Source organism: Topomyia yanbarensis, chromosome 2, assembly GCF_030247195.1.
Source record: "Topomyia yanbarensis strain Yona2022 chromosome 2, ASM3024719v1, whole genome shotgun sequence".
NCBI lineage: Eukaryota > Metazoa > Arthropoda > Insecta > Diptera > Culicidae > Topomyia > Topomyia yanbarensis.
In genome coordinates, this window is record NC_080671.1 from 330,751,588 (window position 1) to 330,895,766 (window position 144,179).

The 144,179-nt window shown below is 39.8% G+C and overlaps 2 protein-coding genes and 1 long non-coding RNA gene across 8 annotated transcripts; 2 read left to right on the forward strand and 1 right to left on the reverse strand.

The window, feature by feature from the left end:
* Positions 1 to 1,477: 1,477 nt before the first annotated feature.
* Positions 1,478 to 64,500, forward strand: LOC131683907 (ubiquitin-conjugating enzyme E2 Q2). Of its 5 annotated transcripts, none has more exons than XM_058966310.1 (8): positions 1,478 to 1,574; positions 4,888 to 5,241; positions 39,588 to 39,704; positions 52,833 to 53,114; positions 54,188 to 54,262; positions 54,347 to 54,638; positions 54,695 to 54,843; positions 63,687 to 64,500. In XM_058966310.1, exons 2-8 carry the CDS (start codon positions 5,080 to 5,082, stop codon positions 63,795 to 63,797), a joined length of 1,188 nt encoding a protein of 395 aa, XP_058822293.1. In that variant the 5' UTR covers positions 1,478 to 1,574; positions 4,888 to 5,079; the 3' UTR covers positions 63,798 to 64,500. The 5 variants fall into 5 exon arrangements, with proteins under 5 accessions (XP_058822293.1, XP_058822291.1, XP_058822296.1 ...); XM_058966308.1 differs by having other exon boundaries at positions 1,518 to 1,574; positions 4,530 to 5,241; XM_058966313.1 differs by having other exon boundaries at positions 1,518 to 1,574; positions 4,530 to 5,241; positions 63,699 to 64,500.
* A 21,685-nt stretch (positions 64,501 to 86,185) lies between these two features.
* On the reverse strand, positions 86,186 to 88,968 carry LOC131683908 (uncharacterized). Of its 2 annotated transcripts, none has more exons than XM_058966314.1 (3): positions 88,947 to 88,968; positions 88,580 to 88,695; positions 86,186 to 88,525 (listed from the first exon to the last, which is right to left on the reverse strand). In XM_058966314.1, the coding sequence occupies exons 1-3, from the start codon at positions 88,951 to 88,953 to the stop codon at positions 86,279 to 86,281; spliced, it is 2,370 nt and encodes a 789-aa protein (XP_058822297.1). In that variant the 5' UTR covers positions 88,954 to 88,968; the 3' UTR covers positions 86,186 to 86,278. The 2 variants fall into 2 exon arrangements, with proteins under 2 accessions (XP_058822297.1, XP_058822298.1); XM_058966315.1 differs by lacking the exon at positions 88,947 to 88,968 and adding an exon at positions 88,788 to 88,866.
* Positions 88,969 to 92,707: 3,739 nt separating this feature from the next.
* On the forward strand, positions 92,708 to 93,481 carry LOC131683915 (uncharacterized). Its single transcript, XR_009304587.1, has 4 exons — positions 92,708 to 92,792; positions 92,857 to 92,954; positions 93,010 to 93,283; positions 93,340 to 93,481. It is a non-coding gene; the product is annotated as an uncharacterized LOC131683915 (long non-coding RNA).
* The last annotated feature ends 50,698 nt before the right edge of the window (positions 93,482 to 144,179 follow it).

Consider the following 144,179-nt stretch of genomic DNA (forward strand, 5'->3'; position numbering starts at 1 on the left):
TTAATTTGGAAAAATTGTGCCAGTTTTTCATATGTATTGGTAGCGGGTGTCCTTACGAGTACACTCATATCATTCTTAAACCTTAATTATTCTTTTATGATTTTTAAATTTAAAAAAACCAAGTTAAACTCAACCAGCAAACTGACAGTTGTCCTACTAAATGACGTATCTGCAAATATCTCGTTCGCCTCATTGTTAACCGGGACAGCACCCCACACAGCATGATCTGGTACTTTGTCAATCCGCTAGCAACCTGCCATCTCAAGTTTTATCTGCAAACTATGGTAGATCTGATAAGGCAATCTATAGGGTCGTGCAAGTCGCATGGGTTTGGATGTGTTATTGTCCTAAAAGGAAACAAACTAAAAAATGTTTTTTTTTTCAATAGTTTCGGGCCAAAAAATTGAAAAAGGACTGAGATATTAACTCACGGTACTAATCTGCATCAGAATATGCCTTAACCCGCACACCCCTAAAGATCCCTATTGTCACATCTTGTCTTAAGCGAACCCTACAAATATTATCAATAAATCAATTATTGATCAATATATTCATCGTGTAAAACCAATTTAAAAACATTAATCCTGTAGAATTCAAATGGGATTGACGTATTGATGCTGTATTGTCAATATTTTTATTGACAATATTCTGGCCTCGTGTACACTGAGAAACAAAAAATATGCATAGTATACTTTCTATTCCCGTCTCTTTTCTTCTGTTGTGATTTTTATGCATTTTCTTGCATGTATATCTACACGCAACCGTAAAATAAGCTACAGAATAAGTTCTTTTAACTTAAATTTAGGTACTTTCGAGCTGTGCATCACTTTCGCACTTATTAGTGTTGTCAAAAACAGAACGAGAGATTCGACTCAGTCGAGGTCTTCCGTGCAGTAAGGTACTTTTGAGTTGTTTGGGGTATACTCAAAATTAGGTAAATTCAACTTAAATTTAAGTAAATTAAACTCAAGGTTGAGTTATTATTTTTGCCGTAGTTAAATGGAAACTACCTTCAACACGGTTTACCTAATTTTACATTCCTGCACCATACCACGAGATTGAGTCAAAAGTACTGAATTTTAGGTAGTTTTTCGGTGGCGTGTAGTAAGCGTTCAATGAGTGGATAGACCGAAAATGTTCAATGCATAAAATTTACAGCAGAAGAAACGAGAGGCAGATAGAAAAGTATGCTATCGATGCATAAATAAAATTCTGCGCTTTAGTTCGAAACATAAAAAAAATTTCAGTGTATTGAACTGAAATAGTACCCCTCGTCGGAGAAAATTTTCTTTTGTGGAGGTAAAATTTAAATCGATGACCCCGCCACGCATGTGTCAACCAGCTGTCATCTCGATCATTCGCCACTCAATTTTTGCTGAACACAATTTTCGTTGAAAATCCCGTCCTGCTCACTCTGCCGCACAGCCACATATTCTGTTGGTGTTTTTTGCTGTTGGGTGTCGAGAGATCTTTCTGCTCTCGGCACAGTAACGGTGAGTTCGCTTTTCTCGTTTGGTCGCGGTGTCTGTCGGACGTGTTTGCTCGTACATTAGTGAGGATTTACTTTTTTGATGGTGATTATCGCGTCGTTATTTTATTCATTCCCTGCCTTATGAGACCTAAAAAGTGTGAAAAGTGGTGCAATCTTGTTTCGCAGCATATAATTACACGGTCGAGCTAAGAACAAGTACCGATAAATGTGACGAAAAGGGAAGAAAATTTTGTCCAAATGATCCCCTCCCCCCTGAGAAGAAAGATTTTTCCTTGTTGCATTTCGTCTTGCCCGAGTTGGATAAATAGCTGTGGTAGTGTGTTGGTGTGATTTTTGAGTTACAGCTACGACGGTTTTGCTTTCGTGAAGAAGAAATGGAAACGTTCTCATTTTGTGTTGCTGTTGTGTCGGACTACATTGTTGCCAATTGCTGGGAATCGATTGGTTCTTTGCTATAGCAAGTCTGCGATTCACTAGTTTGCCCGTTACCGATAGTGTTTATAATCAGTGTAAACAGTACTAAAAAGGGATTTGTTAAAAAATTTGTATTTTATAGCTTCATATTATCGTTATGTTTTTAATAATTGAAAAAAGAAAATTGAAACTATTAGGTCACATCTTGAGTACTTTTTTTCAAATAGATATTCAGCAATCGATCATTAAATAAAAAATACAATTAATTCGTCTGCTTCCTTTTTGGGTTAAAAAGTCTTTGGAAAAAATTCTAATCCTTTGTGCTGGGTTGGGAATTGATCCCAGGTGAGCTGCATACAAGGCAATCGATATACCAACTACGCTATGACCACCTTCTAAATATAATTAATATTTTATTAACCTTATCGATAAAACGAAACTTTCTAAATGCAACAATACATGTACCCTTAAAACTTCAGAGCGATCTTTAATTGATTTTCTACGAAAATGTAAACATGTAGGGTAGACGAGCCCTCATTTATCTCATTGGTCAGGATGTCACACTATTTCATTGATAACTCGGATGACTGTCACTGGATTGCGCTTAAATATGTTACAACTTCTTTGTTTTGTTCCTAAGACGTATTTCAATGGAAAATCTGGCCCGGAAAATGTAAAATACTCGTGCATGAGCGATGTGAAAAGCCGAGTACAACGCACCCTTATTCATCCTACCTTTTATGCTAATGCGCTGAGTAGAGATAGCGGACACTGCTCTAACTAATGTATTCAAATGGGTGGGATAAATAGAGGTATTAGCATGAGTTAGGGAGCAGTTACCCTATGCATTATCGGCTTCATTTGACAATGGTTTTAGCTACATGAGCTGGCATTTTTAGCAGTTACCCCAGCAACAGAATAAATGGTTGAATGGTTATTGTGTCTATCAACGGAATTTTTTAAAAAAATTTAACAGTTATCGATCGAAGAAGTTCTATGACTTGTCAGCTGCATTAGGAAACCCAAGGCCTGTTTTATCTGTGAATTTTAGGCTGACCAAATGGAGATATTGAAAAAATCGACATTTTTCCCTTTTTGATAAACCGAAGCTGTCAAAATATTCTTTATTCTCTAGATATAGTCTCATAACTCTTCTTGAATGGCATGAATTATTCTTAAGGAGGTCTTTCAGCGCAAAATAAAAAATATATTTATTTTCGCATCTTTTAGATGAGAAATTTATGCTCAAGAAACCTTTTACTCGAATGTAATGCCCGTCAAATGCCGACAAAATTGGGTCCAATAGCTGATAAAACGGGTCGTCGCTGTATTAACAAACCTTTTTCGAATGATTTTCGTTGTGATGTTTAAAGAGTGAATATGTGAGACGAAAGACAAAATTGTCAGAAAAGAGATTTTTATTTGACTACTTTCGACCGCATGGAGTAGTCCCTTCGATGGCAAACTCAGCAAAAGGTTAAAGGTCATAATGGGTAAATGGAAAGTGAGATCATGGCAAAAAAATTCATGAAATTTTTATTTATCGTTTTATGTACAAAAAAAGTTTGACCACGTTTTTTTACGTCTGCTGTTTTGGAAAGGACCAAAAACAACGAATGGATGATTTGATTATTGTTTAAGGACATCCTATTCAGTCATCAGTGTCATAAAATGGCAGCTACCGTTGCATTTGTACACCTTGTTCCAGGTTAAATGTGTGCCGTCGTGTCTTGCACTAGATAAACCTTCTAAATAAAACATTGCGTGTTCACACAAGATAAAATTACTTGTTGCTTTAAAATTTAATCTCATTGACTAGCAATTATATCGCGTTCTATCGAGCTTTGGAGACTTGTAACTTTAATTTTCATAACGAATATTGCAGCAAATCGATATTCGTCAAGAATAGTTCTTGTAGAATTTGGGATAATGGTGTAAAAGCCAACTGCCAAATTACCGCGAGGGTAAATAACGTATGAACCGTTCCTACACCGTTTTACCATAATTTTTGAAAACAACTGCAATTAAAACCCTCTCTTTCATAGGTATATTGTCAGCATGTAAAATGCGAGAAGGGCTCAAAACCCACAACTACGCGTAAAAGCCACTAAACCTGTAAATAAACTAGTTATATAATTTGCGTTTCCACTTCGTCTCATCGGATTCTGGAGCGGAAAACACTAGTTTTATAACTAATTCAGTACATATAGTAAGGCTGTGGTCAAAATACACAGGAAATTTTTTGTCGAACCATAGGCATAATTCAAGGAAACGGATTTTGTATCCCAAACACATTTAGAGAAACTTGGTTTGAACTGCTTTTGAATTCTAGCGATAAGTAAACAGTTTGCTGAACAGCTGTCTAATTTTCTTTGATGGCGTTATGAAAAATATCGTAGATTCAAATTTTGGCAGAAAATGTAGGCGCTATAGACCCAGTCAGAATGATTTGTCACACACGCAGCGACAGTTTAAATTTAAAAAGCTTGAAAGCTTTTGGGACAACTCCGCCTAGTTCACTATAGAATGTGATCCATTGTTAGATACGATTTTTAAATTATGCTTTGAATTTCCTTCGATGGAAGCTTTTTTCTTTCGTTTATTTTTTGCTCGGTGAGCATAGGTTCGTCCAACATCTTCCCCCAGATTCTTTTACTGTTGATTTTTCAACGTTTATACATTTGAGATACGGGCATTACTGAATTATCGGTTGTCGGATTAACAAAAGCTGATTTTTACGATACACTGGCAACACTAGCAAAAGTCAGACGGTGGTACTCTGCTGCTGACGGATCGCGAAAAACAGCAGTTTGGTGTAGTGCTGAAGAGGAAGTGAAGTGAACGCAGTTTCAGAAATCCTAGCGGAAATAAGTGCAGAAAAATATGATCCATTCCCCAGCAGAAACCACCTAAGATGGGACATTAATAAATGTGCCAGTGTCATTTGATGTGCCCCACTGAAAAATTCTCCCTAATCCCAGAAGAGCAATCTGTTCGAGTTGAAGGAAGATAAATTACGGTGAAAACAAAGAGAATTGAAAATACCAGGAAAGAGTGAATTACGTTCGACAACCGACGAAAAAAGTCGAGGATTTGCCAAAGTAGTGCTTTGTGGCACAGGAGTTCCTTGTGAAGATAAATGTGTTGAGTGAGGCAAAAACTGGTCATAGGAAATGGCGTGTTTGAACACACTGAAGCTGGAGATAAAAACGCTGGAGCAGATATTCACTAAGAACCACGAACGGTTCCAGATCCAAACCGCTTCGGTGGACGAGCTAAGCTGCCGTTTCATCGGCCGCAACGGAAAGCAGTACGACATCCATGCTAATATTACGGTGAGTGCGCTGAACCTTGGCTTCATTTTTTCTTTTTTTTCTGCCTGAACAGAAACATACATATACTTCGCTCGGTGCTCTTTTGGGTTGTCTGTCTCTTTCCCTGCCGTGCGGTTTGCGGTACCTGTTTTGCTTATTCATTCATTTATTAGATTTGCCTGATTGAGGCTGATCGCAAGGGTCCCTGTCTATGGTAGTCTTATATGAAATTGCGGTTTTTACTTGGGTGAAACTTAACATTCACCTAAGGAGCTCGACAATTTCTCTACCGATTTTGACTCAGATTTTTTTTTTGAACTTTATTCATATAATTTGAAATCTGATGAACGTTTTCGATAGCGTGAGTTCTTTGAGAGCCCCTCGTTGTTTACTTTACCTTCCACTAATAATAATAATATAATAGACAAAACAGTCGTCCTTTGATATAGGTCTGGGTCATTTGGCATAAGGTCATTAAGCATAACGGACATTTGGCATAATGGTTATTTGGCATAATTTTGAGAATTGATCACCCTTAAGGACATGCTGAATCATGTGAAGCGATGCCAAAATCACAACAAAGGTTCGGTTATGTTCACGGAAACGAAAAACTACCTAAAATTGAGTTCCTTTGACTCAATCTCGTGGTATCGTGGGGGAACTTAAAATTAGGTAAACCGTGTTGAAGGTAGTTTCCATTTAACCACGGCAAAAATTACAACTCATTGATAGGTTTTTTATACTCAAATTTAAGTTGAATTTATCTAATTTTGAGTATACCCCAAACAACTCAAAAGTACCTTCCTCCACGGAAGACCTCGACTGAGTCGAATCTCTCGTTTTGTTTTTGACAACACTAATAAGTGCGAAAGCGAGGAACAACTCAAAAGTAAGTTAAAAGAACTTATGCTGCAGGTTTTTTTATTTAACCGTGTTCGGGTTACGTTCAGCATCTGTCTGCGGCTAGAACGTACTATAGCGATAGGAGATGGCACGCACACAAGCCTATCGTTCAGCAATCAGCTGATTGATTTTTGTACCACGTGTTTTATTTGTTTTGAAAAATAAAAAGGTGCAAATTTTCCAAGCAAATCAAAACTTCGCGAAAAGAATCTATTCATCTGCATGTGCTAACATGTTTACATACAGTGATAAAATTTCTAAGCAATCTGAGGTACAACGTTTAAGTTACAAACGATTTTGTCTTGCGCGCCAATGCAACGTTTTAATTTTGACGATGAAATAAAAATAAGCAGAAACGACGGCAGCCATTTTAGCTGCCACCTTGTGACTCTATTCAGCATGTCCTTAAGGTCATTTGGCATAATATATTTTATCTCCAAGATAGTGGTCATTTGACAGGACTTCTAATTTAGCGAAAAGTGAGGATCATTTGGCATAAACAGACATTTAATATAACGGACGTTTGGCATAATGATGACAAGTGACACTGATGGCCAAAAACCGGAGAACGCGAATTCAGAGCAGTTAACCCAATGCGGCGTCACTGTTCTGATTACGCGTTGGTGTTATTGAGGTACCACTTCTACTACAGCGGTGGTGAATGAGCAGAATATGGTGTTGGTTTCATAGTGATCAGGAAGCGAGTTATTCGGTGGAATCTGATAAACGACCGAATCTGTGCTAAGAATTAAGGTCAAGCGTGGACGATGAGGAAGGCATATAGGAATACATTCGAAGTCTTCGAGCGTAAAGTGCTGTGGACAATACTCGGCGGGACTGGCGAAAATGGAGTGTGGCGCAGACGCATTAATCACGAGTTGTACCAAGTATATAAAACAGCGAATATTGTTAAACAGATAAAATCCGGCAGACTGCAATAAGCTGGTCCTGTGGTACGAATGTCGGTAGAAAGAATTACAAAAATAATTTTCAGAAGGGAGCCAGGAAGAGGACGCCGACTTCGTGGAAGGCCACGAACTCGGTGGCTGTACGTAGTGTAAGAGGACCTGAGATCCCTGAACGTACGGGGGAACTGAAAGGTCGCTACCCAAGACCGTCAAAAATGGAGCTCTACAATACACACGTGACGCCGTTCGCCAAAATTTATGGCGGTGCGGATAGTTTTTGATAATGGCGGGAAATAGAAACGACTTTTTGCTCAAACCTTGCCATGTTGGCTGTTGTATCTGCGTTTTTCAAAACGAAGCAAAGGACTGATGACGTAGAGGTATCATAAACTTCCAATATAACCCAGGGATTTTCGACCGGAAATTAATTATAGTCGAGTAAATTCATATGAATCTTTTTCTATATGGCGGAGTTGTCGTAAAGCGGAATATTTTCTGAAAATGGAGCTTAGACTAGCGGAAGTCTAGCCTTTCTTCAGTACTATCACCTGCGCAATGCAGTATTGATATCATTGAACACGTTAGGTCAAGCAGAAAGATTCGTTTTGTAGAGTAATCTAAAACACGTTGTTGAAAGTGACAGCGTAGGATTTTAGGTTCCTGTGTAGACGAGAAATGACAATATAGAAGTAAGGTTACATGGCCCATCACCGCGTACCCGTTCTAAGCTAATTGCAAAATGCAGGTCGCAATACGGAGAAGTAGCATCCGTTACACCTGATACTTGAAGATAATCTTTTGTCTTCTACTTGACTAAACAACTCAGAACTCACGGAATTAAAAAGACTACGCTATGCACACTTGAGACAACCTACGGCCCTGTTACGTTATCGCTATGAACCATATCAAACAATCGAACGAAGAAAAACGAAACGATGGATTTAAGCCTGCACGTTTCGTTTTGGCAGACTTCGTATCCGAGTCTTAGCAATAAACAGGACAATTCCATGACTAACGCAAGGATCCTACTGATTACTAAGAATCCTTCCTGGCTGAGACTCGAAAATACGACAGGTTGCTTATGAAACCAACGCCTTACCCTTTTAACTGGCAGAATAAGGTCATTAGTTAGAAGCCATGAGTATCGTTTGGTGAAGTTGTTCAAGATAGGGACTTCTGCTTATAGATTCAACCCTTTTTAGTCTTTCGTACAGCGATAAATAAAGTCGTTTACTAGGAACATTTGGGTTTGTTCTTAAAAGGAACTGCAGCCAATGGTGTACACTTTTCACTGATGGTGACTTCATCACATTTCATCACACATTTCCCCCTGCGGTATGCTGAGCGGCGAAACTGAGAAATTTTTATTGGGTCACTTGGGTGATCAGTTGTTTGGTCCGACTAACAATAGATACCTCGAATTCAAGGGGGAGTGGCATGCAATGGGAGGAACAAAAATTCTGTATTGTTCATACCCAAAATAATTAGAATCATTAGGCCTATTTGATTGTTGATCTGTGCACTGTGACTAACATAGCCTTTGGCAATGTATTGATGTCTATCAGCAGTTTGAACTACTGAGAGACACCAGTTAATCACGACCGTTCTGAGGGTGGGATTCAAAGGTTTTCACCCGTTAGAATCGGCAGGCGAATTCGTGTTTTAATGCCGGATGTTTTGGAAGTGCGGGTAGCGTCGGGATCTGATGTAATTTCGAATTGTTTTTCCGCTTTTCTGGAACTTGGAAGGCTTTTGCGTTTATGTTTGTTTATTACCTTCACAAACAGGCCCCTTGACCCCAATGGTGGTTGCTTAAACTATAATTAGTTTAAGTTTCAAAACAGCCAATATTTTCGTTTTTATCGAATTCTGCGTCCGGTTGAAGTCGAAAGGCCTTCACCACACTTCGCTGGAATCTGGTAACAGTGCTCTGGTAACCATAGTTGGTTCTCCTGAACGGAACTCGCAGAAGAGAGTTATTACGTAGAGCTCGAACGCAAGCTTGAAGATTCAGACGTCCGAGGATTGTAAGGCAATCCACTCTGGCGGAGAGTAAGTCCTAGACGAACAGGGCTCTAGAGCAGTTCCTCGGAATGCTGACTGTATCGAGATGTATTACCTGGCAACGGTTTTCATAGCTCGGCAGTTCGAATCTGTTTCGCTATGGGAGATGTCTAAGGGTGAAGCGTATGAACCGGCGTTGGACAGCCTCTATTCTGTCAATCCCGTTCTAGTAGTACGGATTCCAAACAGCAGAACAATATTCTAATGTTGAGCGGACTAACGCGCAAACAATCGAACGAAGAAAAACGAAACGATGGATTTAAGCCTGCACGTTTCGTTTTGGCAGACTTCGTATCCGAGTCTTAGCAATAAACAGGACAATTCCATGACTAACGCAAGGATCCTACTGATTACTAAGAATCCTTCCTGGCTGAGACTCGAAAATACGACAGGTTGCTTATGAAACCAACGCCTTACCCTTTTAACTGGCAGAATAAGGTCATTAGTTAGAAGCCATGAGTATCGTTTGGTGAAGTTGTTCAAGATAGGGACTTCTGCTTATAGATTCAACCCTTTTTAGTCTTTCGTACAGCGATAAATAAAGTCGTTTACTAGGAACATTTGGGTTTGTTCTTAAAAGGAACTGCAGCCAATGGTGTACACTTTTCACTGATGGTGACTTCATCACATTTCATCACACATTTCCCCCTGCGGTATGCTGAGCGGCGAAACTGAGAAATTTTTATTGGGTCACTTGGGTGATCAGTTGTTTGGTCCGACTAACAATAGATACCTCGAATTCAAGGGGGAGTGGCATGCAATGGGAGGAACAAAAATTCTGTATTGTTCATAGCCAAAATAATTAGAATCATTAGGCCTATTTGATTGTTGATCTGTGCACTGTGACTAACATAGCCTTTGGCAATGTATTGATGTCTATCAGCAGTTTGAACTACTGAGAGACACCAGTTAATCACGACCGTTCTGAGGGTGGGATTCAAAGATTTTCACCCGTTAGAATCGGCAGGCGAATTCGTGTTTTAATGCCGGATGTTTTGGAAGTGCGGGTAGCGTCGGGATCTGATGTAATTTCGAATTGTTTTTCCGCTTTTCTGGAACTTGGAAGGCTTTTGCGTTTATGTTTGTTTATTACCTTCACAAACAGGCCCCTTGACCCCAATGGTGGTTGCTTAAACTATAATTAGTTTAGGTTTCAAAACAGCCAATATTTTCGTTTTTATCGAATTCTGCGTCCGGTTGAAGTCGAAAGGCCTTCACCACACTTCGCTGGAATCTGGTAACAGTGCTCTGGTAACCATAGTTGGTTCTCCTGAACGGAACTCGCAGAAGAGAGTTATTACGTAGAGCTCGAACGCAAGCTTGAAGATTCAGACGTCCGAGGATTGTAAGGCAATCCACTCTGGCGGAGAGTAAGTCCTAGACGAACAGGGCTCTAGAGCAGTTCCTCGGAATGCTGACTGTATCGAGATGTATTACCTGGCAACGGTTTTCATAGCTCGGCAGTTCGAATCTGTTTCGCTATGGGAGATGTCTAAGGGTGAAGCGTATGAACCGGCGTTGGACAGCCTCTATTCTGTCAATCCCGTTCTAGTAGTACGGATTCCAAACAGCAGAACAATATTCTAATGTTGAGCGGACTAACGCGCAATAAAGCGATTTAAGACAGTATACGTACCAGAAGATTTTCGCTCTTCGGAAGATGAACCCAAGCTATCTTGATGCCTTATCTACGATGTATGAAGTATGTAGTTTGAACGTTAGTGCCGAATCCATAATGACTTCGAGATCTTTGATGTGAGAGTGTCTTGGAATGCTCGAGTCGAAGAAATGGTAGTTAAACTTAGTCGGATGGCGTTTCCGCGTGAACGTAACGATTGAGCATTTACTCGGGTTTAAAGCCATTCTGTTTAGATCGCACCACGTAGTAAAGCTCTCCAGTTCCCTCCGAAGAAGCTCGGCGTCGATTTTATCCCGTATTTGTCGAAAAACTTTCACGTCGTCGAAAGAAAGGCTGGATCCTTGTAATGTGGTATTAACGTCGTTAAAGTAGAGCACGAATATTACTGGACCGAGATGGCTTCGTTGCGGGATGCCGGATGTAGCGAAGAACGGTGCAGATAGACAGTCCTTAATGTTGATTTGGAGTTGCCTTCCATCGAGGTAGGAACAAAACCAGCGCAGAAGTTGTCCATGAATACCGAGTTTGTCTAGCCTCGCTAATGCGATATAATGGTTGATTTTGTCGAAGGTCTATGTGAACTAGAATCGAGGGAACGCAATCTTGCCCCGCGTAACTAGATGCTTTCAGTTTGGAATTTGCTACAAGAATGGCAGCATTATCGACACAAATTAGCTTAATAATTCGTCCTAAAGAAGTTGATCGGTACTAATTGGTGTGTGGGATGTGATTGGGAAAAATCGGAAAATTCCTAATAAAATTCATGAAAGTCTCAATTTGAAAATTTTTCATGTTTCATAGGCGACATTTTTTTAGTTATTGTTATTTTTTGAGATGACGCCGGATCTCGACGTTTTTGGAGTTTCTGGGTCCTGGTGAGACGATTTTCGAATGGCAGATTTTTTCGAGTAACAGCGAAATTCTCTAGAGAACTGCGTCGGGGGTTCATGTAGGACTTCTGCGATTTTGGATGGTTTCCGCCTTGGTAATTTTGTTGTTGGGCTTTGACCGCTTTGGTGCGCTCCTTGGTCATGCCGATTGAGCTGGCGGCTAACTATTTTGATGACGTTTCCTGTAGTACCTCATCCATACCACGATCCCACGCCGTGATCTCGTAAACTTAAAACGCCTCATACAATTAAATCTACGTGTTTAGCAATCATAAATTTGTAAACGCAAACATACAAGAGCCCGTTCTCACGAATTTATAATCCGCTCAAGCCGAAAAGCCCTGTCTCGTCCTAGTGCCCAGGTCCATGGTTTCATTTGGACGATTCTCAGAAAAAAGGGCCAACTCATACACTAGAAAAGTTTTAGGGCATCCTACTGGGAGACATTCAATAGCTCACGGGAATATGCAAAGAACTACACTGCCCTTGATCGCAAATCAGTTCCATAAAGATAGGAAATCCCATAGAAAGCGGGTCAAATATGCGATCATGGGCAGTAGACAGCTATACGAATGATATTATTAGCGCAAGGTTACACACTTGCTAGCACACGTGACGAGCAAACGTCACCTATTCAAATACATTAACATACAAATGCTTGTGGCCTTTGCGTTAACGCTAACCTGGGCATAACCGTGAATGTACAGTCGTGGGCGCATAAGTGATCAAAAATATACTTGCACCCAAACATAGAAAAAGTCACACCAATACTGCCAAGAAACTTCCACGCAACTTTCGAATCAAATGATAAAATTTACATTTTCACTTGTAATAATTGTTCTTCGACTGCTTAAAACGGTCATTACTGTGATCCCTCCAAATCAAAAGAACGTTTTTTTTGTGAAATAATATTATTCGCGTTAGTACGGCCGTTAAAAATGAAAATCAAATGATGTAACATTTACTAGTTATTCATCAAATTTGAAGTTCAAATGACTAAATAACTGGATTTCAGCAAAAATGATCTTAAAATTTTACTGCTATTATTGGTAATTTTGACGAATTGTTTCTATTTTTTACTGCGAAAAGTTCGATGATGGTATCGTTTTATTGTACCACCGATTATCATGTTCAATTCCCCAGTAATAGTAACACTAATTCACAATTGATCCAAGCGTGTGTGGCGCATTTGTCTCACGTTCTGCTCTTTAATGTCAAATGTATGATTTTACAGCCATTAGGTTTTGAACTTGAATTATTTTGGGGTAAATAAAAAACGGTATTGGTATATGATGAAATGGAAGATCGCACCCATTAATGCATGGCATATCTAGTTCAAACTTTTTTTTCCACTCACTGCACATTACTTGGTTTGGTGCGCTTCTACGCCGTGGAGCTTCTTTGCCGTGCGTATTGCCTACCGCTAAGTTGCTTACGTACCTACCATCGGCCATCATCATTACCCGTCCATCCGTCCGTCCTTGCGCGATTCAGACGATCGATTCAGATTCAATTTTCGAACCATTCCGGATGGAAAGGACAAAGATTGACTGACCCCCTCTCGTCAGCGTTTATCGAGTGTGTCTCACAGTTCTCATGTTGTGCCTTTTGCTGGAGCTGTACTGTGCGACCCATTGATTAACGTCTTCCTGCTGGGAACTTTTCCGCTTGAGAATCCTTATTCGACCACCAACCAGGCAAGGGATCAGCTAAAAATTTGAGCTACTCTGCTGAACAGGGGAATTGTTCAACCCACTGACGAACGAACGTTTGTCATTCCGTAAGTTAGAGAGTCAAAACAATGGGAAACTTTCTTTTTATGATGTCATAACATTTGCTTGCCCACAAGTGAGCAAAAAAAAACTGACGATTTTCACATGTACACAGATCAGAAAGGTCTGTTCTCTACCTACGTTTAAATCGACTACATTATATAGTAAAACACAGAGAGAAGTTTGCTCCGAGTGGGGTGTTTTTTTGTGAAGCCAACAGAATGATTTTTTCGTTGAATCCCGGAGAGCCCGTTCTTTTGAAGGGGTGACTGATTCATTTTTCGATGATTACCATCAAAGCGAGGGTGAAAAATGCTGTATCCCATATGATGCCTCCCAGTGAAAACCGAGCGGAGCATGCTTGATGACGTGACGGATTTTCCATCTATTTTCCCGTTCAGCCACCTACGCTTGTTCCCGGTGTGATGTTGTGTCACAGCGAGTATCACGATGCTCTCGGTGTGTTTGTGTTTTCGTTCTTTGGCACCGTAGGTATACACAGCCAGCCGATCAACACCAGGGTTACGTCTTTGTTTGATTTTGTGTTCATTTATCGTGGTTGTTGAAATGTCCTGCTTAAATGTTTAGACAGTTTTCCTGGAATTCATTCAATATCTATAGGGTATTGGGATTGTTTTCGTTTCGTTCGTTCGTTTCGTATTACACCATTTGAAACTGTTGGTCAGAACAGCGTCCTCCATCTTTGTTCAACGCATTGATTCAAATGTGATAATTGAAGCATTCGATTCGAATTTTCGTTACGCGTATTTAACCATTTTGGAATCATTTTTATTATTATTTCTTGAACACGAAGCAAATACATTGATACAGAGTTATACATATTTGATCGATTGAAGGCAACAAACTTATTGAAATAATGTGGTAGGGGAGCCCGAGGCTAGTTGACGGTTGGGGTAAGTTGACGGAGTCCTTTTTTAGTCGTTTCTATTAGTCATATGGCGCTGTTGTTTGTTGTGTACCTCAAGTAATGTGAATTACATTTTCCATTGTTGCATGACATATCGTGGCTCGACAGGAGCTGTGTCAGGATGAAAGTTCACCTCTCCTTGCTTTCTAATGACCCTCGTTGACAGGTTTGGACAGCTGGTACATCCACCTTCCTTTCTTCGTATTGTCCCATTCTTGCTGCCACTTCACCATCGAATCGATTCCCACCATCTTTTGACGTTTCTGGTGTTTCTCCGATTGTAGCACTAGATATCCTCCAACAGAGTGATGCAGATGGCGATCATCCCAATGGTAACGCGCACTACCTCCAACGACATTGTTCTGTACACGCTCACGACGTGACCGTCCTGGTCCGCTTTTTGCGGTTCCGCTTGGTTTTCAGTGCCGCACCCCATGCAGGAACTCCATATCGCAGCATCGATGACGAAATAGGGGAGACCGGGGCTAGTTGGCGGTGTTTTCAGTTTTCATTTTTTACTGCTTTGATTTTGGTAGATCTTGCAAAATAGAACACGTTTCATGAAATGGTAGACTGTTGGCAACATCTTTGAATTTTATTAAAAAAGTTTGATACGTTGTCTTCATTGCTAGAGACAAAAAAGTGACGCGGAAAAGCCGCCAACTTACCCCAGCCTCGGGGTAAGTTGGCGGTATGCATGGGGTAAGTTGGCGGACTGCCAGAAAATAAGCAATTCAATGGAAATACAATCACATTAGTGGTCCGTATGGAATGTGCCGATTGTCTTTTCAATAAAACTGTATAGTATTCGACATATTTCATTATATTTCAGTCTTAATACCCTGTCTTTTTGACTTCGACGCGTACTCCATATTCAAAAGCAAATTTTCGAAATTCTTCAGGCGTTTGGCTGAAATAATTGTCCAGTTTCTCTTACTTTGGAGTGAATTCCAGAAATAAAAATGTATGATGAGTATTTTTGCACTATTAATAGTACCGCCTACTTGCCCCGTGTGCGTTACCGCCAACTTACCCCAACCGCATATTTATAAAAACCTGTTTTAATCCACCTAGAGGTGCAATTGTGCCTTTCTCATTTCTGCAAACTATGATTTAATAGCTGGTTCGTACAATATAACATTATGGAAATGTCATTCATTCTTATTACACTTGGTAAGTATATATAAGAGCACCTTTTTGCATTCATCGCGGTATCGGTTTGAATCGGAGTTTTCTATGTGATCGCACTCCAAAATCCGTAACTCCGGAGCCGGAAGTCAGATGGAGATGGAATTTAATATCAGTTTCCGACGACGCAACACCTTTCATTTGAGATTAAGTTGATCAAATCAGTATAGCCATTTTCGAGAAACCAATATAACCGTTATTCTGAATTTGGATGCTTCCGGATCCGTCGATGGTGGCCAGTGTGACCAAAGAGACTTTGAATGACTGTTGGTGACCTAGATCTACAAATTCAACAGTTGTGTTTACATTTTGGAAAAAATTTCACCTTTTTACATTTATCGCAGCATTCGTTAGAATCGGGATTTGCTGCGTGATCGTACGTATCACCCTGTAATTCAGGAACCAGAACTCGGATCCACACAAAATTCAACAGCAGCTGATGGACCTTTCATTTAAAATCAACTTTGTCAAAATCGGTTCAGAAAATTCCGAGAAACCGATGTGGACAAATCAACAAATTTTGTTTTGTAATCATACTCTTCAACACGTAATCTGGAACAAGATGTCGGTTGAAAATGAAATTCAATAGCAACCTGTGGGAATATTATACCTTTCATTTGAATCTTAGTTTGTAAAGATCGGTTCAGCCATCTCCGAGAAACTGATGTGGACATTTTGTTAACGAATCCGCACATACATACATACATACATACATACACACAGATATTTTGCGATCTCGGCGAACTGAGTCGAATGTTATATGAGACTCGGCCCTCCGGGCCTCGGTTAGAAAGTCGGTTTTTGGAGCAATTGCATAACCTTTCTATATGAGAAAGGCAAAAGAATAATATTTAATTAGCTTAATCAGCATGAGTTCAATGTTATCTTCATGTGATTATATTTTGAAATGTTGGTGGAATGGGTTTGAAAGTGGAGGGAATGGGGGGTTAGAGTGGGAGTGGAGGATGCGTCAGAAATCCTTTATCTTATTTCGGTATACGGGGTGGATGAAGGAAATGCGGGCGTGAGGGTGGTCCAAGGGGAGGGGAGTGATGAAGGAGGGAGGTGTAAGGGCAAGGCAAGGGGGGAGGGGCGGCAACGCAATACTCAGCTGCATATTTTGCCTTCCATTTGAGACTTGGTTTGAGAATTTCGGTTCAGTCATCACCGAAGAACCGATGTGACTTTAATTGTGGAATATGCCCGGAATTCCGGACTTCCGGAATCGTCGATAGTGGACAATATATTCAAAGAATGTTTGATTGGCAATCGGTGATCTAGATCTGCGATTAGAAGTAATTTGGTGACCATTTCAATAGTTTTTAGCCACTGAGGTATTACGATTGTACCGATTTATATGGGAAATTCCAGTGTATGCTTACTAACACCCCTGTAACTCCGGAAGCAAGAGTCAGAACCGAATGAAAATCAGCACCAGTCAATGGTATTACTGTATCTTTCATTTGAAATCAAGTTTGTAAAAATCGGTAGAGAATTCGCTGGGGCATGGGTGTGATATTAGCTTGGGAACTTGGCGGGTTCCCCGGGGGCGTCATGAACCGTCATAGGTGGCCAATGTGGTCAATGCTGCTTTGATTGATCGTTAGTGATCCAGACCCGCAAACTAGAGTAATGTTACATCAATTTTAATATGTTTTACATCATTTGAACATCATGGTGGTACCAGTTTATATGGGAATTTGCTGTGTGACCGCACTCTTCAACCCGTAACTCCGGAACCGGAAGTCGGATCAACAAAAAATTCAATAGTAGCTTATGGGAGCGTTATACCTTTCAGATGAAACTAAGTTTGCGAAAATCGGTTCAGCCATCTCTGAGAAAATTGTGTGAATTTAAATGACACACACACATACATATACACACAGACATTTGCCGATCTCGACGAACTGAATCGAATGGTGTATGACACTCGGCCCTCCGGGCCTCGGTTAAAAAGTCGATTTTTACAGTGATTGCATAGCCTTTCTTTATATGAGAAAGGCAAAAAGGATTTGAAAAATTACTTTTGGGTATGAATAGGCATAGTATCTATACGGATGCTGAAAGTTTTTTTTCATGCGCTACCGAAAAATATAATCGTTCGGGAAATAGATTGAAAACCACCTTAAATAACACAAAATGTTTAAAATTAAGAAAATTACAAAGTATGCTCAAAAACACAATATCGCCCACAGCTTCTACAAAACATAATGTTTCGCAACAAAAACACATTGGATAATGCGTTTCACATTACTTAAGGTACACAACGAGAGACAACGCTTTATGCCTAATAGAAACGGAAAAACGGGGGTTTCGCCAACTTACCCCAACCGCCAACTAGCCCCGGGCTCCCCTACTAGCTGGCTGCTTTTTGGACCGCCGACTTTGGCATGTTCCTTTCACAGGCTTAATCAACGGTCATCGTCGACTTTTCGCAGGCTTAATCGACGTGTTGGTTGAAGCTCAACCGGGTGTCGATTATCGCTCCCAATTGCTTCAGTGCACGCTTCGATGCAATCACGTGCCCTGACCATCAACATCTGCGTCTTTTGGTAAGCTATCTGCGGCTTGACTGCGTTCATCTAGCTCTCGATCGCCCTTTAGTGACACGTCGTCCCCGAAACACACCATTTTCATTCATTTTCATTTTCCTGCCCCCGCAGTTTCAAGACCCCATCGTATATCCCGTTCCAAAGAGTTGGACAAAGAATGAAGCCCTGAGGAGCCCCCTTTGAATCGCATTGACCGCCCTTTATTCGTCTCGTACAGCAGTACACTGTTCTAGAAGTAGTTCTTCAAGATCTGGCATGATAATCGGGGATCCGCTGCGGTGATTGGATCTCGAATTGGATATTCAACTATCAGCCCCCTTTGAATCGCATTGACCGCCCTTTATTCGTCTCGTAGAGCAGTACACTGTTCTAGAAGTAGTTCTTCAAGATCTGGCATGATAATCGGGGATCCGCTGCGGTGATTGGATCTCGAATTGGATATTCAACTACTCATCAACTTGTTAGAGTAACTTACATGATAAGGGAAAATATCTCAATGAGCCGTTCCACTGGAGTTGCTCTTCTAGACATTGAAAAAGCGTATTCGGCACAAATGATAAACTGTCAAATGTGTGATTTCAATTGCATTCTTCACAATCCTCGTGACTATGGCGTATTATCGATCCCTTCTTCGCTTCTGTTTAGATGCCTTCTCGGCACTCTCGAGCACTGTTCGAATTGCATCTACTGTCCATGCATCATTGCGAAATCCGAACTGCATCTTGGATAGTCCGCACTCAACCTCCGTGCATTTAGTCAGCCTCTTAAGAATGATTCTTTCCAGGAGTTTTCCTAGTGTATCCAGCAAACATATAGGCCTCTACGAGCCCGAATCGCTCGGTGGCTTCCCTGGCTTTGGAAGAAACACCATCGCCTTTCACATTTCGAGGAAGTTGGCTTCATCTAAATATTGCTGCAGCACCGTCCTGAACATGTCCGGGTATGTCAAGATCGCAACTTTGAGCACCACGTTTGGTATTCCATCCAGGCCAGGGGCTTTCCTTGATTTCCGTCACCTCGACATTAGTCGTTAGTTACTTGCCGACAGTCCGAGTTTGTCCTTCCTTCTTCGCCGTACGGTTTCGGTGGTCAGGTAGTCGGAACGTACTTCGGGGAGGAATTGTTGTTTACTTCTCAGCACAGCTGCTTATGGCAATCTGACTTGCCGAGTTTGATCTCCCGTTTTAAAACGGCTCTAGTTGTTCATGTTCGCCGTCAATGAAGGTATACAGAATGTGACGTCGATGATGGACTCCCTACCGTCTCTCCGAAATATGCTAACAGAACCTTCATTGCACAATCGTACATTCATGAGCAGGATACACCCTCTTGTGTTCGTTACTCTACTGCCCCACTCCACAGCCCAGGCGCTGAAGTCACCACCAATTACTACTGGCTTCCGACCAATCAACTGCTCCAGCATTAGGCTAAATTTCTCTGCTGTCCACCTTGGAGGAGCGTAACAGCTGCACACGAAGACGCCGTTAATTTTGCCGATCACGTAGCCATCGTATGAGCGTTCTATCACTTCTTGAATGGGGAATCTGCCCATAACCTGTATCGCAACTGTTCCCGATCTATCCGCCACCCAGTTACCGTTATCAGAGGGGATTTGATACGGCTCCGCAATCAAAGCGATATCATACATAGTTTCTGTCGTAGACTACCACAACAGTTGCTGTGCACATTGAGAACTGTTGAGGATTCCGAAAATTCGAGGAAATGGCCATGCTCCGAAATTAGATTCACGCCTGTGGTATAGTATTCACATTGATTGCTACCGAATTTCATTTGAACGAAGTATTGGTTCCGGAGGTAAAAGAGTAAAAGAATCCGATCACACGTGAATTTCCTTTATAAACTTTTTAGCTTTCTCTTACAGAAAGGTTACACAATTGCCCTGAAAATCGACCGCTTAATAGAGGCCCGAAGGGTTGAAACTCTTATACCATTCGATTCACTTCGTCGAGTTCGGCAAATGTGTGTGTGCGCATGTGTGTGTGTGTATGTATGCGACCAACAATGGCACATTGGTTGCTCGGAGATGACCCAACCGATTTTCTCAAACTTTATCTCAAATGGAAGGCATAGGTTGCTATTGAATTTACTATTCATTTATTTATTTACAGTTATTATCAACAGACACAGTATGGTCCTAATGATAATTTCTTAAAATAGTTAAAAAAAATGTTTGTATTCTACTACGCGGGATGTGAAAGTCAAATCCGGATGAAACTCTGTTGAATGTCCGTTGCAAATCAATGACGGCACCGTTGGCTCCATAGCTAGTCCGGCGAAGAGGTAGTCGGAGGAATAAATTATTACGGAGAGCACGAGGACGAGCGTTCATATTTATCGCACTAAGAAGCTCGGGGCAGTCAATTCGATCGTTTAGAATATCCGAAATCGTCATAGCACGGGACAGGTCCCGCCGTGCTTGCAATGTATCGAGTCCGATAAGCTGTCCGCGACTTTCGTAACTTGGCAGCTGGTGTGGGTTGCTCCAAGGCAACTGGCGGAGGGCAAACCGGGCAAACCTGCGCTGTACTGACTCAATTCGGTGGACACCGTTGAGGTTCCACACAACAGAGCAATATTCCAATTTTGATCGAACGAGTGAGCAATAAAGAGACTTCAAGTAAATATCTGAAAAGTTCTTAGATATTCTCATTATGAACCCTAAACAGCGTGATGCTTTTGCGACAATATAGCTGATATGCTGCTTAAATGTCAATTGTTCATCGAGAAAAATTCCGAGATCTTTGACACAATTTGCTCTGTCAATCGTGGATTCTGTTAGACAGTATTCGAATCGAATTGGCGTTTTTTCCTCGAAAACGTAATGATCGTGCATTTTTTAGGAGTTAAGGTCTTTTGGTTTATTTTACACCAATCCGCAAAGTTTACTAATTGACGTTGAAGAAAAGCTGCGTCGTCAGTATTCCGGATTTTCTGGTATAACTTAATGTCATCAGCGAATGACAACTGTGGTCCTTCTAAGAAAAAGTTAACGTCGTTGAAATACAGGAGAAAAATCAATGGACCGAGATGACTGCCTTGCGGAATACCAGATGTAGCGAAGAATTCTTCGGATACACAACCACCTATTTTGACAGCCAGACGACGATTACTGAGATACGATTGCATCCAACGGAGTACATTGGTACCAAAGCCAAATCTATTCAATTTTACCACTGCAATTGCGTGATTAATCTTGTCGAAAGCAGCTAAAAGCTCCGTAAAGATTACGTCAGTTTGAAGGCCATCAGACATGGCATCTGTCACATAGGACGTGAACGACAGAAGATTCGTAGATGTTGAACGCTTCGACATAAATCCATGTTGAGTCTCTGTGATGTATTGTTTGCAGTGATTGAAGTTGGGTTCCAACACGACCATTCCAAATAGCTTAGGAACTGCATTTAGCGTAGTAATACCCCGGTAGTTGTCAACTTCTTTTTTATCTCCTTTTTTGTAAACTGGAAACCTAAAGGAGGATTTCCAGAGGTAAATACTCCGGTTGAGAGCGACAAACGAAACAGATGGCAAAGAGGTTCCAATACACCGACAGAGCATTTTTTAAGAATAATAGCTGGTATACCATCTGGGCCTGCGGAGGTTGAAGCTGTCATTTTACCAATCGCCAGTTGTACCATATTATTATCGATATTGATAGAATTCAAAAACTGACATGACTGTGGAACATTAAATGCCGCACGGGAAATCTGGGACGGTGCCAATTTCTCGTTGGAAAATACGCTCGCGAACTTTTCAGAGAATAATTGACAAATTTCTTGAGAATTAGTGCTCATACGCCCTCCGCAGCCCATCGTTGAAGGTAACTCCTTTCTTTGCTCGTTTACATGCTTCCAGAATGTTTTAGGATCGGACTTTAATCTGCGTTGAACGCTCCGCAAATAATTAGCATGGCACTGCTTAGCTGTTTTTATTTACACTTGGTTAATATATACGTAATGTTGTCGTAGCACATAACCCCCATGCTTAGAATACTTTTTCAGTGCGGCCCTTTAAGCCGCTTTTAATCGTTTCAGCTCGGCCGTTTGCCATACTGGGTGCCTAGAGTGGCCGGTACTTTTGGGTATATAGCGATCAATAGCATAGCTCAAAATTTTGGAAAAAGTCTGGGCTGCTGCATTGACATCATCATTGTCCAGAATTTCGTTCCAGTGAATATTCGACAGAAAATCAATAATGCTACAGTAGTCCACTCGTCTAAAATTATAGCTGACTGTGTCGAAAGTGTTACAGTCATACTCCACACGATTCGCTTCAAGCACAATATGCAGGGGAGGGTGGTGTCCAACAATCTTCACCAGGGGGAACGGTTCTGCGGTTAACTAGTTGAGAAGTGTGATCATACAGTAAACCCCCATATAAACTGATAACACCATGATATCTAGATGATGCAAAACTTATTAAATAGGTGTTAAATTACTTAGATTTGATGGCCTGTAGTTGCTTTGATCACATTGGTCACCTAGGACGGTCTTGATGCCCCGCAGATCTTGCCAATTGTCAGACTAAATTTAACACATATTCACCAGAAAATTCTTGGCCGATTTTCGCCATCTTCCAAATTTGAAATGATTGATGTAATGCTTCAATTGGCTGCTGGAATAATACGGAGCTGAATCCTGATACATCCTGAATATGTAGGGTACAGTATGGTGTTGTGAACACTATTAATACCCACTAAGCTATACATGATAAAAATGTGCTAACTGAGGAATTCCACGAAGATCCGTCCGAAAATCTTTAAAATCGTGACCGACCATCTTAGATTCCAATGAAACTTTACACGTTTCACCGTCATGCAAGACTAAATATTTTCCACAGGTAATAAGATTATTTTGACTCAAGAGCAACTTTTCAAAAGGGCGTAAACGTATCTACGTGTATGAATTCCAAAATTTTTTGTTCGATTACTGTATTTTGTACAGCAAAACTATCTGAGAACGAATTACAATACTTTTGTTACCAAAAACCTAAAGAGAAAAGAAACATTTTGAATGTGATTTCATGATGGAGAAAAAATCTGTAAAAAAGTTTTCCTAACAATAACTTCGTACATGTTTTTAAATTTCATACTAATAGACACACAAAATTGTAATTCTATTACAGAATATAATTCTAAGCACCATTCAAAATCAAATCATGTAACTTTCAAATGGTTTACAATATCGCCTTGATGTCAAAGAGAAAGTTGCACGAAAGTTTACGGGCCTTTTGAAAAACCTATTATTGTTGATGGAGAAACGCGACCGACTAACTTATGAAAAGGTCGTAATAAAACAAAATAATTGTGTTGTTAAAACAAAAGTTAAAATATCTCGAGAACTACTACATTTTAAAAAAAAATTGTTAAGAGCATTTCGATTTAAAATGGCGTTTAGAATCATATTCAAAAAGAAAATTGTATTTTTGACTGCAAATAGTAAAAATTATTAAAAAAAATGTCAAAAGTTGTTGTTAGGAAAACTTTTTTATTGAAAGCTTCTCCATGATCCAAATACACTAAAAAGGTTGCTTTTACGTTTTTAAAACGATAAACATTAAATTTTTAACATTTTTTGATGGGGTAGCGCGAATAACTTTTAAAAAGAGCATATAATTATACGAATTAATTGTTTTTGAAGTAGCAAAAATTCAAATATCTCGAAAACTATCGCATTTTGGAAGATTTTTGTTAAATGCATTTTGATTTTAAATGGTGCTTAGAATTATGTTCTGTAATAAAATTACAATTTTGTATGTCAATTAGTATGAGAATTAAAAATATGTACGAAGTTATTGTTAGAAAAACTTTTTTACCGATTTTTTCTCCATCATGCAATCACATTGAAAATGTTTCTTTTCTCTTTAGGTTTTTGGTAACAAAATATAAAAAATTTAAAAAAATGGGTTTTTTCGCAATTTAAATTTTTATCATAAATTTTAGTTTTTTTGAAAAATGACGCAACATTTTTTTCAGTGTATATTTTTTTCGGACAGAAGTATTCATTCCCTGTAACTTGTTCTCAGATAGTTTTGCTGTATAAAATACAGTAATCGAACAAAAAAATTGAAATTCATACACGTAGAAACGTTTACGCCCTTTTGAAAAATTACTCTTGTATCAAAATATTCCAATTGCCAGAGAATATCATGGAGATTCATACAGCGAACACACCTGCAAAGTTTCGTTCGAATCGACGATGGTCATATTTTGCGGTCGACCGGTTTCTCATGGAATCGCTCAACTACTAAAAAATATTTCTACTGTCATGACGTCACTTTCTCATTGGCAAATGTTGCATTAACACGATTCTACCACAATTTTAATCACCCCGTGCTGAAATAGTGAATTCAGGTGGCTTGGCGCGAATCATATTGTCATCTAATCATTGCGAAACAGATTACTTTTCTATCTCATTTTCCTCATATCTTAAAAATTATTATCTAGTATCGCATTAAAAAAATAAATCCCGCAAAAAAAATATTTCATTTCTCCTAATTTTTGTGATGGTTTACAACTAAAAACTATCAATTCCACGCATTTCATGCAATCTGTCATATCTCAAACAAGATAATGATTATGGTACTATGTTTTAATTGCCACAAGGTTCTACTGAGAGAAACGAAAGCAATGAAGCTGAAAAAAGGATAGGTATTCTAGCGCGAATTAGTTATAGACTTAGAACGGAAAACTAGGACTAGGCAGGCTCTAGAGATGGTCGGGTGCGGGTATTTTTACCCGATTCCTGACCCGAACCTGTACCCGTAGAAATCGGGTTTTTTTTTATTACCGGATACGGGTCGGGTCGGGTATATTAAAAATAGTTAATTCGGGTTCGGGTTTTTTTAAATATTTCGCATTTATCCGTATAAATGTTTTTGAATGTTTGGATGACCTTTTTACGCCAATATTAAAAAATGATAACTTATCCTCGTAGAAAAATATTAAAACAATCATAGAAATATTCCCATTTTGACCTGCATTTGTCCTATATATCATCGTGTATCGAATGAACAGGACTATAGGTACATAGATTTTAACCTGGTAGTTCATTATCTAATTTTTTCTGTGCTATTAAACAAAGAAACATTTATCGCTTTTTGTGAAGTTTCTCGAGCATTTTGAAGTATATTTGTAGTAAATTTCCTCCCAGTCCCCTGGCAATCCTAAACCAACATATGGTGTTTGACAGCGTTATAGCTATAAACCCCCCAAACAAACAAAATATTTTCGGCGCTAAGCACAACATTCAAGAATTCCAAAGGACGTTTTAGAATTTGAGTGATCATTAGATACCATACCATTAAGAAAATCGAAACTTTGTAACCAAATACGGCATTTAATGATTCGATCAAAATTATTGTTTAAATTTTCATGGCAATGAAAATTCATGGTCTGGTTGCACTTGACAGGCGGCTGTTTCCTTCATCTTCCCGCCATTCAGAGTGAAAAACAAGTGTATGGGAAAGATATGAATTGTATGACATCTATCGATCTGTTTAACGAAAATAGTCTAAATTAATCACCAAACAACAAAAATTGTAGATTTTTTATGGCTTTATTGACAAAAATGTTTGGTTACTACAAAATTTATCGATAAGTCTAATTAAAGAGGAATGTACACGAGATTATTCCAATTAATCAAAAATATGCAGATGAACTGTACCATTTTCAATTGCAAGATCACTTATTTAAATAAATTACAAAATAATCGTGATAAAAGTTGAGCGTTGTTTTGAGTAAAATTGATGCCCTCGAATCTCACGAAATACATTATGATTAGTGGCAGTTTCCATGTCAGGTGTTGTCGCCGAGAGGAACTTGGAACTGTGGTATTTCTGGTTTCGTTCACACGTAAAGATTTATGCCGAAAGATAAAAGTAATAATAGGAGAGCTCTTGCCTAGTTCGCGGTAGGCGTAAATTGGCGGAGTTCCTTTTTTTTGTTTGTATTAGGCATATGGCGCTATCTCTCATTTTTTACCTCAAATTATGTAAAATATGCGTTTATATGCTGCATTTAATTTTATTTTGTAGAATTCATGGGTGACAGTTTTCCGAACGTAATAAGTGAATTTACTTTATTTTGTGGAGTTTGTGTTATTTACGGCAAGTGTAAATCTATTACGTGAATGATTTTTTTTTCAATTGTCCACAATCTACTTAAATCAAAGAGATAAAAAATGAAAATACCGACAACTAGCCCCCGGCTCCCCTACTTCTTCGTATCAAATAGGTTAAATTTAATAGGCGGTGGTCAGCTATTTTCATCCGCATCCCTTATCATCTATTTTATAAGGTGATTCATCAACAGTGACGTAAAAGGTGAAAGGTTAGTTTCTTTTCGTTCTTATTGTTTTCAATCTTGTTCTAGTAATTAGTGTAAAAATTAGCGTCTTCGATTATATATTCGACATAAAAAGCTCGTCGTTTCAGGTATTTCGGTAGTGCTTATTTTATACCGTCTTTAAGCACTAGCGGCCGTTATCTCAGTGAGCCATTTACGCGATCTCCAGAGAAGTAGCAACGCGCTCGAATAGTACTCGATACCTTATTCAATTGTTCGCGGAGAAAGAAATCAATATATAATTGTCATTTTTTCTGCATAAATATTTGTATTGTGAAGTTTTCAATTACATAGGTATTGCTGCATCTATTTCGACAGATCTATTGAGACGCTGTAGGTAATCGCTTTTTTTAAATATTGTGTTTCGCCGGAATAAAAAAAAAACAAGGAATAACAAAATTGTTCACATACGGTCTGATTCCATTAAACATAAGCAACACTCCCGACTGTTGGCAATCCGGAGTTGAAGTTGCTTTTTTGCAAACCGGGCATTTCCAAATTAATTCAACAAACGATAAATCACTCAAATTCTCGGCAGCCGGCTGTCCAGAGCAATAAATACATAATAACACTTATGAGAGTTGCATAGTTCGTATCTCTTATCAAGGTGAATCCAGGTTTGTGTAACTCTTTACCCCATCCCACTAACAAAAACTCCTTCCCGTAGCAAACGTGGAGATATAGAGGTATACATGGTCTCCATAACAACGTTTGCTACACTAACCTTTCCTTCCCCGATGATTGTAAGGACGTGGTCGGCGCCGTTATCGACATTTGAACGTATAGAACTCTCGAAACGTGCACATTGAGGATTGATAGCTACTCCCAGGCCCCATTCGTTGGTTCTCTGTGCCATTTTGAATTGTACGGTCATCATGCTCAAATAGGTTAAATTCAATAATTGAAAATCGGGTTCGGGTCGGGTACAGTTTTTAATTTGTTTTTAATGCGGGTACGGGTCGGATTCGGATTCTTTTTCATGCCCGTGTACGGGTCGGGTTCGGGTTTTGTATTTTTATAAATAACCGGGCACAGGGTAAGCTTACATAAATAATATTCGGGTCGAGTCCGGGTATGAAAAATCCCATACCCGTTCATTTCTCAAACTCACGGTCTAATATCCGTGCTTGTGAAATAGTTCACAAAATTACCAAATATTATTCATGTATTCGTCAACTGGTTCATGATTCCTAATATATTAGTTACGATCCAATATCCGTGCTTGCGAAATAGCTCAGGAAATTATGAAATGTTATCCATGTATTCGTAAACTGATTCATGATACCTAGTATAATAGTCACAACTTACCATTCGTTCGTGAAAAATTTGGAGTATTATTCGTGGAATCATTTTTGTTCCAAGCACGTTTTCATGAAATACCCAGCTGCTAGCGACAAGTAATAGGTACGAGCAGTAGATATAATTTTTTTTTTTTTTATAATTAATTAATTTATTTAGGCCCAAATGCGGTAGCTCGACGAGGCCGATTGTTTGTTTTTTCTACAATAAATAAAAAAAAACAGCTACGTTAAATTTTTGGTCTCGTTCAGGCGCAGCTTTCTGCTGCGTGTTGAGATCCTTTTTCTAGGGGGCGAAATATTGCCAGTGTTGTCCACTGCAAGTTGAGGTTCATTTCGTTTGTCTTTCGCGTTATCGTTCACGTCCATGTCCTCATCCGTACTACTTTCCTGCTGCTCGCAATCGGATGTTCCAGTTTGTGTTTTACTCTTAAGGGTCGTTGTAGTATGTTCGTTATCGGCATTCGTTTCGTTGTTGTTGTTGCTGGTTGTTGGTGCTTGATCCATAGATGTTGGTTTTGCAGCTGTTAGTGGTTTAGCGTAAGATGGTTGTGTGCTGATTTCAGTTGGATTTAAGTTTTCCTTAACAGTTTCTACGCAAGGTTTTCCGAGGTGCAGCTTCTTCGTGCAGAGCTGGCACGTAGGAATTTGCCCTGGGTACGTGACTAGTGATGTTTGATGAATGAGAACATCGTCACTTCCTAACGCTGTGACGGTTATGTATGAGGGAATTGGCTTGGTCACACGCATTCTCACCACACGAAGACCGTTAGGGATGCCCGGGAAAAAAATCCTCCAAGTCTCATGTGTAACGGAGTCTACTTCTCCGTATTTTTGCAAGCATTTTTTAATCGCGCCGTCAGGGGTACGCGTAGCCAAATCATGGACACGAACTTCTACAGAGCCGTTCTCGATGTATACGGGAATGCTATATTTAACATTGCCGCATTCGGCGGTGTGCTGCATGTTGTTTCGCGAGGCGAATGACTCAGCTTGGTTAATGTTGTTGAACGAAATCAGCACGCAATGTTTGATATGATGCATTTGTAGGGTTTTCACTTCAACCAGATTGAGTTTCATCTGCACTTTTAATAACTGTTCCACTTCCCGAATGGCTGGTCTTACGGGGCATTTCAAAAAATCAACAGCAACACAGTTCAACCGCAGCTGGGTTGCTTTTTGCTGGGCACCGTCACTCATCACTAAATCGCACAGTAGGTATAGGCTATTGTTATATGGACTGCTTGTGCGATAGGCACCGATTGATTTTTAGGTAGAATTGACTGTTTCACTTGCGCGGGACGATTTTTTGCTTCTGCTCAGGGCGAGATGTGAAGACAAACTGTGATATAAAAAATTGTTCGGACCTCGAACATCGTTATTCATTTGATAAGGTTCATTGTGATTTCCGGACAGAAAACGAAAACTGCACTGCGAACCCCAAATAGTGTACGTGATATAGTTCCAGAACCAGATATCGTGAATGAGTCTTATTTTAATGATCCAGTTCTTATTGTCACGTTATTCCGAGTAACAACCGTTAGTAACCAAAAAATAATAGATCACGATAAGGTGAAGAGAATTTACGAATGCCATGATAAAACTGCTGATATCATGAACATTAGTTACGTTACTCTTTGAAAGTAAGCTCTAAAATAAAATATGATAACACGAACAGAAATTACGAAAATCGTGACTAAGATCTCTAAATCATGAAGGCAAATCACAAAACTAGACACAAAAATATCTAAAATCGTGACTAAGATACTAAAATCGTGAACATGAATTGCTCTATTCATGACTGAAATGTCACGATAAAAATCGTGTTTTTGCTATGTTTCCATAGGAAGATCACTTACACTCTGATTCAATAGGCCCTACGTGCCCACATATCGTCAAAGGTTGTTCCTTAGACATAGCTTAACATGTTTTAACAGGTTGTATACCATTCCCCCGAAAGCCATTTCCCAGAAAACCATTCCCCAGAATTCCTTTCCCCAGAATGTACCATTCCCCAGAAAGACATTTCCCAGAATGTACCAATCCCTAGAAAACCATTATCCAGAATGCCCCATTCCCCAGAAAGTCATTCCCCAGAATGCCCCATTCCCCAGAAAAGTGATGGTTTTTATATATTATTTGTGGTTAAGCCAAAGGTTTACGCATACCTAATTAAAGAAACTTACTGAGGATGTGCCGTTCCAAAACGCGCGGCCTCTCGCAAGCAAACCTGTTATCCTCTCGTATAGCCGGTTTACTCGAACATAGGACTTGGTTCCTTCTTTCAAACATGAGCAGTTCTTTGAACTTGTACGCAAGCAACTGTTGCACGCAAACTTGTGATCTTTTCGTCTGCCCGGTTTATTCAAACATATATGTTGATTCCTTCTTTGGAGCTTTGGTTGAATCCATATTAAGATCGAAATGAATGCATATTTTGACAAATGGTTTCGTGGGTTTTTAGAGCATTTATCTTTCTTTTGTATTGGGAATGTTTCGTACGCAAATGTACGATTCACCCGATTGCTCGGTTTACTCAAATAGGTTGCACTAAATACATTCGAAAGTATTTTCATACCTTACGCCAAATGGTACTTATAGCACAGAGTTACAGACATAATACTCGACAACAATTATTCGTCAAGGTTAACGATCATTTTGAATTGAATATATTATTAGTTGGGACTGTTATCGCATTTGCGATTATGGCGCCACTGACATATGTGCAAGTATACGGGGGATATACCAATTACTTCTGGGCCTGAGGGTTGACTAATTTGTAAATAAGTGGTTGGAACCGTGTATAAAAGGTGTAGCTAGTGTTTTAGCCGAATTGGCGCTACGATATTTTTGCGAGGAGCCGCCGCTTTCGACGGCTTATCCTTACCAGCTTAATATCATGCATCATGTATTGTACAAAGTTTTGGTTTCGCCACATAACCTTACTTACATAAAACTGTTTCTTTCTTTTGGATCCTAGGAAGGGTGCTACTGCTTTCTATGGTTGTTGCCAAATGGCACTGAAAAACACACCTGTACTGAATTTTGCAATTTTTCCTATATATATGTTTATATTATTAAAAGAAAAGTAAAAATATTGCTATTGTCTAATGCTGCTACCAGTACACTTTTCGAGAGGAGCAATATGGCCAACATAATAAAAAAATGTTTTGTTTTTTTTATCAAAAAAATTTCCCACTTCAAAAAAAATGTCTCGGAAATGGTTTTCTGGAGAATAGTTCTTTCTGGGGAAAACACTTCGGTATTTTAGCTTCTGTGGAATGATTTTTCGGGAACGTTAGTTATTCTTTATTTAAATTCGGAATAAATAATGTCATCCTAACTTCCGGTTTCAACACAATGCAAATCATTTCAAATGTGACCGAATCGAAGAAAGTCGTTCGATGGAAATGGGAACTAGTAGTACGTTTGAAAAGATCAAATCTATAAAAAAGTTGAACTTTTCTGGGGAATGACTTTCTGGGAGATGGTGCATTCTGGAGTATGGAATTCTGGGGAATGGTACATTCTGGGAAATGACTTTCTGGGGAATAGTATATTCTGGGGGATGATATTCTGGGGAGTGGAATTCTAGGGAATGGCTTTCTGGGGAATGATTTTCGGGGGAATAGTATACAATCGTTTTAACAGGCTAACATAGCTCTAATCGCAATAGAAAATTTGTTAACTGGATTTTTATATAGAAAAGAATACCAAAACCAAGAAAAAATACTACTAATTTTCGTTGGTTTTGATATATTTTTCTATATCCAGTTAATAAGTTTTCTATTGCGATTAGAGCTATGTTTATCTGTTAAAACATGTTAAGATATGTCCAAGGAACAACCTTTGATGATATGTGGACATGTTGAGCCTATTAATTCAGAGCGTAAGTGATCTTCCTATGGAAACATAGCAAAATCACGATTTTTGTTTGGAGACACCTCTAAATCATGTCGAAATTAAGCCATTTTTGGCGAAGGTTCTTAAATTCACACCTAGAACAAAAATTTGAGCTGTCCGATGCACTATGGGTCACAGGGGCGGATTTTTGGTACAAAAATCAATAACTCCCAAACCGTTCGTTTTAGAGAAATCATGTCTGAGAGAATATTTTCGGGGATAAAATTGGCTTTCTTTTAAAGTAAAATATAACTAGAGTGGTCCTCTTAAACATTCTTGCGTTGCGTTGCGTTGTGACGATGATTTTGGCGGATTGCACACTGACTTCATCATGTTTGACTGCTGATTATCTAATAAAAGTTGCTTAGGAAATGGTAAGTGGGAATTCATACCAATCCGACCCACATTAAAACCTCAACAGCATGATAGCCATCATTGCCGGCCGCCCCCATCTTCATCGTTCACGGGGAAGGATAAAGGATAAGGTAGACAGGAAGTGTTGATGCTCCACCTACTTAACGGAAGGACGACGATTCATCAGACTCTTCCATAGGTGTCGCGGAGTTGGTAGTTTGGAAGGGTATCAGGTCTAGGATTCGCTCCAAGCAAGCGATGCGACCTGTAAAGCATATTTTATTAGGTAGTTGTTTAGTTAGTCTTCGAGTGCACGATCACTCGAAAAAGAGATGTTGTTAGTTTTTGGTTCTTTTTAAACTCTGGGTAGCCGGCTACCGAGAGTATACTATGTTCCCTAAACAAAAGCAATTTGAACTCCACTCGGCCGACCGTGGGAGTATTGCCTAGAAAAGCTAATTTTATCTGCGTAATGGGCCGGATCACTATTTATTGCAACAGTATTTGGACAGAATTCGCTACTTCTTCTCTACGATATATTTATTGGCTTGAAAACTACCGAGTGATAACACATTATACAGGCAAAAATAGCGCGAGATGTTATAAATCAAGGAAAGTATTTCTTGGGGAAATATAAAGGATTGTTAACCTGATGCACGGGCTTGTTAGCAATAACGGAGCTTGAAATCAGGTTCATAAAAACAGACGCGGCGAATTTTTAATACGTATTGACCCGTGATCATAGATACTAGTCAGATTATTCGTATTGAGGCTAATTTCCGATCAACTATTCATTTTTACGGCAATGTTTTCTCGACTAGATCTGTTCGCACCCTCTCATTCTGCTACTATCGGCAGAAGGCTGATAGCACCCAGTCGTCGCCGGTCTAAGGACCAAATGTCATCAATAGACTTAGACTCGCGTGGAGGCATGAGATAGGAAACTTGTGAGAATTTTGTTATCCCACCGTTTGACGACCGAGTGGTCCTCTTAAACATTCTTTTCGAAAAATTATTTTTCGAACTAAATGGTGTAGCAAGGTACTTACTTAAGCAAAGTTGTAGAAAAATGTTTTTCAAAAAAACATTTTCAAATACATCAAAGTTATAGCACTATCCGTTTTCATGTTATAATTATTTTTATTCTTTAACTTAGGGTGTTTCTGAAAAAGTCAGTTTTTTAACTATAACTTTTTGAGTAGTTAGTCTATCTTCATACTCCGTATAAAGAAATTTTAGTACTTTTCATTGCGCATATTTCTGCTGGAGAATGTGAATCGATATCATTTTTCGTTATCGAGTTACGATCCTTTTTTTAAATAAAAATAATAGTTTTCAATGACCTCTAACTCAGAAGGTTGCAAAAAGTAGCAGCTAAATTTGAACTCTTTTGAAAATGCATAAAAAATACTATCAAATATCTCGAAAGCAACTTTTGCTTTTTTTCCTTCGATGTCAAATATAAACAACAACACCACGAGTCGTGACAGTTTAGGCTGTGAACCATTTGGTGAAATTTTTAACTTTTAGTTAAAATCTGACACTTCGAAAGTTATTTGCAAAATAACCCTACTCTGGAGCATGGTTAAAATTGACTGAGCGATAGTTAAATTTGACAGCTCGATAGTTAAATTTTTTCCCATGATGCAGAATAAAAAGGTGGAAACATTTTCTGTACCTAATTGAGGTTGTCAATATTTTTCAATACAAAAGGGATGAAGATGGAAACGATAACGTGTTGTGTTAAGATTTGTTTAAGTTATTTCAGGATGTGGATGTTTACTTTTCGTGGCTATGACTGTCATACTTAATGTAATAAGAAAAAAACTAATTTTAAAATATCGACAAATGTTCACACCTCTACCTATTTGTGGTCATCGCAGCTGTCAATTCTAAATAACTATCCATATGTCAACTTTTGAAATGGTTCGCTCTCTCGGTTAATTTTTACCATTCAAGAGAAAATAACTTTCGAACTGTCAAATTTTAACTAAAAGTTAAAGAAAATCGCCAAATGGTTCACAGCCTTAATTGGTATCAATCCCATTCATGTATCGAATCGCAGTAGCCGACGACTGCTTTGATGAACGCGTGTAGTGCTTTGTATTATTAGTTCCGTTAAAATGGATAAAAGAAAATCATTCGATCTCCGGAAAGTGACCAAAGGTGAAAATAAAAATAAAATAAAGTTTGGGTTTGAGGAAATTATGAGGTCACTTGATGTGGGAGAAAATGAAAAAAATAATTTCGCTCGGAATGCAAAAGCTGTAGCAATTAAAACATGTAAAAGGTTTGATCAATTTTGGAAAGACAGTCATCAAATTGAGACGAAAGTGCTCGATAAAAATTCGAAATATTTTGAGCAGCCGTTAACAGTTCCAAAAAATGCACTTCCTCCCAAACCAGCATTCACAGAAAATCGTCGCTTACTCAGAACAGAATGAAGGGTAATCCTTAATCCATTCGCTTTTTAAAGTAACATGCTCTACATTTTATATTGTTTATATAATGTTCAAAATTATAGGCCGTCCAAAAAAACGAGTGCTTGAAAAGGAAAAGGAAATTTAATCTTTGGGAAAAGAAACACGATTCAGATAACTATAGCGACGACGATGATGATGATGTTGATGATTGTGATTATAATAATTATGAGGATGACGATTATAATAAAATAGTTATGTAGAATAGTGAGATAAATATCTGCCTGAGCATAACGTTTTCAATATTTGTGTATTTGATAAGCTCAAAGAATCATTTAAAAACTCCACTTTTTGATCTAGTAAAGCAGGTGCTAAATGGCGATGACCAGGCCCTTAAAAATAGCCGTAAGCTGATGTCATTTGATCATAATATTGATGTCAACATTTTTCGCTGAAGGATAAAAAAGCAAAGGTTGATTTTGGGATACTTTATAGTATTTTTATGCACTTTCGAAAAAGTACAAATTTAGCTGCTACTTTTTGCAACCTTCTGAGTTAAAGGTTATTGAAAACTATCATTTTTTTTAAAAAAAATGATCGTAACCCGATAACGGAAAATGATATCGATTCACATTCTTCAGCAGAAATATGCTTAGTGAAAAGTACTAAAATTGCTTCATAGAGAGTATGAAGATAGACTAACTACTTAAAAAGTTATAGTTAAAAACTGACTTTTTAAGAAACACCCTAGGTTAAAGAAGAAAAATAATTATAGCATGAAAACCGATAATGCTATAACTTTGATGCATTTGAAAATGTTACTTGAAAAACATTTTTCTACAACTTTGCTGAAGTAAGTACCTTGCTACACCATTTAGTTCGAAAAATAATTTTTCAAAAAGAATGTTCGAGAGGACCACCCTAGTTACATTTTACTTTAAAAGAAAGCTAATTTGATTTCCAAAAATATTCTCTCAGATATATTTGCTCCAAAATGGACGGTTTGGGAGTTATTGATTTTTGTACCGAAAAACCGCCCTTGTGACCCTTAGTGCGATGTATATTTCAAAACTTTTTCAAAATATGGAGAGGTCTAATGAACACGAATCACGAGAAAACTAAACATGTCCAAGGAACAACAATAGTAACCCATCCAAACATTCTAATGTAACGCCATGTATATATTCGGGGTTAACTAGTTGAATGAATACGAGGTTTTCACGAAATCGTGACCTTTTGTTCATAAATTTATGAACGGATTTTTTCCGTGTATGTGTGTGATTAAAGTGTTTTAATTTTTGGAAAATGCAGTTTTCTTGAATGGTAGTGCTAACTTTACGCATTGATCATAATTTATATGCATTTCAACGATTGTACATAGGTCGAGTAATTGATTGGTCCCAAATTGTGTTATTGCCCTATCTGCAATATAAAAAGTTTGCAAATGTATGTGATCTTTGAAAAGTCTTAACAAGACTTCACAGAAACTACGTAAAACAATTTTTTTATATGAGCGTTGTAGGATTATATGCAAAAATGCTTTTACTTAAATTTGAGTTATTTGAGAAAGACAGAAAACACGTTCTCCAATTTTCTAATATATTGTAGACAATAGTACAACGTTTCAAATGCAATCAAAACTATCTATTTTTGCTTTGCCCTCTTTTGAGATATCGACATTTGAAAAGAGCATATTTTTCATTGAAAATTTTGTGTATCTTTTGAACCGTAAAACGGAGGAACATTGATCAATTTTTTAACAGTTTTTCGAATAACTTTCTTCAAATCAGGTAGACAAAACTGTTTCCATTTGGCCTGTGTTAAGCCAAAGAGGACCAAGCGCCATTTTGAGGTATATGATCTAAAATAACTATAGCATGCAATGTAACACTAGAAACTCCAATATCTATTATGTTTTGGGAACTCAAATAGCAAACGGAAGCAAGTAAGTCTTCTTTAACTTTCTATGTGAATGCTAAGTTAGCGAAAAATGAATTTTAGCACGAAAAATACAAGAAAAAAATTATGGCGCTCAGTTCGGTGTGGCTTAACGCAGGCCATTTTTAAAACAAGTACTGGTACCCGTAGATTGAAAACGTTCAAGTTGTTTGGTAATTTATTGCGTTAAATAAAATACATTTGTTGTAAACTTTCATTCGTTGCTTTCGAGGTAACTTTGATCAGCAAAATATGCGCATCAAAATAAGAAATAACGCTCCAAATGTTATGTAAATTGCATATCTGCAGGCAATGTTATGGCCCGTTATTGTGTCGTCTCGTAAGAAAACAAAATTGACTGGAAGGATACGGCCGACTTTTATCGACTTTATTCGAGAAAATAATCGAAATTAAATAGCAGTAAAAATCTCGAGCTTTTTAGATAAATTATTGGACAAAAATATTTACGGTTTCTAAAAAAGTGATTAGTTCAGTTGAAGTTGATTGATTTCATTAATATACAAGGAATTGTTTGAACAGATTGAAACGATGCGTGAAAGTTGTATCATTTTCAATTTGAACTTATGTTCATAAAAGGTACATTAAATGACAAAATAATCGTTGCCGGTAGATGCTAAACATGTTTAGAATATGGTTTGTATATTGTTTTGATGATTTTGTAAGAGGGAATCAACTTATCGCACGTTACTGAAAAAAGTCTCATTTGATCAAACTTATCCCGGTGATCAAAAGATACCCCGTTTTACGGAACCAGACACGATAAAATTTGTCTTCCTTCTTCCTTCCTTTTGTGAGGAAAATAACACTAAAAACTATACGGAGAAAACTACTTTTTTGAAAGATGTTCTAAGTTATTATATGGAACTCATAAAATAAAAACGGTTTGAGATACAAAGCTAGCATCTTCATCAAAGTTGCTCAAAATTGATTGCTCTAAAATATTGCAGAAGGAAGTATCATTCGATCTTAACTAGAATTTGAAATAGCGTCTACAATTTTGACATTTTAAGGACCACCCTATAACCGTTTCAACCAACAGATTTAGTTTGTCACGCACAACAAATGTTTCACTAAATCTTTAAATTCAAATATGAAATTTTAATTAATTGTTTCCCGCTAATTTCACTTCCAGGACCACAGTGCACTGTATATAGTCGCGATTAACTTTTTACAAACCCGAACCCGAGATGGTCAATTTTAATCATAACTGAACCCGATGTTTTAATTCGATCACATCTGAACCTGATCCGATGCCAAGATTCCCGCTAACTCTTAATCAGGTTTTTAAGAACATTTGATCTCGGTCATCTGCAAGTAATGCTGGGCCGTGACGACAGAAGCATTTTTTGCTAAATGATCTGTCGCCACTGAGTAATCAACTAATGAAAATGTTAATTTTGTGCGTACACTGCGAGATCACTGTCCTCATTTTGAAGTGCTTCAAGTAGCACACATCACAACACAATTGATCGTCGATTCGTCTAAAATTCGAACAAGCTTCAATTACAAGGATGCGACACCGATGCATGAAAATGGCTCAGTTGGATGGTTGGTTGGTTACTTGCGTGTCGAACGGCTCATCATACTCGCTGTACTGGTCGATGGGGAGTGATGTCAAGGACCTGCCTCCATTAGGCCAATCCGATGCACCGGAATATGCGATAAATGCACTGTTATTCAGCAAATCATTCAAGCGAGACGGAGCCAAAGTTGCGGTGTAGCTGTTGAGGTGAAGACACAGAAGAGAGCAAAAGAAAGGGAGACAATTATACATTTCTCTGCAGAAATCAAACAGGCTGGCAAGTGTACCCATATGCCAGCACTAGCAGGATGGCAGTGGTTCTGAGAGAGCTGAACATTATTTCGAATGGGACTAACTAACAGCCGTCTAATATTTTTGATCAACCGAATGGATTAAGGTTCAACTGAGAAAAACCTCAAAAAGCGACTCATCTTCGAAGACGAGAAGGTAGTTTTCCACTACACTCCACACAACGTTTATGAAAATCAATGTACAGAAAGCTTTTTTTGCCAACGTTATGGAGAAAAGACTACTTTTTTGTTTCCAAAGATGGCCGCTTTTCGGGATTTTCTCGATTGTACCTTAAGGGCAACGCATTGGAAGTGGCATCAGTTGGAGTTGTGAATATTTTCACTAAAGCAGTACGTAAGCATTGCGAGCTTTCCACGATGTTATGTTTGTTTATCAAAGTGGAAATAAAAACAGGGTGCTACTTCAAACAATCTCGTGGTCAAGCATAACTAGTGGTATATTTTGTTATGATTTTAATGATAATGGACTGAACGTCCAATTTACAATCAGGTGTAAAATCACTTTTATCTTTATTTGGTGTATCTATTGTAACTCGGGAACATCGACACCACACAACAAAAATATGCAATCGGAAATGAATAGGCCCTTTCAATAATCTGGAACATTATTCGGTTGTCGGCCATATGTATTTGGCTTACTTAAAACTTCTACAGAAGAGCAGACAGTTTCATGTTTCATTTTCGTGTGCGTGTGATTTTTTCTTATTGTGCCGTATAACGTCAACCAGAAGACTGCATCGTTAACATTTTTCATCCTTGATCAATTGCTGAAACTGCTGCTGCTGGTCGGGTTGAATGATGGTTGTGTTTATGCATATTCGATAACACAGCATTTCTTCTCATCGCGCTATCCGGATGGCAACAACAACAAAAACATCAAATTGTGATACAATACCACTGAATTCGACGAAATGTTGGTCGTTCAAAACAAGAATCGTTCATGGAACAGGCGCTATGGTTTATTTATAGCATGTTATGCGAGAATCAACGTCGATTGCAGTTTTGTTTACTGTTTGTTCAGCGACCTCCAACTCACGTGTCTTTTGCATCTTTTGTCCACTCACATAATGCGACTGTTATTTATTCCTTAGTAGTCAGTCATTATCCGCAATAATGCATAAGGGTGCTCTAAACTCAAGGGAACCTTTTTATTGAATAGTTCACTCTACCGGTCTATCATTGTCAACATAAATAGACATTATATATATCCTCGTAAAGCCATTTTTTCGGGGATTCCTCACCTGTATAGTTATTTTTATACTGAAATATTTAATATTAGATTCCTATCCAACAAGCCGGATCAAAGCAAAAAAAAAACTCATCTATTTATGTATTCCCTACATTTGCATTACGCAAGACACTATAAAAACTTTTCATTTATCCGTTTATTTCAGGAAACCTACCCCTCCACACCTCCAGTATGGTTTGCCGAAAGCGAAGAAACCAGTATAACGAATGCTGTACAAATACTTACAAACACCCGTGGCCACGATAATCATGTTATAAATCAGGTAGGTGACTAGGAACCGCCCTTACGTTACGTTTCATCCATACAGCTAATCCGCAGCCATCGCACATCTGAATTCAGCGCTCCGACGTACGGTTCGCTGCAGCGGTAAAACCACCACCCTAGTGGCTCATCAACCTGCAACGCAACGAAGCAACCGACAAAATATAGGTTGCTGCTCTAGTTGCGGTTTCAGGGCGTCCAGTCTAGTTCTCTGTAGAGTGAGAAAGTGATTCAATGTGTTTACGTCTGCATGCTTTGTTTTGTTGTGCCTTTTGTGCGCATCTTCTAGTTCAGAACCATCCGCCAGCGTTAATGTTATGGCTTGATAGCGCACACGGCCTACTTTGTATCTGCTGGGTTGCACTTGAGTTTCCTCGAATCACGGAGGATGGCAGTGAGCCTATTTTCGTTGCATCATCATTTTTATGAATGCGTAATTAGGGCTCCTGTTTTAAATTAATATGATGGAATCTCAGCACTGAACTAATTGCAGTGGCACTTTTCGTAGCATGCTGTTTTCGAAGTAAGAGTGGTGTGGAATCTATGCGCTCTAAGTTGGTATGTAAATTGTATTTTAACGTTATTATAGTGTGAGTTTTCTTGCTATTCTTTAAAAACACACTTTAATAACAATTACAACTTCCAAAAAAATAACAAATGATCATCTGATTATATCGGTCGATTATGCCTCTTCACCCCTTATTTAGTGTAGCCACTGTGCCGTAGAGTGTATACTTTTATTCTTTCTCAAAACGCATCCATCTGGAGCTGTGTTGTAATATGAATATGTAAAATAACAATAGTACTTGTGGAAAGTGTTTCTCGTGTATTACTAGACCGACTTGCGAAACGATTGCATTTCATTATGCAATTAGTCAGATCTTATGTTACACTGAATACTCTTCCATTGATAAATCCTAACCTGCCAACGGATTTGGATGTTCATAATTTAATTTGTGTGTGATGGTCTAGCGCTTTATTTGCTCTTTCATATTAGTTCGAAATTCAGTCGCTAGGGCGGCGCTGTTATCAACTTTTTAATGGAACGAGATAGAAAGATGATGTCTACGATAAAATTGTATGTGAGGTAAATGTCTTCTGAAGATAGTAACTTTGTAGGTCGCACAAATTTTGAAAACTGGCGCATTTTTGAAGACAATCTGCAAGTACAAGTTTGAAACAAAGCATGCTCTATCTCTAAACATACATGACCTACAAAGTTTGCATCTTTAGAAGACATATTTAAAATGATAGGACCTACGACTTTTTCGAAGACACCACAATTCTATCTATTTGTTTTATTTGTTTTATTTGGGAGCATGGAAATGCCCGCTGGAGCTGAAATCCTTTCAATCTCGCTCTCCAGCAGGCATAAAACCTCCTCATCTTTTGTACCAACAGATTACAAACATCCAAATGATACATATAAACGATTTACTATAACTAATACTACGAGTACAATATTTACGCTTACAAACTAACACTGAGATTATTATCGATATGACAGGGTATTATGGAACAATCGCTTTACAACATCTCGGGACAAGTGAAAATCAAAGACATTAGAACAACGATTGAATAGACGACGCATACTAGCAAATGGCTCATTATACCAGTAATTGGTCCTGGCATAAGGTATTCTTAAAAAGGGATGAAATCGAAGACTACGAGGTTGAATATTTAAATCCACATATTTGCATCTTTAGAAGACATATTTAAAATGATAGGACCTACGACTTTTTCGAAGACACCACAATTCTATCTATTTGTTTTATTTGTTTTATTTGGGAGCATGGAAATGCCCGCTGGAGCTGAAATCCTTTCAATCTCGCTCTCCAGCAGGCATAAAACCTCCTCATCTTTTGTACCAACAGATTACAAACATCCAAATGATACATATAAACGATTTACTATAACTAATACTACGAGTACAATATTTACGCTTACAAACTAACACTGAGATTATTATCGATATGACAGGGTATTATGGAACAATCGCTTTACAACATCTCGGGACAAGTGAAAATCAAAGACATTAGAACAACGATTGAATAGACGACGCATACTAGCAAATGGCTCATTATACCAGTAATTGGTCCTGGCATAAGGTATTCTTAAAAAGGGATGAAATCGAAGACTACGAGGTTGAATATTTAAATCCACATATTGTAGGAGATTAGATTAGATTAGTCTATATTTCCGGACAATTCGTGATTGTAGCAGATCAGCAATGAAAACAGCTTTAGAGACATCTCGTCGAACGGACAGCAGGTCGAGATTAATAAGTTGACAGCGGTCCTGGTAACTCGGGAGGTTTAGTGGATCTCTCCATGGAAGTCGACGAAGAGCGAAACGAATAAATTTGCGTTCAATAGCTTCTATGCGCTGGATATCGATTTGGTAATATGGTGCCCAAATAACAGCACCATATTCAAGCGTTGAACGAACCAGAGCACAGTAAAGCTATCTAGCTTTATTAAAAAGTTAATAAGGTGCCGGACAGCAATTTTTTCGAAGACACCATAACTCTATAACGAAAGATAATAACATGATGTTACAAAATAAGAAAAAAACCTGTTTTAATCCACCTAGCGGTGCAAATGTGCCTTTCTCAATCATGAACACGAGAATGTTTGCGTTGTTTATATTCATTGAAAGCTTTCAAATGCAAATATTACATTTTATTGTTATACATGGCATGACAAATATACAAGAAAAGAAATCACTATTCGAGTTCTAAAATTTTGTTAAAGAAAAAACAGCCACGGTAATATTGAACTGAAAAAAGGTGCGAAATCGGCAAAGTCCTAAAAAGTCGATTTTTATAAAAAAAAATTTCAAGATAACATAAAATCTCGACGTTTCATGCATTTTAATTGAAATTTCATGGGATCCCCCCTTTGAAATTTTTTTTTTTTTGAGTTCTGGCTTATATGAGAAATTCATATGTGACCGGACGATTTAGTCTATATTTCCGGACCCATATAAGCGATCCGTACGAAATTTTATAGATATCTGTGGGGATATTATAGCTATCATTTGGAACTAAGTTTGTGCAAATCGGCCCAACCATTTCCGGGAAACTGATGTGAGTTCGTAAATTTTGAAAGATGGCCGCTTTTCCCGGGCGCTTCCGGAACCGTCTTTGGTGGTCAATGTAGTCAACGAAAGTTTGTTTGGCCGTCGTTGACTGCAAATTTAAGTTGTTTGAGAGACATTTTAGCGAAATTTTTACCTTTTTTGCTTTCATCGGAGTATCGGTTTGAATCACAATTTGCTATGTGATCGCACGCCACAACCCGTAACTCCGGAACCGGAAGTCGGTTCAGGATGAAATTTAATAGCCATTTACGGGGATGCAACATGTTTCATTTGAGACTAAGTTTGGTTGATTCGGTCTAGCCATCTCCGAGAAACCGATGTGACTGTTATTCTGAATTTGGATACTTCCGCCGGGGCTTCCGGAACCGATGATGGTGACCAATGTGATCAAAGAGACTTTGAATGGCTGTTAGTGACCTAGTACTACAAATCTAAGCAGTTGTGAATTTTGGAAAAAATTTCACCATTATACATTCATTGCAAAATTTATTAAAATCGACATTTTCTGCGTGATCGTACGCATCACCCTGTAATTCCGGAACCGGATGTCGGATCCATTAGAAATTCAATAGCAGCCTATGGGAACGTTGCACTTTTCATTTGAGACTAAGTTTGTCAAAATCGGTTCAGCTATCTCCGAGAAAAATGAGTGACATTTTTGGTCACATACACACACAGACGCACATACACAACATACATACATACACACATACATACACACGCACAGACATACACACGCACAGACATTTGCCGAACTCGACGAACTGAATCGAATGGTATATGTCACTCGGCCCTCCGGGCTTTCGTTAAAAAGTCGGTTTTCAGAGCAATTGCAATACCTTTCTATTGAGAAAGGCAAAAAAGAATTAACTTTTAAAGTGGTCTGTTAAATTTTTCAGGATATTCACCACGAAAATTTTTTTTTGATAATTTTTCAACAGATTTTAAATTTTGTTTGGAGTGTTTTAGAAAGAAGAAATTTTCTTTCCAACGTTATGCTATGTTATGTACTTTTATTAAAAGTATTACAGTGAAGACCCGATTTTATCAGCACCCGATTTTATCAGACCCTGATTTTATCTACCCCCGATTTTATCGGCTTTTTGACCCGATTTTATCAGCTTCATATGAAAATTGATAGTTGGTAGTTTGATGGGCTCTAGCAGACGAACCAAGTTGAATTCGAGTAAATCCTTTCTTAATCATATTTTTCTTATCTTAGAGGTCCGAGATATGCAAAAAAATACAATTTTTTTTTTAAATTTTGCGCTTTCAGACCCCCTTAAGCGAAGTTCAAGCTAAAAGGAAAGGTTATGAGGCTATATCTAGGGACCAAAGAAGAATATTTTAAGAGCTTCAGTTTCTTAGAAAGAAAAATATATGTACCGATTTAATATCAATGTCCCCATTTTGTCAGCCTAAAATTCACCAAGGGTCTGTTGAAAACGGGTCTTCACTGTATGCGATTTTGGGACACTTTGGGTTTCGGTGATGAGCCTCAGGGCGGTGGTAGATAAGAGTGGGAGATTCGAGCGAGTGTTGTTTTTTTGATGAATCTCATGACTCATAATCATTAGATCGAGTGTTTTGGCGGACAGCTGGTAAGGGTGTTTCTACTTTCGATGGGGAGACATATTGGTTCAGGCTGGTCGAAGATTCTTTTGATCTTGGGCATAGTGATCGATTCATTCGATTGAGATGAATGGACTGTCATCTAGAAGAGATGATCGGACTGAGGGTGGGTGTTTTTATCTCTTAACTCGCTCGAACTGTCGCTCTGGCGCGTGAAGATAGTGTGTAACACTCGTCTATAACGAATCGGAATCGCTGTTTTTAGAAACAGGGACGACAATCTCTTACGGATGGAACCTCTTCCTTAAACGCACTGTTCAGCCACTAGTTAATGCTCAACTAGCCCAATATAATAAACTGCCCTCTCCTAGGTTGACGGGTTTGGCGGTATTGCAAACATCTTCAAGCATATTTGAGCAGACAACTGCTTTTAGATGGTTATTGCATTACGCCTCGATAGTGGTGCATCGAGGGGACCGAGAGGGCTTATGGGCCTTTTTATGTTTTGTGTTCTTTCATACTTTGCACCAGCCCAAACTAACAGTCAGCTAAGAGCCTGTGCACACTGGCGTGGCCGATTGGCGGGTCGCGGTGGATTGACTTTTTCTGTGGGCTGTGTTTGCAGAAATTGTTCAACAGCTTAACGGTTGTCTTCTTGAGCACGGCTCGCAGTGGGAGTCATTGTGTGTCGACCTCGTCAACGTGCACAGGTGCATTAAAAAAATAGCAGTTGAACTCTATTAGTTGTGTTGTGTTGTAGTAATTGTAGTTTTTAGTACTAGTGTAAAATTGTTATGTGCTAGTCGTATGTCTATCTGTGTATGCGTTCGTCTGAGTATTTGTGACATATGGGTCAGGGAATGGATGCAGAACTGGCTTATATGATAGTATAGTGGGTAATCCTTCTTGGGATCACTTTTTACCGGTGTTCAATTCGTGCATTCGATTACCGACGCACGTCAATCATCCATTCCCGGTCAGCATAGCATGAAAAAATTCTAACGGAATGCAATTGTCGTTAATGGTAAATATATTTAATTTTCTGGCATTTAGATGATTCCAAGTAGTTTTATTGCATGTTACATGCGTGTTGTTCAATTAATACTCAATAATAATACCAACTCTTCTCCGTGGGCTTGGCGGTGGACTCCAGACTGCACATTTTTATGCTTAGGGATTTGTAGCTTGGAGACCTTGGATTCTATTGGTTCCTAGCATCTAAGAGCGGCGCGTGCTTCAGTTGGTGGATAGAAGTGAAGGGATACCGTGACAACTGGAAAATTGAATTATTTTTTTGCTATCTATTCAACTAGATCCAGACCGATGCAATATCCTATAGTTGATGGTCCATTACATATAATCTAAATTAAATATCATTCAATTTGCACAATGCATTAAAACTTAAGTCAATTAGCCAAAGTACTCGGATCATACCAATTTAAACCCAAATCTAAAGTAAACATCATTCAATTGCACAATGCATTGAATTTAAAGTTTAAGTGAACTATCCAAAGTATTGGGATCATATCAAGTCAAATGTTCAAAATGTGCCGAGTAATTTTGAAGAACCATCATCCACGCGAACCAAACCGTCAAATAAAGTTGCTATGTTCCCAAATATAACCAACTTGGAATATGTCCCTCCCATTCTTTTCTTCTACTTCATTTGTCTGTTTTTTGTTTTTCTTCTATTAGTTTACTTTTCCACTACTCATGTAAACCAAAAAAGTCAGTCAATTTATACGCTTCTACTTAATGTTTTCATTTTTTTTCTTTTAATTCGACATGTTCTTTTTTGCTTTTATCACTATATCTTAATTTAGATTCATTATAACACTCACTAACACAATCAATTCCGAATTCTCTCATATACACTCATAATATCTCATTCAAAACGTACAAACGCCGCTAGCCTTCGCGATAGCACAAACCAGGTCACAAACGCGAACATGCAATTGTAATCATCCATACATACTCGCGATCTCGCCAGCAACCCACCGCTCGCGCGATCACGAGTCGGTCACGTTAGGATATCCCTGCCCTCGTTCTTAACAACCTAGATTCATGTCTTCAGTTGGACCAATAAAAATGAGGCTCATATTCATTAGACAACACATTCCATGGAAACATGGCAGGGAACTCTAGTGTTATGGGGGAATTATCTTCTTGTACCTGAACCGTACACTAAAACTAAACAACAAACTCACGGGCCACGCGATCATTCACGAACACACGCGAATATGCATATGGCCACACAGTTACAAAAACGAATTTAAACACGCAAAATAACATACGTTCTGGCATACGCGACAAACACGTGAACATGCAAGGGCTTGAGCTTTTCGCGATCTTCCACGCACATCTACGGTTGTGGTCTTACAAACTTGATAAAACCACGGGAACTTTTTAACACTTATAAATTGGCATCACATAATCACAAAATATATACATTAGCTATCAAACCTTATGGAAAAACATGTTGTATTTATTTCTGAACAGCCAACAGTAGTACTGTTCAATGCACCTTTTCATCACATTCTGCAGCGCAATTATTCGTCAAGTATAAATCAATCCATTAACCCTACCCCAACCCACACCCTGTTCCTCTCCCATGGCGTTTTGGTGGTCCGCATAGACTATTCTGCCATTACCCCTCCTATCATCGGCCTTGGACTGACTTGCGCTCTCATTGCCCCACCAAACGCTGCAAAATGAAAATGAAACTAGCCCAATATAATAAACTGAAACACGTAGTTTTTTAAGAAATCCAATCCGCGCGTACCACATCACCAAACACCTAAAAGTAGTTTAGATGCATGAAATATCTATTTTTTCTGTAGCTAATATATTTTCGTTTACTCAATCGTGTAGAAAATCTCTTTATCTTTCCACTTTTCAGATTTACTCTGCCCTAACATTATTCGTGAAAACTAAAAATAATCTATACTTGTTTTCTACCTTCATCTTTCTTGACTTATTTTTCTTTTATTACTATATCTTAAATCAGCTTCATACTAACAATCAGTAACATCATGAATTGCACATTCTCTCATATACACTCACAATCTCTACCCTTCTAAACGTACGAACGCTCGTGACCTTCGTGATAGCTCAAACTTGGCCACAAAGGCGATCATGCAATTGCCATCATCCACATATCCTTGCTCCCGCGATCTTGCCCCGGTAATCAATTGAATGTTTTAGCGTCTTTCAGACGTTGTCTCAAGCATTAACTCACATCATGAATCAGTCCCGTCCGGAAATCTCTACCCTCGATCTTTACACGTTCCATGGTGACATGACCGGGAACTCTAGTTAAATGGGAGCACTCACTCTCTTCTGCATCTGAACCCGTACACTGAAAATTAAGTATCAGTACACGCGACAAACAAGTTAACATACAAATGCTTGAGCTGTTCGCGATCATCCACGCAACCTACACCTGTGATCTCGCTAACATGATAACACCCCCGGTGATAAGGTGAACGTCTCAGCACTTATATATTTTCAAACGCGGTCTCAAGCGTGAACCTCCAAACTCCTGCGCTCGCGCGGTCATGAATCGGTCACTTCCGGAAGTCTCTATTCTCGGTACCAGCAGTCTAGACCCATGCCTTCAACTGGACCAATTAAAAAAAGAAAGCTCTCATATCCACTGGGCAACACGTTCCATGGCGACGTGACCGGGAACTCTAGTGATATGGGGTAACTCACTCACCGAAAAGTAAATATCAGAACGATGGTCCGCGTGGCTTTCCAAGAGCACACGCAAATATGTGATTGGCCACAGGGTAACGGAATCGAATTTATTCACGCAAAATAACATACACGCGAGCACACGCAACAAACACGTCAACATACGAAGGCTGAAGCCCTTCGCGATCATATACACACACCTATGCCCGCAATCGCGTAAACTTTATAACACACACGGTAATAATGTGAACGTTTTAGTACTTACAATGTTACAAACGCGGTCTCAAACGCGAGCCCTGTAAACGCACGCGATCATGCATCTGACACGTCCGGAAATCTTTACCGTTTATTCTAGCAACTAAGGTATATACATTCAGTTCTACCAATTAAGAAATAAAGCTCCATGGTGACATGACTGGGAACTCTAGCGATATGGAAGAACCGACTTTCTTCTAGAATCTGAGCCGCACACAAAAAATTAAGTATTAGATTCACGGTCCGCGCGCGATCGTTCTAGAACAGATGCGAATATGCAAAAGTCGCACGGTTATAAAATAGAATTTATATACGCGAAGTTACATACCCGTTAGCACACGCGACATACAAACGCACACGCGATCGAACACGTTAACGCACAAATGCTCGAGCCCTCCGCGATGATACACGCAATCGCGAAGTCCCTACGTCCACATACCTGAACCGTACAATGAATATCACATTCAGAATCACGACCCGTCGCAGATGGCCTAAAGCAGTGTTTTAGTGGGCGCCATTGCCTGTCTTGTCTGCAATTGTATATGTGATTCTGACGGGGAGCCCTTCCGAGAACCTAGTTCTATAGCTCCAGGATAACTCTCGAAAAAAAATAAAAAATAAAAAATTTCGACAAGCTACTCGGCGACCAGGCTTTTTGTAGAACGTTTCCAGAAAAAACACGATTTGCCGTGTTAACTTCCATTCAAAAATTACTTAACCGATTTATTTCAAACACATGCACATTCATGTAAAAAATACCTAACCGCTTAGTTGAGTTTTCGAGATAATTTTTCGTTTGAGGGTTTATTTGAAAAAAAAAAACATTTTTCACGAAAAATCCGCCCATTTTTTGAGTGAAAATCCCCCGTAAAGGGGTTACTTACCTTTTTGTGCGAAAAATGTCAAAAAAGTTTGAATTTACGTAAAGGCATAAAGTAATGATTTCATTGCATCAAACTTGTAGTATTTTGGTAGTACACTTTTCAGTGAAATAAACAAGCATAAATTTATAAAAATATTTTGATAATTGGCAAAGTTATAACTTTTCCCCAAAACCCTTTTTTATATATGATCACGATTGAAAACCAATATATCAATTAAAATCCCAAAACCCAAAAAATTCCATTAGTAGGGGAACCTATTCGGACCTACTTAAGCAAATTGCCCTTTTAGCAGGGATGTTATGCACCTCAGAGCAAATAAAGAGAAGAATAACAAACGCTTTTTGCACTTTTCATGTGAACCACCGCTCTTCTCTTTCACAATAAACCTCTTCACTCCGATGCGTGTTGCCCCAAACGTGTATTCTACTCCATGGCTGCACGCCACAAAGAGTAGAAATAAAGAGGCTTTTTAGTGTGTATCTTGGTCCTACGCGCACGTGAGTAGAGAAGGTAACCAAAAAACATTTTTAAAACGTTCTTCTGATCAAACTTTATCTGAATTGTAGTTTGATTCGCCTTCTTACCTGCTTCCCAGTGAGGAGAGGCACAAAAAAGTGGCTCTTCAAGGTGACTCTTTGCACGAAATTGTGCAGCTCTTGGTGCACAGATCTTACTCTTTTTCGTTTTCAAGTTTCTCTTTGTGCGGTCGTTCTGCACATCGCAGTGTTTTTGTGCTGCTCTATTTTTAATCGGTGTATTTCACTCTTTGTGGCTCATTGTGTGAGCAAATAACAAGCCTGCCTTTTAGGTGAATAGATGTGAGAAAAATTTACCGGTCAAAGATCCTAATTGTTAGTTTGAAACCTCAGCTACATTTTGATGCCATAAAAGGTTCATTTGCATCAATCAATGGCCGCTAGGCGAGGATTTGCAAACCTCTACGTTTTTCCATCCTTTTACAATGTAGGGGTAATTCGGACCTCCCTACGGGGCAATTCAGACCGTAATTTTTCTTTATTTTTTGCAATGGAATTATGTTTACCTATAAAATATTTATAAGAGAGACCCCTTAAAACCAAAAAAAAAAAAATCCTTTACAAAAACTTAATCTGGTGTGTCACAGCTGTCGATTGGCGACTCATGTATTTTCTTTGTTGTGACGTGTGCAATGGTGCGCGCAGCCGCAAGCCGCTGAACGGTGGTTGACGGAATAGGGGGTCCGAATAGCCCCATTCGCTCATTTCGCACAAATGTGGTGAGCGTTTCGAAAATATTTTTGTTTTCACCCAAACAAAAATCATTCCATAAAATAGGAGCCTCAAGCTTTCCAAAACACTTGCCTTATATTTTTTCACTTTTATTTGTTGCTTTAATCACAGTTTTTCCATTATAATGATTTTTGTTTTGAAAATGGCATTTTCTGAGAAATCGAGAGGGTCGAATTACCCCCACTGTCTTAATAGCCCCGGGTTCCCCTATATATGAGTATTCCTCTTACCTTAACGATTAGTTGAATAAATAATATTTTTTTCTACATTCGGGAACGTTTTTCCTAAAAAAATCGTTGCTTTAATCTCTAAAAATTCTCATCTACAAAACAAAAATGTATGCATCATAAAGAAATCGTTAAGGTACGAGGGGGGAAGGGTTGCTTCTCTAATCTTCCGGCCATCACATCACTTGATTTGGTATTCTTAGTATGTATAACAAACATAAAGATGTGACACAAGGTGCTAAAACCGCACAAAAAACCTGTCAATCCTATTTTTCATTGGATTGTCTGCTCTAAAGATATTACCAAGGGCCGATCATAAATGATGTCGCGTATTGACAGTTGGGGAAAAGCCATGAATTATCGAGAAAAACCAAAAATTTGAGACATACTAATGGAACGGGGTAATAAAACCATCAGCAATTCCTAGATTTTTTTTCGGCGAGACATTGTTTATGAATGGAACCCAAACAAACAATATACCATAACGAATGTCACGTAATCATCATCGGCAGAGCACTGGGATCAAGTCCAAGTTCCCCTGGGTCGTGCAAATCTGAGAAGCAACCTCATTTTCGGCACAGGGAACAGACTTCCAGCTCAAGCGTAAATGTGGAGTAAAAGGCACATCTAAAGGTAATTGAGAGGTTACCACCAAAGGTGGTTCTGTCGTCATTCCGTTTAGTGCGTGAGTGTTACTGAATTGATATTCAAGTGATCGTCATAATTATTGGATATATGGTGGTCGTAATGGTATGGCAAATATTTGTTCAAAAGACAAAACAAGTATTTTAAGCTTGTTTGTTCGAAACTGGATGTCTGTTCTCTGTAACTTAGTTGTAAGAATTAAAACTTTAAATTATTTTTGATTATCACACAAAACAATCATTAATACACACTAGAACAGGCATAATAAATGGCAGAATTCATAGTTACAGGGAAATTAGTATTCGTGGACATTACGATTTTCAGCGCTCTCTAAATTAGTTAATAGTCGATTGATCCGCTTCAGACCTAGGGGACCCAAGAGGAGATCAGGAACAAGACAGAAGCGAAATCAATGCGAAGTTTTAATTGCATCACTGACGATTTAACACACATTGTTAGGAGCTTGATACATTGGACTAGATAAAATAGTGGACTTGACGTTACACACTTCGAGACAAACAGGCGCAAAATTTAGTCCTCCCCCCGAGGACCGGTGTTTCCTTGGAGGGCAGTTGCTAATTCGTCCAATTTTGCAAATTGTGTCTCGCGGGACGGATCGAGATCCCCTAAGCTCTAAGCTGCAGTTCCATCAGCTCGCTCAAAAAAAATCATCCAGTCCAGAATTTAAACTACAGACGTTTGCAGCGGGCTGGTTTTTCCACACATGAAGTTAACACAAAACTTTAAACGCAACGTGCTTTCTCAAAAACTATTCGTCCGATTTTCATTTTTTTAATTGTTTGCATTTGCATTATCGCGTACTTAAATGATTCCTTTTTCATCCAAACATTTTCGATTCTTTGCAATTAATTTTTGTTTAAAATTTTGAACACTACAAAACTCAACTTTTTGATCAACATGTTTTTCCTCTAGTAATTTTTCTTTAGAAACCGATCCGTTCAAATACACCACAATACATTTCAGTTGAGCGGTTCGGCTTGGAGAGGGTTTACCGCAAGCCTCTGCCAAAAACATGCTTCGGGGGATGGGCATTAACCCCGACAACATTCAATATTTTTGTTAAATCAACTTGTTTTTTCTTTCTTCAATAATACTGACTTTCAGTTTTGCATAAAAAACTTAAAAAAAAATCATGAACTTAGCTCACTTGTTCGCCACAACTTTGTATATAACCCCTTAAGGGATCTTAATAATGTGCAATTGTGATTGAATCTGATTTTATCGTTTTTGCAGACTTATCTTATGAATTATGCATAAACTTGTAATGGAACAGACAAAAGCTTTAACTATATGTGCATACCTTACCAACCTACAAACATACATATATGAATTTCCAAATAGTATCCTTCGTTATAATTATCTCACACAGCATCAAACATCGAAACTGCCAACACGCAATTGGACACATTCTGACAGCAATCCAATCTAATCCTCAATTTCCCCCCTAAAATCTTTTCAGGTCGACATACTATTACGTGAACTCTGCCGGTTACACACAGTTCCGCTACCTCCCGATTTGGACAACCTAAGGATACCGTTCCAACCTCACGCACCCGGTACACCCTCACCCCATCAGGCGGCTCTGCAGGGGGCCCGCCAATTGCACCAGCAGCAACAACAGATCGACGAGATCGATTCGGACTGTGATGACATCGAGGATGTGGTGGGCGAAAGTGATCAGGAAAGCGAAGGGGAAGAGGACCTTCCGCTGGAAATGGACGACGGTCGAAATCCTTCCAAGGTGAGGCATGGGCGGTATGGGCGAAGCAAGGTTCGCTTTACACTGTTGACACATTTTCTGCCTTATCACGTGACCTGTTTCAAAGTTGCATATATTCGTTGATGGTATCATCATCACCTGTTCCGTCGTTGGTTCGTTCGTCTGGTTGCTGAAGGCCATATACCGGCAGTCGACAAAAGCTCATAACTGAAACCCGACCAGCTCATAAATAAAACAATAGTCACCAGCAATTATCATAGACTTGTGGTGTGGCATTTCTTCTCGGTAATCAGTGAAGGGTAGCTGTGCAGAATAGTTTAATTTTGCAACTTTTGTATGAAGTATCATAATAGAAGCATTTCTTTGTTTTATTTTTGCCGGTATGGTTCACTTAATACTGGTGCAATGTGTACGTACATCAATGAAAGTATGTTGAAAAATGGCAATCGGTCGATACGTTTGAAGTAAGGGGGACAGGGTGTTTGAAAAAAACGTGACAGGAAAGAGGTGTTATCTATAGAAGGTATTGAAAGGCGAGAGTATAGAGTTGGCGGCACTAAATCTTTTGCAAATTTTCCGTGACTTAATTTATGATTAATCGCTTTTAGTATATAGTTCGTTCATTCAACAGCCATACAGCAAGTCAACTTTTTATTCTAGATTTCGACGTTTCATTGTACTTTCAAGTGCTGTATTTCATTCCCGTTACTTTCCTTTCCGTGTCAGTAGGGCATCGGTCTTGGTATCCTTATGATGCTCGCATGATTATTGAGCTTGTTTTGTCCGCGAGAATTTACACTAGATTATACCGCACTCTCTATCAGTCTGATATGGGTCATTGTGAAAATCAGTAGAATTATCACTCTTCTGCATCCCGAACCAAAGTTGTTTACATGGGGGCGAAAATGGCTTCTAACCTGAAAATGAAGTGAATAAAAAGGTGTTTGCATGGGATGATTAGCGAATTGTATATTGCCTGTCTGCTGATTACTTACATATTTCATTAAATTTCGACTTTACTATATACTTCCAATGAGATTGAGGCAATCCTTTATAAGACGCTTGTTCATTTCATGTTTGTTACCCATTTACAGAAAGATGAGATGGAAGTGGAACACTTAGCGACACTCGAGAGACTACGACAAACTCAGCGGCAGGATTATTTGAAGGTTAGAAGCACTAAACTCTCTGATTTGTTCTAATCCCTCACTAACGACACAATTCCTTCCCTATCGCACCGACGATTAAAACAGGGTTCAGTATCCGGATCAGTTCAGGCCACCGATCGGCTGATGAAAGAACTGCGGGACATCTACCGTTCCGATTCGTTCAAGAGCAACATGTACTCGATAGAACTGGTCAACGATTCGATCTACGAGTGGAACATTCGACTGATGTCCGTCGATCCGGACAGTCCGCTGCACAACGATCTCGTGTTGTTGAAGGAGAAGGAAGGCAAAGACAGCATCCTGCTCAATATAATGTTCAAGGAGACGTATCCGTTCGAGCCTCCGTTCGTGCGCGTTGTGCATCCAATAATTTCCGGTATTCTCGAATGGCTTCTCAATGTGCAGTATGACTGATTTTTATTCCAATTTTAGGCGGTTATGTTTTAGTGGGAGGTGCAATCTGTATGGAATTGCTCACAAAACAAGGCTGGAGCTCTGCGTACACCGTGGAAGCTGTTATCATGCAGATTGCAGCCACGCTAGTCAAGGGCAAGGCGAGAATACAATTTGGTGCAACAAAGGTAAGAAGATACTCTAGACCAAGATTTTTAAGGTACATGACACTCCACTGGAATGAGCGTAGGAATAGAAACTTTATGTACTCATAGAATAAACTGTACACGACTTTGACCCTCTTTGAACAATTGGACATCTTTATTAAACATGTATTACACAGTAGTTGATTTCAAACATTATTATTTTAACCATGTAGGGGAGACCGAGGAGGGTTGAAACAATTTTTTGTTTTATTAGATAAATCGACACTGTCATCTGATGATTGCTCATTTAAATTTCTCACTTCTGTTCATGCTTTATCAAATTACATCAGAAAAACTGTTACAAATCAATAACAATCATCAATATATTGATTTTTGTAAGTGTTCTCTTTGGTTAAACTTTCCTCCTACCGTGGTAAGTTGAAACTAAAACACACTTTGTGTTTCAATCGAACGGCTGATCAAACGTGATGTCCTGTTCGAGCAGAAGTTCTGTTTATGCCGATGAGACACAGTGAAACCGAAACTTGTCTTGGCTTAGCAGGCCTATGCGAAAGCACTATGCTATATTTCACCCTAAGGAGGAAAATTTGGTAAAAACCAAAATTTCTCATACTAAGTTGCGTTTCGGCTTCGCCTCATCAGAAACCGACACTAACGTATTGTCGGAATAGATTAGCGCCGGCTTGACGCAAATCCCTTAAAACTAAAACACACTATGTGTTTCAATCAAACGACTGATCAAACGTGATGTCCCGTTCGAGCAGAAGTTCTGTTTATGCCGATGAGACACAAGTGAAGCCGAAACTTGTCTTGGCTTAGCAGGCCTATGCGAAAGCACTATGCTATATTTCACCCTAAGGAGGAAAATTTGGTAAAAACCAAAATTTCTCACTAGGGTGAAAATTTGTTGGTAAAAACCAGTCTTTGTACAGGAGGGCACAAATCCTTATTTCATACTATGTTGCGTTTCGGCTTCGCCTCATCAGAAACCGACACTAACGTATTGTCGGAATAGATTAGCGCCGGCTTGACGCAAATCCCTTAAAACTAAAACACACTATGTGTTTCAATCAAACGACTGATCAAACGTGATGTCCCGTTCGAGCAGAAGTTCTGTTTATGCCGATGAGACACAAGTGAAGCCGAAACTTGTCTTGGCTTAGCAGGCCTATGCGAAAGCACTATGCTATATTTCACCCTAAGGAGGAAAATTTGGTAAAAACCAAAATTTCTCACTAGGGTGAAAATTTGTTGGTAAAAACCAGTCTTTGTACAGGAGGGCACAAATCCTTATTTCATACTATGTTGCGTTTCGGCTTCGCCTCATCAGAAACCGACACTAACGTATTGTCGGAATAGATTAGCGCCGGCTTGACGCAAATCCCTTAAAACTAAAACACACTATGTGTTTCAATCAAACGACTGATCAAACGTGATGTCCCGTTCGAGCAGAAGTTCTGTTTATGCCGATGAGACACAAGTGAAGCCGAAACTTGTCTTGGCTTAGCAGGCCTATGCGAAAGCACTATGCTATATTTCACCCTAAGGAGGAAAATTTGGTAAAAACCAAAATTTCTCACTAGGGTGAAAATTTGTTGGTAAAAACCAGTCTTTGTACAGGAGGGCACAAATCCTTATTTCATACTATGTTGCGTTTCGGCTTCGCCTCATCAGAAACCGACACTAACGTATTGTCGGAATAGATTAGCGCCGGCTTGACGCAAATCCCTTAAAACTAAAACACACTATGTGTTTCAATCAAACGACTGATCAAACGTGATGTCCCGTTCGAGCAGAAGTTCTGTTTATGCCGATGAGACACAAGTGAAGCCGAAACTTGTCTTGGCTTAGCAGGCCTATGCGAAAGCACTATGCTATATTTCACCCTAAGGAGGAAAATTTGGTAAAAACCAAAATTTCTCGCTAGGGTGAAAATTTGTTGGTAAAAACCAGTCTTTGTACAGTAGGGCACAAATCCTTAAATTAAGATTATCCCCTAAAAGGACAAAACAATTTGTCAGTTTATACGTAGATATATTTCCTGATTATACGTCATATTAACATGATTTAATCTGTTCCACAATATTCCGCCGCGTCACTCGGTCAGTTGCTGCTTGTCTCCAACCTCTCAGGTGCCCGATACTCATCAGGTTCTGCTCCACTTGGTCCAGCCACCGGGAACGCTGCGCTCCTCTCCGTCTTGTACCTGCCGGGTTGGAGGTGAAAACCAACTTGGTGGGGTTGTTATCCGGCATCTTCAAAACATGCCCCGGCCACCGTATCCTTCCAGCTTGAGCTACTTTCCGGATACTTAGCTCACCATAGAGTCGCGCAAGTTCGTGGTTCATCCTTCTCCTCCACACGCCATCCTCCTGCACACCACCGATGATCGTTCTCAGCACCCTTCTTTCGAAGACTTCGAGTGCTTGCAGATCCTCCTCGAGCATTGGCCACGTTTCGTGCCCGTAGAGAACCCCCGGTCTAATCAATGTGTTGTACATGGCGCATTTCGTACGGTTGTGAAGCTTTTTGGATCTTAAAATTTTTGTGGAGCCCATAGTAAGCACGACTTCCAGAGATAATATGCCTTCTTATCTCCCGGCTGGTGTTATTGTCCGCAGTCACCAATGAGCCTAGATAGATGAACTCAACCACCAAGAACTCGATGCCGTCGATCGTAATACTACTGCCCAAGCGTTCCTTATCGCGATCGGTTCCGCCAGCCAGCATGTACTTCGTCTTAGACAAATTTATCTTCAGTCCTACTCGTGCTGCTTCGCGCTTCAGTCGGGTATACAGATCTGCTACCGTCTCCTACCGATTATGTCCACATCGTCAGTGAAGCACACGAACTGTCCGGACCTTGTGAAAATCGTGCCCGCATGTTTAACCCCGCTCTTCGCATTACACCTTTCAGCGCTATATTGAACAGCAGGCAGGACAACCCATCGCCTTGCCTTAGTCTCCTGTGTGTTTCGTTTGAAACCCGAGAGTCCGCCCGAAATTTTGACCTTACACCATCCATCGTAGCCTTAATCAGTCTTGTCAGCTTCCCAGGGAAGCCGTTCTCGTCCATCATTTTCCATAGCTCTACACGGTCCACCGTTTCATATGCGGCTTTAAAGTCGATGAACAGGTGATGTGTCGGGACCTGGTATTTCTGGAGGATTTGCCGTATAGTAAAGATTTGGTCGTTTGTTGATCTGCCGTTGATGAAACCGGCCTGATAACTCCCGACAAATCCATTTACCAGCGGTGATAGGCGCCGGAACAGAATCTGGGATAGCACTTTGTAAGCGGCATTTGTCACTGTGATCGCTCTGTAGTTTTCACAGTCCAATTTGTCGCCTTTCTTGTATATCGGGGTGATGACCCCTTCCTTCCACTCCTCCGGTGGCTGTTCTCTGTCCCAGATTCTTTCGATTATTCGGTGCATGCTTTCCGTCAGTTTCTCCGGACCCACCTTGAAGAGTTCCGCTCCTAGACCATCCTTACCAGCTACCTTGTTGTTCTTGAGCTGTTGAATAGCCTTGTTAACCTCATTCATAGTGGGCGCCGGTACATCCCCGTCGGCTGTGACACTGACATAATCGTCCTTCTCGAACGCCCGATTGTCCGCCTGCGCACCATTCAGATGTTCATTGTAGTACTGCCTCCACCTTTCGATCACCTCACGTTCATCCGTTAAGATGTCACCTTCATTGTCTCTACACATTTCGGCCCGCGGCACAAAACCGTTGCGAGAGTCATTCAGCTTCTTGAAGAACGCCCGTGTTTCTTGAGAGCGATACAGCAGCTCCATCTCCTCTCTCTCTCTCTCTCTCTCTCTCTCTCTCTCTCTCTCTCTCTCTCTCTCTCTCTCTCTCTCTCTCAGACTCTTCCAGGCGGCGCTTTTTGTCCTGAAAAAGACAAGTCTACTGTTTTCGCTTCCGTCGATATGACTTCACGTTCTGACGAGTGGCTTGAAGCAACATCGCTGCGCATGCTGCATTCTTCTCGTCCAATATCTGTTGGCACTCGCCATCGCACCAATCGCTCCGTCGACTCCTCTGTACGTATCCCAAGATGCTCTCCGCAGTGCTGCTTATGGCTGCTTTAGTCCTGGTCCAGCAGCCCTCAAGGGGAGCATCGATGAGCTCCTCCTCCGGTGGAAGCGCTGCTTCAAGATGCTGCGCGTACGTTGTCGCGACGTTGGTTTCCCTCAGTCGGTCCAGGTTATATCACGTCGGGCACCGGTATCTTACACTGTTCACTACGGATAGTTTTGGACGCCGTTTAACCATCACCAGATAGTGGTCCGAGTCACTGTTAGCGCCCCAATAGGTCCTTACGTCGATAATGTCCGAGAAGTGCCGTCCATCAATCAGAACATGATCAATTTGCGTCTCTGTTTGTTGCGGTGATCTCCAGGTGTATCGGTGCAGGAGGCGGTGCTGGAAAAAGGTGCTCCTTATGGCCATGTTCTTGGAGGTGGCGAAATCGATTAGTCTTGGGCCGTTCTCGTTCGTCTGCTGGTGGGCGCTGAACCTTCCAATACCCGGTCTGTATTCCTCCTCCTAGCCAACCTGAGCATTAAGGTCGCCGATTAGGATCTTGACATCATGTCTTGGGCAGCGATCGTATTCACGCTCCAGCTGCGCGTAGAAGTCGTCCTTGTCGTCATCGCTACTTCCGAGCTGGGGACTATGCACGTTAATTATGCTGATGTTGAAGAGCCGGCGCTTGATCCTCAACCTGCACATTCTGTCGCTGACCGGCCACCATCCGATCACACGCTTTTGCATCTCTCCCACCACCATAAAAGCTGTTCCCAGCTCGTGTGTATTGCCGCAGCTCTGGTAGATGGTGTGGTTCCCGCGAAAGACCCGCACCCCTTCCAACACACCTTCTGCAGCGCCACAATGTCGAACTTGCGGTCTTTCACTATATCGGCAAGTATGCGAGTGCTCCCGATAAAGTTAAGCGACCTGCAGTTCCATGTCCCAAGTTTCCAGTCTCTTGTTCGTTTCCGTTGCGTACGCCTGTGCCAATTTTGTCCATCCGAAATTTCTTGTTGAACTTTCTGAGCATCCTATTTTTAAAGGCGGCTATAGCTAGGCCTGCGCCAACCTTGCAGTAACGCTGAAAGATCACGGGAGGAGAGAGATATGGTCTAAGCGCTTATTTAAAGGCGGCGCTGGCTCGCCTTGTCAGGGCTGCTTTAGAGCAAGTGGTATTTAGGCCTAGAACGTGTAGGGCCCACTACCTTGTCCTACCACACTCACAGTCAGTCCCCGGTACTAGTTCGGGTCGCGAATCACAACTAGTTGCTATCACTACTAATAGGATTTTCCTATTGATTGACACCGGTGTAGTGTAGTGCACTGAAATTGCACCGTTTTTGCACTTTCTAGCAGAAGTGCAGAAAACTGGGTATGTTCCATTGACACTTCTGATAGAAAGTGCAAAACCAGTGCACTCCACTACAGCGGTGTCAATCAATCGAAAACCCCATAAGCATTATCTACCACCTATGACCCGCCCGGTTGCTTGCAGCTCAGCTTCCCACATAGCGTTCCTCCACCATCACGGGGCCTGGGCAATTATACGTTGATATACAACTGTGATAATAATAAGAATGCATTATCATTATTTTTCACAGTGTAATAACAGTAAGATACTTCACCTAATCACTAATTAAGTATAACTGTAAAATCAAGAAATTTCATTCCCATTTTTCTTATATTTAGTTATACCTATTTATACATTGAAATGGTTGATATGACCAGTGATGCTATTTATGGCTACAACTGATACGGGTTTATGAAAATAGGTAACTTGGTATCTATATTGGTAGTATTTGGTTTATTTTGAATTATGGTCACTTCGCTCCAAGCTTCAGAAGGTGATAGGAGTAAACAATTAGAACAAATGCATACTCAAATGACCTTGAAATAATGAACTGAGTATGTCGATCACTGTTCACAATTCAGAAAAGAACAATTTTGATTATTATTATTAGTTCAGGAACGTTATTGTAATTATAACATTTCCATAAGACCGTCGCACAGTAACAGACAAAACCTCAAAAATTGTTAGAATTAGATGAAAGCTTCGCCTTAGACTAATTTTTTGACGCTGAATATTTGATGTTTATTTTTTTCCTTTTCTTTCAACTTCACATTTTGTCCTTTCAGCTTTTTTTTTTTCAATTGTTGAGAGTTCTGAGAGACATTCATAAATTAATTTACGAACTCTGGGTAATCAAACACTATCATGCGTCTCCTTCAGATTTATCATGAAAAATCACGGTTTTTAATATCTCCGGGTAAAAAGGGATAAAACAAGATATTCATTTTCTGAAAGTACACTAATTTTCAAGTATAATACAGTAGAAGCCATCTTTCCGAACTGTTTCAAAAAAAAGCAGAAAGGCTTGTATATTGAACGGTAGAAATATGCGCAACGAATAACCTTTCAAATTAAACTAGGATAGGTTTCGGATTATTAACTAAAAAGATATATTCTTTTGAATAACAGTTGTTTGAATACTGTTTTTTATATTCCATCATCTGTTTCACCTTTGAAGTTCTGCGAAAAATCGTGCTGTTGTCTTGAAGATTTAATATTTTGAGTACATTCTGATCAACCTGTTTACGTGGGTGAATGGAGAACAGCGAGTCTAGTTATGCAAGGTATGCAAACTAGGCTGGATGGAACTATCCATGTCAGCCTTGGATATCACATACATTTGGAGCAGCATCAGATGTTGCTTCAAGCTGTTCTCAACTCCTACTCGGCAGTTTTCACTCCGCCACCCGCGTTACGGCTTGGTAAGGCCAAACTGGTGCCGAAGAAGGTCAATTGATGTTGTCTGACGTATTATTGATGGTCACATCATTAGCGTTTCTGGGCTAAAATAGACAGTCAGCCTTAGTTGATTATAAGATTAGGGACTTACATTTAAAGTACTCGCGAGTAAGGACTAATACTGCTAGTATGTTAAACGTTTCAATTAATAGTCGAATGATCCGCTTCGGACCTAGGAGATAAAATGGAGATTAGGAAGAGACAGAAGCGGATTCAATGCGAAATTTGCCAATATGACGTTGACCCCAAGGCGATGGTAGGATGATTTTCCATAGGATGACACAGATTAGATGACATGACGTTACACGCTCTAAACTTGTGCCAAATAGTTTGTATGTACGTAAAAAAGTATGTATGAATGTAAGCCCGTATGTATGCCTGCATGCATGAATGTGTATAGGAGCAATGTATCCCTGAGCAACATGGAAGGGCAGCCTCTGAGCCGCCAAAATGTTCATGGGAAGCCAGGTGCGCGGTCGTAGGTGTGACCATAAAGCACTGCACAAACTGTCAAGTGCAACGGTGAGACGGTAGGTGTTCAGTTAATGCACAAAGGTTGCAGAAATAGGTTCTTGAGACAGCCTGATTGCACACTGATAAATAACAATACATTCTCATCAGCCTGTTTAAAAACATAATCATCGATACATATCGATATTGGGCACATCATCATCATCATCTTGCTGTGATTTCCCGCTTGTTGTAGGCTCAGAGCAAAAGATCGCACCACCGACTCCGTCGTCTTTGGATCAAAATTTATTTGCGGCATCGACATCAACAGCCGTTCGCCAGAAACATAAGGGGTTGATTCCTTCTTTCAAACATGAGCAGTGTATATACTCACAACCAAACTGGTGATCCACAAGATTGCCCGGTTTACTAAAAAATAAGGGTTGATTCCTTCTTTCAAACAAGAGCAGTTCGTTGAATTTGCATACCAAATAGCCTTTGCAAATATACTGGTGATCCACTCGTCACCGTCACTATACAGTGCGCGGCAAAATAAAGTACGCATGTTTTTTCTTGTGTAACATAAATAAAATAAATTAGAATAAAAAATACATTAACTTAACAATAACCACATAACATACAATATTTAAATCTACTAGCTCAAAGAAATATGCAGTCTTGCTGTACTATTCGTGCATAAGTTGGCCATATGCTCAAGTTTGAGTAAACTGTGCAAACGAGTAGATCACAGGTTTACTTGCGAAGTACTGTTAGGGACCATTCATAAATTACGTAACGCTTTTAGGGGGGGAGGGGGTACGACAAGTTGTGACATAGGGGGGAGGGGGTGTTAACTAGATCGTTACGTAACATGTTTTCATCGAAGAAAAAAAAAATTTTCTTGGAAGTTGTTACGTACCAGGGGAGGGGGGGATGGAAAAATTTGTGACACTTTGTTACATAGGGGGAGGGGGGGTCAATTTTTGGGCAATTTTTGCGTTACGTAATTTATCAATGGTCCCTTAGTTTCGACGCCGGAAATGAAAATTATTTGTCACCATTTACTCTTACATCGCTTTCCTTCTCGTGCTATCCGGCTTTGGTACCGCTCAGTTCGACTTAAAATAACCATAGCCGCTAAGTTTGAGTAATTCGGACAAACAAATGGATGACAGAAGGTGTCGCCGCGTCTGATGCTATAAACTCAAATAAATAATTGCCGTCGTTTAATGTGGCTACGCCGCTCTCCTCGTTATTATGCGAAATGTCCATTATTCCAATTTACTTTAAGCAAAATGACATTTCAAACGACTGTACCTTATACCAAATAACCTGACACCTTTATTTCCAGTTTCATTTCGCCCATTTTTAATTCAAGCAGTAGAATTAGGGAAACAAATTGTAAAAATTTAAAATTATTCAGATTTTCTACAAATTTTGTCACAAATGAAATATCTTGAATTGACCGAAGAAAACGAGCTTGTAATGAACTTTCACTGTTCTTTAAACTTTTGTACGATAAGCTCTAAACGGTAGATTACAAAAAAATACTAAAAACATTTTAGTCTCTTTCCCAGGGCCAGTACAGCTTAGCGCGGGCGCAGCAGAGCTTCAAATCGTTGGTACAGATCCACGAGAAAAACGGTTGGTTCACGCCGCCAAAGGAGGACGGATAAGCCTGGGAGGGCTGGCCAACCCATGAACAATTCTTCCGTTTTTATTACTTACCTACGTTCACCGCCGTCGTCGTCGTCATCGTCGTCACCGTTGTTGGTCTATAGCACGAATTACTTCGTTCCATTTTGTAGTACCAACAACTAACCACCACCAGCAGCAGCAGCAGTAGTAACTTTTCGTTCATAGTGTATAGTAGAGACAGAGAGATTCAGTTCAACAGTACGGAAAAGAATGCAGCATAGGCTGGACGTCCAAGCAGCAAGGCTTTATTGTAGCTTTATTTGCGTTTTTCAAGAGTGATGATATGAGAATAAATTTCAAAACATGTATGCGAGTGCTTGCGCCGAAATGAGAATGAGTGGCACATTTGAATGAAAGTAGTAGAATATATTGGAAATTGTGTGTGCGTTAAAAATAAACAAATAGAATGAAGATAAATAATGTGAATGTTTACACTCTTTAGGAATAGGAATATAATCTTTTCCAGAAGTTCTCGTGCGATGACGATATATTAAACAGACAAAAAGAAAAATTATACCAGCAATTGTTTCTATTTTTGAATATCAGGAGCCAACCAAAAAAAAACGATTAATGGGAAGCATTAGATTACAACTGTATAGTGAACAGCGGATTCCTCTTAAAGAGGTAACATAGAAAACATTTTTTATCTAAATCTTCTGTGGAAGTATTACAGAAGCGAGCGAGACCGAGATCTGCGCGTAGCATTTTTTTGGGAAGCTTGAAGATAAAGGGAAGCTCTGAAAGGGTCGTAAAAGATAGTTAAATTTTTGTGTTCTCCTTTTCTTCAATACTATAGCAACAGAGACAGTAAATGCATGCCAATGATGTGTAATTTACATATATTAGGAAAAATATGATTCAAAACGATTAGCAGCGGTTGTTACGGATCAAAACTCTATTATGAGATTGCTGGTATTGACGTTGTCTGTGTGTTTGAGAAACATGAACTTCATAACAGCAATGCAATAGAATCCGGAGACAGCGAAAAGGAAGTTACACTATTAAATCAGTGTGTATAACATAACAGTTAATTGAACCGTGGCTAAAATTTTGAGCAGCTTGCTCTACGGTAGGTGCTACGGTTTAAGGTCTTACTCTCATTCTTCTGTATAATTTGATTTGTCTGTTCTTATCCAAACGACGACTGTCAGGAAACAAATGCTCTAACGAAAACGAGGCAAAATACCGGATGAAAACTGTTCCGATTCAGAACTAAAGGATTCTGAATTTATTTTAAAACAAAACCTATGCAGACGTCGGAAGGCAAAAACTATATACATAAGCCGGTGTCGGCTCATGACTGCGGAAGTAAAGTGAAAATAATCAAGAAAATCTTTTTTCATCAGACTGTGACATATGTAAAATATAGAGAAGCAAAAAAATAAAAAAAAAACATGAAAAATAAAATATAAGAATAGTTTATATTAATACAAGTAATAACTAAATTCTGAATTTCAGGAAAGAAAAATAAAATGCTACAAAAATGCTATTTTTTCTGAGACTCTTGATTCTTTCGAATTCCTTCAAATTCTTTTGTTTCCGTTTCAACACTACACTGTGGCTTTATTCCCTGTCTGGTCTGCTCTGTGCTCATATAATTACATCAACTGGAACAGAAAGTTTGCATAGTAATTTAGTAATGATGCATTTTCAAAGAACATATTTTCTTTCTTTGAGATTTTGAAAATAAATTGGGTTTTATATATCTCCCTCATATTACTCAAAAACAAACACAAAAAAATATAGAAGCATCGGATTGACTTGCGATTATGGGCCGTTAGTAGGTCGTCGAATCGCGTTGGAATTATCCTTTAGGGACTGTTCTTGAAATCTTTTGTTCCGTTTCAAATACATTTATTGTTTGTCAAAAGAAAATATGTCACCTGCTGTTATTCCAAATAACCGTTGTTCGGTATCACCGAAAGGTAATCCCACCTATGATTAAACTGGTACTAACTACCACTACCAACAATATGAAAAGAGCACCCTTAGTAGCAAGCTCAATTTCAGTCTATTTTCAAGTTCAACCTTTAACCAGTACAGCAAATAAAATGTCAGCAGTAGAAACATTTTAGTCTTCATCATCAGTCATCGTCTTTAGTTCGCGCAGTTCAGAAGTGTTTTTATTTTCTTGCAGATCTTTTTTCTTTCGTCCGTTCGTTTTACCCACGCCCTGGAAACATGGACCGCTTTAGCGAGCTTATTCAGTCTCGCCAAAAGCGGCCCTTACACGTTCTATATTTTGTCCATACACAGTACACTCAGGTTTTTTTTTACGCGGGGGATACGAGCCGCGTAAATGAAAACCGCGTAAATGAAAACCGCGTAAATTTCAAAATCCGCGTAAATGAAAACCGCGTAAATTTCAAAATCCGCGTAAATGAAAACCGCGTAAATTTCAAAATCCGCGTAAATGAAAACCGCGTAAATTTCAAAATCCGCGTAAATGAAAACCGCGTAAATTTCAAAATCCGCGTAAATGAAGACCACTTAAATTTAAGAATCCGCGATAAAGGGAACCTCATTGATGGATACCGCGTAAATTCCAAAATCCGCGTAAATGAAAACCGCGTAAATTTCAAAAACCGCGTAAATGAAAACCGCGTAAATTTCAAAATCCGCGTAAATGAAAACCGCGTAAATTTCAAAATCCGCGTAAATGAAAACCGCGTAAATTTCAAAATCCGCGTAAAAAAAAACCGCGTAAAAAAATACCGCGCAAAAAAAAACCGCGTAAAAAAAAACTTGAGTGTACACTTAGGTTTTTTTTACGCGGGGGATACGAGCCGCGTAAATGAAAACCGCGTAAATTTCAAAATCCGCGTAAATGAAAACCGCGTAAATTTAAAAATCCGCGTAAATGAAAACCGAGTAAATTTCAAAATCCGCGTAAATGAAAACCGCGTAAATTTCAAAATCCGCGTAAATGAAAACCGCGTAAATTTCAAAATCCGCGTAAATGAAGACCACTTAAATTTAAGAATCCGCGATAAAGGGAACCTCATTGACGGATACCGCGTAAATTCCAAAATCCGCGTAAATGAAAACCGCGTAAATTTCAAAAACCGCGTAAATGAAAACCGCGTAAATTTCAAAATCCGCGTAAATGAAAACCGCGTAAATTTCAAAATCCGCGTAAAAAAATACCGCGTAAAAAAATACCGCGCAAAAAAAAACCGCGTAAAAAAAACTTGAGTGTATTGACGATATTGTTACAATATTTCAATTCCATTTGAAATCCACATCGTCAATACAACTTTTTCCATTACACGTACAATACTTTTTTCAATACTCTCTAGTACAGTGGTTTTCAACCTTTTTCGTTCCATTTACCCCTTTCCCAATATTGTACCCCTTTCTGAAATTTTGTTAGCATCATTACCCTGTAGGGTTGCTACCCCTCCAGTTTTGGAGAGGATCTGATTGCCTCCCGGTTTTGCATCTATTTATCCGAGTATAATGATATGATGAATAATTTTAACTCAATATGTTCAAATGAGTTCCTCCGGTGTTAATGTTGACTACTCCAGAAGCGGACCTTAACTGTTGGCCAGGTAGAAAAGATTTGCTACTTTGTTGGAACCTTCCTAGCGACTATGATGACGAAAAACCGAATATTTTGTGTCAAGTAAAAATTTAGGAAGACACCACAGTGTGCTTCACAGATGCTACCGCTTTCCTGCCTGCTTCACGGTACTTAGCTGTGGCAGAGAGCAATGGTTGTTCGGCTGCTCCTCCACAGCGTGAGTGGCCGGTGCTTTTGGATTTTTGTCGTTAGCCAGGGAAGATTATCTATCTAAGTCGACAATACGGTTTACGAACGCGATAAATTTACAGCTAATATGAAAAGCTCAAAGTAGTGGAGTGCATCATGCTTTGCCAAAACAAAACAACAAACAGTCAATGTGAGTCAATTTTGGTGATTGATACTTCGACGAGTTAAAAAAATGATGAAAGAGTGCATACTTGTCTAATTTAAACTCAGCGGATAGGTCAAATAGGTTCAAAGTAATTCTATAAAAACCTATCCCAGAACACTGAAAATTTTCGGGTTAAAACCTTACCAAAGGTAGTAACCCTATTACCCTGTAAAAAAGCTTTTCAATTGGATGAATGCCACAATTTTACAATAAGAATACTGTTCCAGGGCACTTTCAGCAAAAATTTCACTTCATGACATACTGAAATAGTATAAATAGTATAGGCAAATACCCGACGGGAATGTTTGGATAACAAGTTAAAATTTGTCCCGCTTAATTCACCCCCAACAATCGTCCAATATACCCTGGGGGTGAATTCGCCCCCGGTTGAAAACCACTGCTCTAGTATTGTCAAAAATATCGAACATGTAAGGGCTGCTAAAGAAAAGGCCATGGGGCGCGTTATAGCCCCAGCAAGGAAGTTTAAGACACGAAAAAGAAGCGTCACAAGCCGCTAGACAGATCTACAAACGTCGCACGAAAAGAGCGAATTTCCTTGCTCTTTATTCCTGCGAGAGGCCAAATTCAGGGCTGAGTTCGGTAAGCAGACCCAGCTGAAGCCGGAAATAAACATCTACATACCAGACTTCCGGCTCTCAAGACTCGATCGATCCAGTACTGGAGCAGAAGGTGTGGCTGTTGCTGTGAGGCGCAACATGCAGTGTCGCCTGCTGCCGAACATCGCACTCAACCGCATTGAAGCCATCGGGATCGAGGTTATCACTTTGACTAGCCCAATCACTATCATCGCGGCCTATTGTCCGAATCAAACCCGCTTCCGGCATGGTACCTTGGTTCTGCTAAAAACGCTAAGTCAAGCTAATACAGGGTCAGGGAAAATACATCATCGCAGGGGACCTCGACGCCGGGCACGAGATGTGGGGCTACAGAAGGCGGGACCGGAATGGAGTCGTTCTTACTGACGACTTCGAAGCTGGCCAATACAACATCTTGGCTCCAGAATGTCCGAAGGGAATTTTCAGATTGGGATCCATTCCGTACTGGATATTATCATCACCAACATCGCTACTGATAACGCACCGGTAGTCTTCAGCGAGTTGTCATCCGCCGCTGGGTGCCACAGCCGAAGCATGTCAACATTGGAATCGGCGAAACTACCATCTCGTCAACTGGAAGGCTCAAAACCACACCACACGGCGTGCAACCGTTAAGGCCAAACGCCGTCTGGCCGAGGTAAGCGAGAGAGTGACCTCGCTGAGCAGAGCGTTGGTACCAGCAACCCGGCCCGACCGGGGCAGGGGGGCGTTAACCCCTGGACGCTGGTCACCAAGAAGAAGCCGGCACCGACACCGGAGGTACCGCGGCCCGCGAAGAAGGCCAAGGACAGAGGCGAGGCCTTGTGGTTAAAAACCGACAAGGATAAATACGCCGATGTCCTAAAGTCGATGAAGGCGGCCGAAAGTCTTTCGGCCCTTGGGCAAGATGTGCGTAGCGTGAGACGCACAAACACGGGAGAAATGCTTCTGTGCTGAAGCGAGGCGCACAATCTAGTGCGGTATACAAGGCCTTGGCCCAAGAGGTCCTTGGTGAAGGCACCCAAGTCAGGTCGCTAGGGGCGGAAACGACTCTCCAGTGCAAGCATCTGGACGAGTTCACGACCGCAGAAGATGTCGTCGCAGCCGTTAAGGAACAATGCGACGTCACAATCGAGCGGACCTCTGTGCGATTTAGAGATGGACCCTCTGGCACCCAAGTAGCCTACCTCAGGCTACTGAAGGCGGATGCCAAAAAGGTAACCGAGAAAGGGAAGCTGAAGATCGGCTGGTCGGTATGCCCTATTAGCATACCCCAGCCGCCTTCAGTGGATAGGTGCTATCGGTGCTTTGAGTCCGGCCACAAAGCCTACGAGTGCAAGAACATAGACAGAAGCAAACTATGTCGTCGCTGCGGCGAGGAGGGGCATAAGGAGCGGGGTTGCACTAAGGCGTACAAGTGCCTTATCTGCACCGCTAAGAAGCAAGCCCATAAACATGCTATGGGCGGACCTTCGTGTCCCTTCAGTGAGGCAAATAAGAAGAAGCCGTGAACGTCACACAGCTAAATCTTAACCATTGTGCAGCAGCCCAACAGCTGCTGCGGCAGTCGGTCTCGGAGTCGAGGACAGATGTCGCCCTCTTATCAGACCCGTACCGCATCCCTGCCGGCAACTGCAATTGGGTGTCGGACGAGTCTGGAATGGTGGCAATCTGTACACCGGGACGGTTCCCGGTTCAAGAGGTAATACACTCCTCCGCCGAGGGTGTTGAGATTGCCACGATCAATGGTGTGTTCTACTGCAGCTGCTACGCTCCACCAAGGTGGCCCATAGAACAGTTCAACCAGATGATCGACAGGCTCTCGTGGGCAGTGGAGTGGGGCAGCCGCTGTACAAATAGCAGGGGTCAAGCGCTAATGGAGACGCTTGCGAAACTCGATACTGTGCTAGCTAATAATGGCTCCGCTAGTACATTCCGTAGAAACGGAGTGGAGGCGTGGATTGACGTAACATTTGCCAGCCCGAGTCTGTCTCCAGGCATGGAATGGAGGGTAGACGAAGGCTACACCCATAGCGATCATTTAGCAATCCGCTTTAGGATCAACTATGGTGTGCAGCATCCGAGGGCGGGAGATCCCGGTCAGGTACGCGGGTGGAAGTCCAATCACTTCGACAGCGAAGCTTTCACCGCGGCCCTGGGACTGGAGGCCTACACCGACAGTCTAAGCGGGGATGCGCTGGTATCACGCGCGTGCGATGCCACTATGCCGAGAAAAAGACTGCCAAGAAACGGTAGATGCCCGGTATACTGGTGGAGTGCCGAGATTGCAGCTCTACGGTCAGCCTGCCTCAGAGCTAGACGTAGGATGCAAAGAGCTCGCACCGAGGATGCAAGAGAGAACCACCGTGAAGTGTTTCGAGCTGCGAAATTGGCCCTTAACAAGGCCATTAAAAGCAGCAAGAGAGCGTGTTTCGACAACCTGTGTGAGAGTGCCAACGCGAATCCGTGGGGTGACGCCTACAGGATTGTGATGGCCAAGGCCAAAGGGGGCTCCTCACCCCCAGAACGGTCTCCAGACCGGTTGGCAACGATTATCGAAGTACTCTTCCCGTCTCGAGCCACAAGCCCCTGGCCACCTGCACTACGAGACAGTGCGGGCATGGCCGAAATGGTGGCTCCAGTGACGAATGAAGAACTACTCGCAGTGGCTAAATCCCTAGCAATGAACAAAGCTCCAGGGCCGGATGGAGTTCCAAACAACGCTCTCAAGGCAGCGATCATAGCGAACCCGAACACGTTCAGGCTAGCTATGCAGAGATGCCTTGACGAGTGCCGTTTCCCCGATAGATGGAAAAGGCAGAAATTGGTGCTGTTGCCGAAGCCCGGGAAGCCGCCAGGCGACCCATCGGCGTACAGACCAATCTGTCTGATCGACACGACTGGCAAACTGCTTGAGAGGATCATCCTCAACAGGCTAACCCCGTACGCGGCAGGTACGGACGGTCTGTCAAGCAACCAGTTTGGCTTTCGGAAGGGTAAGTCCACAGTGGACGCTCTCAACTCAGTGATAAATACTGCCGAGATAGCGATCCAACGGAAAAGGCGAGGTATTCGATACTGTGCGTTAGTGACACTTGACGTGAAGAACGCATTCAACAGCGCAAGCTGGGATGCCATCGCGCTCTCGTTACACCGGCTTAGCCTACCGGTGGGTCTGTACCGGATCCTGGAAAGTTACTTCCAAAACCGCGTACTGCTATACGAGACCGATGCCGGTCAGAAAAGGGTTCCGATTACCGCCGGAGTCCCGCAGGGCTCGATCCTAGGCCCGGTGCTATGGAACTTCATGTATGACGGGGTTCTGAGACTGAAGTTCCCTCCTGGGGTCAAGATCGTACGTAACCTTGGAGGTCTACGGGGAGTCAATTCCTGAGGTAGAACTAACCGCAGAACACGCGATTAGCACGGTGGAGGAATGGATGAGCGCGAGAGGCCTGGAGCTCGCTCATCATAAGACGGAGGTAGTTATCGTCAACAACCGCAAGTCGGCACAACATGCAGTTATCCATGTGGGAGAAGTCGCGATCACTTCACAGCGAAGTCTGAAATCTCTCGGAGTCATTATAGACGACAAGCTGACCTTCGGCAGCCATGACGACTATACATGCAAGAGAGCGTCGACTGCTGTTGCGGCTCTATCGAGAATGATGTCCAACAGCTCAAAGGTGTGCGCCAGTAGACGTAGGTTACTGACAGGCGTTGCCGTATCTATCCTCGGGTACGGCGGCCCGTCATGGTCAAGAGCACTGAGGGTAACCAGCTACCTACAGAAACTGGAGAGCACCTACCGCGTGATGTGCCTCAGAGTGATATCTGCCTACCGCACGGTATCACACGATGCATCCTGCGTGATAGCGAGCATGATGCCAGTCGGGCTGGTCATTAGGGAAGATGAGGAGTGCTTCGAGCTACGTGGAAATAGGGGAGCCCGCGAGCGCACCAGGGTGACCTCGGTCGCCAGATGGCAGTGTGAGTGGGACATCTCCTCGAAAGGTAGGTGGAGCCACCGGCTGATACCTAGCATATCGAGCTGGGTAGGAAGACCCCATGGGGAAGTTCACTTCCACCTGACACAATTCCTGTCAGGCCATGGCTGTTTTCGACAGTACCTCCACAAGTTCGGGCACGCGGAGGTCCCAGTCTGCCCGGACTGCCCAGGTGTAGACAAAACTGCCGAGCACATACTGTTCGTATGTCAGCGGTTCGACGTCGAAAGAAGAGCAATGCTTGACGTCTGTGGCTGGGACACAACCCCTGATACCCTTATTCAGCGGATGTGTCAATCGGTGGAGAAGTGGAACGCAGTCTCGGCTGCTACCATCCAGATTGCCAGTAGGATACAGGTAATCTGGCGAACCGAACAACAGACGACGGGTACGGCTAACTAGTGATTGGTTAGCTGGAGCGAAAAAGGCCAAGCGCAAAAAAGGGAGTGAATGGTCTGTTCATGTCGAGGCAGGTTTGGCGCAGCGACTGGCAACCGCGTAATGGGTAAACCCAGCCACCCCGAAGCAAGACAGAAGAGTGAATGTATAGGCGTATAAGTGGACTGCCTCATGTCAAGACGGGAGGGTCGTAGCGTAGTATGTTGGGATTTAGCTATCGATGCCTCATGGCGCGGTAGAGGAGTGAAAGGGTGAGCATCCAAGTCAGTCTCACACGGCATGTTAAGGGTGAGCACAAAAGTCAGCCTCACGTGGTATGGTAGAGGCTAGCACAAAAGTCAGCCTAGCAAGGAATGAAAAAGGTGAGCACACAAGTCAGCCTCGCATGGTATGTCAGAAGTGGGGCCTAAGAAAAATGTCCCACATGGGATGCCAGGGGGAGTGACATAGGTACAATAGAGTGGCACGATCGAGAGTGAATCAGGTGATAGGGTGAGCACCCAAGTCAGCCTCACATGGTATGGGTGGGGCGAGCACAAAAGTAAGCCTAGCAAGGAATGAGTAAGGTGAGCACACAAGTCAGCCTCGTAAGGAACGAAAAAGGTGAGCACAAAAGTCAGCCTTATGTGGGAGTGTTTGAGAGTGAATCAAAGTGCGATTGAGAGAGCACCCAAGAAAGCCTCATACAGGACGTATGAACGCGTGAGTGAGAGTGAATGAGTACATTTAGTACAGCCATCCCCCCAGAAGTAATACCGAGAGGTAGTTCCTGGGAGGAATGATGGCGGAGCCCAATGGAGTTTAGTCGGTATTAATGGTAGCGTCACCATTCGAACCCGACACGCCCCCAGTGCACCCCGTGTGGTAGATTGGACCCTACCAATAGCACGTGTACTAGGCTAGGACGTAAAGGTCTTCTCCATTGTAAAAAAAGGACACATAGATTGAGGCTTCAGCGCATACAAAACAAAATGTTAAAATGATCCTAAATCTTCCCCCTACACGAGAACTAGTCAGGTACATGAATTGGCTTACCTGGATACCTTAGAAGATAAATTCCAGAACGAAGCATCCACTGGACGATTGAAGACCCAGCCAATTTTGATGTGATTCAACTTTCTACCAACCGGAGCGTTCCCCAATTTGGAACATAAATTGGTCCTTCGAGCTGGATCGACGACTGCTGTCAGCAGCTCTGCTGACGTGTTTGTTCCTGTTTCCAAGATACCAAAACTTTTTTTTGGTTCAGTGTATTCCTACCGTTTAGTTGTTTACATAAATCGCACCAACTATTTTTACTTTTTGACGAGATTTGTGAAGTTTTTATCGTTGTTTATCGTGTTAATCTTCTTCTCTTCTTCTTCGCTTCTGTTTGGCTTGTTTGTGAAACAAAGCCCAAAATGGCACAGCATATAAAGCTATATTGCCAGTTAATTTTCGTTTATAGTCCAATGGACTTTACTTTTTGTGACTAACCGACGATAAACTCGCAGCGCCACAAAATTGGTCCACCACAGCACGAGTAATTCGCCCAATCAAGGTGAAAAAAGCGAATTATCTAGCACTCGGTGAAAACCAACATGTCGACACGTTGAAATTTTCACCGGAAGTCGATCGTGTTAATCGACTCAGTATTTTGTTTTTATCATTGTTATTGTGCAGTGTGAAAGTGTCTCCTGTTTGCTTTTGTGTCGCGAAAAAATCAGCGAAGAACGTAACTGAGTGAACTTCTGTGACTTAACCACAAAAACATTCCACTGAACGCAGCGCCATCTATATTTCATTGTTCGCATTCTCAGATCGGCACGCATTATGGCAAGTGCATGCGATCACTGCGCGAAAACCGTCAAATCGGATGACGACTTTATCGAATGTATGGGTTTTTGCAAAAATGTGGTACATATGCAATGTGGGAAACAACTTAACAAGCCGTTTTTGAAAAAACTTGCGGAAAACCCAAACTTATTTTGGATGTGCAATGAATTGTCAAGCTGATGAAGTTTGCTCGCTTTCGCGACACCGTTTCTTCACTAGGATGTGTTATCGCTGCTATCGCTGGGAAAACGGATGTCGTCTGTGCTGAACTAAAGGCCGAGTTATCCAAAAATAACCAGCAAATTTCGCGCCTGGCTAGAAAGGTTTCAACAGCTACTCCAGTCCGGCCAAACTCCAGTACCTCTCGACCACCTCAGAAACGTCGTCGCGAGGATGGCCCTAATCCGAGCAATATTCTTGTTGGTGGTCGAAAGCTAGTCGATAATAGCAACATTGTTGCGGTTCCACCTCCCGCGCCGTTGCTTTGGATGTATCTTTCCCGCTTTCATCCTAGCGTTAGCAAAGAGACTGTCGAAAAAAAGTCAAAAGAAGGACTAAATTGTTACGAGGAGATAAAGGTTATTCCGCTTGTTAAAAAAGGCATAGACGTCAGTACTTTGAACTTCATATCTTTCAAAGTTGGAGTTCACCCAAAGTTGTTGATAATACCGTAAGAAAACACGAAGTATTTCTGTAGGTAGGTTTGAGATAACTTTATTTGATTCTTGTTCGTCAAGTTATATAATGCTAACATAGTTCGATATCGATTGATATTTCATGCACTGTTTATCACAGTCCCTTATTGACTGCCATACCCTCTGCCTATAGTAAACAACACATCCATGCGCGGCGTCCATATGCAAAAGCTCAAGTTACCCACTTGAAGCTTTTGTCACATGACGTTCTGTCAGATGACATCTCCGAGCTTTTTATAGCACGTTCCATATGACAGTTCTTACTGTCAACTGCCGTCCCGTGAATGGCAAATTGTTTATATACAAAGAATATTTCGTACGTATATCACTGCGAAATATTCTTTTTCAACACTTCCCCACAATTTGCACATTCAATACACCGAATAACTTTCTGTGTATATTTTTAGGTAACCCCTTAGTGAAGGCATCTGCAGGTTGATCGACGCTTGGGATGAACTGTAGTTTTACTTTACCATTTTTGATGAGATCCCGGATGAAAAGGTATTTGATATCCAAGTGTTTCATCCGTTGATGTGATCTTGGCTCCTGTGCTATGTTGATATATGGGATGCTATCTTCCATTATGATGAATGGTGTTATGTTTACATCCAATTCATTGAGAAGTTGTGTTAACCACACTCCTTCTTTCGTAGCAGCGCTAAGTGCTATCAGTTCTGCTTCACTTGTTGATAAGCTTACAGTCGGTTGTCGTTTCGTTGACCACGAAATAAGATTACCGTATAGTAGAAATGCGTATCCTGAAACTGATTTCCTATCATCAGGATCATTTGCAAAATCTGCATCGGCAAATCCTACTAAAGCTGGATATTCGGTATTTGATGAATAAATTATTTTTGTGTGCTCGTTCCCCTCAAATATCGCAATATTCGTTTTAATCCTGACCAATGCCAATCGGTGGCGCAGTTAGCATATTTGCTTAGGGTGTTTACCGCAGAGCAAATATCAGGTCTAGAAGTTAGTGAAAGATATTGTAAGCATCCCAGCAGTCTGTATGGCTCTTCAGTGATTTTTGCCTCAGATTTTGACCATTTCGTGTTGATATCCAATGGTGTCCCCACTGGTTTACAATCAGCCATCCCAAATCTACTAAGAAGTTTCTCCACGTATATTGTTTGAGAAATTTCAATAGTCTGGCTTTCCAAATCACGATTTATCTCCATTCCCAGGAAGTGCTTAATCTCTAACATGTCTTTCATTTGGAATAACCTTCCAAGTTTCTTTTTAATCCACGTAATTGCTTCGATGTTTTTGGCAAGTAGTAAAATGTCGTCTACATATAGTATTACTATAATGCCTCTAGATTTTGACTTATAGATGCAGTTGTCATTTTTGAGAGGGACGAAACCTAGTGTTTTCATTGCATCATCAAAATGTATATTCCAAGATCTGCTTGCCTGTTTCAATCCATACACACATTTGTGTAGACGAACAGTTTGTCTTTGCCCATTTACGTTTGGTGGAAGTTTCATGTATATTTCTTCTAACTTCCCATGTAGAAATGCAGTTTTGACATTCATTTGATGTACTAACAATTTATGCTCGTTAGCAAGGGCTAGTGCTAACCGAACACTCTCTAGTTTGGCGACTGGTGCAAATGTTTCACAGTAATCGAATCCAGGACGCTGTGAACACCCTTTTGCCACTAATCGTGCTTTATATCTTCCATCTTCTTTCATTGAGAAAACCCATTTTGAGTTAATTGGTTTAACTCCTTTTGGCAAACAGTTAACCACTGTCCAAGTGCCATTTTGATGTAATGCATCAAACTCTTCTTGAATAGCATGCTTCCATTCTTGCCAATCAGAAACTTTCTTCAATTCCTCAATAGTTTGCGGAATCTCTTCGTTGAAAATCATTGCTGTTTTTGCTGTATAATCGGAATACCAACCCGGTATCTTTCTCTCCCTCTTGCTTCGACGCAATGATTGACCATCATCGACGTCCTCTCTTTCGTCTGTTGGATTTTCATTTGTACTTTCATAGTCAGTTTCGCCAACTGATTCTTCAAGTGAATCTAGATTATCTTGCTCTGTTTCGAAGAGTTTGCATTCTTCATGCTGTTCTTCATCAGAAGGATGTATAGCAGCATCCTCGTCTTCGTTCTGTTCTCCTTGGTTTAAGCGTGTACATCTAATTAAATCTTGACCAGATGATTCTACGAAATCCATGTTTGTGTGGTCAATATCTTGATTGGCTCTGGTAGATTCATTGAATACTACATTTCTGCCAATTTCTATTGAACGCGTATCCTTGTTCCATAATCTAAAACCATTATTTGCGTACCCCACAAATATCAAAGGTTTTGTTTTGAAATCTAATTTCTGACGCCTCTCTTTGGGTATTTGTTTAAATGCTTTACACCCAAAAACTCTTAAATGATTCAAGTTTGGTCGCTTTTTGAACCATTTTTCATACGGAGTTTTGTCCTCTTCTATCCCACTTGTTGGAGATCTATTGATTAGATATGTTGCTGCATATAATGCTTCTCCCCACATATCTTTCGCTAATCCACTTTCGTAAAGCAAAGCTCTGACCCTTTCCATTAAAGATCTGTTCATACGTTCACTTACACCATTTTGCTGCGGTGTGTATGGAACAGTGAACGTCATTCTAACACCATTTCTTTTGCAATGAGCTTGAAATTCGTTACTTGTATATTCCCCTCCATTATCACACCTTAGCATTGAAATACGTCTTTCGAAGAATGCTGTCGCCATTGCTTCGAATTCTTTAAATTTCTCGAAAACCTCCGATTTCTGTTTCATGAGGTAAACCACGAGAAAGTGCGTATAATCATCTATAAAGGTTACAAAGTAACGATAGCCATCATAGGTTTCCTGCTCCATGCTTCCACAAACATCCGAATGTATGAGTTCCAGTGGTCGTTTTGATCTTGGCAGCTGCAAGTGTTTAAATTTGGATGCAGCCTGCTTCCCCGCCATACAACCATCACATACATTTGTTTCACTAATATTTCCAGAAGTTAGATTGATACCCTCAACCATTCCCTTCTTAATTAGTTTCTCCAAACTCGTATCACTGATATGGCCAAGTCTTTTATGCCATGTTTCCAAACTCACCTTCTTTCCGAACAATGCTAAGTTTGTTCCATCTTCCGCCGACTTTTCTTCCCGAAATAGATCAAGGTGGAATAAACCATCAACGAAGATTCCTGAAGCAATTACTTCATCTTCAAATTCAAAGATAACCTCTTCATCCGTAAAAGTAACCCTTTTACCATTTTTGCTAACCCTTCTAACCGAAAGGAGATTTTCTTCAAGACCCGGAGTAAAAAGAACGTTGTACAATTTCAATTCTTTTATTGTATTGTTACCCACAACACGCATAATCGCATTTTTCCAACTTTTGTTGCCCGTAAATTCTGGCCCGCTTTCGCCGTCGAAATGGTGATTGGCTTCTCTAATTCTTGGACATCTTCCAGCAGCTTCTCGTCATTAACCATATGGTCGCTTGCTCCTGAGTCAATTACGAATCTGACTCTCCTACCACGATCCGCTTTGGTCATCATTGCAAAGCTCTTTTTAGGCTCCATCTTTTGCTGCTTCTTGAACTTATCTTTCTCCTTCGCGTTAAACTTTTTCATTTGTGGGCATTTATTTTTGAAATGCCCAGTTTCGTTGCAACCGAAGCATCGGGTTACCTCTCTCCTTGGCTTGTACTTTGAAGACAGCGCAACGTTTTTCGTTTCTGTCTGCTTCTCTTCCCCAGCTTCAGCATCAATAAACATTCGTTTGATCTCCATGATTGGCTTGGCACAAAGTTCTTCATTCGTCAGTACCATCAGAGCGCCTTTGACGTGTCGGTACTTGTCTGGCATGGAGATCAGTAGAGCATGAACTTTTTCCGATGCTGTCATTTTTGAACCCATACGATCTAGCTCGTGAATAATCAGATCGTACTCATCAAAAATCATGGACAATTTGTCGTGATGTCTTTGTTTGATGGTATACAACCGGTCCCGCATATTAACCATAGCGGCTGTACCGCCCTTTTGGTACGTTCTGACCAGAGTATCCATGGCTTCTTTCGCATAGTTGAGCCCAATGAGTTTATTCAAAACATCATTGTTGATCATCATGACAATCTCGTCCAATGCTTCGACGTCGTCATCAAGCCGTTTTCTGAGCTTAGCCTTCCTGGCTGTTTCTAGCTCTTCCGAGGCACCTACTACTGGTTCGTAGAAGTCCTCTTCTTCGGGCGTTCGTAGCAACGTGTGCTGGAGTTTCATCTTTATAAGATGATGTTCCATTCGCCATTTCCAGGCTGGGAACCGCAACTCCGAACCGTCGAATATCGATTCGCGGTTGACGCTACCGAAGTATGCCGTCGTCGGCACGGTGCGCTCGAGAGTTCCCCTCTCGTAGCCACCACCTCTTCTGTCCTCGAGAGTAACCCTCTCGGCAGATCCTCCAGCTTGCTGCTGGGTTGCCATCCTCTCGGCAGATCCTCCAGCTTGCTGCTGGGTCGCCATCCTCTGCTTGCTCCCGAAACGCTGGTGCTCGCTGGATGCCGTTTCTTCCCGAAACGCTGGTCCTCGCCGGATGTCGCTTCTGTCCGAAACGATGGTTCTTGCTGGCCGTTTCTACCCGAAACGCTGGTCCTCGCCGGATGCCGTTTCTGCCCGAAACGCTGGTCGTCGCTGGATGCCGCTGCTACCGGAATGATGGTTCTCGCCGGCCGTTTCTACCCGAAACGTGTATCTTCCAAAACAACTATTTTACAATAGTCCAGGTGGCTAGTTCCAGTTAACTACTGGGCCCATAACCTGTTGATAATACCGTAAGAAAACACGAAGTATTTCTGTAGGTAGGTTTGAGATAACTTTATTTGATTCTTGTTCGTCAAGTTATATAATGCTAACATAGTTCGATATCGATTGATATTTCATGCACTGTTTATCACAGTCCCTTATTGACTGCCATACCCTCTGCCTATAGTAAACAACACATCCATGCGCGGCGTCCATATGCAAAAGCTCAAGTTACCCACTTGAAGCTTTTGTCACATGACGTTCTGTCAGATGACATCTCCGAGCTTTTTATAGCACGTTCCATATGACAGTTCTTACTGTCAACTGCCGTCCCGTGAATGGCAAATTGTTTATATACAAAGAATATTTCGTACGTATATCACTGCGAAATATTCTTTTTCAACAAAAGTACCGTGATACAGCTCTTAATCCTGACACATGGCCGCAAGGCATACTGTTCAGGGAATTCGAAGACAGCCGTACCCAGAACATTTGGAGCCCGCCGACTGATTTTCCACCGCCTCCAGAAGAAGCATGTACCTCTCTAATGCAACCCGGCCCATCAATGGTCCTGCAGAGGACTCCGCAACGATTGGCCATGCCACTATACCAAGCCACACCGCCCTTGTGAAGGAGTATCGATGCCGATCGCATACTGGGATGCAACGCAGTTGGTACTATGGAAGCCCTCGATCCCCCCGCTACAGTCGAGCCCTTGCCGCCAGCGTTCATCAGTCGTCCCGGTCCTGTATGTGTGGGTGGGGAAAGGGTCTTTCAAGCCGCCTTTCTCGGCAAGTATTATAAAAATTGTAACGATACAACGGTTGAACCGATTCACGCTTCTAGCTCATCGTACGACTCTCGCCGCAAGCTGCTACCACCCCGTTCCTGCTCTCCGCATTCCGCCATCGGGTTCCAACGCATACTGGGACGCACCGCAGTTGGCACTATGGAAGCCCTCGATCCCCCCGCCACAGTCGAGCACTTGCAGCCAGCGATCATCAGTCGTCCCGGTCCTGTGTGTGGGATGGGTGAAAGGGTCTTCCAACCTGCCGCAAATGGCAAGTATACATCTGTTCCGAACACTTCAAGCGCTGATGTATTCTTCCAGTTTTTTGCCTTTTGCTCCGACATCTTGTTATCAGATGCCAACCATTTCTCTCGACGACGACGATAGTCGTATTTTGGGGCGCGACGCAGAGTACGCCTTGACCGAGACGTGGCTCGACAACCGTACTCTGTCTCACCAGGTCTTTGGTTCAACATTCGATGTCTACCGCTGTGACCGCAATGCCCTCAACAGCCACAGGACATCATGCGGTGGTGTTCTTATCGCCGTTCGCCGTGGTATAAAAGCCCGAGTGATCAACGATGACCGGTGGGCGAGCTCCGAGCAAGTGTGGATATCAGTGAAACTTGCCGATCGCAATCTGTTCCTGTGTGTTGTGTATTTTCCACCTTACAGAATTCGTGATTCCAGCCTGATCGATGTACATCTTTCCTCCGTTTGTTTTATCGCCTCGATCGCCGCCCCGTCTGATGATATCGTTATACTGGGCGACTTCAACTTACCTGGCTTGACGTGGTGCCAAGCAAGTAATAGTTTTCTACGATTGGATATCGAAAAATCTGCGCTTATTAACAATGCCAGTTGTATTTTGGACAACTACAGTAGCGCAACTCTTCGGCAAATTAATAATGTCACCAACGAGAATGGACGTACATTGGACCTCTGCTTTGTAAGTGCCCGGGACTGCGCTCCGTACTGCTGCACTGCACCGACTCCTTTAGTCAAGCAGGTGCGTCATCATCCCCCACTACATCTTGTATTCGCTGGTAACCTAGGAGTTAATTTTGAAGACGTCTCAAGCTCTATCGTCTACGATTTTAAAAACGTTGACTACGACAGCATCGTTAGCACGCTGTTGGATATAAACTGGGACGAAAATATTAACAATGACGACGCGAACGAAGCAGCGATGACGTTTTCTAGTATTCTTAACTACCTTATCGACCGTCATGTACCAAAACGAACAATTAGTACCGATGAACACCCTCCCTGGCAATCAACCGTCCTTAGACGTTTAAAATCTGCCAAACGAGCTGCATTTAAAAAATTCTCGAAGCATAAGACTCTTGCATTACGAAATCACTACTTTCAACTCAACCACGAATACAAACAACAAAGCAGACGCGCCTTTTTAGACACCAGCGAAACGTCGAGCGTCAACTGAAATCCAAGCCCAAGTCGTTCTGGAAGTATGTTAACGAGCAGCGAAAAGAATCGGGTTTGCCATCTTGTATGTCGTTTAATGGAGTTTTAGGCACTGACGCTAAGGAAATTTGCCAACTGTTCTCCGACAAATTTTCAAGCGTTTTTTCCAACGAGCGCCTGCCACCACAACAAGTCGCTGCCGCCGCTAATTTAACTCCTTCTCTAGGACGAACCATCAACCGAATTTGTGTCGATAATGCTGCCATTCTTGCAGCAAATGCCAAACTGAAAGCATCTTGTTCCCCGGGTCCAGATGGTGTTCCCTCGATTTTTGTCAAAAAGTGCATAAGCGGGCTTCTTGAACCACTTCGGCGAGTCTTCGAGCTATCACTCACTACTGGTACATTCCCTTCCTGATGGAAAGCAGCGCACAAGTTTCCAGTTCATAAAAAAGGAAACAAATCGAACATTGACAATTATCGGGGAATTTCGTGCTTAAGTGCTGTATCAAAACTGTTCGAGTTGGTTGTGTTAGATCCTATTTTCTTTCACTGCAAACACTACATTGCAGATGACCAACATGGTTTCATGCCTAAACGATCGACAACGACAAACCTGCTCTCGTTCACAACATATGTAATGGATGGATACGCTGACGGACTGCAAACCGATGCTATTTATATGGATCTATCTGCGGCCTTCGACAAAATCAACCATGATATCGCAATAGCGAAGTTGGACAAACTCGGCATTCATGGATAACTTCTGCGCTGATTTCGTTCCTACGTCGATGGAAGGCAACTCCAAATCAGCATTAAGGACTGTCTATCTGCACCATTCTTCGCTACATCCGGCATACCACAAGGAAGCCATCTCGGTCCAGTAATATTCCACCTCTACTTTAATGACGTCAATTTCACATTACAAGGACCCCGCCTTTCTTTCGCCGACGACATGAAAATTTTTCAACAAATACGGGATAAAACCGATGCCGAGCTTCTTCAGAGGGAACTGAACAGCTTTAGTACGTGGTGTGATCTAAACAGAATGGTTTTAAACCGAGCAAATGCTCAATCGTTACGTTCACGCGGAAACGCCAACCGACTCAGTTTAACTACCATTTCTTCGGCTCGAGCATTCCAAGACACTCTCACATCAAAGATCTCGGAGTCATCATGGATTCGGCATTAACATTCAAACCACATACGTCATACATCGTGGATAAGGCATCACGACAGCTTGGGTTCATCTTCCGAATAGCGAAAAACTTCAGGGACGTATATTGTCTTAAATCGCTTTACTGCGCGTTGGTCCGCTCAACGTTAGAATATTGTTCAGCTGTTTGGAATCCGTACTACCAGAACGGGATTGACAGAATCGAGGCTGTCCAACGCAAGTTCATACGCTTCGCCCTTCGTCATCTCCCATGGCGAAACAGATTTCAGCTGCCGAGCTATGAAAACCGTTGCCAGCTAATACACCTCGATAAACTCAGCATTCGGAGGGACTGCTCTCGAGCCCTGTTCGTCTCGGACTTACTCTCTGCCAGAGTGGATTGCCCTACAATCCTCGGACGTCTGGATCTTCAAGCCCGCGTTAGAGCTCTACGCAATAACTCCCTTCTGCGAGTTCCGTTCAGGAGAACCAACTATGGTTGCCAGAGCGCTGTTACCGGACTCCAACGAATTTTTAACAGTGTGGCGACGGCCTTTGACTTCAACAGGACGCGGAATGCGATAAAAGTGAAAATGTTGTCAATACTAAAATGTAATTAGTTTAAGCAACCACCATTGGGGCCAAAGGGGCCTGTTGGTGAAGGTAATAAACAACATAAACATAAACTTCTATCACGTGCGAGAAGATCAGCGCAGGGGGCTGACGTATCGGAACATGTTTTGTTGACATGTTCGAACGTGTTCTTTCCTGGGCACAACATCGCATGCCGTTAAACGTTTTCAACGGAAAAAAGTGACGTGTTCGCAAAAGAATGCCGATCAATCATTCATGTTTGGTGAATTACGGCGGAAATAAAAGTGGTGATCACGATGAGGATAGCCAGTCCAAAGAAGGCGAATTCTTTAGTGGTTTTTCTGACATGGAACAAGAAGCACATGCAGAACCGAAGGAACTGACAGCTCTCTTTCGTCAGCGAGAGCAAGTTAAACAGCAAACCATCCAGCATTTTGCACCGAGGGCAACCGTCTCAACCGCTGCTGAGAGCGCAGTGATGCAATGCAAATTGTCAGCTACATATTAGGAGTACTAATCCATTGCAAGGTGATGACGCTTATTCCGGATGCGACTGTGATGTACCGACAAACAGAAATTCGCCAGGATTTCGAGGACCTTTTCAACCTGGTCTCACCGGAAGCAGGGGTGCTGCAACTGGTTGCGAAGGATCGAGCAGCCTCACAGCGGGTTAAAGCCACAAGTCATTATCCAACAGCAGCTTCTAAAAGTTCCTATTCCTACGTTTGACGGCAGTTACCCCAACTGGCTGAAATACTGATACTGAAGCCATTAAACTGTATCATCTCAACAAGGCCCTCATCGGCCAAGCAACCGGAATACTAGACGCCAAGGTGCTTAGCGTGGGTAGTTACCAACAAGTCTGGGCCATTCTCACCCAGCGATTCGAAAATGTGCGTGTGATTGTGGAATTACACCTCCGGGGTTTGCTGTCGCTCAAAAAGATGATGGCCCAATCTCACAAAGAGGTACCACACGTGTGATCACTGGTGAACGAGATTACCCGCCATATAGAGAGCTCACGCTACCAAGATATGACCGGCGTGTCGGAGCACATGACCGTGTTCTTGGTTGTGAACGCCCTCGACAAGTCGACACGAAAGGCTTGGAAGGCCAAATATTGAAGGAAAGAGCAAACCATCAAGTCGCTGACATCCAGAGCCTAAATTCTGAAAAACTAATGTCGCGTACCAGAAACTAGCCAACAGCCTTGTGGCCGGAGCCATCCCAGAAAAGTCATGCAGCCTCAGCAAATCCAATGAAGACCGAAGCCGGCTTGTAACTTTTGTGGTGATTCCCACCGCCAATTCCAGCGCTTGATCTTCATCTACGTCCACATCCTAGAAGATAGAGAGAGAAAAGGTGCGAATCTGTGAATTTTGCTGCAACTGCCTACAAAAAGGACACCTCATCAGGAGTTGTTCTTCCTCCAAGTCGTGTCGCAAGTGTGAGGCTCGTCACCACACTTTGTTGCATGAAGATAGCATCGGTGACAACCAAAGCGCCCACCGTCGTCCGTCGAAGAAGCGAAAACACCCAGTACGACATGCCACCAAGTGCCACCGGTGCTAAAACCGTACAACTGCTTACCGCCATTGACAAACACAGTAAAACTTATCTCTACCACGTCCTCCTCGGTAGTGGCTCCTAAGTAAACTTTATTACGGAGGAAATGGCCAACCGTTTGGGTGTCAAGAAGTAGTGAGCCAAGCCAATCTGAATAAATGTGTTGCGAAGCTACGCTCGTGACAAAGTGATGGTAAAATTCCAATCCAGAGTGTTTACATTCTTCTGTAGATAATATAGGCAGACTGGGATGGCCCAGTCAACGAAGATTTTTCATAACAGTGGCAAGAACTCTATAACTCGTTGTCAATATGATTGGCAAGTGGGTGGTCGCTTAGACCGTTCACAACTCCCTTTCGAAGGCCGACATCCTATCATAGTGTCGGACAAGGACTCTCTGCCAATTTGGATGCGATTTAACTATCTACCAACCGGAACGTTCCCCAATTTGGGACAATCATTATGCCAATCTTACTGATGTCAAACGACGTGCCCCATATGAATCGGAGTACGTACAGGATATAACACTGCACGGTATAGTGCACGTAGTACCATAGCATGTGCAAATAATGGATTTCTTTTCTGTCTATGTATTTTTGTTTCCGCTTTGAATTAAATAAAACTAAAGATTTTTAATCACAATCAGTCTGAATATCTTGTTATTTTCAACAACACAATGCAATTAAAACATACACATTCACTTGCTCAAAATCCTTGCACATACTTTTTCCTGCCGGGTCTAACCGCGATTCTAGGCGTTTCTACATTCACACCGCTGAGAATTTCCGTACCAACAGCTGTAACAGCGTCGCATGGTAAAGACTTTGGAACCGGACAAACATTGGGTGCTTCTACTATTTCAACCTTCTCTTCGGGATCCGTTTCGGGATCACTGTTCAGCTGTACAACTGGCTCTTCTTTGACAATTTCATCATACGGCTCCAGATAAGGTTCGTCTTCCGTATTTTCGTCCAACCAGTGAGAGATTCGTTCCGTTACATTAATCGGCACATCTTGCGATAACCGCCGCTTGGCGCCGGTTACATCCGGTCTGAAGCCCCATATTGAGAGCATATCTGATGCCAGCAGATCCCGGTATTCGTGAAGTTGCTCGACGGTTTGCTGCCAACGAGGTCGTCTACGAAACGCTCCATCGGCTGCTGGTGGTTCAGGGTTTTCCGTCTGTCGATGGTTGGAGCAGGTAAAAATTCGCTTAAAACCACGCAAGTTTTTAAAATCAGTTGCTGTACCAGGTTGACTAATGTTGATCGAGTTTAGCTGGAGCATCCAGGAATGGAAAAGTGTAGGGATCTGTTGTGCATTTGATTCGTTCGGGTCCTGGATGATACGTTGATAGAAAATATCACCGATGGAGTTTTGAAGGAGCATGTGGAAATTGTTAGAATCGATAATGAAGGCAATACCTGAGTGAAAAAGTTCGACGCGGCGTTTGAGAACTGCAGCAGGATATATACATTTTCCCTTCGTCCGCGCGAGATGGTTTGATTCCAGAACCGTGAGTGGTTTCAGGGGAAGATGCTTGGTTGCAAAACGCTTTGGAGGTACTTTTGCAAAGCTGCATAGCTTTGTATCTCCAGACAAATGCGACGACACCCAAACGTGATAGTTTTGCAACGAATCTAGTCCGAATCGAAGCATTGTTGGGTAATGTTTGAGATTGTGCGTGAAGGTGATAATTTGCTGGAAATCTAGCTGCTTTTCTATGCCCTGTGGTACCATTTTGAGAATGAGCAGCTTGTGGGTGGTCCCAATAAAAATAAGACGTTCCTTTGGGCATACCTCCAAGCAGGATGCTTTTTCACAGGACCATAACCAACTTTCTAAGCTTGTCGTTTGGTTGGTTATCAGCTCAGTATCAACGATAACAACAAGCCTCACCATTGTCCTGTCTAAACAAATGAGAAAATTTTTACCAATAGGACGTACACAGCTCCAACAGTCCCCTATAGCATCTTCCTTCGGAAGTTGTAGCGACCCTACAACCTCGCCCTGCTTGCAATCCCACAATTTAATAATCTTCTCTAGATCGGACGTAAACATCAACCAACCGTTTCCTCTATGCTGAAAGCTACAGGAGATAAAAGGAACTTCGGAGGTAATACTTTTTATTTTCATGGCGTCGATGCCTGCTTTAGTCCACATTATATCGATTTGGTGCTTGCGTCGGAAGGCAATTTTAACGTCCATTCTTCCGTTTTCCGATCGACTGGTCTGCCTGCCGGAATTATTCCCACATTCGCCCTCCGATACATGCCAAGCCGTTTCAAATATCGGTCCTTGGTCGCTTCCCAGCTCATACCTTTTCATTTCACTGGTCTCAAGTTCGAGCTGTGCTCCTGCCACTTTAGCAGGGACAATCTCTACCTCATCCAACTCTTCCCCAACCGTATTCACTATCCAGACGAACAGTTCACAATCAACCACTGCTAAGCTACCGCTAGTGAAATAGTAGTCATAGCCGAATCGTGCCGAAAACCATTTATCTGGATCTCGATTCATCTGTTCCGCTACCTTAAAAACTGTATTAGGATACAGATTCTGCGTCTTACGTAGTTCTTTTTTCAACAAGCGTTTCTTTCGATGAAAATTCATCTTCATGCTGTTCAGTGTGGTCAGATGCGCCTTTTTAGCTTTTACCAACCGAAACATCAGCTGTCCTGCATTTGCTTTTGCTACACCGCGGTACGTTACAAGAGGAACGGGATACGTTGTATTCCACGGGGGTGGTTCGAAATGTTTGTGAATGGTTTCCGGTGTTAAAATACCCGGTTGCAATGGTAGTTGAAGAAGGTTTAGATGTGTGTAAAATCTCATGGGATGCTGGACAGGATGACCGACGCTATTGGAGATTTGCCGGAGCTCGGAATGCACCCACTGGATCGCTCGTTCGGGCTTTTTTCTATCTGAGCGCGCAATACGTTTCGATGGAACCTGGAAATAATAAATCAATTATTTATACGAACTCAAGTGTAATCACGGACAAACCTCATTCTTTCCTAAAGATGAAGCCTTCCGTTTCGATTTAGAATTAGCTGTCTTACTGACAGGAGTTTCTACTTGTAATGTGTTAACTTTTCCAGTAGACATTGCGGCAAAACAAACTACAATATACAACGTTAAGTTAAGGGGTTGGAAAATAATTTTAAAATCACAATTTAATTCATAACATTTAAGTTTTTATAAGACTAATTACGCATGCGATAAAAATCAATGGCGAGATGGACCGTGATCGGTCTTAGCCGTCTAAGGACAACACAAAAAAAAAATCAATAATAAACGACACTAGCCGGAATGAGAACAAAAAACACATGTTAGGCATGCAGAGACTGAGAACGGTTATATGCAGTGTTACCGCGCATTCTCTTTTGCTCAGGGTGGCCAGATTAAATTCCTTAATACATATCGATAGATTCTCCAAAAGTTTATCGGTAATTTTAGGTTAGCGTATTTTTTTCCAAAATCGTTGTTTTGACAGCCTTGTTCTACACTGAAAAAAATCCAAACGTTAATTCTATTTGCTTAAAATTCATATGAAGAAGAAATGCTATTGTTAACACGCGCACACATACCTTCTATGTGTCAACTGTATAAACTATGTATGCACACACATAAGTTATATGTGCATATTGTTATAGAATGGGGTTTTATGTGCCTAATAGTTATGAAATGTGAATGTAAGATTAATATTTCTTGTAAATGCACACATTAGGTTTATGTGCCAGTAAATAGTGTCTATATGCCTCCGTTAATTGCAAAAATCTATGTGTAAAATCAATAGGCATAACGTTTACTATTTTTTGAGTGTACATTACGACGGATCACATTTTCAAACGAATGTGGTTCGATCGAAGCAGGCTCCCGTTTGATTTTGCAAGTCACATTCGTTCGCAAAAGCGATCGGTCGTAATGCAGAATAAGAAGAGATGTTTTAATTGTTGGATCACTCACAGGAGCACCCTAGGGGCAGATCACTCTGGGAATGTATAAAAAATTGCATCAAATTAGAAAAAAATGCATTTAATTTCCATTTTTGCATCAACTTTGCACTCCCTCGCAGAAAAGTTAGTTCAAAAAACGTCCTACGCTGATCCACTCTGCTCGACGTTTTGTGGAATGTAGGGATAGTTTTTTCGCAGGGTTTTGACGTCTTACACGCAACTCAAAAGACATTGCACGCAACGCAAAATACATCATGAATTTCTATTTTGATGGAAATAAATGCATTTAATTTCGCTGATATGCAAAAATGCATTACAAGTGATCTGCCCCTAGGGAGCACCCTACTTCCTATGCGCTTTCAGAACAAACCCGAATGAAAGATGCACAAAAAATGGATGATACCCAAAATCAATTAAAATCGATAGCTTGGTAGGAATCAAAAGCGTTAGTATAAAGGTACACAAAGAGTGATCAGAGAGTGAAGTCAAAAAAAGTGTACCTATCGAGCACAATTAGAATCCAGCTTTGCTACAGAGGTAATCAGAGATGGATTCCAATAGTGATCGATAGGTCTATTTTTTTATTTCACTCTTTGCGTAACTGTACTCTATAAACTGTGGTAGGAATAAGCTACAGCTTCCCTTGCGGTGATGTATTTCTGCTGAGTGCCATACAATTGAACTTATTTTTCTGTTATCACCAAGGGAAAAGTTCCTTCAGACCAATTGTTATATTCTGGTTGCAGTTGAAAATCGAAATAGTGAACTTGCGCCTTTCGGTTTTTCTCATATTTTCAGCTACCCACTATGCAAATAGGGAATAAAGCGAAAGGCGCAAATTCAATATTTCGATTTTCAAGTGCAACCAGAATATTCTATTCGATTTTGCATAAATTCGTATTTTTAACAAAAAGAAAATTTAAACAATTTTCTGTCAAATCGATTATTGATAAAAAAATTCGAAAAAATTACAACAAAATATGCATCCAATCTCAAATTTGTGCTCGAATTCCGACCAATTTCATGTAACTGGAAACTCCGCATCCTCTATTTTCGAATCTTTCTATAATTCTGGCAACAAAATTTATGTTTTTGTTTTGATTTGTTCCTGCAGTTATGCTGCGGGTAATATTTTGTTTTGATTTTATCGAGCACTGAAACTGTCAAACAGAGTTAAAAATCGATCATGAACCGACCAAAGGGCCGAAGACGCAATGATATCGAATCGAGAAAAATAGCTTTGAAAATTCGCTTCAAAAAATTAAATCGTATTTTAACAGTGTTTGCATACTGCGCTTTCAAATATATTGAAACACTTCAAAACAATACTAGTTTTCGGAAGCATTACTAAAATATTTTATATAATAACGTTTTCGTTGATAAAATTGAAAAAAAAATATATTTCGCCGAGTGTTGTTATGAAATGTTGATTACAGGAGGGTGTCACTCCTGTCATCCGCTATTGAGATATACAGACTTTGACAGTAGTCAACATATGTAGGCCTAGCCGGCTCTAGGCCCATGTCGCCCGTGCAATAGCATTGGGTTGTTTTGATTACAACAAAGGCAGATGTTGGCTAGGACAAAATGGCTGCCTAGCAGGGGCCTGGTTAATTAGGCCATTTTTGAGTCGCCCTCTTATTTTGACCACTCACAATTTCGCCCTGCAGTGTCGCCAGAAAACAAAAACCAAATGTGGGTTTCGCCGTGCTCCCCCCGGGCGTATCAAGCAGTTGGTTTTTGTTTAGGGCGAATCTGTTTACGGGCTTTGTAAACAATGATGCTGTCAATTTCGCCCGTACACACTACCTTAGAAATGCAGAGGCGTAATCCGCCTGGCGGCTTGTTTACAGTTGAAAGTCAGATCCGCCGTTTTGTTTTTTACTGATTTTCATGATGTGTGAAACATTTATAAATGAGTTTTTATATTTATTATGAAGTATTTTTACTCCTCTTGAAGATATTACTCAAATCTCCGTTTGTGTGCATTTGTTATATAGGCCCATTTGTCGGTTCACGATCGAAATATTCAAATTCATTGAATGAAAATTGATCATATTCAGCCTCATTCATTTTCAAGATTCAGTGACGCAGTTGAAAACGTCAAACGAACAAACCGCCCATGTATCCATGCCGATTTTCATTCGGCTCCGATTATTACACGAAGCGACCGTGCAGCAACGAATCAAACGCATTAAAGTAGGCTCTGGCACAATGTAAGCGATGATGTTTATATGCTTTATCGGTATTTGAAAACATTTTCGTAGATAATTGGTGTAACGAATATATTGTACGATATTCAACTGAATGAATAAGATGGATAGTTGAATGAATATTTTTTTCTATTCACCGCGAGTCGCAACAGGTTCATTTTCAGCCGTCAAAAAGAGCTTCGATTATTTTTAACTCTGGTCAATATTCATCAATCCAATCAGAATTTTAAATTATAAGTTCATTTCATCAACAAATCACGGAGTTTCGTTCCCCTCGGTTATCACTGTAAATATCCGGTATAAATATGAAATAACCGACAGTTTGTGGTTTAGATGACGCTAGTTAATTTTAAATGTCGTAGGCGGCTTTCGAGTATTGATCCAACAGGGTTTTCCGGGGGAAACAGTAGCAGAAAATACTCGCTCTTATTTACACCGATTTGATATTTGATTTGAGCAGCTGGATAAGTCTATAGATATCTCAATATTGAAAATGATTTGATGCAATAGTCGGCATATAGTACACATTTGTGCGGGCATGTCTCGTCTTAGTGTAGGACTAACTACGCTGAATTCTTCTGGATAAAGACTAGCCATTTCTATTATTTGTTTAGCATTTATCTGTCAGTGTTATTCCAATAGATCACGATACCTGTCAATGGCCCTCGCTCGAGAAGGATTCGAAGCGATTTTTTTTTCGGATTGAGTGTTGGATAACTGCTTCGGACGGTTTGAAGTTCAAACTGCTATAGTTTAGGCAACAAGTAGATCACTTTCGGTGGCTGGCTATTCAAAACCCAAGAATATCATCTTACCAAAGACAAATAATAAAGACGTGAATCGTACGAAGAAAGTATTAAAAATTTGTGGCTCATTTCACAATTTTCGAATGAGTGACAACGGTCCCTTCAGATTTGACCACACTCACCGCATGGTGGCGCCTAAAACAGACAACTAATCAACGCAGGCGAGGGCGTAACGATACAATAGTAGCCTTAGTTACGCCTGTTAATCAAAACAGTGAAAATGGGACATAAAAAATAAATGGTTAGTGCCAAAAATTCATAATTTTGTTTTATCCACCACGTACACATCCACCACTTGCTTTCAGGTATGGATAATTTACCCACAGATGTACATTGTTGTATGAAAATCTCCAAAGAGCTAAGCCTTTGCTAGTAACCCGTGACTAGCGCCATCGAGCAAGAGGTTTGTGTTACTGTTATTAAAATTATAATTCATTTAATTGATTGCAATTTTTTAGATTACCTTTTTTAAATCAAACGGTAACCAATTCTCAGACTAGCAGTTCAGTCTCGGTACAGAATATAGTTCATTTCGTTCACGTATTTCATTTCGAATGTGGTAAATTTATCAACAAAGTACCGGACTATTCCCTGTACGGGACTGACTAATGGAGACCGGATTTCTACAATGTTTGGCTGAGGATTTCTACGAGACATTTACGTAAGATATCACAGTGGAATATTATGATACCACTATGAACGCTGGACGAACTGCATAAAATATTCAACGAGGTAGGATATTCGGATTAAGTTGTGTTTTTGCGCCTGATCATTTTCAAGTCTTGTAGAAAAAATCTAATTTTCATCAGAACGTCATCTATGCAATTGGTTTTTTCGGAAGATTGAGCCGATGTGCAAGAAGTCTGAAATGTCGGCCAGCTTCAAGACAAACAAGGCAAAATCAGATTAATTTAGACCAATAGTTTTCAACTCACGTAACAAGAGGAAATGCTGCGCATTTCGCACCAAATAAAAAAGTTGAATTCGTAAAATATTTGAAATGCAACATTTTCAATTCTTTCAAACGCTCTGTTCACTCCTACAGATTTTAATCGCTAGTGAATTCTCACAATCACATATTCTAGCGACTAGAAGAAATTTTTTTCTAGTTGACATGACTGTGAGAAGAGAATCAGATACAGATTCATAATTTTGACAGTTCCATAATATAAAACTGAAAATTTTAAAACTAGAACTTGTTGTCTCCAGCAGCAGCTTTAGCGTGTGTTCTATTCAGTTTAGAATTCATGTCTCGCCATACCTTCAGCGTTACTACATTCAAATTTATTTTTCCCCAGTCTATCGGGTCTAAGTGTCTGTGCTGAAAACTTTGCATGTATTTAAAACACAGTTTTAAACGTATTTCAAAATCAGTAACAAATAGAACGGCGTCGTATAACAGTTTTAAATTTTAAAACAAAAAAAAAAATAAAACGCTCCTGAACATGCCTTTATGGTATATTGAATGTAAAACTAATACATTAACAATCATTTTATTTTGAATATGTCACTTTAAATCGAAAAAACGACCGGAATAGTCGGATGTAAATCTACTTCACTCACGCTTTATAACTACAGGTTCCACATATTGAGACGGAACTTATTTAGGACACATCGGAAGATCAGACACAATGCGATGTAGTGAAGTCATGTGATTATACCAGTCCTCGCAGCAGATAGATCACTTTTTGCGTATGGTATTTCTAAACGAAAACAGACCACTTTGAACTGCAGCTGTAAATGTTGCGACGCGAAGTCGACCTGCTTTGCCATCAAACCGACGTTTTCGCACTTGTCTAAATTAGGTCCCAAGAACCCGCATGAATTCCGCAGAGAAAATGTCTCCTTCGTGACAACACTTATAATGTTCGTTCTATATCCTGGAAATGTTGAAATATAGTAAGAGTAATTTGATCATTTATATCACTGCTTGCTTATACGTACCGATTGTTAGTTAATTACATGCCGTGGCGTTTATCTACTGAATATTTGTCTATTAATATTTACATCTGTCCCGTATTTATACCATGGCAGGCATCCAATTCCAATTCCTAAACGGCAATGTAAAAAACATTTGCGATTTACTGCCACTATATATCTCCAAATTTTATCTTAATTTTTGGTTTACTTTATACCTTTATATATCTTCAAACGTTTATTTCTAGCTCGGGTGTTACCCTAAGATACACCAAATTGTTTTTTTCGTTACTATGTTTTAATTGCCGCAAGGTTCTACTGTATCGATTTTGTTGGCTATTTTCGGCAAATTTGAGACTAAGAGAAACGAAAGCAATGAAATTGAAAGACGGATAGGTATTCTAGAGCGAATCAGTTATAAACTTAGAACGGAAAACTAGAACTAGGCAGGCTCATATGGGCATGATCGAAAGGAAATGTGAAGAATTTTTTGCCTTCTGCAAAGTAGGAGTTGGGCGTTTCACCCAAGTCTACCGCATGGTCTATGGTAGAACATAACTCATCATCATGTTCTACCGCCGACGCCGGCAAAAAATTCTTCACAAATCCTCGCCTAGAACGACCATGCGATCATTCTTCTCCCTTTCTGCTAGCATGAAGCCGTGACGTATGCATTCAATCACTGACGCAAACTTACTTAAGGATTTCATAAGTTGCAACTTATGAAGCTACACAATTTTGATTTCATTGGACGCTTATGGATTTCATAAGTTCGCCCTATGGAATTTATTGGCACATTTTATAATTTTCATAACCGATTTATTGTGCAAATGTCATAATTTTATCATATGAAATCAATGAAAATGGAAACTTAGGCATTTTTGGAAGTTGGTGAAAATTAATGGTTTTTTTAGCAAATTTGTGGAAATGAAATGTAGGTAAATATTTGTTTATTTCTCATTGCTCTATACTTCAATTTTTTCATAGAAAGTTCATTGCATTCGTCCAAACTTTACAGATTTTTTCCATTCATTTTACAGCCTTTTGTAAATATTGTGCGACATCCTTGGACACATCATCATGGCATCAAATAAGTGTTAGTACTTTTTATTCATGTAAATTAATACATTTAAATACTAAATATATGAAGTTAAATGAAAAATGTGGCGCCTGGTTAATTTTTTTACGAATTTATCCCATATAATAAACATATGGATTCCATAACATCTCATATATTAAATGTATATTCAAGCATGATGTTTTACATAATCACAATCGAATGAAAGGTATAAGAACGACATTGAAATTCCACAAGCATAACTTATAAAAACCCTAAGTAAATCAATGGTCATTTTCTCTTCCGAGTCGTAAGTCAAACTTATGATTTCTATATGGAATACTTGTGGCGCAAAATCATAAGCGATTCTTATGGATTTCAATAGTTATTTTTTCTCGGTGATCGACACCAAGCTATCGGTGTCGCACCGATCCTATTGTGATTGAACTACTTATTTATTTTTTCGTTCCGCACACACGGATGGCTGATAGCAATTAATGACACAGCTCAGCTAGCAGAAATCGAATTTTTATCGATACAGTAGAACCTTGCGGCAATTAAAACACAGTAACATATAAACTAGTTGGTAAAAAAGTAAAAATTCGATTTCTGCTAGCTGAGCTGTGTCATTAATTGCTATCAGCCATCCGTGTGTGCGGAACGAAAAAATAAATAAGTAGGGTAGACGAGCCCTTATTCATCTCATTAGTCAGGATATCACACTATTTCGATGATAACTCGACTTAGAGTTAGTGGATTGCGCTTAAATAGGTATCATCATCTTTGCTTCGTTCCTAAGAAGCAGCACAGTTTAAAAAAATTTCCTGGGAAATGTAAAATACTCGCGTTTGACCGAAGTGAAAAGTCGAGCACAACGTACCCTTATTCATCCTACCATTTGAGCTAATGCGTTGAATAGAGATAGCAGATACTGCTCTAACTAATGTGTTCAAATGGGTGAGATGAATAGAGGTGCTAAGATGAATTAGGGAGCAGTTACCCTAGTTCAATCACAATAGGATCGGTGCGACACCGATAGCTTGGTGTCGATTGAATGCATATGTCACGGCTTGATGCTAGCAGAAAGGTAGAAGAATGATCGCATGGTCGTTCTAGGCGAGGATTTGTGAAGAATTTTTTGCCGGCGTCGGCGGTAGAACATGATGATGAGTTATGTTCTACCATAGACCATGCGGTAGACTTGGGTGAAACGCCCAACTCCTACTTTGCAGAAGGCAAAAAATTCTTCACATTTCCTTTCGATCATGCCCATATGAGCCTGCCTAGTTCTAGTTTTCCGTTCTAAGTTTATAACTGATTCGCTCTAGAATACCTATCCGTCTTTCAATTTCATTGCTTTCGTTTCTCTTAGTCTCAAATTTGCCGAAAATAGCCAACAAAATCGATACAATTGTTTTTTTCCTTAGTCGTCAATATCGTCAACAGAAATATGAGTGCCCATGGTTTTAATGTCAGTAAAACGTCATGCTTGGTTTGACATTTCGAGGGACCATGAGTTACTTATTGGCGAATCCACAATGAACCAAAAATAAATCGTTAGTGGCAAGGCCCTGATCTTACTCTGAATATTCGCGTACAGACTAACCAACCAACCGCATAAAACATATTCATTTCGTGGACACATTGCCTGCTTGTGGCGAACCCTAGACCAATACTTGTCCTTCATTTCAACCTCGTGATCCTTGTGGAAGCGTCGATGAGCCTTCCTCTAAGTAGGTATCATATCAACAATCCCTATCATATCCTAAGAACCGGTGATGATGGTTGTGGTTGGCAATGACGATTGTTATGTTTGGTTTATTGGATTCGAAAGATATAATGCTCATTTTCGAGCATTGATCTTACAAGCAAGATGAGTTAGACTACCTATAGGCACCATGATAAACGTTAGTAGGTAACTGTTCTCTATAAACTGTGGTAGGAATAAGCTATAGCTATAGCCTAGGCTATAGCTATCCCTTGCGGTGAAGTGAACTAATTTTTGACTATTCGTAAAAAGGTGTTTACGATCACGATCACATTATTTCGGAACCGTCAACTTTGGATGTTTAGTATCTGTGAAGTATATTACAAGGTATTTCTTTTTTCAAATTTAGTTCAAGATTTAATGTCTTCAGCAAAGTTTTCGAAAATGCTATTTCAATCAACTTTGTGGACTTGGGCGGGCAAAGCTGTATTGGTAATTCGATTACCTTGTAAGGTTACGTTATACAAGTGTTATACAAGTGTGGAAACAATGGAATCACGTCGGAAGTAGTGCGCTGCCCAGTGGCGGATCTTCAAACAAAAGTCGGACAAAACCTCAAATGTAACCTAATTTGGCTGAAAATCACAGTTTAAGCTAATTTTGAGGTGTTGAGCTCATTTTTGATGTCAAAAGTTGTAAAATATTAAATGCATTTTCCATACAGTGTCATTGAACCTTTCTTATAACTATGATCCCGTTTTCATGATAGATTTTCCGTTACTGTTCACCAATGTCAGTAATATCACAAAAAATGAAGAACACTACATTTAATCCATTGTATAACGTGTTGGTTTGCTGTAGATTGTCTAACTATTATACATAAAACACCAAGCGTCTCCATATCAGCAACAAAGCTTCAAAATCTCCTTAAACCTTTTTGCGCACCTAGGCGCAGAACGAAACCATGATATTCGAAAAGTAGAGGTTATTTTCAATAGAATGTATACTATGTGACCGTTCCGAAATGATTCTGAAATTTGTACAGAGTACATTAGTGAAAAAAGTATTTTGGAACTGACCACCTCAAACATATTTAAACGAAAAAGTCATAGTTCCAACCAAATTTACCTAATGTATTTTAATAGCTAACCAAGTTCTTTCGTTCCTCTACACAATGAAACTATTTGTACTAAAATCGGATCAAAATCAAAAGAGCAACATGCATTTGAAGTGAACAGAGCAATTGTGGTTTCGGAAAGCAAAATCATTAAAAAGTCCGGACTTTGCTACGTTTAAACTGATGTTAAAAATCGTTTTCTTATCCAATGATCATAAAATTTTGAATATGCATCATTCAATACATGAGAAATTAAGGAAAAATATAAAAAAATCAATATTCAAAAATAAATTTTTGAGGTTTTGGCCAGCCTCCAGCCACTGTGTGCTGTTTTCGTACAATCTATCCAGCGCACTACTTCCGACAAACCGATTGTCGCTGGATGGATTTTCCAGTTTTCAATTGCAACCAGAATAACTTGTCTCAGCGAATTTTCACAAACTTACATCGTTCCACGAATGTGTTCAGTAAAAAAATACCTATAGAAATATATAGTGTTCTCATGAATTGATTGATGAGGTGATTTTTTTAAGAATTTATTCTCTATGACCGATTTTCCATACTAATTTCCATATAAATTTTGAAATATTTGGAGGGTCCGTAGACACAACCGATTGGTACCAAAATTTGCACACTTACTAAGGGCCATAAAAGGAATCAGCAGAGCCTGGTGGAGCTAAAAGTCAAAAATTGAACCAGTCTAGAACAGTTTTGAAAATCATGTCAAAACGAGGTTTTTGTAAAAACGTGTGGTAACTTGATCCTCCGCCTACTAGGGCTAAAGAAACAAAGCACACTATAACTAATAGGCACGAAAGTTCTGCTAATCACCTATCCTGACAAATTGATCAAAAAGAGTATCTTTTTAGATGCAAGACAAACTTTAACCACATTAGAAAGTCATGACAAGTATTTGCGGTAAATCAGTGCTATTTAACTTGCTTTTCCAATCTTCAATAACTTATACCATATTTGTTCACGGAAAATAAAACTTTTAAATCAATTAATGGTACTTTATGGAAATTATGTTTTTTTCTATTTCTATACATTTCGAAAGTGAACTAATGATAGGGATCAAAAATACCCAGTGTTACAGGGATCAAAGATACCTATTGTATGAGGTTAACAAAATTTATTTTTTTTTGTAAGTGTTGTGAAACTTTTTAGTTGAACTACATTTTTTTCTAGACAAAAGCCTTTAGAAAGTAATCGTAGTTGAAAATATTCGTATATAATTAGTTCGACGATCTCATACAAGCGCTCAAAAAATTTGTAAAAAGATCTTCGATATGGATTTGAACTCATATTTTCTAAAATATTATATAACTTCCAAACCAAATGTAATACTACAGATTTGTTTTTTAAACACCATAAACGACCAAATATTTCATTTTCTTTTTATATTGTGATAACTTAATGCGTATAGATTATGATATATGGCCAGGGAATCAAATATCCCCAAGGATCAAGTGTCCTCACTCTCCCTACTATATGTCACTGCAAAATTTTGAAAACTATTGGACGAATGTTACGTTTATTTTGATTAGTAACGTAATAAAATATAAGCCCTAAGATACAGTACAGAAACAAAGGAAATGCTTGTAAAATAAGAGGCAGATGTCGCCACGCACGCCATCAACGAAGCAATCCTGCATCAACCAGACAGGAGCAACTGTCATCGCAATACACACGCATACCACCCGTCGTCGACGAAAATCTTGTTTGACGTGAGGAAGTAGTAACGGTTTCAGTCAGAAAATAGCAGACCACCGAAAAGGCTGTTTTTCGCCAAGAGGTTATTGCCGCGGAAAGTATAAACGGCCGGAAGACAACCCGGAGTGGTTCGCGGTCGTGTCCAGTGAAGGAGACAAATCAGGCCAACAACGAACGATTGCGCGAGACTCGGTAAGCGTTGGCGAAATACAGGTGAGGAACCATCGAAGTCAGAAAGCCGCTCGGACGGTACGACATTGCCACGTGGGGGAGCTAACCTCAAAACGAGGGTTCGCCGGCGACGCAACCGGTGGAGATTGGCAGACAAGGACCGATTAACCGATAAGGACTGAGGATTAGCGATCAACTATTTGCTCAAGCGGTAAGCTAGTGACAGTCGGCTTGAGACTAAACTAATATGCGATTTGTAATCGACAGGCACAAAGACGATTCACACAGATCGTCGGCAACAAGTGCAAAAGGTTGCGAAAGCACCGCACGGAAAAGGCGTTCCAAAGGAAGTAGGTGGCAACAAGTTTGAGGACCAAATGGAGGTTAATTCCCATGTTGCCTCAGGGCCTTTATTTTTAGGTCTAAATCAGAGCGTACGGACAGCAAGCGGGTTCGGTCAGCAACCTATGAGGAAATATGGCGGTACAGAACGAATCGATCTGCTCTGAGTGTGAGTTTTTGACGGAGGCGGTTTGGTGCGGAGATCGGAGTAGTCGACGGCCACTTGCAGCTTCGACGACGACTATACATCACACCAGCACGGAGGATAAGTTCTCCGCTGGAGCACAACGACACGGCCCGTTGGGAGGAAAGTCGATTCGATCGCATTCGTAAGCGCCGATCGCGAGTGTGGCTGGCGGAAGTGCCTTAATGATGAGTACGAACTGCAGTATGCATCTCCGGGAAAAAAACGGCGTGGCGGACATGGTTGGGGTGCACCCACAGCAAGCTTGAGTAAGAAGAAAAGAGAATAGGTAGAAAAAGTAGATAGAGGAGAAGAGAGAACGGAAGGCGTAATGAGAGTAGAATAAGAAGCAGATAAAGCAGGGCTATGGAAGGAGAATAAAGTTTGTGTCGGTGAAAATTTATGTTGTGGATTTTAGTTTCTTCAGTTTTGTGTGCCCTTTTACGAGCTTTCCGGGGCTGATCGAGGTTTTTATTTCCCCCTCGACAGGCACCCACACAATACGAATACAAAATCACTTTCGAGTGATTCGGCAGTGCTGCCTGCCACTTTCCTCATATTTCCGAAGGTATGCTCGCACACCTAAATTTCTAAACAGTGTTGAACGAGGCCATGACTCTGCTACTTATGGCTATATAGTTATGGTTGCGTTCATGCTGCACCATGGCCTCTAGCTGTATTTTATGCTACAACATCCCTTAGCAAATACTTGTTTGATGATTTCATTGCATTCGCTTTGATGACGATGCGGACGATTACTTTTGAAACGACTTGACTAGATACCTGCTTCAGTATGACCGTACTTAACTCCTACCAAATCTTTGTGCGGCTTTTTGCTGTTATCTTCACAATAGGTATTATGCAATGGGCGCTGGACTATGATTCGTGCGTCATTCTTACGTACCAATTCGCGCAGAAGTGATTTCCCATTCGGCACACCTGATTTTCTATTATCGACGACGGTGGATTTGGTTTCGATGTAGCCAGACAATATCCCTTTCACTTCGGCCGAGTTTGATTTCTAGGCTATGAATAGTTTGCTGTTCCGGCCCCTATTCAGGGTGCCTGTTACTTTGGCGATACGGGTTTCCATCAGAACAGCTGTTATTGTAACGCTTTTCGTATGCGACCTCAAAAAAAAGTTAGATATGTGGTGCTACGAAACAAATTATTCGCCTTAAAACAACCTTACAGTTGTCTGAAGATTACTTCGGTTTTAAAGCAATACCGCAAAAGTTATTTAAAAAAAACAGTTTTTCTAAGAAACACCATCAAGAAACACTCTAACCTTAGATTTCAAATTTATTGTAAAACAAAAAGTATTACAAATAGAGCTTACATGTATTCAGCAAACTTTTCCAAAATTTGTCGTTCTATAACTTTGCTGAAGGTCGTTTGGCTCTAGCTGGAATGATTAAAAAGTTAATTTTTCGATAGTGGTAAAATTAGAATCACCCTAACTGTTGTTTTAACAAAAGGAAGGGGCTAACAAAACTACGAAAACTTATCAAAAGACTTAATTAGGCTATGTTGTTTAGTTTTAGTGAAATCTCAAAATTCCTGCTAAATTTGTATTCTGGACCACTATGCACTGTGGGGGGTTTGGGAATCAAACACAGGTGAGCTGAGCCCAAAGCAATTGATTTATCAACTACGCTACGCTAGTTGGTTTTGGGTGCAATGTTGATTTTTTTATTTACAAATCGTTATAGCCATCATACACGACTGGATGAATATAATAGACACTGATCATAGCATATAATCCGCGAAATAATAAATTCCACAGCAAAACGGAGTAACACTTAACTATCTGAAGAGTCCTTTTAGATTAAAATATATTTGGTTATATAGCAAGTACGGTAAGCTACACCACTTTTAAATATCCGCCGCATAGTTTGTTTTCGAAGAATGCGTTATTGTTAATCAAATTCGTCTCCAACTGGCATGCATTTTCTTTCACCCAGCAGTTCCCTTATAGATTGGTGCATTCGGAAAAGGGGTGACAGTATGCTTAACATAGGGCATATTTTGTCCACGCCGCAGCATTTATTGAAGTGCTCTTGTGATATGTATACAGATCCTTAATTGGCCACACGAGAAGTCATGCTCAGGCGGAAGTTTATTGTATTTAATTTTCTATCGGTGATTTCAACAAATTAACATAAGCACTATATCAATATCATCCATTAAGGTAGTCTGTTGACATATGATTGACATTTTAATTGGTAAATGAAAAATCTTTGCAAAGTCACGTCTAACTCTGACTTGCTGCAAGGGCAACACGCCTTTTTATTAGATTCTAGATATTAGCACAGAGCTTAGACTTGCAAGTTAGAACAAATAAGAACAAAATAAATTTAGAATTTCATGGCAAATCAGCAGGCTATAAAGCTGGACCATCTTCGACTCTAACGATAGATTGCACTTGCGTTTGGTTCTGCAGTAATTTGTCAATCATTTTTGGTTCAGACGATGATGTTACTGATTGTATGTCGAAGTGGATGGCCGTAAATAAGTTGTTCTTCACGACTTCTATCCTGATCACAGAACGAACAATCACGTTCTAATGTATCCTGGATACATGCATCACTGGCTTTGGTTTTTGGAAACAGACCAATTACTTTATGATGTCTCTCTGATGTTTCATCGCACACCATGCCGGCTTGTACCATGACCTTTCATGTAAAGCGACTAAAATGTTGCTACTGGTTGCAACATTAAGTTCCTCGCGACACTATTGTTTGCTTGAGACACATGTTTATTTAATTGACTAACCTATATGCGATCGGACTCCGACCGAAAGAGCGGGTAGCATCACGTAGCCGAGTCTTAACATTTTGTCCTATACTACTGTATACGCACTAAATTCTTGCTGAGATAAAAAAGCATATACTCTCTTCACTAGAATGGCGCACCGTTTAAATTTTATTTTGCATCTGAATAAATATTTTATCCGTTGTTTATGATCGCGGCATCCAATAGTACTGTTCCCAGAAAGTTTTATTTTATTTTATTTCCCTTTATTTTTTTTCTAATACCTTATACAATCTTTTTAACGTTCAGTTGTCCGAACATTTTATTGCGTATCCACCAGACCAGAAATTTTCAAGATAAGCCGGAATTTTTTCTCAACTTTCAGAGCACTAATTACAGTTTTTTGATTTATCCACCTAACCTCCCTTTCTTACTACGTGCCTAGTTTCAATAATACTTGTACTGTTATTTATGCATATAGTCTTTGATAAGTCCTATTATGCACTGAATCCACACCATTCTGAAATTCCAGCGAAATCGTCTTTGAACTGCAGGTTTGTTTTGAAAGGTCACCTAAATATAGAAGTATCGTTTACTCCCGAATAAGTTTGCAAGAATTGCTGAAAATTGTGTTTATTTTTTCATATCCTACATTCACGTAATATTTACATTGGGACTCACCCTTTGACTGATTCATTTTTAATAATTAATTTGGGTCGATTCCAGCTTAATATTTGACAAATGCAATTCTCGAATATTAAAAAATAGCTTATAATTCATTCTCGTCCATGTTATTCAACCACTGCCACATGTTTTCGTTTCATCTTTTGGATCTATTCTCCAAAAGAATCACATCCAAATCATACCTCTATAAAATAACATTTGTTTGCCCATTGTACCCCCAAAAGATATTATATTTTATCGCAATAAAACACACCCGTCTCTGTTGACGATTTCCAATGCAATAAACACCTGGTCGTCCCGTCCATATCGCAATGAATGTGCGTGCACTCGTCCTTTGAATCAACGCGCTTCTCTACTGAATCAAGCAACGAGATGTAGCCCATTCGTCGCCAGCCTCGGCTCAAGTCTCCTGTGGGTGACTTCTATTGATCGGATATATTCAGGACACCGAATATAGAAGCTGCACGACCGAATCCTCGAAACTGTATAATTGCCTTTGATCGTCGCCTTTTGAAAGTGGCATTGTGCTTCTAATTTGACATAATTGGCGATTGTCACTGAGGCTGTATAAAAAGGCCAAGGATTCGTGCTTCATTCAAGCAGGCATGTAATTTATGACACACAGGAATCGTTTTTTTCAATGCAGGAGGGATTAAAGAAAAAAGCGCTTGAAAAAATACCAACTCGAGTGCGATATCAAACAAGAACAGTTGCTTGTCATGAATACGATCTACGAAGCTTCTAGCGAAGGCCCAAGTTCTGAAAAGATGCAATGCAACGCGTTTATTTGCGTGAAACAAATAAAATATCGTATGCCTCGAAGCACGTGATCACCGAACGAGAGAGCGAAGCAGTAGAGATCACGTGCTAAAAAGGGACAGAGCATTTCCACCCCTCCAGCAAAAGAAGGCGGAGCAAATATTAACAAATGCACATTCTCCTTGAGCTGGAAGAGACAGTATCCAGGTGAATCGGTAACTTTTGTTCTGCATCCTATTTATGCTTCTCTTCTATGCACCGCAAAGCATTTACGTCGAGCGCATCCCATTTCCATTGTAGTTCGATTGTGTATTGAACAGATTCGTACATTTGCTGAAGTGCGTTTATACTATGGTCGTCTTTTCAATCATTATACGGTTGAATTCTATTGAATCTTAAATTCAACGCCAAATCGAAAGCACTTAAGAAATGCTACAGTCGACAAGCGAAATTGCATCTATGAAGCTGAGTGTCTCGATAAGAAAGCAAATGTGACAAATTGTATGATGAGCAGCTGTCCATTTTCGTTGCATTGGCGGCTTACAATGACAATCTATATTGATGGCTGTGGCCTTAATGGCAGATATGCAGTCTCTCCCGGTCTTTGGCTCTCTAAATGAAAGACTTGGACAGATTCTACTTTTTGGCCACATCCCTGACCGAAGCATTGGGATTACGCTTAAATGCTTTCACTACACGCTTGTGTTCCTGATCACTAATAGAACATTCATTCTAACCACATTTCTCCCTCTGTTCGATGCTCAAAGTTTGGTAGGAACGTTTAATCACACGACACACCGTTGACTACACAATTCGGAGTTTTTTCCGATGTCCCAATGGAGAGTTGAGGATTTTCCAGGTGCTTGCGCGAAATCAATTCGCGGCGTTCCTTTTCGGCTCGCCATTTTTTCGAATTTTCGAAAAACTGACAGCGATAAAAATACATGGTAAACAATACACTCTAAACTACTTCTACCCGAATTTTCAATTGAAAATACCCAATGGGCTATTTTCTACACCTTTTTTCCGTGGTGCAATTTGATGTGGGACCCTTTATGCGAATGACCACACGGTTATAAAATCGAATTTATCCACGCGAAGTTACATACCCGCTAGCAGACGCGACAAACATGTTAACATACAAACGCTTGAGCTTCGTCCACGCACAATTCCGCGATCTCGCAAACAAACAATAAATGGAATTTAAAAAAACACATTTTTGGAGGAACCTGGCAATAAGTGAACGTTTTAGCACTAAACGTGGTCTCAGAGAGATCGCAGTAAGCTGCGATACAAAGCGGCAGAACAAATATTGTGTCAAGTTTTTAACTTACATTTTTTGTTGGGAAAATCATGTTGAAGTACTTCTTCGCGAATTGCGGACAGTTTCGTCAAGATAGTGAACTTATGTGTGCTGGTTGTCAGGCTTTGTACCGGTATCTCCAGAGCGAATAACACCATTCCAGTAGTATTCAAGAAAATAGTCGTTCCGCTTTTCGAAGTTTTGAAGGGAAGATCTGTTCGTCAAGAACACCGAATAACTCCGACGCCCGGCAGAACGCTCAGGCCATCAGAAGCGTTCGGGCCATGTGTGTTTCCTACAGCAGGTCCAAGATTGAATGCGGCGCTCACAGTTCACCGTAATATTCAACATCGGTTTCGACAGCTGGTAAGCCGGTGCGGCCACAGACTAGAGCGGTAAGTTTTTTTTTATATAAATATATTTTAAATATGGTCGGATTTTCAAATTTTCTGCCCAAAACCTAAACCGAACGAGCTTCATTTCGATTTAATAAAAATCACACTCTCCGGATTCGATTGTTTGAAGATAATGAATTGTTGGCCACGGAATTTAATCCAACCCTTATATGACGAGGTATAGTAAATTGCAAAAATAAAACTGGTGGTGTCGTCGTTATCAGAAAAGTTTTCAGCTGTTGTGGAAACAGTTTGTTTACCGATAGCGACTTCGAATCGCCGATTAGACAGAAACTCCTGGTTGTAATTACGCGAGATTGCTCCGGACACCCCCGCGGAGTTGTTTGAGTAAACCTTTCCGCCATTCCGTGTTGTAGACATTGGCAAGATCTTTTGTAGCGATATCAATGTGATGTCCTTCATTCCGAGCGTGCGTGATTGTTTCTCCGAGCGACCCAAAGTAGATACTCTCTTTTTCCGAAGCAGTTCAGGAGGCTAATTGGTCGAAAATCTTGCACTGAACGACATCCATTACATCTTTCCACGAGGCCGGAAATCGGCCGCTTAACCAGATTTGATTTAGATCAGTGATTCTCAACCTGTTCATCCAAGGGGGTCCGCAGCAACCCGGTGTGATTTTTAAGGGGTCTGTAGTACGAAAAGAGTTGAGGACCGCTGATTTAGACTGTTGAGTAGTGCTCGTTTACCTTGGGCGGGAAGGTGACGTAGCATTGGATACCCTATTTCATATATTCCAGCGAATTTTTCCAGTTGCTTCTTCGTAAAATTGTTCAACTTGTCGACACCATTGGACAGTGATCCAGTTCGCGAAATTAGCAGGAAACAATTGTTTACGCTACGTTTGTTTGGATTTAGAGATTTACTGTGCGTGACAAACTTCTTCTTTTGGCTGAAGCGGTTTAGGGTGGTTCAGGAAAATGAAACTTACAAAAAAGATTTAAAGTTCTAGTTGAGATAAAACGATACTTTTTCTGCAATTTTCTAGAGCAAACAGTTAATAACAACTTATTAACAACTTTGTTGAAGATTGCACTTTGTATAATAAGACCTTTTTATTTAGAGTGATTTTCATCACATAACTTAGGGTGTCTCTCTAAGAAACAGTTTTTACCTACAATTCTTTAGTGATTTTTCTCATAAATGTGATGTTTTGAGCACTTCAAAAGGACACATTTCTGTCTTCCTCAAATAGAGTAATATCGGGAGAGATGCCGCGTCAGGAAAGATACCGCACTTTTTATATCTCGTATGTGGGGTCCCTTTGTCTATGGAAGAACTACAACACTGGAGATATAAAATAATCCGTATTATTAACCGACGAATTTTTTTTAATGATTATGTGCATCCAGTTGCATCAAGGAGCAATTTCAGAGGAAAATGTCGTCGTGCGGCATCTCTCCCCTACAATTGAGATAGACGCCGCATCAAAATTGCGGGTGAGATGCCGCACACACTGATAGAATATATTCGTAAATCACTAGGCATTAGTTTCGTGCAGAAAATTTTCATAAAATATTCGAATTTTTTCATTTCATGAATCGTTCGTAGTTCTATTGAAACACATTTATTTTTTGTTACTAATTTTTCGTGAAAACCACGAAACGACTTTCGTTGGCTTATTACGAAACAGCTTCGTTCGGCAAACGAATTGTTCGCTGTTATATACGAAAATCTTTATAATATTTACGAGCATTATTCGTCAAACCGTCAACGTCAAAAAGCTGCAATATGGAGTAATTGTTGCTAAGCTATAGTTGAGCCATCGCGAACTGCTCGTTGGTTTTGTATGAATTAGTTCGAGCTTTCTCTATCGGAGCAAAGCCAAAATAATATGCTACTTAATACGAAAACTTCTTTTAGATGAACGAAATGAATTTGTGCGACCAACGAGATTGTTCGTAATATACACAAACGTTTATTAAAATAAACAAAACATTTCGTTTCATTCACGAAAAATTATGTCGTTTTCAACGACAACATTCGTGCAATGTACACTAAATAAGTAAAATTTATGAAAACTTTCGTTTATCAAGCAGCCATTTTTTCATACCACAAGTTGATTTTGTCAGATCTGTTTTTTTAATTAATAAAAATCGGTGTTGTCAAACATCGATCCTAAAAGATCAAATGCAAAAATAAGAGGAAAATAAATGTGAAAACTTTTCTAAGATAAACGAAATGAATTCGTGCGACCAACGAAATCGTTCGTAATATACAGACACGTTTATTAAAATAAACAAAAAATTTCGTTTCATTCAAGAAAAATAATGTCGTTATCAACGATAACATTCGTGCAGTGTACAATAAATGTGTAAAATTTACGAAAGCTTTCGGTCACCAAGCGATCATTCTTGTTTATGAAATGAACGAAACCTACTATTTAGAATGCACGAAAATACTTCGTTGCAGAAAACGACGAATGAATTCGTGTATTGCATGATCGATTTTATTATATTTACGAATATATATTATCAGTGCATGATGGCGGAGGATCCATAGCTAAAAAGTTTTTTTTTCGCATCGAAATATCATTACATGAACATTTGCGTTAGGCATAGGTTCTTAATAAGATATATCCACAAGCTAACGGACCTAACACAGTGACATATAAGATTATGAGTCTATTTAACTATATATTTAAACGGGCGATATGTATCTAAGTATTAGTTACTTCGGTTTATTCTTTAAAGTTTCAGGTAGTAATTTTCGCGTTGATTTGTAGTGATGTCAATATTGGGACAAAACGAAAAGTTCAAGGAATTTACGCTTTTTTTCAAAATGAATATTTCAAGAACAAACTTAAGTTATATAAATTGATTGTTGGGAGAAACAGACAAAAACTGCTTTTAAGGAGCCCCTACTAACACATAAATATATATGGCTCGTACATACACATAGATAAATAGTACCCTTAATTAGGTTACTCAAACTTAACCGTTACATAAGGTTGTGAAATAAAAATATTTTTAAAATGTTGAATAAAAAATGTGTCTAGAAATTGTACTACCCTCTAAAAGAAAAGTGTAGGTGCTAGTCGATTTATAGGTATAATCAAACTTCAAGAAACTCAGCTGGACACCTAATCACAAAAAATATCAACGAGAGCTAAAAAATACTTGTTCACCATTTTTCATTTTCTGACCACGGTGCGGCGTCTCACCTTTTTTTTAAATGTCCGTGAAAATTCAATGAATTTTTTTTTTCATGGCAAAAACCATTTCCGTGTATTTTAGAAACTTGTCGCAATTAATAAAAATGATTTTATCGAATATTCAATGGTTAACTTTATTGCAGGATCGAGTTTTAGAAATGTGCGGCATCTCTCCCCAAATTACCCTACTGATCGGCTTTGTGACGAACAATCTGTCATTCGAGTTTGTTCAGATTAACTTCTTATCTTCAAACAAGAGGCAAATGAACTACGAATTTTCTCAAACATTGGGAGAAAAAATCGCGTTGTTACTCACTATTAATAGGATTGCGAGTTTCATAAAATGAAATTTCTACTTACAATGAGAGTTGCGGGTGAAAATCGGAATCATTTTTCGAAACTTGTCGCAGATCTTAATTGAACAATCTAGAGAAAGTTCGGAAAAATATTTCAACGAAAGAACTCGTTTTAACCTTTACAGTACCAAGCTAAAATTTTTCTGAAAATTTTGTTTAAATTTTGCTCTCATTTCGTCAATTTTTGACCGAATTGGATGGAACCGGCTTTAAAAGATCTGGAATTTTGTCCAGTTTCTATATACCGAGTAGTGTTCAAATCCAATTTACGAAACCTGTAGAGAATGTATCGAAAAGACAACTGAAAACGTCCTTTTCGTCCATCACATAAACGCAAATATAAAACACATAAAATATTTTTGTGTTGAGAAAGTTTCATTTTACCTGCTAGCCTCGTTCAGAATAGAGGAATTCCACGAAGATCCGTCCGAAAATCTTTAAAATCGTGACCGTGATCTTAGATTCCAATGAAACTTTACACGTTTCACCGTCATGCAAGACTAAATATTTTCCACAGGTAATAAGATTATTTTGACTCAAGAGCAACTTTTCAAAAGGGCGTAAACGTTTCTACGTGTACGAATTTCAAATTTTTTTTGTTCGATTACTGTATTTTATACAGCAAAACTATCTGAGAACGAGTTACAGGGAATGAATACTTCTGTCTGAAAAAATATGCACTGAAAAAAATGTTGTCATTTTTCAAAAAAACAAAAATTTATAATAAAAATTTAAATTGCGAAAAAACCCATTTTTTTAAATTTTTTATATTTTGTTACCAAAAACCTAAAGAGAAAAGAAACATTTTGAATGTGATTGCATGATGGAGAAAAAATCGGTAAAAAAGTTTTTCTAACAATAACTTCGTACATGTTTTTAAATTGCATACTAATAGACATACAAAATTGTAATTCTATTACAGAATATAATTCTAAGCACCATTTAAAATCAAAATGCATTTAACAAAAATCTTCCAAAATGCGATAGTTTTCGAGATATTTGAAATTTTGCTCCTTCAAAAACAATTAATTCGTGTAATTATGCTTTTTTTTAAAAGTTATTCGCGTTACCCCATCAAAAAATGTCAAAAATTTAATTTTTATCGTTTTAAAGACGTAAAAGCAACTTTTTTAGTATATTCGGATCCAGGAGAAGCTTTCAATAAAAAAGTTTTCCTAACAACAACTTTTGACATTTTTTTATAATTCTTACTATTTGCAGTCAAAAATACAATTTACTTTTTGAATATGATCCTAACGCTACTTTAAATCGAAATGCTCTTAACAAAAATTTTCTAAAATGTAGTAGTTCTCGAGGTATTTTAACTTTTGTTTTAACAACACAATTATTTTGTTTTATTACGACCTTTTCATAAGTTAGTCGCGTTTCTCCATCAACAATAATAGGTTTTTCAAAAGGCCCGTAAACTTTCCTGCAACTTTCTCTTTGACATCAAAGCGATATTGTGAAACATTTTAAAGTTACATGAAAACAACCAACATATGATTCAGCTATATAGTTTAATCAACAGACCCTATGGTTGAAATATATTTTGGTTGCTTTCATGTAACTTTCAAATGGTTTACAATATCGCCTTGATGTCAAAGAGAAAGTTGCACGAAAGTTTACGGGCCTTTTGAAAAATCTATTATTGTAGATCGAGAAACGCGACTAACTTATGAAAAGGTCGTAATAAAACAAAATAATTGTGTTGTTAAAACAAAAGTTAAAATACCTCGAGAACTACTACATTTTAGAAAATTTTTGTTAAGAGCATTTCGATTTAAAATAGCGTTTAGAATCATATTCAAAAAGAAAATTGTATTTTTGACTGCAAATAGTAAGAATTATAAAAAAATGTCAAAAGTTGTTGTTAGGAACTTTTTTATTGAAAGCTTCTCCATGATCCAAATACACTAAAAAGGTTGCTTTTACGTCTTTAAAACGATAAACATTAAATTTTTGACATTTTTTGATGGGGTAACGCGAATAACTTTCAAAAAGAGCATAATTACACGAATTTATTGTTTTTGAAGTAGCAAAATTTCAAATATCTCGAAAACTATCGCATTTTGGAAAATTTTTGTTAAATGCATTTTGATTTTAAATGGTGCTTAGAATTATATACTGTAATAAAATTACAATTTTGTATGTCAATTAGTATGAAATTTAAAAACATGTACGAAGTTATTGTTAGAAAAACTTTTTTACCGATTTTTTCTCCATCATGCAATCACAATCAAAATGTTTCTTTTCTCTTTAGGTTTTGGTAACAAAATATAAAAAATTTAAAAAATGGGTTTTTTCGCAATTTAAATTTTTATCATAAATTTTTGTTTTTTTGAAAAATGACACATTTTTTTCAGTGTATATTTTTTCGGATAGAAGTATTCATTCCCTGTAACTTGTTCTCAGATAGTTTTGCTGTATAAAATACAGTAATCGAACAAAAAAATTTGAAATTCATACACGTAGAAACGTTTACGCCCTTTTGAAAAATTACTCTTGTATCAAAATATTCCAATTGCCAGAGAATATCATGGAGATTCATACAGCGAACACACCTGCAAAGTTTCGTTCGAATCGACGATGGTCATATTTTGCGGTCGGCCGGTTTCTCATGGAATCCCTCAATAGAGACTTTTGTGCATATGATCGCGACTGGAATGTGATGTTGGATATTTTGAAGTCGGCTGTTTCATAACTTAATTTTCCTTGAGAAAGGTCATCACTATAGACCGAAACGTCGGGTATTAAGAAACCCTTGCTTTGATTGGTTAAAGACTTAAACAGCCCCCTTCTCTGCAGATTTAACAAATTTCTCATAGACAGTACAAGCTGACCTGAAAACCTTGGAATCATCACAAGATAAAAGACCCATGGCTCTGTCAAGCCATCGCATTGTATCATGCCAAATAAACTAACTTATAAAAAAGGATCGACGACTAAACCAAACAATAAACAAAATTTCTGTCTATGTGGTCAGCAGTCGGACTGACAGTTACTACATCGCGAAATATAAATTAAGCATAAATAGCACAGTTAGCAAGCATGCATACATGAGACCTTCCACGGTGATCATAGATGTTTTATTTTTGGAAATGCGATTTTTACACCAGAACGTTTCACTTTCCTGTGCTAGCAAGACTAATGTTGCTCTTCGCTAACTACATTTCATTCCCACAACCATAGAGTATCGAGATTTGTTTGACTAGAGAAAACCCCACGATTCTACGAAATAATCTGAAATATGTTAGTCCCTCCAGTCAATGAATGTTTGACACTTTGGAACGCCTGTTTCTGTCAGCTTTTATCACATGGCCCACTCGAAAAAAGGCCTTATACATATTTCGTGATACTGGGGGGTTCTGTTTCTGCTGTAGACTCCCTAAAGATAGGGGTGTATGTGAAACTTTCTCACTAGTAGGTTGGGGAAACACGCCACATTCAGTCGAGTATTCAATGTAGGTAATAATTGTTTTCCCATCTTTCTACATTCGATCAATTGTTTACCCACAACAAACACGCTTCGCCAAATGTAAACGGGACTGTAATCCAATGAATACATACCATTGTCAAACATCAACCCGGAGTATTACCGACACGGGAAACCGAACCCTTGAAGGGCAATGAATGTCTGTGCTCACCGTCCACAAACCAAAATCTCGCTGCTAATCAAAATCAAACTTGACGAAGTGGAAAATATTTTTAATTGTAAAGCTATAAAACCATTCATCTTCATCTTTAGCCGTTCTAGGGTGCTGCTATTTGAAATCCTAATAAATTACATACGGCATTTGCCACGGTAGCATCGGGAATACCTACTCAGTAACTTAGCCCGCACGGTAGCAGCCATTTCTGTGATGCTGTTCACCCTTCCCCGTGCAAGCCAAACAAACAAAGATAAAAAAGAAGATGGAACATGACAGCAACATTCGAGGACGCGACCACCGCCGCTCGGGTCGGAGAAGTGTATGATTTGTGCACCCTTCATCAGCTTACCCTATTGTGTGTATATTTCACGCTCATATGATTCCATTCTACATGTAACTGTTTTCATGTGTGCACCCGGGCGATCGGCGCGGAGCAGATTAAATCCTATTATTCCTGTTATTCGATGATAGTAATCATTGCACAGAAAAATGTATGAATATCCTTCCATTCATGGATGGAATGAAAGTATATCATTATGGGATCATCTCATTCGACTGTTTTTATTTTCAATAAACATTTGGACCTTCTGAAAGAGGTAATTATTTTACCGCGTATTTTGGTCTTATGATTCAGGAAACGTACACGTGGCGCTAGATTTCATTGGTGGTTTGAGTTGATGGAGACGCGTGGTGTTTCTGGATAGTTTGTTGTTTCGTCTAAATAGAATGTGATTCGTCATATATAGATTACAGCACATATTATAAATATGTTTTCTCTAAATTACCCGGTAGGTACAGTTTTGATATTTACGGGAGGTATGCGATAGTTTTATGCAAGCAAAGCCTTGTTCGCCCTACAGGGTTTGGTTAATTATCATTTTTTTCTGTAACCAAAACAGCACTCTATCCGTATGTGTACCAGTATAAGAATAGGAAAATTCCTTCATTAAATGCGACGAGTATTTATGGAAACGTGTTGCGACTTAAAGTGGTTTCCAATTTGGCAGGTATGCTCGTTTATTCAGTTTTGACTAACATCACTAAACATATATTCGTTGTGATGTTAGTCAGCTTGTAACATGCAGGTTTACATGACTGAAACATAATCGCTCATTTTTTCAATAAAAAGTATGTAGGGTGGATGTACCAATAGTCGCATACTTAAGGAAAACCTTTGCTAAAAATCTATGAATAGACCTATGGGCAATGTCAATAAATTAAACGAAAGCTTTCAATCGCTACTTCATGGGAAAAATATAAAGATGGTTTATTTGCCAATTTATGTGTTCAAAACCGCTTGTACCACTATAGGAACATATCTACCAATAATGGTGCAATCGCTAATTTCGGTTATAGGTTATAGGTACATTAGATCAACTACAGGAGTAAGGGAGCTCAAAATTCAAAGAAAATGATTTTTTTCAATAGTTATTTGAGCAAATTTCAAGCATAACAGTGTTATTGTCGCATTATTTTAGTGCGATGAATCGATAAAAAAATATTTCTTGGTGGTTGGTACCTTAGTTAGGCGTATAACCCACTACTGAAACTATTGGTACACCTCAACTATAGGAGCACCCACCCTACTTTATATTTTATAATATTCTTCTTTACTTGTTATACACAAGACTTTGTTTATTTATATATGCTAAAACATTAATTATCGTCATTCGAACAGTCTTGCGGCAATTTTGTTATCTGAAAAAGAAACAATAGAGTGAAAGTTACGTGTACCTGTAATCAATTGCCTTCCGATATTCCATTTAGTTTTACCCTCTTCGTATATTTCTTGTAATACACAGCAAAATGATCGCTTTGTGGAATCCAAAGCCCCCTTAATGTCCAAACAAGCTGCTGCCTAGAGTGGCTCGACATATGACATTTTTCAGCACAGTACTTTTTGAGTTCCTTTTGTGGTCCTAAATGCATGTGCTAAATTTTGGAGCGATTGGTTGTTTTCCAGGTTTGCGCATTGCGTTCAAAGTTTGTATAGGATTTTATATGGGGAAATCAATTACTTTGTATTTGTATTTATGCTATTTCACTTAATACGATAAACAAGCTTTATGAAACTATACTTCAAACCTTGGATAACAACTTTGTCGAAGACGGTAACTAGCTACTAGTTTTCAAAAAATAGTTATAACAAGTTTAAGGTTGGACAGAGAATGGGCAAAATCGAAACCAAAAAAAGCAGTTTTTTTCCACGCCGTGTATTAGATCTTTATAAAAATATCAAGCTTTGCTAAGAGCACAGAGGAATCTATGCTGTCTGTAAGCAAGTCGAAGATGAAGAGTCGTTGTAGAAAGATTCGCCTATTTCGCAGCGTAGGGAGATTGATGAGAACGCAGCGATCTTCGTATGGAGGTAGTTGCAAACGCTTTTGCCAGGGCAGTCGACGAAGGGCAAACCTGATGAAGTTCTTCTGTACCCGTTCAAAACGATTAATGTGGACGGTGTGATACGGGGCCCAAACGGTAACTACATGTTCCAGAATTGTGCGTAAACATCAGTGAAATCATGGGTGTTGCGCTTGATTAGTCCAAGTACAGCGTAGGGTTTAGCTATGACAGAGGAAACATGTGCGGTGAACCGTAGTTTACAGTCGGTAGTGATACCTAAATCCTTGACGGATGCAACTCGTTTGACAAGAGCAGAACACATCAAGCAATCGAAAGCAATGGGCAATTGTACTCATGCGAAATTGATTATGCTGCATTTCTAGATGTTCACACTCATGCCGTTTCTGTCACACCAATCCATAACCCCACAGAGAACAGACATCCATGATCGAACAAATATATTAATAAAACGTGTGTAAACATTTGAATTGTTACACGATAAAACACTAGCGCCGCCAGACTAACTTATCCCAACTATCCGTTCAATCCATTCTGGACCGGTTTGAAATTCTGAATGGATTCAGTATGGAATCTGGCTCAAAGAAAACAACCGATTCCGACTCAATCGGTTGATACTGATACTGATACTGGTTCCGGAATGGTTTGACTGGGTAGAGGTATAACCGCCGTCAATTCAGTCGAACTCAGCCACTAAAAAGCATGACGACAGTAGCGCACCTGGTGGAGATATCCCAACTACCTTAAAAAACGTTACAGATTTTTACACAAGTTGAATGCAGAAGATGGACGTCTGTTCTCTGTGATAACCCTTTCGAGGTCCATTTGCAAAGCGCAACAGTCAACCATAGTTTTTATAACACGGCACATTTCCAAATCATTTGTATACATGACTTTAGTCGACGACAATTCACTGCATTGACGAAGAGTACAAAAAGAAGAGGTCCAAGGTGACTTCCTTGAGGAACTCCCGATTTAATGTGGAAAGGATCGCAAGGTACGAGGAGATCCAGTTGGCCAGCCAGTCCGGCAATCCAGTCCGTCTTAACTTTTACACAGTAAGCTGATGAGGAACACGGTCGAAGAAACGGTTTGCTAACCGTGTCAATTTTAGAGTAGGTACAATTACCTTTGTTGAACACATAATTCAGCGAAAATGCAAAGGTGGTATAAAGGCAAATGTATGGGTAGAAACAACCTTTTGAAGGATTTAGCATCAAAAGGCTGAAAATCAAAAGGCCGAAAAAATAAGGCGAAATTTCAAAAGGCCTAATTCTAAAAAGGTCGAAAAAAGGCGAAAACTTAAAAAGCCGAAAACCCAAAAGGCCGAATCTCATAAGGCAAACTTTTTTTTATTATTGGATTATTTCACATTGTGTTCTTTTTGATTGATAAATCGCCTCATGTTTGAGTAAATCGAGCAATCGGGCGGATCGCACGTTTACGTTCGAAACATTTCCAATACAAAAGAAGAATTAATGCTCTAAAAATCCACCAAACCCTTTGTCAAATTGTGCATTTATTGCGATTTTAATTCAGATTCAAAGAATGCTCGAAAGAAGGAATCATCCCCTATGTTTGAGTAAACCGAGCAGCCGAAGTGATCACAAGTATGCGTGCAAGAGTTATTTGACATACAGATTCAAAGAACTGCTCATATTTGAAAGAAGGAATCAATCCCTATGTTCGAACCGGGAATACGAACAGTTATGCAGCTGTAGGCAGCTGGCATGTAGCTCAAATGTTTTAGCGTAACGGTAACTACCTAAATATTTAAATAACTTTAAATGAGTTTGTTTACCAGTTGTTAGTACTAATATTGTACTTGAATCTAAATTAATTAATTATTCTTTTTTACCAAATAATAAAAAACATCTACGCTACGCCACATCGCTTCAAGTCGCGTTCTGTCCGACATCGCTGTCGCCTCGTCGGATTTAAACTGATTTATAGCCCCTATGTTTGAGTAATCCGGGCAAACGAGTGGATCACAGGTTTGCTTGCGTGGGGCCGACGCTTCCGACGGCGGTTTGGCGGCTACCTCGCCCGACGGATCCTTGGTCTCGGCAAAGCCGCATTATACTGCATTCGCCCCAAGTGCTAGAGCAGTGTAACAACCGATGGTTGTATATATGTAAGTTCATTCAATAAATCATCGTTTGAAAAACTTAGCGAAATTACAAATGATGAAGTATATAATTCGAAAGAACATGATATAAAGAAAAATAATGATAATTTTAATTATTGAAACGCAGTATGGAAAACCAAAACTCACTGGTGATCATAATAATGATGGTCAAAACAAAACATACGTCTGGTGGATAGCAGTTTTACACTATACTATAGTAAAACGTAAGTCATAGCCAAGTATCCATAATTGCAAAAATGAATAAGCATAAAAATTTCAAAAATGAAACTCAAAAGAACTGCTCATATTTAAAAGAAGGCAAAATCAGTTATAAAATGAATTCATTCGAAATATGATCAATATCAGGTAATGGATAATAACACATTATTATCATTGCTTTGTTTGTTTTGTTTCGTCCTATAAAAAAGTTTGCCTTTCAAAATTCTGCCTTCTGAAAAGTTTGCCTTTTGAAATTCCGCCTTCCAGAAAGTTTGCCTTTTGAAAGTCCGCCTTTTGAATTCGGCCTTATGTAATTTTGGCCTTATGATTTTCAGCCTTACGGCCTCGACCCCTTTTGAAGACATGTAGTGCAGCTTAAGGATTAAAGGTTATTTATTCCTTTATTCAACTCGTAGTTCAGTCTAATTAAGATGGCTGAATAAAAGCATTAATATTGCCGCTGCCCCATTTGTAAGGAGTATAGTTCAGCCTAGTTTGAACTGGCGGATACTGGAGTTTAAATAGGCTGAATAATTCGTTAATGTCTAAATCGTCCAGCGAAGGTTTTATTCAGCTTACATAGCCATTAATCTACCTTAATCAGACAAGTAGTCTTATAGTTCAGCTCCTAATGTTTGTTGATAATACACATTTAAAGTGATTAAAAACCAGTGCTAGCAAACAAATAATACATTTAGTGCTTACGTCAAAACCCAAAAAAAGAATTAACGGCGGGCTCGGTATCTCTGTTAACTGGGCAAGGGACCAGAAATTGACAGTCTTCTTTAGCTCTGTCACCCACTGTAGTTCGATGGATAATGAGCTAAAATTATATACTAGACGATAATAAAAACTCGGGCCTTGGTATCTAGCGGGGAAATGAAATAGATCAAAGGGGTTGTACATTTTAACGACATTCAATTAACTAGAGATTACTGGGTAGGGAAAGTTCTGAAAACATAAAGCCGTAGTACTAAAATGAGAGCAAGGATGTGAAGTTTACAGATCGGAAAACTAGAAGCGGTAAAGTCATTAGAAAAGGCTTAATACCTTATGGCCTTAACTTTTGTCTTCTGTTGATGGGGGTCGAGTTTAGGCAGCATAACTACGAATCACTCGTCCACCAACATGCCTCCTAGTAAAGACAGACTTGTCCCTCTTTACCGCGAGAACCGACAAAAGAAAAACCACGTAATGTGTGATCTCGCTTTAGAGGCAGGGTACGATTACTGTTGCCCATGCGATAATCGTGTGTTCTTCCTGAGACGTCATCATAGCCCAGGGATATCATAAGCGTTTGTACTTTGGGCCGCAGTTCCATGGGTTTAAGGATCGAATCCTGTCTCTGGGGTGATTTATTCACATAATTGCTTTCGTTTACTTACCAATTCGCTTTGTTTTCCTGGTTGGATACCACCAAAAAAGTTCTAGAACCAGTACTATTTTACGGCGAAAAATAATTCAGCTCATTTTTGATCCAGGAAAAGGAAATTATTTCTTCATTATAGAGGCTTTAAAGGATATTGTAAGCTTATCAAATAATAATATTTTTTTCAAAATTTCGCTGTGGTTGAACCCTTTGAATAGTGCAAGTTCAATCATAAAACGAATTAATCTGAAGTCGTCGAGCAGAATATTTTGCAATGATATGAGATCCAATCCTACTCGACAACGGCAAACTTCAAACGAGGCCATGATCAATCGGTAAAAAGTTCAATGCGATAGAAAATAATCGCACAAAACCTCAAAATTTGGTTCAAGCGTAACGAATCGATGATAGCTATCTATCGATGGGATGATGATTGCGCAAAATTCGCCTTCTATTCAAATGACGAACATGGGAAAACCGTATTCGATGCAGTTTTCAGGCTACCAAAGATGTAATCGGTAAAGATCAAAGATACATCGGTGGTGCGGGTGGTGTACTCATCACGGTGAAATAGTGACCCTTTTGCAATAGAAGATCGCATAAACTTGTTTGACATTTTTCAATGCCGCCGAGATTTCGAGAGGTTTCGGGATCTAGTTTTCAAGAGTTGTTGATGATCGGTTGATGAATTTTGAAGATGTTTGGAGTTGTGAGATTATTCTGTGAGCGTCAATGTTAGAGCCACTTTTTAGTCTATAGGAAGGGATGGCGGTAATTTATGGAGTGAGCTGGTATTGCGAATATTTCTCTATAAATTTAAATATGCGCGCAATTCGTATAAAGTTTATTAAATCAGGCAAGATATTGTTTAGCCACGAAATTCATGGGCATTAGATGAATTTTTCTAGCTTCCCGTTTGTTTTATAAGAACATTCACCAATTGGGAAACTAGTCGCATATATATAGTCTGAAAGGACGATTTTAAAAATTAATATTTTTGAATCATTGGATCATGTTTAAGATTCGTTTCATGATTTATATTTACTTATTAAAAATATTCGAGTTGAGATTAATATTAGTTTATTCAAAGGCATGTAGATAAACGTGTCGCCAAAACTTTACGACCCGTCTGTTGACAACTATTGCACACATACACATAGGAACTAATGAAAACAGGTTGAGTAGTTAGTGAGGCTTGTCATGAATTTGGATAATAACGATGTTTTCCATTAAGACCACCAATAATTAGGTAGTTAAATTTGCTTTACCAAATGACCATTGTTGGATAGTTTCGTAAAAGATGGATTTATGAATGAAATTAAATCACTCGCCAGTAACAATTCACATTATGATCGATCGAAGAACTTCTGCGAACTACTACTCTCAAAGTCTCTACGGAGTGAGATCAATTTCCAAGAACTATACGGATCATTCCCAAAAGTTAGTTGATGTGACCAACAGCAGCCGAAATCCTAATGAATGAAGTCAATAAAAATGGCAATTGGTGTTGGTAGCCTTCAGAAGTGCCCCCATATGGAAGCCGCTGCCGGCGAAGATTTTGCTGTAGACATTCCTCAACACACAGTCGGCCAAACTATCAATCAATTTTTATTGACCTTAGCCAAATCCAATTCAAGCGGGTCGGCCCGTTGGTGAAGGGAAGGGAGGACGATTTCGAAAAGTGTCCTTTTCTTTCGTTTGTATTGTTGTTGATGTTCTACGCTCGCATCCCTTGCGCCATTCATTGCTCCGTTCATTCATTCAGTCGGAGATCTGTCGATCGTTTCTGGTATCTGTCGAAATTGCACTTCAATGAATGGGATGCACTTGGAAAATCGTTGTGAAATCCCACAAAACATTTAAACAAGCATCACTCCAGCAGCGTGATAAATTGCCGTTTGAAGTTGCGAGAGCCCTTGTGATAGGAAGGTAAGTTAAAAAAAAAAATCGTCAAATTGTAGAGGAATGCAATGGGACTGGATCTTATACGATTTGCTTTCTTTTTCAGTTTCGATCTTCTTTTTGTGCAAATATAGAATCGAATAAAACAGGGCATAATGCACGGAAGGCAGCGTCAAACGGAGCCTACCTAAATACCTACAAAAATCGAATAAAGTCGGTAAATAGCAGCGAACAATGCGAAATGCAATTTCTCAAACGCACTTGAACCTTATTTGCCCCTACGCTGAATGTCTCCTTACTACAATAAAGTAACTTGTTTGAATTGAATACTTTGGAAGGGATTTTGTCGGGGCAATCGATTTGACGTTTTTCTTTCCTTTGAATATTTATAACGATTCTTGGGCTCCAAAAAAAGTTTTATCATATAATGTACACAACGTGCCTAAATTGTTCATATCGCAACTTTCTTCGGCGAAATAGGACAAGCCGATCAATAATGACAAAAACATCAATCTTGACCTCGAGCAAACACATTTTTTCACCTTTTGTGTAGAGCCCGACAATACATCAATACATACTATCTAAACAACCCTTTTCTCTTGATAGGATCAGTGAACCGTGCCCCGACGAAGGCAGGTTCGGTTTTTGGGTTGAATCATTTTCCCATCTGTAGGTAGGTATGTGATGTTCTATCATTCGATGGCCCCAATGAAAGTATTTCTCGTGAGTTGATTGTCTCGTGAGTGAGCTAATTATGGCACGCTTAACTAGCGTAAAAATAATATTAAACGCTATGTTTTTCGCGTATTCTATCTGTCTATACCATATTAGGGTGTTGTGATCAAAATTTGACCGAAATAAACTTTTGAAAAACTTCAACTCACCTTATTGTGTAGGTGTGTGTGCATAATGGTATATAGTTATTTTGATTATGATGTTTGCTATTTAGTTATCTATATAGCATCCAAGTAAAAATTTCCCTCCCCAAGGTTGAGGGGTTTGACGGTATTGCAAACATCATCAGGCACATTGCGTGCATCAGCGCTAAAGAACAACTGCTTTAAGATGGTTATTGCATTACGCCTCGATAGTGGTGCATCGAGGAGATCGAGAGGGCTTATGCGCCTTTTTTATGTTCTACACGGAAAACTAAAACAACTCGCAGAATAAGTTCTTTTAACTTAAATTTATGTAGTTTTGAGTCTTGCGTCGCTTTCGCACTTATTAGTGTTTTTATAAAAACAAAGAGAGATTCAACTCAGCCGAGGCCTTCCATGGAATAAAGTACTATTGAGTTGTTTGAGGTATTAAATTTAGGCATATTCAATTTAAGGTTGAGTATAAAAAACTTGTCAATGAGTTGTGGTTTTTGCCGTGGTTAAAATGAAGCTACCTTCAATACGTTATCTAATTTTATCTTATTCCACGATACCCCGAGATTGAGTCAAAAGAGCTCAACTTTTGGTAGTTTTTCGTATCCGTGTATGTTTCTTCATAATCTGCACCTGTGCATACCAACGCTCAACTACTGGTCTGTGCGCGGTGATGTGGCCGCCTGTCGGCTCGACGTGGATTGACTAATGTCTTCAGTTGAACCAATCAAAAAAGTGACGCTCATATTCACTAAACAACACGTTCCATGGTGACATGACCTGGAACTTAAATTAAGCATCAGACTTACGGTTCGCGCGCGATCAAACAAGAATACACACTACATCGTTACAAAATCGAAATTATACACGCGAAGTCACACACATACGTGACAAACACGTTAATATACAAATGCTTGAGCTCTTCGCGACCATCCACGGCACATACACCCGCGATCTCGTAAACATGATAACGTCCCGGTGATAAAGTGAATGTCTTAGCTCCTATAAATTTTCACTTCCGGATGTTTCTATCCTTGATATCAGCAGACTAGGTCCATGCCTTCAATTGGATCAATTAAAAAAAGAAAGCTCTCATATCCACTGGACACTACGTTACATGGCGACATGACCGAGGACTCTAGTGATATGGGGAAACTTACTCCCTGTCAGAATGTGAATTGTACACCGAAAACTAACTATCAGAATGAAGGTCCGCTTGACCATCCAAGAACGCACGCCTATATAGGAATGGCCACACGGTTACAAAATCCAGTTTTGTATACGCGAAGTCACATGAACGCGAACACACGTGGCAAGCACGTTAACATACGAACGCTTAAGCCCTTCGCGATTAACAATGCACACCTACGTTCGCGTTCGCACAAACTTAATAACACCCCGGTAATAAGGAGAACGTTTTACCACTTACGAAGTTTTCAAACGCTGTCTCAAACGCGAACCTACAAACGTCTGCTCGTGAATCGGTCACGTCCGGAAACCATTACTCTCTATCCTAATAACTTAGGTCCATACATTTAGTAGGACTAATCAAAAAATAAAGCTCATATCCACTAGACAACACGTTCCATGGCGACATCACCAGGAACTCTAGTGATATGGAAGATCTCACTCTCTTTTAGCATCTTAGCCGTACACCAAAAATAAAGTATTAGATTCACAGTCCGCGCGAGATTATCCAAGAACACACACGAATATGCGAAAGGGACACGGTTATAAAAAAGAATTTATACACGCGAAGTTACATACACGTTAGCACACGCGACATAAAAACGCACACGCGATCGAACACGTTAACGTACAAATGCTCGAGCTCTTCGCGATGATACACGCGATCGCGAATCCCTACGCTCGCACATACCTGAACCGTACAATGAATATCACATTCAGAATCACGGCCGGCTACAATTCGCCTAAAGCAGTGTTTTAGTGGGCGGTGCAAATTTTAGTACATTGAAAACCCGTTTTTATCAACCCCCAATTTTGTCAGCTTTTCGGCCCGATTTCGTCAGCCAATCAGGATTATGAGGCTATGTCCACAGATTGATGTTATATATTCGAACAGCATCGGTTTGGTGGAGAAAAGAACTAAAATTATTTTGTCATTGTTCCAATTTTGTCAACCAAAAATACACCAAAGGGGCTAATAAAAACGGGTCTTTGCTATATGTGATTCAGACGAGGAGCCCTTCCGAGAACCTAGCTCTACAGCTCCAGTAGAACAACTCTCGAAAAAAATATAGCACACAAGTAAAAATTTCTGAAGTGCCCCCTCCCATGTTTCACAAAGTGGTGAATTTTGCAATACATGTTTTAATTTTATTGTTGTGCTACTCGTAAACATCTTTGTCGTTAATAATATTTATAATATTTATTGTTATGTGAAAATTTACGCACCTTTTTATTGTAGTATTTTTTACAGCCAAAGTTGAACTTCGAATTTTACCAAACTTCACAAATATTTAGTCTAGGAAATGTCGAAAAAATGTTTAACTATTTCTACTATTTTTTAACCAATTTTTCAATACAAATACTGTTTTAGTCAGATTATCCACGCAATATTCAAACCGCTTAAGTTGTAAAATGTTGCATATATTATCCGCTTTTAAATCCAAGAAAAAAAAGATTGAGCAAGGTTTTTAAAATATTTGGTTTTTTGTGTTGACTGACATGTCACACGCAATGTGCGAGCGAAACAGTTGCTGGTCGCCATGGCATGCTTTGACCAGCATCGCACTAGCCAACCTACCGTACTCTCCGCGACACGTTTAGACAAGTATAAAAATTGGCAATGATGAGTTTCGGTTGACAAATGGTCGGTGCTAAATCAGACCGAACTAAGGCATATAGTGGCACGCAGACAGCAGTGATACGCTTATCGCCAACCGCAGCCAACAAGCTTATGTCGACCGGTAAGATCAAAATCGAATGGTCGGTGTGCTCGTTGCGATTGATCCCTAGAGCCAATAAACAAATGGAGAGGTGTTTCAGGTGCCTGGGTTTTGGCCATCAATACTGTAGAGGTACTGTAGAGGCCCGAACAGATCTGATTTGTGCAGAAAATGTGGGGAAAAGGGACGCATTGCTAGAGACTGCTCGAAACAACTAAACAACTAAATGAGGGTAGTAAAGACCACACATGACGGGAGGCTTCTTAAGCCCAGAGTACAAAAACTCGAAGGCAGGCCAATGCTGATGGAGATAACCCAGCTTAATCTCAATCATTGTGACATTGCACAGCAACTGTTGTGGCATTCAACAACAGAATCGAAGTGCAACGTCGCAATTATTGCAAAGCGGTATTCGTATGTAGCTGTTATGCTCTTCCACGGTGCACACCAGAGCAGTACAACCGGATGTTGGACGCATTAAACGACTCGTTACTCGGGCCGGAGGAGATTGTAACGCTAGGGCCGTGGACTGGGGTAGCAGGCTGACCAACGCAAGAGGTTACAGCCTATTGGAAGCACTGGCGAAGCTGGACGAAGGTTTCGCTGACACATTCCGTAAAGACGGTCGGGAATCTATCACTGACGTAACATTCTGCAGCGCCTCACTGATAGATAACATGAATTGACGAGTTAGTGAGCAGTACACACATAGTGACCACCAAGCGATTCACTACACCATTGGTCGGCGAAATTGTACGGTAACACCGAGAGTGAGGATTGGCGAGCGGAAGTGGAAAATAATGGACTTCCACAAGGACCTTTTTATGGAAGCAGTTCGTGCTGACAGCGTCACTCTAATTTCGAGAGCCGATGAGCTGTCGGAAACAGTAGCTAGGGCATGCGATGTAACAATGCCGAGGAAAATGGAACCGAGGAACTACCGGCGTTCGTCGCACTAGTAGAACGAAAGGCTAAGCATGCTCCAGGCTGCCTACCTAAAAGCCAGAGAACGTTTTAAGAGAGTAAAATCTGAGGCAGTCAGAGAAATGTGTAAGGTAACATTCCGGGCGACCAGGGCCGCTTTTAAATGCGAGATAGTGCTAAGCAAGTCCACCTGCTGCAAAGAGTTGTGCGGAGAAGTAGACGCTAACCCCTGGGCAATGCTTACCGTGTCGTTATGGCCAGGATCAAAGGACGCCAGTCGAAATATGCGCCGACAAGCTGAAAATTATCGTGCAGGACCTTTTCCCGAAACACGAACCAACCGTTTGGCCGCCTACACCGTACGTTGATGCAGACGGTGCAAATGCAGGTGACAATCGAGTTTCCAACGACGAGCTCCTTATAGTGGCAAAAGGTCTGAAAGTGAAAAAAGCTCCCGAACCGAATGGTATCTCCAATGTGGCACTGAAGACTGCGATCCTGGTTTTTCCGGACATGTTCAGGATAGTCCTACAGAAATACCTGGACGCTGGCTACTTCCCGGATAGATGAAAGATCCAAAAGTTGCTGTTGCTGCCAAAACCAGAAAAACCACCAGGAGATCCAGCATCGTATCGGCCTATATGCCTACTGGATATGCTTGATAAGCTCCTGAAAAGGGTAATCCTCAACAGGTTGACGACCTACGCTGAAATACGGGATACGGAAAGGGATATCGACGGTGGACGCCATCCGCACAGTCATCGCGAACGCGAAGAAAGCATTGAATCCAAAGAGAAGGGGTAATCAATACTGCGCCGTGGTAACGATAGACGTGAAGAATGCGTTCAATAGTGCTAGCTGGAAGGCTATCGCCGTAGCACTGCACAGAATGCGAGTTTCGGACTATCTGTGCAAGGTTCTGAAAAGTTACTTCCAGAATCGAGTACTGGTCTACGAAACGAACATAGGGCTGAGGTCGATTAGGGTCGCGGCGGTAGTTCCTCAGGGCTCCACACTCGGCCCAACGCTGTGGAATATAATGTACAATGGAGTGTTGACACCGGAACTGCCTAGGGGAGTTGAGATCGTCGGCTTTGCAGATCATGTTGAGGAGGTGGACATGTTGATGGCAGGGACAATAGGCATCGTGGAAACCTGGATGGCTAACGTCAAGTTGCAGCTGGCTCACCACAAGACCGAGGTAACGCTGGTCAGCAACCGTAAAAAAATCCAGCGTGTCGTGATAAGCGTCGGGGGACAACCCATCCCATCGATGCGTGCGCTGAAGCACCTGGGTGTGATGATCGCCGATCGGTTAAATTACAACAGCCATGTCGACGATGTATGCGAAAAGGCTGCGAGGACAACTATCGCGTTGACAAGGATCATGCTGATTAACGAAGGAGCAAGAAGCAGCACGAGACGTCTCCTAGCGGGTGCCTCATCCTCAATACTGAGGTATAGTGTACCGGTCTGGGCTGCTGCGTAAACCAGCGGAGAAATGCACGTAATGCAGGGAGATTGGTCCGAGCGGACTCGTTGGCTAAGTGGCAGCAAGAGTGGGACAACGTGGAGAGAGGAAGGTGAACCCGCCGACTAATCCCAAATATGTCTGCTTGGGTACACAGGAAGCATGTGGTGAACTTCCATTTGACGCAGTTTTTGTTCGGGCACGGATGCTACCGGAAGTACCTGCATCGGTTTGGACACGCTTTGTCACCCCTTTGCACGGAGTGTGTGAACGTGCAAGAGACAACGGAACACGTGGTCTTCGAATGCCCTAGGTTCGAAGAAGTCCGGAGGGGTATGCCTGGTGTGACAGTGGACAATATCGTTGAAGAGATGTACCACGACGAATATCTGGGACGCTGTCGACAAAGTGGTTACGAGTATACTCTGTGAGCTGCAGAGGAAGTGGCGAAGGGACCAATAAAGTAGCGCCATTGGCTAGAACGCCGCCGTGCAATCACAAATCGGGTTTCGAGATAAATTCAGCCGCAGGGGAACTCTCCGACGGTGTAGACTAGGTCCTCCGCCGGGGACCAGTTGAGTAGTACGGGGCGTAGCACCGGATAAGGGTCGTCGGGGCGCCAGCGAACCGGTAAAACGAACGGTAACGGGAGAAATCAACCGCTCGGTTTCGGAAGAATCTCTTTCGGCGGGGAATTCTACGTCAGAGTAAGCTAGATCCATCGTCGGGGACTAGATCGAGACGCAGCGGGGAGCTAAATAGCTCACGGAAACGAACCTTGGTATCGGGAGAAATCTATCAATGGGAACTAATTGGCTCACGAAACAAACACCGGTACCGAGAAAAATTCCATTGACGGGGAGCTTTCAGTCGGAGTAGGATAGTTCACCGCCGGATAATATCCAATAGATCTCGATAAAACTGGGAGCTAATTGGCTCAAGGAAGCGGGTATCACTGTCACTATCGATCGGAGTAGGGTGAGTTCACCGTCGGGGACTATCCGAGTAGATCGTTATAAGTCCGGGAGCTGAATGCCTCACGGAAACAGGAGCTAAATTGCTCATGGAATCAGCATCTAACCAGCTCATGGGGACGAGAGCAATCACCGTTTGGTGACGTAATAGATGGAGGCAAGAAGCAAGAGGAGTCTAAAGTTGAATCAAAGCTCAACGACCGAGCCATTTCATGAACCAATCGAGGCTCCAAGATAGAGTAAAATAAAAAGGTGCGACAAAAGCACAACGAGTAATACCTCGATGTGGTTCCTTGGGGAAGAAGGGCGAAAAAAGAATGAGACGTGTTTTTAGTGGTTAGGCACGAACGTGAGTCGTGAGTCCCACACAGTGCTAACACACCAATATACTGCAGTCGAAGACTACATATTAAGAAGATTGATATCTCTTTCCTTCCCACATACAAATGAGAAGCGACAGAGGTTACAGCGCCTTTAATGTAAAGCTTAATGTAAAAGTGTATATGTGTGTGCATCACTATGGGAAGTACTACCTTTACCCGCAAGTGGCGTTGCTATTACTGTCTCCAGATCTCCAGATTCTGGACAGAGATACCAGTCTTCTTGATATGCAGTCTTCGCTACAGGGCTTTTGTAGTATTTTAAACCTTTATCCTCTGGGTCTCGGCTAAGAGGTCGATTTTCCAAGCAATTACAATACCTTTCTATTGAGAAACGAAAAAATGTTTGAAGTTATAAATAAAAACTTGTCAAATATTTCATGAAAATTTGGTTTTAAACTGTGAAGCCACGCTCCAATTTTTTATCGAAAAATGCCTTCACGACGGTTTCTTTACAACCCCAAATTTCGGGCAATTAATGGTTTTGTGTTGAAGTGAAATAAGTTTTGTAAATTTGTTCCGTAGTATTATCTTCCACCTTCATTCAACAAAAGATGGTAAAACGCGTTTAAAAATTTAATTTCATAGTGTTCAGACAAAAATTGAACTTACAGCAGTATCTAATGAATAAGTTCAGTTTTGAAAATTTTCAAATTCTTTTTGAATTTAGTTTTTTTAATCCACGTGCGAAGTTTAAGGGTAAAAGATTCGAATGAGTAACACTTCTTAATCTGGCTATAAACCAACGATGTGACCAGAATTGACCATACCGGAGCTTACCACACCTACAACGACTTCTAAAAAGAAGATCTAGTTTCCCATCGGATGTAGTAGGTAGGCTTTGCCTTTTATACCATGCCTTATTGAGGTCTCATTTATCTAAAATTCAATATGTAATCATCAACAGTGACTTTCGCAAAGTCACTCGAATACAAAATCAATTGCCATTCGGTGTAAAACCGGAAGACATAATCATTTATCACACCTTCGCCGCCGGACTCAATCCTCCATCCAATCTAAACCCGAAACAGCAGTAAATCGCATTTTACAGACAACCATCGCAGCGCTCGTAAAAAGACGCCGTCTTCATTAGTATATACTTCCATAAGGAACCAACCGAAAGCACCGGATGTACGGAGTGTTTCCACAATGGTCGTACTGCCGATTGCTGGCCGGAACATTATAATGTGGTGGTAAATGAGATTGCAAAAATAGCTGCTCTTTATTGAGCTGCATATGCCAGCCTGTTAGTTCAGGAACGAAAAACGAATTATAACAAACAATAAAGCTCGGCACCGTACACAAAAATATGATTGTTATTAACATTATTATAGTCGACTCTGTGAATGCAGTCCAGAGCCTGACGGGAAGGTGCACAAAAATAGAAAAGCGACTCTATTGTGTAGGAGTATGAGGTGATAGCAGAAGTAGCCGCAGTCGGAAGAACCAATCATTCAATTTGGGAACTATATGAATGGGACGAAGTGAAAATCGCCAGCAAATTGGCTTCAAATCTCTCGTTTTGGTTTTTTCCATCCGAGTCCAATCGAAGAAGGATCAGTATTACTTCCCTTGATGTGGGTCCGGGTCGAAACTGCGGACCGACAATGCAACATCGGTCGCACCACAATGGAGAAGCAAAAAAATGGGATTAACTTGTCGGCAGTTGAGTGGAACATTGTTGATCTTTGGGATAATCCGAGGAGAGCATGAAATTAAGAACTTTTGGCAAGCGTGTGGCCTATTTGAATATTGGCTATTAAAGGTAACTGTTTGCGCAGACGGTTCCTAGTTAACGGTAGCCTTTTTAATCCGGTTCCGTTTCCTTCCGTTTCAAGATGGTACAGTTAAGCTTCTTACCCTTAATGAGGTTTTTCGATTTTTACTGTTTGAGACGTTTCAAATAAAATCATGTTAAATTTTTGATTTTTTACTGACTGATAAAACTATAAACAACGATTCCTCAAAATCAATATGCTTAAACGAAGTTTACAAAATTTTATCCTTCAGCTCATGTAGTTGATCTACAGCACATTTTCAACCATCAACAAACAAATAAATTTCAGGTTTTGGATCAGGTTTATCAATTATGTACCGTAAACCGGGGTGACATTGATCACTTTTCGAAGTAATCATTATATATTTTTAGATGCAACACATTTTTTCAAGTTTAATATTTTTAAATTATGTACTGATGTATGGAGAATAAGATTGGATAGTTTTACCTAAAATTGTCCGCTTACAGCTATTTTTCCAAAAATGATTTCAAGTTAAAGTTCGTTCTCGTATTTCGGGGTGACTGATAACCTGCATGTTCATCCACATTAAGTTATTGATGTCAATGTTTTTCATTCAAATGTTTGTTAAAAATAATTCTGGAAAGATACTCATTGTTAAATAGATGTTAATTGGTATTATACAAAGTATTTCAATGTACTGTAAAATTCGAGTAATCAAAATTCGTATAATTTGTGTCCAACAAGAATAAAAGATTATGAAATCCTTTAAAACTGCTAAAATGATTTTATTTCAATGCTTTATCAATGTACAAAAAGTTTCATCCATTTTAACACGTTGGAATATTGAAGTCTAAAGAAATGTTGCGAATTTTGTCTTAAAATAATTTGAAATAATTCCCAATCAGTTAAAAAATGTATTTAAAATAAACAAGTTCTTGAAACTAAATTTGACACATCCGAATCTAAAGGAAAATAAAAACTCGTTTGTAATGTATTACTCTTGCTCAAATCTGAGATTTATTTGTTTTATAAAAATAGACACTTTACGAAGCTTCGTAAAAATAAGGTAAAGTCAAAATTCGGCGTATTGTAGTTTTTGTACCCAAAAACCGAACAATATACTCAAAAAGTATAACAAATCAGTATTTTATAAGTTTAGAGTAAAAATCATTTCAAATTAAAATGCTTCGGAAGACTATTCTGGTTTAATAAGTGATCTACGAAAAAAGTTTCGAGTGATCAAAGTCACCCCGGTTTACGGTACGTATGTATAATAGAGTGGGACGCGGTTATATTAAAAAATAAAATTCTGCTCCGAGCAACTTTTTGAGTAGAATTTTGCGTAAAGCGAATTTATCAAAACTTTTGTATATTAAAATTTATCATTTCAATGACATTCTGTAATTGTCTATGCATAAATATCGACAAGCGACTCGGTGACGAAGCTTTTTGTAGAACGTCACTGGAAAAAAAAAACATGATTTACGGTTTTACCTGCCATTAAAAAACTACTTAACCGATTTTTCTATGTATGACATTCTATGTTAAAAAATGCCTAGCCCCTACGTTGAGTTTCTTAGTTGAAAAATTATTTCAAAAACTCCGCGTAGGGGTTAGGGTATTTTTTACATAGAATGTGTATGCAAAGTTTGAAAAAAAATCGGTTAAGTAGTTTTTGAATGGCAGGTAACACCGCAAATCATGTTTTTTCCAGTGACGTTCTACAAAAAGCTTAGTTGCTTGTTGATATTTTTGCATAGAAAATAGTGAGATGCCGCACTTTCTATATCTCGTATATAGGGTCAGTTTTATACGGTAATATGATATTGTGAGTTTGTCATTCGAAGAATTACAACACTGGAGATGTAAAATAATCAGTGATGTTAATTGATGAAAAATCTATTGATCAACAATGAGTTACTCTTATACTGATTTCGTTTTTAAATCAGAGTTGCTCTAGGTTCGCTCGGAGCTGTCACTTTTATATGGAAACTGTAAACATTAGAGCGAACCTAGGGCGACTCGATTCTAAAACCGAAAACAGCATTAGTTGCGAACCAGAAGAGCTACAATTTGGCTTGTACCATTTAGCGGTTTCATTTTGTAGTAGGCGAGTAGTAAGCAACGACATAACAGTTTGTTTCATTTCTTCATTTTCATGCCTTAGATTATCAAAGCTCTATACAATATTCATTCGGTATTGAATGGCAGCATGCCAACAACAAATTGATTAGATTCACGAGTGAGAATTTAGCGTCGATGAATCAAAAAATTTATATGTAATTCGCCAAATATCAAGATCAACTTATTATGACTTTTAAACAGCTCATACTCAGAACTATCATAGACGTTGTGTAGATATAATTAAGGAGTGTTTATTTACTTCCCGTCCATCAAAACTCCAAACATTGATTCCATGTTTTTGTATGCGAACTTGTTAAATAATTGTCTTGTGATGGATATATTTATTGGAACAAGCGTCGAATCAGGAATCAGAACATCTCGATTCAAATTATGTGTTCTGAGATTTCTGGTTTTTGTAATATGGACAGCGCAGCTCTGGGTCTACAATAACCTTGTAATAATTTAGTATCTATATGTGGCTTCTTGAATATTAGCGCGAGAAAGCATATTCCCACATCGACCTCCCCGTGTTTCTCAGTATAAAACTTTCCTTTGCCGCTTAGGTAATCGGTGTTATGTGAGAACTATACGAAACTTTGAATGCCCCGGGTATTTTAAATATTAATGAATTAATGAGAAAGACGTCAGATGTACGCTACAACTTAGTACACCGTCTCATACTGTACGGATTTCTTCTGCCGGGGAATCGACAAAATGAAATCCCGTAACTATAAACATTCAATACATGCTTCATTACAATAAATCTCGGATGTCTGATAGTTTCAGGAGATGGTGATTTTGGCGAAAGGCTGTCCGCTGAGTACATAACTGTTTTGTTTTTGTTTATTTGTTTATCGAATACTATTTATTTCCATAGATGATTATATTGAATTATATATCATTATATTCCGTTAGTAGAATATCTACTACTTTTGGTAGTAAATCTCCATTCATTTTCAAAACCATTATATCTTTTATGGATACTTCGTTGAGCCGCATCCGGGTAGTCTGAGAGTATATATTTCAGTTGACTGAAAAGTCGTTCAACGGTTACCTGAGTTGACGGCGCTGATAGCACAACTCTGGTTAATCGAAACAATCGGGGACTGGTGTATTTTCATTTGTTCCAATATTGAACTATATCAAACGGTGTATCCAGATGACCTGCATTGGTAAGTGTGGGTTTGATAGATGCTGGTTTATAGGTCGATGATTTAGAGTTTTCCTTAAGGCGCACTGCTTTACGAGAATTGGAAAAAGGTACTGGTGCACAGATAGCTATTTTTTCACGAGATTCCAGCTTCATTAAGTCGATCAATAACGAGTCCGTTTGCGATTGGTTTTGAACAATCGTCGCGTGTTGTTCATGAAGAAATCAGATATGTAGTTTTCAACAAAGTTGTTTGACTGGTCAATTTCGTGAATACTATCTATTTGTTCATTTTCCACAACAGCAATATCATTAAGTCTTCTGTTTAGGGCCAACAAAAAATTCTAAAACCGTTCAGATTAGTATATTTCATTAAAACAGTACGTAGAAAACCAAACCTGAGCTTCGATTTTGTCTGCAGCATTTATCCTGCCTGATCCAGCGAAATTAAATCTTGGATCTAAGTATAGACAAGCTTTGAATGTCGGATTATCTTTCAGTTTACCAATTCGTCGTTCCATTGCAGCCAAGAGCTTTACAGCTAGAACATTACTACAATCTGTAAATGAGCTCAGTTTTGCTTGGCACACGAGCCAGTCAGCATAAAACTGTGATAGCGTCACGTTGTCCTTTTGAACCCGCATCGTAAATTCGAACATAGACTCAAATGCATCACAAAACTTTGTAATAAATTTCCAGTGGAGTGATAAATCTATAAATTATTTAATTATATTAATTAGAAAATATTCAAATAAGTAAATGTGATCATATTCTCCTGAAACATTAAAACCATAGTAAACTTACTAAATGAAGAATCTTGACTTTGCAAAATCGATAAGAAGGGCATTTCCTTCAGCGATTTTAAATATTTAAGAAGAATGTACCATACATTCCATCTTGTCTCAACCACCTTCGGCGGAAGCGGAATTTTATGCAACACAAAAAGTTGTCTATACTCTTTATGCCGCATGCTGATGCAAACCTTATTGATTTTTGCAAGCCGACTTTTATACAATCGGACCACATCCCAAACAGCCAACTGCGACGTATGCGCTCCGCATCGTACGCTGTTCAGAACGCCCAAATCAACGCTATTTTCTTCGTCAGCACTTTGGTCAAAACTGTAATTGGTAGTACCTTCTTGTTCATTATCAAAATCGTCGCCAATCTCTTGCGAATTTTCATCATTCCAATCGCCTTCGTCTTCATCACTCAGCGTCCGCTCATCATCACTCTCCTTTTCAGTTTTACACGAGCCATCGATAGCTGACTTCAAAATATCCGATTCCTGCGGTAGCATTGAGCTCAAAGGTTCGCTTGTATATTTTGAGTTACTCTCCATCGTTAGTTTTAGCAGTTTTACGGCCGCAAACATATTTGCGCCATTATCATGAGCTATTGTTAACAACTGGTTGGAAGATAACCCATAGACCAACATTACCTCTTCCATAACGATTTTTAAATTTTCCTTGGGCTGCCGTTGAATCATTTCTTGCACAGCTAAATATTAAGATATATATCACATTGTATTTACATTCAAATTACTTAAATATGTTTACGATAAAACTTGTGAAATCTCAACACTACTAACCGAGATGACGAATTTGAACATGATCTTCTCCATCTATGAACTGTACGTTTACTCCGAAAACCGAGCGAGAACGTCTAGAGGCTGAGTCAATTTTAAGGTTAACTATTTTGCCATTCATTTCCGCTTTTGGAAAACTTCTCATCAATTCAGCAGCCCTTTGAATGAGTTGCTGCATTACGTGCTTGTTCATGCGTACACCGGCTGCGTCCCAAAGTGGACCCGCAAGTAGCTTCATTCCCTGCCAGTCAGGATAGCGCAATGGCAAATTGAAGCTTGTAGCGAGTTGTAATGTTCCAAGGAAAATATTTTTCTTGGTTGTCTCAACTAGCAGTTTTTGTTTTATTTTTTTGGCTGGCGGTTCACCTGCTGTAAGTTTTGAGGTTACTTCAGTTTGTTTCTTCTCTGAACTGTACTCCAAACCAAGCTGGCGTTTAAAGTTTCCTGCGTTGAAAACCGTTTGGCCGTATCCACATTTCCGGTCCTCATCGTCAGCAGCAATACAGCGGAATTTACAACCTTCACCGTTCCTTACTTCTTCTACTATCTTCATTATTTTGTTTTTCTGGGAATATCGAAATGACTTCAACCTGCTGTCTGAATGTTTCAGTGGAGTCTGATGATGCTGAGGTTATTTTTTTTTATTTAATTTTCATCTGCTACAGGGTTCAGCATTGAGTGAATCATAGTAGTCTTTAAGACGACACGAATCAGTTACATCATTAATAGTGTCAAATTATCGAATCTGTGCAACGAACAGGATTTTTTTCGCTGTTATAATTTTCAACAACATCGCGGTTACTAAGGAACATATATGATCGAAGATTTTTTGAAGGTGTTAGAAAAGGGTGACTCCGATCGTAAAAAATGCGTTAACGAACGTTCAATGTGATGGGATTTGTCTTCACTGAAAATAATCCTTATTATTGACTCACGAAAATTTTATCACTCATTATGTGCGTTCAGTTGCATCACGGAGTGCCGAAAATTTTTCAGTACTACATTAGAAGGAATTCCTTTTAGAAGGAATTCTGATCATGAGCACGGTTATCCATAATTTCAGAGGAAAATGTCGTCGTGCGCATCTCTCCAATAACAATTGGGATAGATGCCGCATCAAAATTACGGGTGAGATGCCGCACTCGATGGCGGAGGATACATAGCAAATATGTATTTTTTTCACCTTGGAATGTGATTAAATGATCATTTACGTCAAGTATAGGTTCTTAATAAGATATATCCACAAACTAACGGACCTAACACAGTGACATGCAGGATTATGAGTCTATTTATCTACATATTTAAACGGGCGATATTTATCTAAGTATTAGTTACTTCGGTTTATTCTTTAAAGTTTCAGTCACTAATTTTCGTGAAAGCATTGATTTGTAGTGATGTCAGTATTGGGATAAAATCAAACTTCATGGAACTCAGCTAAAGACACCTAATCACAAAAACATCATCGAGAGCTAAAAAATACTTTCGTTCATCATTTTTCAGTTTGTGTCCACGGTGCGGTGTCTCACCCGCACATGCGGCATCTCTCCCGCAATAACCTTTAAAAAAAATTCGTGAGAATTTGATGAATTTTTTCATGACAAAATCAGTTCACAGTATTTTTGAAACTTCTCGCAATTGATAAATTTGATTTCATCGAATATTGAATGGTTTACTTTGATGCAGGATCGGTTTTTTAGAAATGTGCGGCATCTCTCCCCAAATTATCCTATTGTCAAAATCCGTTCACGGGCGGTGGAGATATTAACCCTTTCATGTCCAACTTTTTTCTAGTGCAAGTAGGGTTTCAAAACCTTTTTTCTTTGATAACGGTGGTATCAAGAAACACGAAAAGCCTTCTTTCATAAAGATAGGTGCTTCCCTCGCAGTGCTAGAAGCTGCCTTATTTTTACCTTCAAATGCTCAATACAATTCTTCTAGAATATTTACAATAGTGCAATTGCGTGGAAAACGTAGCCAAAGACAATATAAATTGATGAGTTGTATCAGTTTTCAATAATATTGCAACATAACGAAGATATATGAAAAAATAATTTTCCGTCGTCAACGTAAACTGTCCCTGGCAGCACTGCTCCATCGGAATCCAACCAGACTAATAACTTCAGTTCTAGAGCTGATCCTTGTGACTGTAACACATACTCAAATGAAAGGCAATAGTCACATTTATTACCCTTACTTGTGTTTGTGAGCAAATCTCGTCTTAATCAAAAGTTATTACTGTTCAAAAAAGTTGTTGTCCACAAACAACATGGGCATGAAGAGTTTAAACATTTTGTATTTTTATTGCTCTCATCAATTTTCACTAACTAAAAATGAAACCGTTACGTACAGAGCATTGCTTTACTGATGTACTAATTTTGAATATCGTGGTACGAATACACATCTACGTGATTCAAGGAATTCGATTCCGAAAACATTTTGTGAATTTATTCAATAATTTATTAACTATTTCTCAAAAATTAATGCGCAAGTTCACTTCAAAGACAAGACAATGTGTAAATTCACTACACAATAATTTTGTGTCTTGATGTATTTACTCATTGGATTAAGCATTGCGTTCAGTTGGATAGACGTTGGATCATATCGTCACAGATCACCAAGTAATTCACCTAATAGTGAGAAAATAGATTTCTAATATAATTTATATTCATTTTATATTCGTAGCATCACCGAGAGAAACTGTATTTTTGGATAACAAAATTCTAATTAAAGTTTTTCCTTTTATTGCAAGATTTATGCCATACTAATCATGGCGTAAAAATTACCAGTTGCATTATTTGAAAAATTCGCCCTATACAATATACGAAAATAATGTCACAGCACTAACCCTCATTTATCATTCCTAACTCGTTGACCCGCTCTATCTCACCCATACCGTGTTCGTGGCAACTGTGACGACTCACATCTATCCTGATATTTCCATATCCATTTCTAAGATGTGTCATACGATCTTCAACTAATCTGAAAGATTCGCTAGTGGTCAAGCCAATTTTATGTTGGGATGGACTTGTGTAGGTTTAAGAAGACAAATCTTGTTTAATAGTGTTCCATTTTAGTGTAGAACAGAGCCACTTGTGGAAACAAACCTAACATTATACTCTACTTGAAAAAGAAAATATTTGTAGTCCTGACAAAATTTACATATTTGTATTATGAGAACTAATTTATCTTCAAACCTTGCTTTCCTCTGAAGATGATGGGCTATCCCTTCGAAACGTTGCACTAAGAAGAGTCGTGTGACCAAAAACCGAAAAATACATCAACTCCAATTTAATTCAATTCTATACTGAGCGTTTGTATATACTATATTTAAGGAAATCCTTGGGTATTTCAGACTGGGTAATATGTCGTGTGAACTGTTTGGAATTTTTTTTGTTTCTAACTAGTGCTAATTTGAATGGTAGTCTAGATTCATCGTCTAACTAGACATCCAGTTGGTGCTAGTTACTGACGAAATGAGTTCGAAACACGAACAAAAATCAAACTCAATTTTCTGGGTGATATGGCTGTTCGAAGACAAAAATGTTGACAAGAGACATCCCACATGCATGTTTTAAACTTGAGACGACGTTTTGGTATGACATTATTGAAAATGCATTGTAATCGACTGAATGTACGGTTTTTGTGCCATCGACAATAATATAATTGCCAACATAACACGCGGTTCACACGGTTCATTTTAATAATCTGACTAAGTTCGTTCAATCATCCATTCCCTTAATTTGATCCAGAATAATTAATTAGACACAATTTAACTCATTCTATTAATTCTATTACTTTTCAATAGCGTTGATTTTTTTCATTTTAATCACACCTAGTTGGCTGCCAACTTCGCGTGAGTTCGGCTAACTAATTATTAATGATACAACAGTGATTAAATCGGCCAATTTTTTCCTAAATAATCGTCTGAATCTTTGTATCATGGCTTACATTTCTTTATTATCAGATTTTTTTTTATTTTTTTCGTTTATTTATACGTTTATTTGTTTATTTATTTTTGCGATTTGGTCGTTGTTCTCCACACAGCTTTTCTACCTTTCATTTCCACTTTGTTTATTTGTAGTTAATTGAACTGTGTAGTGTAGTGTGAGTACAATTCACTACAAACAATCAAATTAAATGGTAGACAACCAGTGTTAAGTGCTAAGTGAATTGCACTAATACCTCAGTTCACGTGTATATTGTTTTTGTTTTAGTTTTTCTAAGCATTGTTTTTTTTCAGAGAGTCAAGATTCATGTTGCTCTCGGCAAGAAAAAACGCTATTGAATCCAGGAATTTTGAAAATATTCTCATTTCCAGATTTAACCCACGTTTCACCAATGACAACCGCGTTAATTAGAGTTAGAATCCCCTAATAATATTTTGTACAAATTTTAAAGAACGGATAATACAAGTCTCTCCAGGTTCCCCTTCTAATCAATTTATAAATAAAATTGTGAGAAAAAATCCAGAAAATTATCCACACCCCATTCTGTGTCAAAGATAGTTTCAATTTCTGGAGATTCCATAATAAATTTATAGTGGTTTTAATCAATTTTCTCCTTAGTGGTGAAAAACACAAGAAAACATAATTAAATTTTTTATTTTTCTGTTCAACTAATTATCAAAGTAAAAATTGTGTTTTTAATTTATTTTTTCGAATGGTTTTCAGTGCAGTGTCACGAATGTTTTCGTGATGAATAGAAATTATATAGTTTTTTCTCAACGTATACATGCAAATCCAATCAAACACATTTCAACATCAATTGGGATCAAAATGTTTGCTTTCACATGCCTATTGCATAATAATAACAATATCTCATCGTTTCATCAAACAGCTCGCAGGCAATCATCAAAATACAAGACACCCAATCCATAAGGTTTCTCATCGAATATCAAAACACCTTTCTCGTACAGATGCCTTTCGGCAATTTGACTTCCTTTCGCACGATCAACAAGATCTTCCCCCAGGAATTCTCGGCTAGAAAGGCATTGATTGAGGCGAAGGTCTTGCGCATTAATCCAACAGGTAGAACCGTATAAAAAGGGCCAGTCATCTTTAGGGTAAACATTTGTTTTGAAAAGTAAAATCTACGCTGCGCGAGAAACTAGCTGGCTCAAAATATTCTTCGCCATGTAGGCTAGATTTAATAGCACTTGCTATCGAATAAATATTATTTATACGATCATTCCTCGATTGACACCTATATGGCGCGGTCGAATTGTTTACGACAATTTCGATTCGATCCACGTGCGGTTGAAATGTTTTCATTCTCATTCATGATTGAAATCTGTTTACGGTTCTCCCTCAAACCATCGAGCTATCCGGTGGGTAACACTTTTTTTCGTCGTAATGTTTGTAGAATAATTCATCTTCTTTGTTATTATTCTAATCGGTTATCGTCTACTGGTCCCGAATATGGTTTCATGGAAGCGACCTAAACGAGTGCTTTGTTCAATATAATAAGGTTGAGTGAAGGAGGGCCGTTAAGAACTCATTTGTAACTGTCATTAGTTTGGGCATGAGATGGTATTACAGTGTTATCCAGTATCTCAAATTACGCTAAGTTTGCATTGATCGATTGGAATTTTAACGCAATGATGTTTCAATGTCATCGACATAGCGAAGGACTAACAATGTTGAAAATATGTTTTGAGGTGTACGTGAATGTACCGATACTCTAAGTTTGATAATTTTCGCGAGATACTGTGGGTATTACAAATTTATTCAAGTATGTTGCACACTATGTATTTGTATAAGCTATGGGTTCTCAGGAAGTTAGTAAAATTTGATAGCGATAGTGAAATAAGCGTAACTCTGAATATTGTGTTATGAAACCAAAATTCCTACAGATCAAAAGATTGGATTCGTGATAAAAAGTTAACTTCAGACATAAAGAGAAAGAAAGAATTTTTGAGATGGGTGTCACGCCACATTCAGAGCAACCAAACAAAATGCCATTTAGAACTATGAAGTGGTTCAATCCTACTCAATGATTTATCAGAGGCTGGATTGTTAGGCCAAATGGTGATTAAGCCGAATGATCATTACTAAGCCGAATGGTCCAAAGAGAGTGAGAAATAGGGTTGTTGGATCTAAAAACAATATATGAATATATTGAAACCTAGAATAACAATGTCCAGCATATTTGCGTTGCCTTTCTCGTTGCATATTTAAATGGAACCGAGAGATTGTTTACCAATAGTATTTATTTGTAATTAAACTTGACGCAAACCAAAGCTATTTTATAAGGATAGTCCTACTTCGTGACCACCTTAATTTTCTCTCCCACTCGGCTGCGCAACGTTAGGCATAAGTACGTTTGGCATAATGGACGTTTGGCTGCGGTTGAGTGTGATCTCGCTTTAGAGGCAGGGTAAGATTACTGTCGCCAATGCGACATTCATGCTTTCTTTCTGGGACGTCATCATATCCCAGGGATATTATAAGGGTTTGTGCATTGGGCCGGAGTCCCAAGGGTTGCAGGTTCGAATACTGCTTCTGAGGAGATTTTGTTTTACACAATTGCTTTCGCTTAACTCACCATTTCCATTTATTTTCCCCGTTAGTTACCACCAAAAATTCTTAAATAAGGTATTGGCACATACGTCTAAAATCAAAGAAATGAATTATTAGTATAATTAATGATTGGCATATTGTACGTTGGGCATAACGGACGATAAACGATGTTTAAAAAAATAAAGATTTTAGCCTTTGATTCGTTTTTTTCGAGTTTGAAAAACCTACGTTATGATATCATCGCCTCGTAAGCTTTGACGAGAGACAGCGACATAAACAAACTGTGAATTTAACTCTGATATATGTAGGATTGTTATTTGTTCTTATTATTTATTAATTAGGGCTTTAAGGGTTATTCGCCTTTTTGAAAATAATTTACATTAAAAAAACTATTTCATGTACAATTCAATATGGATAAAAAAATAAATAATCGAATATTTCGCATCAACTATCCTGGGGGCACTGCTTTCCACTTCTTGTGTTAGTTTTCTTTCTTGGTAGTTCGCTATGATCAGGTTTACCCTTTGTCCTATGTTGATCGTGCCGGCTAGAACTTTGATTTTCGCTGTTACATGTTTTTTGCTTTTTGTCTTTTACAGCGACACTGGTATAAATGTCTTCTTTCTTGTTTATTTCTTTCCCAGGTATGTTAACTATTGGCTTGGGGATATCGTAAAATTTTGCCCGGCTTTCATTTTTTGGCCTGCTGTCTGTGGTATATCAGCAGATGTCGAAGGCTGTTTGATGGTATTGTTTGTAAAAGATGAATATTCTTTAGCTGTTTTGGCGCATGGTTTGCCATAGTGGGTCGTCTGGTTAAAGAACTGGCACGTGGGCGCCTGCACAGGGTACGTTTTTTACAGTAAGGTTCAGAAAGCTTCAAAAGCATGGCCTGTAGTGTAATGACACTGTGTGGGACTAACGACTCATTTTAGTTCCTAACCAGTAAAAACAATCCATACTCTTTTTTCGCCCTTCTTCGCCATGGAGCTCATGAGTTTTCCGCAGCTGTCTCGGAGCCTCACTTGAATAATGGAATGGCTCGACCTTTGAGCTATTTAGTTTTTCTTTTGTTTTTCGTCTCCATAGATTGCGTCGCCATTTAGCTCTCGTCTCAGTGAGCCATTTAGCTGCTGATTTAATGAGCCATTTATCACGAATTCATCCTACTCCGGCTGAGAGTTCCCCAACGGCGGAATTTCCCCCGACATCAATATGCGCTTTCTTGAAACATTTAGGTCCCACCTTTATCGAAATCTACTCGGATATAATCCGGTAGTGAAATGGGCCAACTCCGACTGAGACTTCCCCGGCGGCGAAATTTTTCTAGGTACCGATGTCTGCGCATGAGCTCCCAGCCAATTAGAATCCACCATACTGTGAATTCCTCGGCGGTGAATTTATCCCGATCCCGATGCTTGTATTCACGAGGTGCTTCGTCTCGATCTACTCGATCTAGTCCCGAGCGGTGGACTTAGCCTACTCAACAGGCCAGCCAGTAGATGCCGTTGTCTGTCCAGCGATTCCAGGTGGAGCGTAGCTTCCGGTTCACTGGCACCCCAACGACCCGCTGCTGGTTGTTCGACGCAGTCTACTCGATCTAGTCTCCGGCAGTGGATCTAGCCTACTCTCCAATTATCCAGTGGGGTGAGGGTGTCGAGGTCGGTTCGGCGATTGCCGTGGAACCTTACGTCCGGTTCACTGGCTTCCCTATG

Coding starts and splice junctions, on each gene's coding strand:
- LOC131683907 (XM_058966310.1), top strand. CDS start 5,080: ATGGCGTGTTTGAACACACTGAAGCTGGAGATAAAAACGCTGGAGCAG. Junction 53,115..54,187: donor ACGGTCGAAATCCTTCCAAG/GTGAGGCATGGG, acceptor ACCCATTTACAG/AAAGATGAGATGGAAGTGGA. Junction 54,639..54,694: donor TGTGCATCCAATAATTTCCG/GTATTCTCGAAT, acceptor TTCCAATTTTAG/GCGGTTATGTTTTAGTGGGA.
- LOC131683908 (XM_058966314.1), bottom strand. Junction 88,526..88,579: donor CATCTTTAGGAAAGAATGAG/GTTTGTCCGTGA, acceptor TATTATTTCCAG/GTTCCATCGAAACGTATTGC.